This window comes from Hemiscyllium ocellatum, chromosome 46 (assembly GCF_020745735.1).
Source record: "Hemiscyllium ocellatum isolate sHemOce1 chromosome 46, sHemOce1.pat.X.cur, whole genome shotgun sequence".
Lineage (NCBI taxonomy): Eukaryota > Metazoa > Chordata > Chondrichthyes > Orectolobiformes > Hemiscylliidae > Hemiscyllium > Hemiscyllium ocellatum.
The window spans coordinates 19,313,955-19,458,133 of NC_083446.1; positions in this window are offsets into that span (position 1 = coordinate 19,313,955).

The window sequence follows — 144,179 nt, forward strand, 5'->3', positions numbered from 1 at the left end:
ACAGAGAAATGGGGGACAGAGAGATGGGGACAGAGAGATGGAGGGAAAGAGAAGTGGGACAGAGAGAGGGTGGGACAGACAGAGGGGGGACAGAGAGAGAGGGTGGGACAGAGAGATGGGGGACAGAGAGATGGGGCACAGAGAGTTGAGGGGGAGGGAGATGGGGACAGAGAGATGGGGAAAAAGAGATGGGGGTGACAGAGAGATGGGGAACAGAGTGATTGTCTAGAGAGAGGGGGAAAGAGAAGGAGGACATAGAGAGAGGATGGGACAGACAGAGGCGGGGGAAAGAGAAGGGGACAGAGAGATTGGGGTGGGAGAGAGAGGGGGGAAGAGACAGGGGGAAAGAGAGAGACGGTGGGACAGACAGTGGGGGGAAAGAGAAGGGGAACAGAGAGAGGGTGAGACAGACAGAGGGGGGGACAACGATAGAGGGTGAGATGGACGGGGAGAGAGAGAGATGGGCTAGAGAGAGGTGGAGAAGAGAAGCGGGTCTGACAGAGAGGGTGGGACAGAGAGAGAGGGTGGACGAGAAAGAGGGTGGGACAGACAGTGGCGGAAAGAGAAAGGGGACAGAGAGAGAGTTTGGGAGAGAGAGGGGAGTAAAGAGAAGGGGACAGAGGGGGAAGAGGAGGGGAACAGAAAGAGGGGATGGAGAAAGAGGGGGCAGAGAGAGGAGTATAGACAGTGGTGAAAGAGAGAGGGGGACAGACAGAAATGGGGACAGAGAGTGGGGGGAATGGAGAGAAGGGGACAGAGAGAAGGTGGACAGAGAGAGTGGGAGAGAGAGGGGAAAAGAGAGTGGGGACAGAAGAAGGGGAGACAGATAGAGGAGTGGACAGAGAGTGAGATCAGATAGAGGAGGGACAGAGAGATGGGGACAGAGAGAAGGGGAACAGAGAGAGTGTGTGACAGAGGGAGTGCGTGCCAGAGACAGAGGGGACAGAGAGACGGGGGATAGAGACAGAGGGTAGACAAACTAAGGGGACGGAGAGAGAAGGGTGGCAGAGAGAGGGTGGAGAGAGAGTGGGCAAAGAGATGGGGGAACAAAGAGGGGAGGACAGAGAGGGGGGAAGCAAAGAGAGGCGGGTCAGAGGGAGGGGAACAGAGAGAGGGAGGGAGAGAGAGTGGTAGGGCAGAGGGGGCACAGAGAGGGGGAACAGCGAAGAGCAGGACAGAGAGGGGGGCAGAGCAAGGGGGAGAGAGAGAGAGGGGTCAGAAGGTGTCAGAGAGTGGGAACAGTGAGAGTGGGGACAGTGAGAGTGGGGACAGGGAGAGGGTGGACAGGGAGTGGGGACAGAGAGAGGGGGACAGGGAGACTGGTGGGACAGAGGGTGGTCAGAGAGGAGGGACAGAGAGAGGAGAACAGAGTGGGAGAGGGAACAGAGATAGGGGTGCACGGAGAGAGGGAGGAGGGGGGGACAGAGAGAGGGGTGCCAGATCGAGTAGGTGACAGAGAGAAGTGGGACAGAGATGGCGGGCAGAGAGAGGGGGAACAGAAAGGGGGATAGAGAGTGGGGAACAGAGAGACGGGGAACAGAGAGACGTGTGGACAGAGAGACGGGGGTAGGGAGAGACGAGGGGACAGAGAGACGGGGGCACAGAGAGACGGGGATGGGACAGAGAGACGGGGGTATAGAGAGACGGGGGTACAGAGAGACGAGGGAAGAGAGACGGGGGCAGAGAGACGGGGGGACAGAGCGAGGGGGTCAGACAGAGATGGGACAGAGATGGGGGTACAGAGAGAGAGGGGGGACAGAGAGGCGTGGAGAGCGAGAGGGGGGACAGAGAGACGGGGACAGAGAGACGGGGAAGAGAAGGGCGATAGAGGGGACAGAGAGAAGGGTGACAGAGAGAGGGGGCAGTGGGGGGCAAAGAGATGGGGGACGGGGGCAGAGAAGGGGGACTGTGAGAGGGGTGACAGAGAGAGGAAGGCAGAGGGGGGTGCAGAGTAGAGAGGGAGGGGACAGAGAGAGGAGTGGAGACAGAGTGGAAGGACAGAATGAGCACAGAGAGGGGGAGGAGAGAAGAGCAGGACAGAGAGAGGGGGACAGAGAGTGAGGGACAGGGAGAGTGGCGGCACAGAGCGGGGACAGAGAGGGGGGCACAGAGAGAGGGTGTACATAGATAGGGACAGAGAGAGGGGTACAGAGAGAGGGGGGACAGACAGAGGGGGAGACAGAGACAGGGGGATACAAAGAGAGGAGGGATTGAGAGGGGGGACAGAGAGAGAGAGAGAGGGGATAGAGAGAGTGGGTAACAGGGACAGTGTGCACAGAGAGATGGGGACAGAGAGGGGGGAAAGAGAGAGTGTGGACTGAGACAGGGGACACGGAGAGGCGGACAGAGAGAGGGAGGACAGAGAGTGGGGCAGAGAAAGGGGGACAGAGAGAGAGGCAGACAGGCAGAGAGGGAGACAGAGAGGGACGACAGAGAGAGGGGTAAGAGAGAGAGGTGTGACAGAAAAAGGTGGGTCAGAGAGAGGTGTGGACAGAGAGGAGGGGTCAAGAAGGGGGACAGAGAGAGGGGGCAGAGAAAGAGGGGGAGAGAGAGAGTGGGGACAAAGAGAGCGGGAGAGAGAGAGAGTGGGACAGAGAGAGAGGGGACAGAGAGAGGTGGGAACAGTGAGACGGGTACACAGAGAGAGGAGGACAGAGAGGGGGGACAGAGAGAGGGGTCAGGGGGTGGAGAGGGGGGACAGAGAGTGGGGACAAAGAGAGTGGGACAGAGAGGGGGGACAGTGAGAGGGGGGCACAGAGGGTGGGGGACAGAGAGAGAGGGAGTCAGAGGGAGGGGAACAGAGAGAGGGGTGGAGAGAGAGTGGAAGGATAGAGGGGGACAGAGGGGGAAGAGAGAAGAGTAGGACAGGGAGAGGGGGACAGAGAGAGAGAGGGGGCAGACAAGAGTCAGGGAGAGGTGAAAGGGAGAGGGGAAACAGGAAGTGGGGGCAGAGAGAGGGAGAGACAGAGCGCGTGGCGGGAAAGAGGGGGGACAGAGAGGGGGCACAGAGGGGGTGCAGAGAGATGGGTGGACAGAGAAGGGGGACAGAGAGAAAGGGGCAGAGAGAGGGTGTACAGAGATGGGGACAGAGTGGTGGACAGAGAGGGGGGATAGAGAGTTGGGGACAGAGAGAGGGGAACAGAGCGGGGCGGACAGACAGCGGGACAGACAGAGAGCGGGACAGAGAGAGGGGGGATAGAGAGAGTGAGAGACAGAGAAAGGGGATACACAGAGAGGAGGGATTGAGAGGGGGGACAGAGAGAGGGGAGACTGAGAGAGAGAGGGGATTGAGAGAGGGAGGGGACAGAGAGAGAGAGGGGAACAGGGAGAGGGTGCACAGAGAGTTTGGGAAAAAGAAGGGCACAGAGAGGGAAAGACAGAGATGTGGACAGAGGGAGGGGAACAGAACGAGCGAGGACAGAGAGTGGGGGACATAGAGAGGGGAGGACAGAGAGGGGGAGACAAAGAGAAGGGGAGACAGATAGAGGGGGACAGAGACAGGGGGACAGAGAGAGGGGGACAGGGAGAGGGGCGGATAGAAAGGGGGACTGAGCGAGGGGGACACAGAGACGGGGGATACAAAGAGAGGAAGGATTGAGAGGGGGTACAGAGAGGGGGAGACTGAGAGAGAGAGAGAAGTGATGGAGAGAGGAAGGGGACGGAGAGAGAGGGGGAACAGGGAGAGGGTATACAGAGAGATAGGGACAGATGGGAGGTCTGAGAGGGGACAGAGAGAGGGGTGACAGAGAGAGGAGTGCAGAGAAGGTGGGGCAGAGAGAGGGGGAAAGAGGGAGAGATTGGTGACAAAGAGAGAGGGGTGGGGACAAAGTGGCAGGACAGAGGGGGCACGGGGGGCAGAGGGGGAGGGGAAGAGAGAAGAGCAGGACAGAGAGAGGGGATCAGAGAGAGGTGACAGAGCAGGGGGACGGGAAGTGGGGGACAGAGAGAGGGAGAGACAGAGCGCGTGGCGGGAAAGAGGGGGGACAGAGAGGGGTGCACAGAGAGGGGGGACAGAGAGGGGGGGACAGAGAGAGGGGTGACAGATCGAAGAGGAGACAGAGAGAAGGGGGACAGAGAGAAAGGGGCAGAGAGAGGGTGTACAGAGATGTGGACAGAGAGTGGTGGACAGAGAGTGGGGATAGAGAGTTGGGGACAGAGAGAGGGGGAGGACAGCGGGGCGGACAGAGAGTAGGACGGACAGAGAGGGGGACAGACAGAGGGGAGACAGAGAGAATGGGAGACAGATAGAGGGGGACAGAGAGAGGGCGGTCAGAGAGAGTGGGAGACAGATAGAGGGGGACAGAGAGAGGGGGACAGAGAGACGGGGGATACAAAGAGAGGAAGGATTGAGAGGGGGGACAGAGAGAGGGGAGACTGAGAGAGAGAAGTGATTGAGAGAGGAAGAGGACAGAGAGAGAGGGGGAATAGGGAAAGGGTATACACAGAGATAGGGACAGATGGAGGGGGTGGTCCGAGAGGGGACAGAGAGAGAGGGGGACAGAGAGAGGGGAATAGAAAGAGGGAGGGCAGAGAGAAGATAACAGAGAGTGAGGTACAGAGAGAGGAGGACAGAGAGTATTGGGCAGAGAGACGTGGACAGACGGAGTTGGACAGTCAGAGGGGGATAGAGAGAGGGGGACATAGAAAGGGGAGGACAGAGAGGGGGAGACAGAGAAAGGGGGTCAGAGTGAGGGGGCGTTAGATGGGGGTACAGAGAGAGGGGTACTGAGAGGGGAGACAGAGAGAAAGAGAGGATAGACATAGGGAGGGGACAGAGAGAAAGTGGGGACAGGGAGGGTTGCACAGAGAGATGAGGGACAGAGGGGGGCACAGAGAGGGGACAAAGAGATAGGGGACAGACTAAGGGAGGACAGAGAGTGGGGCAGAGAGAGGGGGACAGAGAGAGGGGGACAGAGAGAGGGGGAGGACAGAGCGAGGGCGAGGCAGAGCGAGGGGGAGAGAGAGCGACGCGGAGAAAGAGAGAGGTGATAGAGAGAAGGAGGGGACAGAGAGAGAGAGGGAGGGGAACAGGGAGAGAGTGCACAGAGAGATGGGGATAGAGTTTGGGCACAGAGAGGGGACAGAGAGAGAGGGGGACAGAAAGAGAGGGAGAATAGAGAGGTGTGATAGAGAGAGGGGCAGTGAGAGGGGGGTCAAAGAGATGGGGGATAGATTGGGGGAAGAGTAGTGGGGACAGAGAGAGGGGACATGAGAGGGGGGCCAGAGAGAGGGGAACAGAGAGAGGGGTGAGACAGATGGGTGACAGAGAGGGAGGCACAGAGAGAGGGTAACAGAGAAAGAGAGAGGGATGAACAGAGTGGGGGGACAGAGAGGGGGTGATAGATCGAGTAGGAGACAGAGAGATGGGGGACAGGGAGAGGGTGTACAGAGAGGGGGGCAGACAGGGGAAGACAGACGTGGAGGAGAAAGACGGGCGACGTCAGAGAGATGGGGAGACAGAGAGAGGGCGAGACAGAGAGAGGGGATACAGAGACAGGAGGATACAAAGAGAGGAGGGTTTGAGAGAGGGGACAGAGAGAGGGAGGGGACAGAGAGATAGGGGACAGCGAGAGGCGGACAGAGAGGGTGACAGAGAGAGAGAGGGGTGTACGGGGAGCAGAGAGAGGGGTGACAGATCGAGGAGGAGACAGAGAGAAGGGGGACAGGGAGAGGGTTTACAGAGAGTGGGACAGACCAGGGGGGACAGACATGGGGAGACAGACGGGGGAGACAAAGAGGGGGGAGACAGAGAGACGGGGACACAGAGAGAGGGGGATACAAAGAGAGGAGGATACAAAGAGAGGAGGGATTTTGAGAGAGGCCAGAGAGAGGGAGGGGACAGAGAGGGGGACAGAGAGAGGGGGACAGAGAGGGTGGGGTGACAGATAAAGGTGGGTCAGATGGAGGAGTGGACAGCGAGGAAGAGACAGGGAGGGAGTCCCAGAGATGCGGACAGAGAGGAGAGGTCAGAGGGGTGGAAAGAGGAGTAACAGAGAGTGGGGACAGAGAGAGAGGGGGACAGAGAGAGTGGGGACAGAGAGAGTGGTGCACAGAGAGAGGGGTGCAAAGGGAGAGGGGTGCACAGGGAGGAGGGAAACATGGAGGGGGCACGGGGAGAGGGGGCACAGAGAGGGGGACAGAGGTGGCATAGAGGGGGTTGCAGAGAGGGGGAAGAGAGAAGAGTATGGCAGGAAGAGGGGGACAGAGAGAGAGAGAGTGGACAGAGCGAGAGGGGACAGAGTGAGGGGGGGACAAGGAGAGGGGGAACAGTAAGAGGGCGGACAGGGAGAGGGGGACACGGAGAGGGGGGACAGGGAGAGGGTCGGGACAGAGGGGCGCATTGAGAGAGGTGACAGTGAGAGGAGGGCAGAGAGGGGGGATAGAGAGGGAGGGAGGGAGGGGTCAGACGGAGGGGACAAGAGAGAGAGGGCGAACAGAGAGATGTGGGACGGAGAGGAGGGGACACTGGGGCGAGGGAGGGGCGGCAGAGAGTTGGGGGGATAAGAGAGTGGGTACATAGAGAGTGGGGACAGAGAGAGTGGAGACGGAGGGAGTGGGTACAGAGGGAGTGGGACAAAGGGAGGGGGACAGAGAGAGGGTGGAGAGAGGGCGAGAACAGAGAGGGGTGACGTATCGAGGAGGGGACAGAGAGTGGGGGAGTGAGGGGGACAGAGAGGGAGGGGGTCAGAGAGGGATGGGGAGACAGAGACTGGGGGTAAAGAGAGTATGGGACTGAGAGGAGGGACAGAGAGAGAGGGGATAGAGAGAGGGGGGACAGAGAGAGTGGGGAACAGGGAGAGGGTGCACAGAGAGATTGGGGACAGAGGTGCAGAGAGGGAGAGGGGACAGAGAGAGAGGGGGCAGAGAGAGGGGGGCAGAGAGTTGGGCAGAGAGAGGGTGACAGAGAGAGGGGTGTGAGATATAGGTAAAGTAGTGTTACTTCTGCAGTTATAATTACTTATGCAAAGTAAATGAACTCACACCAGTGTGTAATGGTTTCAGCCAAGAACTGAGTCAACAAGAATGGAGCTATGTGGAGAAAATGCATAATTGATTTTTTTTATATTAGCTAAAATTGTATGCAAGAAACAAACGGGACTGCAAAACAGTCGTAGATATTACAGGCGACTAGATAAAATGCTGTGAGGGGAGGCAGTGAAGCTAGATACGCCTGTACAAACAGTAGGTAAAAACATATGTTTCCCACTTTTACAGAAACATAGGAAGAAACCCCAATTAAAAGGGTCTTAACGATAAGCTGCTGAGAGGGGAGGCACAGATGGAGGAATAGATAATAGCAAGGAAAGCATATGCCTAACAATGACCCACAGCGGGATGAGGTCAACCGGCCTTGTGAGGCCCGAAATAAGCATTTTGTCACAGACAAGGCCGGATAAGGCAAGAGATAAACAGGAGTAATGGGTAACCGGTCTTAGGGAAGTGGAAGATATAAACAGGGGAGGAGCAATGAAATAAAAAAAATCGAAACCAAATTATATAAATATCGAGTATTCGTTGGATTCGGTATGCATTTGTGTATGCCTTGTGTACAGTGGACATCGCACCCAAATGCAAATGTGAAATAAAGGACACTACTGATTCAGAGTTTGTCTCGGACTGAAATTATTGAAGTGAGTGAGCTTTGTTTCTCACAGGGCGACAGAGAGATGGGGGAACAGAGAGATGGGGGGACAGAGAGATGGGGGATCAGGGATGGGGAGGACAGAGAGATGGGGGTACAGAGATATCGGGGGAAAGAGAAGGGGGACAAAGAGAGAGGGTGGGACAGACAGAGGGGGGACAGAGAGAGAGGGTGGGACAGATAGATGGGGACAGAGAGATGGGGACAAAGAGTAGGGGGGAAGAGAGATGGGGACAAAGAGATGGGGTAAAGAGAGATGGGGTGACAGGGAGATGGGGGACAGACCAAAGGGGGGGGACAGAGATGGGGTGGACAGAGAGATGGACAAGAGAGAGGGGGGAAAGAGAAGGGGGACAGAGAAAGAGGGTGGGACAGACAGAGGGGGGAAAGAAGGAGGACAGAGAGAGGGGGTGGGACATAGAAGGGCGAAGAGAGGGGGGAATATAGAGAGGGTGGGACAGACAGAGTGGGGAAAGAGAAGGGGGATAGAGAGAGGGTGGGACACACAGAGCGGGGGACAACGAGAGAGGGTGGGACAGACAGAGGGGGAGACAGAGAGATGGGCTAGAGAGAGGGGGAAAGAGAAGGGGGACTGAGAGGGGGAAGAGAAGTGGGACAGAGAGAGGGGGTGAGACAGAGAGAGGGGGGAAGTGAAGGGGGCAGAGAGAGGGGGAAAGAGAGAGAGTTTGGGACAGAGAGAGGGGGAAGAGAAGGGGGACAGAGAGAGTGGGAAGAGAGAGAGGTGGCAGAGAGAGGAGTACAGACAGGGGTGACAGAGAGAGCGGGACAGATAGAGGATGAGACAGAGAGGGGGAAAGAAAGTTGGGAGACCGGGAGAGGGTGGGACAGTCAGAAGGGCTGGAGAGAGGGGGTGGGGGAAAGTGCGGGGGACAGAGAGAGGGGGGAAAGAGAAGGGGGCAGAGAGGAGGGATAGAGATACAGGGGGGCAGAGAGACGAGTATAGACAGGAGTGACAGAGAGGACAGACAGAAATTGGGGAACAGAGAGTGGGGATGGAGAGAATGGGACAAAGAGAAGGTGGACAGAGAGAGGTGGGAGAGAGAGGAGAAAAGAGAGAGTGGGGACAGAAGAAGCGGAGACAGATAGAGGAGTGGACAGAGAGTGGGGTCAGAGAAAGGAGGGTTAGAGAGATAGGGAAAGAGAGGGGGGCACGGAGAGAGAGGAGACAGAGAGCAAGAGGACAGAGAGAAGGGTAACTGAGAGAGTGTGTGACAGAGAGAGAGGGGACACAGAGAGGGGTACAGAGAGAGGGGGACAGAGAGAGGGGGACAGAGAAAGAGGGTAGACAAACGAAGCGGACAGAGAGAGAAGGGTGGCAGAGAGAGGGGGTGAGAGAGAGGGGGCAAAGAGTTGGGGGAAAAGAGGGGGGACAGGGAGGCGGAAGCAGAGAGAGGGGGTTCAGAGGGAGGGGAATAGAGAGAGGGGTGGAGAGACAGTGGTAGGCCAGAGGGGGCACAGAGAGGAGGGAAGAGAGAAGAGCATGACAGAGAGAGGGGGACAGACAGAGAAGCGGACAGAGAGATGGTCGACAGAGAGAGAGGGAGACAGAGGGGCGACAGAGAGAGTTGGGTGACAGATACAGGTGGGTCATAGAGAGGTGTGGACAGCGAGAAGGAGTCAGGAAAGGGGGCAGAGAGAGAGGGGGGGCAGAGAGACGGGGGACGGGGTGAGAGAGAGAGTGGGGACAAAGACAGTGGGACAGAGAGAGGGGAGCAGAGAAAGGGGGACAGAGAGACGGGGAAGAGAATGGCGATAGAGGTGACAGAGAGGAGGGTGACAGAGAGAGGTGACAGAGGGGGGCAAAGAGATGGGGGACGGGGGCAGAGTAGGGGGGCACAAAGAGGGGGTAGAGAGAGGGGTGACAGAGAGAGGAGGAGACAGGGGGGGCAGAGAGAGTGGGGTGTCAGATAAAAGTGGGTCAGAGAGAGGTGTGGACAGCGAGGAGGAGAAAGGAAAGGGGGACAGAGAGAGAGGGGGACAGTGAGAGGGGACAAGGAGTGGGGGACAGGGAGTGGGGGACAGAGAGGGGGACAGGGAAACGGGTGACAGATCGAGGAGGAGACAGATAGAGAGGGTGTACAGAGAGGGGGGGACATAGAGTGGTGGTCAGCGATTGGGGGTACAGAGAGAGGGAAGACAGAGAGAGGGGGCAGAGAAAGTGGGGGACAGAGAGGGGGTCAGAGAGAGTGGGGGACAGAGAGAGGGGGGACAGAGAGAGGTGGGACAGAGTGAGGAGGACAGAGAGAGGGGACAGAGAGTTGGGCAGACAGAGAGAGTGACGGGACAGAGAGGGGACACAGAGAGAGCGGGGACAGAGAGAGCGGGAAATAGAGGGGGACAGAGAGTGGGGAACAGAGATAGCTAGACAGAGAGAGGGGGACAGAGAGAGGCGGGAAAGAGAAGTGCGATAGAAAGAGAAGGCAGAGAGAGGGGTGATATAGAGAGCGGCAGAGAGAGGGGGGCAAAGAGATGGGGGAGAGATGGGGAAGGGAAGGGAAGGGGGACAGAGAGAGGGGACAGGGACTGGGGGACAGGGAGTGGTGGACAGAGAGGGGGGACAGAGAGAGTGGCGGGACAGAGAGGGGGGACAGACAGAGAAACGGGTGACAGATCGAGGAGGAGACAGATAGAGAGGCTGTACAGAGAGGGGGGACATAGAGTGGTGGTCAGAGATTGGGGGGCAGAGAGAGGGAAGACAGAGAGAGGGGGGCAGAGAGAGTGGGGGACAGAGAGATGGGGATAGAGAGAGGGGGAAAGAGAAGGGCGATAAAGATTGGGGCAGAGAGAGGAGTGACAGAGAACATGGGCAGAGAGAGGGGGGCAAAGAGATGGGGGACAGAGAGGAGTAAGAGTAGGGGGGACAGAGAGAGGGGACAGAGAGAGGTGACGGGGGTACAGGGAGTGGGGTACAGAGGGGGGGACAGAGAGAGTGGCTGGACAGAGAGGGGACGGGGGGCACAGAGAGAGAGAGAGAGAGAGAGAGAGAGGGATTGACAGAGAGGGGAACAGAGAGAGGGGTGACAGTTCAAGGAGGAGACAGAGAGAAGGAGGACAGAGGGGTGCAGAGAGAGCGGGTGTAGAGAGATGGCGACAGAGAGTGGGGACGGAGAGTTGGGGATAGAGAGAGGGGGACTGAGAGAGGGGAACAGGGGGGTGCAGAGACAGGACGATGCAAAGAGAGACGGGATTGAGAGCGGGACATAGAGAGGCGAGACAGAGAGAGGGGATAGAGAGAGGGAGGGGACAGAGAGAGGGGGTGAACAGGGAGAGGGTGCATAGAGAGATAGGGGGAGAGAGGGGGCAAAGAGAGAGAGTGGACAAAGAGAGGGGGACAGGGAGAGGGTGACAGAGAGAGAGGGACAGAGAGAGTGAGGGACAGAGAGAGAGGGCGACAGAGATTGGGGACAGAGAGTGGGGGAGAGAGAGGGGCGACAGAGAGATGGGAGAGAGAGGAGAGACAGAGAGAGATGGGGCAGGGAGAAGAGTACACAGAGGGGTGACAGTGAGAAGGGGACAGACCAGAGATGGGACAGAGATGGGGGGACAGAGAGGCGGGGGGAGAGAGAGGTGGGGACAGGGAGATGGGGGGGGGCAGAGAGATGGTGGACATAAAGAAGAGGAAGAGAGAGAGGGGATCGAGAGTGGGGACAGAGAGAGTGGGACAGAGAAAGGGGTACAGAGGGGGAGGCAGAGTAGGGGGGACAGAAAGAGGATCAGAGAGAGAGCGGGTGATAGAGAGAGGAGGGCAGAGGGGGGGACAGAGAGAGGGAGGGGACAGGGAGAGGGGTGGAGACAGAGTGGCAGGACAGAGGGGACACAGAGAGGGAGCCAGAGATGGGAGGAAGAGAGAAGAGTAGGACAGGGAGGGGGGACAGAGAGACAAGACAGAGGGGGATAGAGCAAGGGAAACAGAGAGAGGGGACGGAGAGGGGACAGGGAGAGGGGGAACAGGGAGTGGGGAAGAGAGGGGGCAGAGAGAGGAGTACAGAGAGGGGTGACAGAGAGTTGGGTTCAGACAGAAATGGGACAGAGATGGGGTGACAGAGAGGCGGGGAGAGAGAGGGGGGTCACAGAGAGATGGGGAACAGAGAGAGAGCAGAGAGTGGGGGACAGAGGGAGAGGACAGAGCGGGATAGAGCAAAGGGGACAGAGAGAGGGGACGGAGAGGGGACAGCGAGAGGGGAAACAGGGAGTGGGGAAGGGAGAGAGAGGGGTGACAGAGAGAGTGGCTAGACAGAGGGGGGACAAAGAGGGACACAGAGAGAGGGGGTAAGAGAGAGAGGGGGACAGAGAGAGTGGGTCAGAGAGAGGGGACAGAGAAGGGGATAATGAGAGTGGTGCACAGAGAGAGGGGGAAAGAGAGAGGAGTGACAGATCGAGTATGAGACAGAGAAGCGGGACAGAGAGAGGGGTGCAGAGAGTTGGGGCCAGACAGAGGGGGACAGAGAGAGGGGTGGACAGACATGGGTACAGAGAGGTGGGGGACAGAGCGAGGGGGAGACAGAGACAGCGGGATACAAAGCGAGGAAAAATTGAGAGGGGGACAGAGATAGGGGAGACGAAGAGAGGGGGCAGAGAGAGTGGGGGACAGAGAGAGGGGGATAGAGAGAGAGGGGAAAGAGAAGGGCGATAAAGATGGGGGCAGAGAGAGGAGTGACAGAGAACGTGGGCAGAGAGAGGGGGCAAAGAGATGGGGGACAGAGAGGGGTAAGAGTAGGGGGGACAGAGAGAGGGGACAGAGAGAGGTGACACGGGGTACATGGAGTGGGGTACTGAGAGAGGGGGGACAGAGAGAGTGGCTAGACAGAGAGGGGCGGGGGGCACAGAGAGAGGGGGACAGAGAGAGAGAGAGAGGGATGGACAGAGATTGGGGACAGAGAGTGGGGGAGAGAGAGGGGCGACAGACAGATGGGAGAGAGAGGAGGGACAGAGAGAGATAGGGCAGGGAGAAGAGTACACAGAGGGGTGACAGTGAGAAGGGGACAGACAGAGATGGGACAGAGATGGGGGAACAGAGAGCGGTGACAGAGAGAGAGGGGACAGACCAGAGATGGGACAGAGATGGGGGGGGGACAGAGAGGCGGGGAGAGAGAGAGAGAGGTGGGGACAGGGAGATGGGGGGCAGAGAGATGGTGGACAGAAAGAGGAGGAAGAGAGAGAGGGGATCGAGAGTGGGGGACAGAGAGAGTGGGACAGAGGAAGGGGTACAGAGGGGGAGGCAGAGTAGGGGAGACAGAAAGAGGATCAGAGAGAGAGAGGGAGACAGAGAGAGGAGGGCAGAGAGGGGGGACAGAGAGTGGGAGGGGACAGGGAGAGGGGTGGAGACAGAGTGGCAGGACAGAGGGGGCACAGAGAGGGAGCCAGAGATGGGAGGAAGAGAGAAGTGTAGGACAGGGAGAGGGGGACAGAGAGAGAGGACAGAGGGGGATAGAGCAAGGGGGACAGAGAGAAGGGACGGAGAGGGGAAAGGGAGAGGGGAACAGGGAGTGGGGAAGAGAGAGAGGGGTGACAGAGAGAGTGGCTGGACAGAGGGGCGACAAAGAGGGGCACAGAGAGAGGGGGAAAGAGAGAGAGGGGACAGAGAGAGGGAGACAGGGAGAGAGGGGGCAGAAAGAGGAGTACAGAGAGGGGTGACAGAGAGTGGGGTTCAGACAGAAATGGGACAGAGTTGGGGGGACAGAGAGGCGGGGAGAGAGAGAGAGCGGGGTCACAGAGAGATGGGGAACAGAGAGAGAGCAGAGAGTCGGGGACAGAGAGTGGGGTACAGAGGAAGGAGAACAGAGAGAGGGGAGAAAGGGAAGGGCGACAGAGAGAGGGGTCACAGAGGGAGGGGTGACAGAGAGTGGGGTGGGGGGAGCAAAGAGGTGGGGGACCGAGGAGATGAAGAGTAGGGGGGACAGAGAGAGGGGGGCAGAGAGAGAAGGGTGACAGAGAGAGGAAGGCAGAGAAGAGGGGACAGAGAGAACGGGAAAGAGAGAGATGGAGGGGATAGAGAGAGGGGTGGGCACAGAGTGGCAGGACAGAGGGAGCACAGAGGGGGTGGGCAGGGGGGTAAGAGAGAAGAGCAGGCCAGAAAGTGGGGGTCAGAGAGAGAGGTGAACGAGCAGGGATAACAGGGAGTGGAAGACAGAGAGAGTGGGGAGACCAAGAGCGTAGCGGGAAAGAGGGGGGTCAGAGACGGGGGCACAGAGAGAGGGGGGGCAGAGAGACAGAGGGATGGACAGAAAGGGGAGACAGAGAGAGGGGGTAGAGGGGACGGGAAAGAGATGGAGGACAGAGGGGGGCCAGAGTAGGGGGGACAGAGAGGGGGGAAGAGAGAGAGGGGAGACAGAGAAAGGGATGACAGAGAGAAGAGGGCAGAGGGGGGACAGAGAGAGATGGGGACAGAGAGAGAAGGACAGAGAGAGGGGTTCAGACAGAGATGGGGGATATAGAGGCGGGGATAGAGAGAGAGAGTGGGAAAGACAGACGGGGACAGAGAGAGGGTGGAGAGACAGAAGGGGAACAGAGAGAGGGGGCATAGAGAGTGGGATCAGAGAGAGGGACACAGAGAGAAGTGGACAGAGAGATGGGGAAGAGAAGGGCGACATAGAGAGGTGTGACAGAGAGTGGGGGTGGGGGGAGCAAAGAGATGGGGGACAGAGGAGGTGAAGAGTGGGGGGACAGAGAGAGAGGGGGACAGAGAGATAAGGGTGACAGAGAGAGGAAGGCAGACAGGAGGGGACAGAGAGAGGGGGAAAGAGAGAGAGACGGAGGCGATAGAGAGAGGGGTGGGGACAGAGTGGGAGGACAGAGGGGACACAGAGGGGGGTGGGGAGAGGGTGGGAACAGAGAAGAGCAGGACAGAGAGAGGGGGTCAGAGAGAGAGTTGACCGAGCAGGGACAACAGGGAGTGGGGGACAGAGAAACGGGGGAGACAGAGCGTGGCGGGAAAGAGCGGGGAGAGAGATGGGGGCACAGAGAGAGGGGGGCAGAGAGGTAGAGGGGTTGACAGAGAGGGGGGACATAGAGAGGGGGACAGAGAGAGTGGGGGACAGAGAGAGGGCATCAGAGAGAGAGGACGTCAGACAGAGGGCGACAGATAGAGAGGAGGACAGAGAGAGGAGGAGAGAGAGAGGGGAACAGAGAGAGGGGCGACAGAGAGAACGGGTACAAGTGATGGGGACAGAGATAGAAGGGTGGCAGAGAGAGGGGATACAGAGATTGGGGTGACAGAGAGAGGGAGAGAAAGAGAGAGGGGGCAAAGAGATCAACACAGAGAGGGGGCAGAGAGAAAGGGGTAACAGAGAGAGGGATGACAGAAAAAGGAGGGCAGAGAGGGGGGACAAAGAGTGAGGCGGGTGCAGAGAGAGAGAGAGACAGAGAGAGAGGGGACAGATAGAGACGGGGCAGGAAGAAGAGTACGGATGGGGTGGCAGAGAGGGGGACAGGCAGAGATGGGACAGAGATGGGGGAACAGAGAGAGGGGTGACAGAGAGAGGGGGACAGACCTGAGATGGGACAGAGATGGGGGGACAGAGAGACGAGGGACAGAGAGAGAGCGGGCAGAGAGAGGAGTACAGAGAGGGGTGACAGAGAGTGGGGTTCAGACAGAAATGGGTCAGAGGTGGGGAATAGAGAGGCGGGGAGAGAGAGGGGGTGGACAGAGAGATGTGGAACAGAGAGAGGTGACAGAGAGTGGGGACAGAGAGAGGGGATAGAGAGAGGGGAAGTGAAGGGCGATAGAGAGAGGGGGACAGTGAGGGGGTGACAGAGAGAGGGGGCAGGGAGGAAGAGCTGGAGTTCGGAGGGCAGATTAGGGGGGACAGAGAGAGGGGGCAGAGAGGGAGGGATGACAGAGAGCGGGGTGATAGAGAGAAGAGGGCAGGGGACATAGAGAGAAGGGGCAGAGAGAGAGGGGACAGAGATGGGGGTACAGAGAGAGGGCAGAGAGAGGAGTACAGAGAGGGGTGACAGAGAGAGGTGTTCAGACAGAGATGGGGGGACAGAGAGGCGGGGACGGGGGGGGGAACCGAGAGACGGGGACAGAGAGAGGGGAACAGAGAGAGAGGGGGACAGAGGGGGGGGGAACAGAGAGAGGAGGACAGAGAAAGGTGGACAGAGAGACGGGGGAAGTGAAGGGCGATAGAGAGAGGGGGGACAGTGAGAGGGGTGACAGAGAGAGGGGGCGGGGGGAAGAGCTGGGGTTCGGGGGTCAGATTAGGGGGGTCAGAGACGGGGGCAGAGAGGGAGGAATGACAGAGAGAGGGGTGACAGAGAGAAGAGGGCAGAGAGAGGGGGACAGAGACGGGGGAACAGAGAGAGAGGGGGCAGAGAGAGGAGTACAGAGAGGGGTGACAGAGAGAGGTGGTCAGACAGAGATGGGGGACAGAGAGGCGGGGACAGAGGGGAACAGAGAGACGGGGACAGAGAGAGGATGGACAGAGAGAGGGGGAACAGAGAGAGAGGGGGACAGAGAAAGCCGGACAGAGAGACGGGGGAAGAGGAGGATGATAGAGAGAAGGGGGACAGAGAGAGTGGTGACAGAGAGAGGGGGCGGAATAGGAAGCAAAGAGATGGCGGAAAGAGGAGGTGCAGATTAGAGGGGGCAGAGAGAGGACGCAGAGAGAGAGAGAGCGGTGACAGAGTGAAGGAAGCAGAGAAGGGGGGACAGAGAGAGGGGGAAAAGAGAGAGGGTGGGGACAGAGTGGCAGGACAGAGGGGGCACGGGGGTGCGGGGGTGGAAGAGAGAAGAGCAGGACAGAGAGAGGGGGTCAGAGAGAGAGGTGACAGAGCAGGGCTGACAGAGAGAGGGGCGGGGGGAAGAGCTGGGGTTCGGGGGTCAGATTGAGGGGTCAGAGAGGGGGGCAGAGAGGGAGGGATGACAGAGAGAGGGGTGACAGAGAGAAGAGGGCAGAGAGGGAAATAGAGAGATGGGGCAGAGAGAGGGGGACACAGACGGGGGAACAGAGAGAGGGGGCAGAGAGAGGATTACAGAGAGGGGTGACAGAGAGAGGTGGTCAGACAGAGATGGGGGGACAGAGAGGCGGGGACAGAGGGGGGGGGACAGAGAGACGGGGACAGAGAGAGGATGGACAGAGAGAGGGGGAACAGAGAGAGAGGGGGACAGATAAAGCCGGACAGAGAGACGGGGGAAGAGGAGGATGATAGAGAGAAGGGGGACAGAGAGAGTGGTGACAGAGAGAGGGGGCGGAATGGGGAGCCAAGAGATGGCGGAAAGAGGAGGTGCAGATTAGCGGGGACAGAGAGAGGAGGCAGAGAGAGGGAGAGCGGTGACAGAGTGAAGGAAGCAGAGAAGGGGGGACAGAGAGAGGGGGAAAAGAGAGAGGGGTGGGGACAGAGTGGCAAAACAGATGGGGCACGGGGGTGCGGGGGTGGAAGAGAGAAGAGCAGGACAGAGAGAGGGGGTCAGTGAGAAAGGTGACAGAGCAGGAGGGACAGAGAGAGGGGGTGGACAGAGATGGGGACAGCGGGAGGAGAGAGAAGAGTAGGACAGGGTGAGGGGGACAGAGAGAGAGTGGACAGTGGCGGGACAGAGCAAGGGGGACAGAGAGAGAGGGGACGGAGAGGGGACAGGGAGAAGGGGGACAGGGAGTGGGTGGACAGAGAGTGGGGGAGACAGAGAGAGCGGCGGGACAGAGTGGTGTGCACAGAGAGAGGGGGATAGAGAGAGAGGGGACAGAGGGGGGCAGTGAGGGGTGCAGAGAGAGGGGGAAGAGAAGGGCGATAGAGAGAGGGGGCAGAGAGAGGAGTGACATAGAGAGCGGCAGAGAGTGGGGGCAAAGAGATGGGGAGAGATAGGGAAGGGAAGGGGGACAGAGAGGGGGACAGGGAGTGGGGGACAGGGAGTGGAGGACAGAGAGGTGGGGACAGATAGAGTGAAGGGCAGAGTGGTGACAGAGAGGGGGGACAGAGCAAGGGGTGACAGACCGAGGAGGAGACAGATAAAAGGGGGCCAGAGCGAGAGGGTGTACAGAGAGGGGGGAAATAGAGTGGTGGTCTGAGATTGGGGGGACAGAGAGAGGGAAGACAGAGAGAGGGGGACAAAGAGAGTGGGGGACAGAGAGAGGGGGATAAAAGAGGGGACAGAGAGGGGGGCAAAGAGAGGGGGACAGAGATTTGGGCAGAGCGAGTGGCGGGACAGAGAGGGGGCACAGAGAGAGTGGGACAGAGAGATGGGGGACAGAGAGAGTGGGAAAGACAGGGGGACAGAGAGGGGAGACAGAGAGTGGGGAACAGAGATAGGTGGACAGAGAGGGGGGCAAAGAGAAGGGCGATAGAGATGGGTGGACAGAGAGAGAAGTGACAGAGAGCGTGGGCAGAGAGAGGGGGAAAGAGATGCGGGACAGAGAGGGGTAAGTGTAGGGGCAACTGAGAGAGGGGACAGAGAGAGGGGACAGATGGGGAGACAGGGAGTGGGGTACAGAGAGAGGGGGGGACAGAGAGAGTGGCGGGACAGAGTGGGAATAGAGAGCGGGGCACAGAGAGGGGAGAACAGAGAGAGAGAGGGTGGACAAAGAAAGGGGTGACAGAGAGTGCGGCAGAGAGAGGGGACAAAGAGATGGGGAGAGATTGGGAAGGGAAGGGAACAGAGAGGGGGACAGGGAATGGGGGACAGGGAGTGGGGGACAGAGAGGGGGGACAGAGAGTGTGGCGCGGCAGACTGGGGACAGAGAGGGGGGACAAAGAAAGGGGTGACAGACCGAGGAGGAGACAGAGAGAAGGGACCAGAGAGAGAGCGTGTACAGAGAGGGGGACAGGGAGAGGCGGCACTGAGAGAGTGGGGGACAGAGAGAGAGGGGCGACATAGAGAGGGGTGACAGAAAGAGGAGGGCAGTGGGGGGGGCAAAGAGAGGGGGTGCAGAGAGAGGGGGCAGAGACAGGGGGACAGTGAGAGATGGGGCAGGGAGAAGAGTATAGAGAGGGGTAACAGAGATAGTAGGACAGACAGAGATGGGACAGAGATGGGGAGAGCAGAGAGGGGGGACAGAGAGAGGGGGAAAGACCAGAGATGTGACAGAGATGGGGGGACAGAGCAGCGGGGAGAGAAAAAGGGGACACAGGGAGAGGCGGGTACTGAGAGAGGGTGTTAGAGAGTTGGGAGCAGAGAGAGAAGGTTACAGAGAGAGGCGGCAGAAAAAGAGGGGGACAGAGAGAGGGGGAAGAGAGAGAGGGGACAGAGAGTGGGGGACAGAGATAGGTGGACAGAGAGAGGGGGAAAGAGAGAGAGATGGAGGGGATAGAGATAGGGGAGTGGACAGAGTGGCAGGACAGAGCGGACACGGGGGGTGGGAAGATAGAAGAGCAGGACAGAGAGAAGGGGTCAGAGTGAGAGGTGACGGAGCAGGGAGAACAGGGAGCGGGGAACAGAGAGAGCGGGTAGACAGAGAAAGGGGGCAGAGAGAGAGGGTGGACAGAGAGGGGGCACAGAGAGAGGGGGACAGAGAGACAGAGGGGTGGACAGAGAGGGGGACAGAGAAAGGGGTGACAGAGAGAAGAGGGCAGAGAGGGGACATAGAGAGATGGGTGCAGAGAGACGGGGACAGAAAGAGGGGGACAGAGAGCAGTGGGCAGTGAGAGGAGTACAGAGAGGGGTGACAGAGAGAGGGGTTCAGACAGAGATGGGGGGACATAGAGGCGGGGATAGAGAGAGAGGGGGACAGAGAGACGGGGACAGAGAGAGGGGGCAGAGAGAAAGGACACAGAGAAAAGTGGACAGAGACGGGGGAAGAGAAGGGCAATATAGAGAGGGGGACAGAGAGAGGTGTGACAGAGAGTGCGGGCGGGGGTGGGCAAAGAGATGGCGGACAGAGGAGGTGAAGAGTAGGGGGGACAGAGAGAGGGGATCAGAGACAGAGGGGTGACAGAGAGACGAAGGCAGAGAAGAGGGGACAGACAGAGGGGGGCAGAGAGGGGTACAGAAAAGGGGGGACAGAGAGAGGGGAATAGAGATAGGTGGACAGAGAGAGGGGGAAAGAGAGAGAGATGGAGGGGATAGAAAGAGGGGTGGGGACACAGAGTGGGGAAAGAGAAGAGCAGGACTGAGAGAAGGGGTCAGAGAGAAATGGGATAGAGATGGGGAACAGAAAGGCGGGGAGAGAGAGAGGTGTTGGACAGGAAGATGGGGAACAGAGAGAGGAGACAGAGAGTGCGGGACAGAGAGTAGGGTACAGAGAGTGGGGGACAAAGAGAGGGGACAGAGAGGGGGAAGTGAAGGGCGATAGAGAGGGGGTGACAGTGAGAGGGGTAATAGAGAGAGGGGGCAGAGGGGGGAAGAGATGGGGACAGAGGATGGGGGCAGATTAGGGGGGACAGAGAGAGGGGGGCAGAGAGGGAGGAACGACAGAAAGAGGGCTGACAGAGAGAAGAGGGCATAGGGGGACATAGAGAGATGGGGGCAGAGAGAGAGGGGGACAGAGAGGGTGGGTCAGAGAGAGAGGGAACTGAGAGAGGGGGACAGATAGAGGGGAACAGAGAGAGGGGGACAGTAAAAGTGGGACAGAGAGACGGGGGAAGAGCAGGGCGATAGAGAGAGGAGTACAAAGAGGGGTGACAGAGAGAGGTGTTCAGACAGAGATGGTGGACAGGGAGGCCGGGAGAGAGAGGGGGGGGGCAGAGACATGGAGACAGAGAGAGGGAGGACAGAGAGAGGGGTGACAGAGAGAGGGACACAGAGAAAAGGGGACAGAGAGACGGGGGAAGAGTAGAGCGATAGAGAGAGGGGGACAGAGAGAGGTTGAGAGAGAGAGGGGGCGGAATGGGGGGCAAAGAGATGGAGACAGAGGAGGTGCAGATTAGAGGGGACAGAGAGAGGGGGCAGAGAGAGAGAGCGGTGACAGAGAGAGAAAATGAGAGAAGGGGGGGACAGAGAGAAGGGGAAAGAGAGAGGGGTCTGGACAGAGTGGCAGGACAGAGGGGGCACGGCGGGTGCGGGGGCAAGAGAGAAGAGCAGGACAGAGAGAGGGGGTCAGAGAGAGAGGTGACAGAGCAGGGGTGACAGGGAGTGGGGGACAGAGAGACGGGGAGACAGAGAGAGGGGCACAGAGAGAGGGAGGGGTGGACAGAGTTGGGGAACAGAGAGAGGGGTGACAGATCGAGGAGGAGACAGAGAGAAGGGGACAGAGAGAGAGGGGAAGATAGAGGCTGTACAGAGATGAGGGACAGAGTGAGGGGGACAGAGGGGGGGGCAGAGTGTTGGGTACAGAGAGAGGTGGATAGAGAGAGGTGGACAGAGAGAGAAGAACAGAGAGCGGGGTACAGAGAGAAGAGGACAGAGACCGGGGGACAGAGAGTTGGGGACAGAAAGAGGGAGGACAGAGAGTGGGCAGAGAGAGGGGAACAGAGAGTGGGGTACAAAGAGAGGGGGACAGAGAGTATTGGACAGAGAGAGTTGGACAGACAAAGGGGGATAGAGAGAGGGGGACTTAGAGAGGGGAGGACAGAGAGGGATAGACAGAGAGAGGGGTGACAGAGAAAGAGGGGGCAGAGAGAGGAGTACAGAGACGGGTGACAGAGAGAGGGGTTCAGACAGAGATGGAGGGACAGAGAGGCAGGGAGAGAGAGGGGGACAGAGAGACGGGGAAAGAGAGAGAGTGGACAGAGAAAAGGGGAACAGAGAGAGGGGGACAGAGAAAGGAGACAGAGAGACGGGGAAGAGGAGGGCGATGGAGAGAGGGGGCGCAGAGAGAGGGGTGACAGAAAGAGGGACACAGAGAAAAGGGGGCAGAGAGACGGGGAAGAGAAGGGGGACAGAGAGAGGGGTGACAGAGAGAAGGCGCGGAGGGTGTGGCAAAGAGAAAGGGGACAGAGGAGGTGCAGAGTAGGGGGGCAGAGAGAGGGGGCAGAGAGAGAGGGGTGACAGAGAGAGGAAAGCGGAGAAGGGGGACATAGAGTGGGGGAAGAGAGAGAGAGAGAGACGGAGGGGTCATGGAGAGGGGTGGGGATAGAGTGGAAGGACAGAGGAGGCACTGGGAGAAGGGCGGGGGAAGAGAGAAGAGCAGGAGAGAGAGAGGGGGTCAGAGAGAGAGGTGACAGAGCAGAGGGGACAAGGAGTGGGGGGCAGGGAGAGGGGGAGACAGAAAGCGTGGCGGGAAAGAGGGTGGACAGAGATGGGGAACAGAGAGAGGGGTGACAGATCGAGGAGGAGACAGAGAGAAGGGGGACAGAGAGAGAGGGACAGAGAGAGGGTGTACAGAGATGGGGGACAGAGAGGGGGGAACAGACAGTGGGGTATAGAGACAGGGCGACAGAGAGAGGTGGACAGAGAGAGGTGAACAGAGAGAGAGAGGACAGAGAAAGGGGACAGAGAGACGGGGGAAGAGGAGGGCGATAGAAAGAGAGGGGCAGAGAGAGGGGGGCCAGAGAGAGAGGGGCCAGAGAGAGGGACACAGAGAAAAGGGGACAGAGAGACGGGGGAAGAGAAGGGCGATAGAGAGAGAGGGGACAGAGAGAGGGGTGACAGGGAGAAGGCGTGTGGGGGGTGCAAAGAGATAGGGGACAGAGGATGTGCAGAGTTGGGGGGACAGACAGAGGGGGACAGAGAGAGTGGGGAACAGATAAAGTTGGGTCATAGACAGGTGTGGACTTGAGGGGGGACAGAGAGAGGTGGAAAGAGAAGGGCAGTAGAGAGAGGGGGACGGAGAGATGGGGACAGAGAGATGGGGACAGAGAGAGGGGTGACAGAGAGGTGTGGCAAAGAGATGGGGACAGAGAGGGGGGACAGAGAGAAGGGGTGACAGGGAGGAAAGCAGAGAAGGGGAACATAGAGAATGGGGACAGAAGAATAGGGGGCAGATAGAGGGGTGTTCAGAGAGTGGGGTCAGAGAGATGGGGGATAGAGTGAGGAGGGACAGAGAGATGGGGACAGAGAGAGGGCGACCGAGAGTATTGGACAGAGAGAGGTGCACAGACAGAGGGGGACGGGAGAGGGAGGACAGGCAGTGTGGAAAGAGAGAGAGGGGAGACAGAGAGTGGCGCGACAGAGGCGGGACAGAGAGGGGGCACAGAGAGAGGGGGACAGAGAGAAATGGGGACAGAGAGAGGGGGACAGAGAGGGGGACCGAGAGGGGGACAGAGAGTGGGGAACAAAGATAAGTGGACAGAGAGGCGGGACAGAGAGTGGGGAACAGAGAGAGATGGACAGAGGGAGGGGACAGAGGGAGGGGGGAAGAGAAGGGCGATAGAGAGAGGGGGTACAGAGAGAGGGGGGCAAAGAGATGGGGAGAGATGGGGAAGGGAAGGAAAGGGGGACAGAGAGAGGGGACAGGGAGTGGGGGACAGGGAGTGGGGGACAGAGAGGGGGGGCACAGAGACTGTCGGGACAGATTGGGGACAGAGAGGGGGGACAGAGAAAGGGGTGGCAGATCGAGGAGGAGACAGTGAGAAGGGGTCAGAGAGACAGAGTGTACAGAGAGGGGGACAGAGAAACGGGGGACAGAGAGAGCGGGACAGAGAGGGGGGGTGCAGAGAGAGAAGGGGCTACAGAGAGAGGGGGGACAGAGAGGGGGCGCAGAGAGAGACGGGGCAGGGAGAAGAGTGCAGAGAGGGGTGACAGAGAGAGTGGGGTAGACAGAGAAGGGACAGAGATGGGGGGAGCAGAGAGGGGGGTCAGAGAGAGATGAGGAAAGACCAGAGATGTGACAGAAATGGGGGACAGAGCGGCGATGAGAGAGAAAGGGGACACACAGAGAGACGGGGACTGAGAGGGAGAGAGAGAGATGGGAGCAGAGAGAGAAGGGAACAAAAAGAGGGGTGACAGAGAGAGGAGAGTCGAGGGGGACATAGAGAGATTGGGCCAGAGAAAGAGGGGGACAGAGAGTGGGGGACAGAGAGAGGGGGCAGAGAAAGGAGTACAGAGAGGGGTGACAGAGAGTGGGGTTCAGACAGAAATGGGACAGAGATGGGGGAACAGAGAGGCGGGGAGAGAGAGAGGTGGGGTGGGCAGAGAGATGGGGAACAGAGAGGGGGAAAGAGAGTGGGGGGCACAGAGAGGGGTACAGAGAAAGGAGAACAGAGAGAGGGGGAAGAGAAGGGCGACAGAGAGAGGGGGACAGAGAGAGGGGTGACAGACAGAGGGGACAGAGGGGGCGGGAAAGAGATGGAGGACAGAGGGGGGCAGAGTAGGGGGACAGAGAGAGGGCGCGCAGAGAGAGAGGGTGACAGAGAAAGGGGTGACAGAGACAAGATTGCAGAGGGGGGACATAGAGAGATGGGGGCAGAGAGAGGAGTACAGAGAGGGGTGACAGAGAGAGGGGTTCAGATCGAGATGGGGGGACATAGAGGCGGGGATAGAGAGAGGGGGACAGAGAGAGGAGGACAGAGGGGGGGGGACAGACGTTGGGGAGGAGGCGGGACAGACGGCGGGGGTGCAGCGAGAGTGCAGCAGAGAGAGAGGGAATAGAGAGAGGGGGACAGAGGGGGTAAAGAGATGTGGGCAGAGAGAGAAGTTACTGAGAGAGGGGGGACAGAGAGAGGGGGACAGAGAGCGGGTAGACAGAGAGAGTGGGGAGATAGAGAGGGGTACAAAAAGGGGTGACAGAGAGAGATGGGGTAAATAGAGAGGGGGAACAGAGAGTGGGGAGACAGAGAGAGGTGATGGGGATCAGATGGGGGAAGACAGACAGGGGACAGAGAGGGGGGAAGAGAGAGGGGCACAGAGAGAGAGTGAGAGAGGAGGACAGAGGAGTGGCGACACACGGCGGAGGTGCAGCGAGAGTGCAGCAGAGAGAGTGAGGGAATAGAGAGAGGAGCCAGAGGGGGTAAAGATAGTTGGGCGGAGAGAGAGGGTTACTGAGAGAGAGGGACAGAGAGAGAGGGGTTCCTGAGAGAGGGGTTACTGAGAGAGGGGGACAGAAAGAGGGGGACAGAGAGAGATGGGGTAAGAGAGAGGGAGACAGATATATCGGAGAGATAGAGATGGGTTTACTGAGCGAGGCGGAGCAGAGAGAGAGGGGGCAGCGAGAGGGGACAGAGACAGGGCGGACAGAGAGGGGCGGGACAGAGAGAGGGGACGGAGAGAGGGTGGACAGAGACAGTGGGGGGCAGAGAGAGGGACACAGGGGTGACAGCGAGAGAGATGGGGTAAAGAGAGAGGGGACAGAGAGCTCGGAGAGAGAGGTGGGGACAGAGACGGGGACAGTATGTGGTGGACAGAGAGGGAGCGCGGGGGTCATAGAGAGGTGTACAGAGAGAGGGGGCGCAGAGAAATGGGGACAGACAGAGGGGATACAGAAAGAGGGGAGACAGAGATGGGGACAGAGAGAGGGTTTCAGATGGCGAGGACAGACAGAGGGGGAGAGAGAGAGGGACACAGAGGGGGATAGAGTGGAGGCCAGAGAGTGGGGCACAGAGAGGAGGGTATAGAGGGGGATAGGAAGGGGGGACTGAGATGTGGGGAACAGAGAGAGTGGGAACAGAAAGAGGGGGAACAGGGAGATGGGTGGACAGAGAGAGAGAGAGGATAGAGATAGGAGGGACAGAGAGAGAGGGGGAACAGAGAGTGGGGAGACAGAGAGAGGGGATGGGGTCAGATGGGGAAGAGAATGAGGTACAAAGTGGGTGGGGGAAGATAGAGTGGGACAGAAAGAGGGGGAGCGAGAGAGGATGACAGAGGAGGGGGACAGATGGAGGGGAGGAGGGGGGACAGACGGGGATGGTGCTGCGAGAGTGCAGCAGAGAGAGAGAGGGGATAGAGAGAGGGGGACAGAGGGGGTAAAGAGATGTGGGCCGAGGAGAGGGGTTACTGTTAGAGGGGGACAGAGAGAGAGGGGTTACTGAGAGAGGGGGACAGAGAGAGGGGGATAGAAAGAGGGGGACAGAGCGCAGGTGGACAGACAGAGTGGGGGAGACAGAGAGGGAGACAGAAAGGGGTGCCAGAGAGAGATGGGGTAAAGAGAGAGGGGGACAGAGAGATCGGAGAGAGATGGAGGGACAGAGATGGGGGGCAGAGGGAGGACAAAGAGGGAGGGCGGGTGTCAGAGAGAGGGGTATAGAGAGAGGGGGTGCAAAGAGATGGGACAGACAGGGGAGATAGAAAGCGGGCAGACAGAGATATGGGGGACAGACAGAGGGTGTCACATGGGGAGGACAGACAAAGAGAGAGGCGGGACAGAGAGGGGATAGTGGGGGTGTCAGAGAGTGGGGCACAGAGAAGAGGGGACAGAGGGGGATAGGGAGGAGGGAACAGTGAGGAGAGGGACAGAAAGAGGGACAGAAAGAGGGGCGAACTGAGAGTGGGGTGGACAGAGAGCGGAGAACAAAGAGAGTGGGTACAGAGAGTGGGGAATAGCGAAAGGGGACAGAGAGAAGGGGGCAGGGAGAGGGGAATAGCGAAAGGGCTGAAAATGTGTTGCTGGAAAAGCGCAGAAGATCAGGCAGCATCCAAGAAACAGGAAATTCGACGTTTCGGGCATAAGCTCTTCTTCAGGAATTATGCCCGAAACGTCGATTCTCCTGCTCCTTGGATGCTGTCTGACCTACTGCGCTTTTCCAGCAACACATTTTCAGCTCTGATCTCCAGCATCTACAACCCTCACTTTCTCCTCAAATAGCGAAATCGGACAGAGAGAGGGGACAGAGAGAGGGGGACATAGAGAGTGGGACAGAGAAAGAGGGGACAGAGAGGGGGAGACAGAAAGCGGGGGACATAGAGAGTGGGACAGAGAGAGCAGGGACAGAGAGGGGGAGGGAAGGGGGGCAGAGAGTTGGGGACAGAAAGAGGACGGGACAGATAATGGGTGGACAGAGAGGGAGGAGAGAGAGAGAGAGACGGGGGCAGAGCAAGGGAGACGGTGAGAGTGGGGACGGACAGAGGGTTGACAGAGAGGTGGGAAGTGAGAGGGAGGGACAGAGCGAGGGGGGCTCGGGGGGAATGTGAGTCGGGGGCAGAGAAAAGGAGGACAGTGACGGGGACGGAGACAGTGGGGACAGAGAGAGGGGCGTGACAGAGGGGTTGACATTGAGGGGAGCAGAGTGAGGGGGACAGGGAGAGTAGGGACAGCGAGAAGGGAGACAGGGAGAGGGCGGACAGAGAGAGAGGGGACAGGGAGAGGGGGACAGTGAGGTGGGGTGTCAGAGAGGGGGTGATAGAGAGATCGGGACAAAGTGAGGAGGGCATAGATGGGGTACAGCGGGAGGGGACAGAGAGAGGATAGACAGAGAGAGGCGGACAGAGAGGAGGGGGAAAGAGAGATGGAGACAAAGAGAGGGATGACAGAGAGAAGGGGGCAGGGAGAGGGGGGACAGGTAGGGGGATACAGAGAGAGGGGAGACAGAGGGGATGACAGAGAGAGGGGCGACAGAGACGGAAGGCAGAGGGAGGGGGAGAGAGAGGGGGTACAGTGACGGGAGACAGAGAGAGGGTGGACAGGGAGAGGGAGGACAGCGAGTTGTGAACAGAGAGGGGGCAGAGAGAGGGACAGAGAGAGGGTGGACAGAGAGGGGGCGACAGAGAAAGGGGGAAAGGGAGAGGAGGCAGAGAGAGGAGGACAGAGAGAGGGCTGACAGATAGAGGGGTGTCAGAGAGAGGGGCAGAGGGGGGTAAAGAGAGAGGGGTACAGTGAGAGGGGGACAGAGAGAGAGAAGGTAGGGATAGAGGGCAAATAAAAGTAGGGACAGAGAGAGGGTGGACAAAGAGAGAGGGATGGACAGAGAGAGGGGGACAGAGGGAGATGGTGACAGAGAGGTGGGGGGACATAGCGAGTGGGGACAGAGAGAGGGGGAAAGAGAGAGAGTGGTACAGAGAGATGGGGCACAGGGAGAGGGTGGCAGAGAGAGGGGGAACAGAAGGGATACAGAGAGACGGGGCAGCGAGGGGGTGGACAGTGAGAGAGAGGGGACAGAGAGTGGGGACTGAGAAGGGAGAGCAGTGAGGAGGGGGCAGAGAGACAGGGTGCAGAGAGGGGCTAAATTCAGAGGGGTAAAGAGAGAGGGGAGAAGAGAGAATCGGACAGTGAGAGGGGGGACAGTGAGAGGGGGACAGAGAAGGGGACACAGAGAGGGGAAGAGAGAGGGGTACAGAGAGAGGGGTCAGAGAGAGAGGGTGGATAGAGAGAGAGGGTGGACAGAGACAGGGGGAGAGAGGGAGAGGGGGACGGGGGGACAGTGAGAGTGGGAAGAGAGAGGAGGAAAGAGAGAGACAGTGGTACAGAGAGACGGGGGCACAGAGAGGTGGTGACATAGAGTGTGGGAGCAGAGTGCTGGGGACTGAGATAGAGGTGACAGAGAGACGGGGAACAGAGAGATGGGGGACAGAGAGAGAGAGGGTAGCGAGAGGGGACAGGGGGGCAGAGTGTTGGTGACAGGGAGAGTGGGAACGAGAGAGAGGGGGACATAGAGAGAGAGGGGACAGGGAGAGGGGAACAGAGGGAGTGGGGACTGGGAGAGGGGCGACGGTGACAGGGGTGGACGGTGAGATGGGGCGCAGAGAGAGGGCGAGGCAGAGAGAGGGTGAAAGATAGAGGGGGACAGGGAGAGTGTGAGACAGTGAGAGGGGTAAAGAGAGAGGCGGGGACAGACAGAGAGGTGATCAAAGAGATGGCGAGACAGAGAGCGGGGGGAAAGAGAGGGGGGGACAGTAAAAAGTGGGGCAGGGAGAGGAGGGGCAGAGAGGGGCGACAGAGAGAGGGGGAAAGAGAGAGGTGGACAGAGAGAGGGACAGACAGAGAGAGCCGGGACAGAGAGAGGGGGGACAGAGACAGTGGGGACAGAGAGACGGGGGACAGAGTGGAGGGCGGAGAGAGAGAGGGGGACAGAGAGAGAGGAGGAATAGAGAGGGAGAGGGGTCAGAGAGAGAGGGGAGACAGAGAGAGGGGGGAAGAGAGAGGGGTCAAGAGAGAGGCGGACAGAGAGGGGGTGGACAAAGACAGGCGGGACAGACAGAGAGGGGACAGAGAGAGAGCGAGGCAGCGAGAGGGGGAAAGTGAGAGCGGGGACGGTCAGAAAGGGGACCAGGAGAGGGGATAAAGAAAGGGGGAGACAGAGAGAGGTGACAGAGAGTGGGGGACGGGGGGGGGGGCAGTGAGAGGGTGACAGAGAGAGGGGTGCAGAGAGAGGGGGGACTGAGAGGGGGAGGCAGAGAGGGGACGCAGAGACACCGGGAGAGAGAGGGGGGAATTGGGAAGGGGAGGGCAGGGAGAAGGGTAGGTGGGGGCAGAGAGAGGTACATAGAGGGGGGCAGAGAGAGAGGAGATGCAAAGAGGGAGGGGCAGACAGAGAAAGGGGGAGAGAGGGAGAGTGGGACAGAGAGGGGGCAGAGAGTGGTGGGACAGAGAGAGGGGGACACAGAGAAAGGGACAGGGAGAGAAGGGACTTAGAGGGGTGCAGTGTGGGTCTCAGTTGGAGAGGACAGACAAGGTGGGATAGAGATGGGGGCAGAGAGTCGGGAACAGAGAGGGGGACAGAGGCGGTATAGGGATGTGGTGACAGAGAGAGTAGGGACAGTAAGAGGGGGGAACAGAGAGAGGGGTGGACAGAGAGAGTGGACAGAGAGGGGGACAGAGTGTGGGTGACAGGGAGAGGGCGAAAGAGAGTGGGGGGACAGACAGAGTGGGACAGAGAGAGGGCGGAAGAGGTGGACAGAAGTGGGAGGACAGACGGAGGGGAAGAGGAGGGACAGAGAGAGTGCGGCAGAGAGTGGTGGGACAGAGAGAGGGGGCGCAGAGAGGGGACAGAGAGAGAAGTGCCAGAGAGGGGGCAGAGAGGGTGTCAGATGGAGAGGACAGACAAAGAGGGGATAGAGAGGGGGCAGAGAGTGGGGAACAGAGACGCAGGGCAGAGGGGGTATCGGGATGGGGTGACAGAGAGAGTGGGGACAGAAAAAGGGGGGAACAAAGAGAGGGGTGGACAGAGAGAGGGGGACAGAGAGAGGTGTCTACAGAGGGAGACGACAGAGATAGGGTGGGACAGTCAGAGGGAGTACAGAGAGAGGGGAAAGAGAGGGGGGCAGAGTGTGGGTGACAGGGAGGGGGGAAAGAAAGAGAGTGGGACAGAGAGAGTTGGGAGAGAGAGAGGGGGAGAGAGGTCGACAGAGGTGGGGTGACTGACGGAGCGGAAGGGGGGACAGAGAGAGTGCGGCCGCGAGAGAGGGGGATTGAGAGAGAGGGGGTAAAGGGGGGGCAAAGAGAGAGCTGTTACTGAGAGAATGGGACAGAGAGAGGGGAGTGACTGAGAGAAGGGGGCAGAGAGAGAGGGGGCAGCAAGAGGGCACAGAGAGGGCGGACCGAGAGAGGGTGGACAGAGACAGTGGGAGGTGCAGAGAGGGGGATAGAGAGGGGTGACAGAGAGAGATGGGATAAAGAGAGAGGGGGGACAAAGAGCGCAGAGAGAGCGGGGGGGGGCAGAGTGGGGGGAATGTGTGTGGTGGACAGAGAGGGAGGGCGGGGGTCAGAGGGAGTGGTAAAGATAGAGGTGTTACTGAGAGATGGGGACAGAGGGAGGGTGTCAGATGGGGAGGACAGACAGAGGGGGACAAAGGCGGGGACAGAGGGGGATAGTGTGGTGGGCAGAGAGTGGGGCACAGAGCGGAGGGGACAGAGGGGGCTAGGAAGGCGGGACTGAGAGGTGGGGACAGAGCGGGGGTACAGAGGGAGGAGAGAGAGGGAGGGCGGGGGTCAGGGAGAGGGTTACAGAGAGGGGAGGCCAGAGAGATGGGGACAGACGGAGGTGAGACAGACAGAGTTCAGACAGTGAGATGGGGAATAGCGAGATGGTGTCACATGGGAGGACAGAGAGAGGGGGGCAGAGTGTGGGTGAGAGGTAGAGGGCGAAAGAGAGCGAGGTGGACAGATAGAGTGGGACAGAGAGAGGGGGAGAGGGCACAGACGGAGGGGAGGATGAGGTCAGAGAGAGTGCAGCAGAGAGGGGGGATAGAGAGAGGGGGAAAGGGGGAGCAGAATGAGAGTTGTTACTAAGAGAGGTGGACAGAGAGAGAGGGACTACTGAGAGAGGGGGGATAGAGAGAGAGAGAGGGCAGCGAGAGGGGACAGAGGGGGGGCAGAATGTGGGTGACAGGAAGAGTGGGAAAGAGAAGAGGACAGAGAGTGTGGGGACAGAGAAAAAGAGAGAGAGGTGGACAGAGGTGGGGGTCAGACGGAGGGTAGGGGGACAGAGAGAATGGGGGGCAGAGAAAGGGACACAGAGGAGTGACAGAGAGAGATGGCGAAAAGAGAGAGGACAGAGAGCTCGGAGAGAGAGAGGGGGGATAGAGACGGGGACAGTGTGTGGTGGACAGAGAGGGAGGGCGGGGTCAGAGAGAGGTTAACAGAGAGGGGGGCGCAGAGAAATGGGGACAGACGGAGGGGAGACAGACAGAGGGGAGACAGAGAGATGGGGACAGAGAGAGGGTGTCAGATGGCGAGGACAGACAGAGTGGGAGAGAGAGGGGGAGACAGAGGGAGATACTGTGGAGACCAGAGAGTGGGGCACAGAGAGGAGGGGACAGAGGGGGATAGGAAGGCTGGACTGAGAGGTGGGGGACAGAGAGAGTGGGGACAGAAAGAGGGGGACCAGAGAGTGGGGGAGACAGAGAGGGGCTCAGAAAGGGGTGACAGAGAGAGATGGGGTAAAGAGAGAGGGGGACAGAGAGATCAGAGAGAGAGAGATGGGGGACAGAGCGGGGCACAGAGGGAGGACAGAGAGGGAGGGCGGGGGTCAGAGAGAGGGGTACAGAGAGGGGAGGGAAGAGAGACAGGGAGAGACGGAGGTGAGACAGACAGAGGGCAGACAGTGAGATGGGGAACAGAGAGAGGGTGTCACATGGGGAGGACAGAGAAAGGGGGACTGAGAGTGGGCACAGAGAGGAGGGCAGAGTGTGGGTGACAGGGAGAGGCCGAAAGAGAGTGAGGTGGACAGATAGAGTGGGACAGAGAGAGGGGAGAGAGGTGGGGCCACAGACGGAGGGGAGGTTGGGATCAGAGAGAGTACGGCTGAGAGAGAGAGGGGGATAGAGAGGGGGAAAGGGGGGAGCAGAGTGAGAGCTGTTACTGAGAGAGGGGGACACAGAGAGAGGGACTTTTGAGAGAGTGGTGATAGCGAGAGAGGGGGCAGCGAGAGGGGACAGAGAGGGGGCCAGAGTGTGGGTGACAGGGAAAAAGAGAGGTGGGGACAGAGAGAGTGGGGACAGAGAAAAAGAGAGAGAGGTGGACAGAGGTGGGGGGACAGACGGAGGGTAGGAGGGGGACAGAGAGTGGGGGGGAACAGAGAGAGGGGGCGCAGAGAAATGGGGACAGACGGAGGGGAGACAGACAGAGGGGAGACAGATAGATGGGGACAGAGAGAGGGTGTCAGATGGCGAGGACAGACGGGGAGAGAGAGGGAGAGACAGATGGGGATAGTGTGGAGGCCAGAGAGTGGGGCACAGAGAGGAGGGGATAGAGGGGGATAGGAAGGCGGGACTGAGAGGTGGGGGACAAAGAGAGTGGGGACAGAAAGAGTGGGAACAGAGAGTGTGTAGACAGAGAGGGGCTCAGAAAGGGGTGACAGCGAGAGATGGGGTGAAGTGAGAGAGGGACAGAGAGATCGGAGAAAGAGAGAAATGGGGGACAGAGCGGAGGGACAGAGAGATCGGAAAGAGCGAGATGGGGGAAAGAGCGGGGGGACAGAGGGAGGACAGAGAGGGAGGGCGGGGTTCAGAGAGAGGGTTACAGAGCGGGGAGGCCAGAGCGATGGGGACAGACGGAGGTCAGACAGACAGAGGGCAGACAGTGAGATGGGGAACAGAGAGAGGGTGTCACATGGGGAGGACAGAGAGAGGAGGACAGAGAGAGGGGACAGAGAGGTGGGCAGAGTGTGGGTGAGAGGGAGAGGGCGAAAGAGAGCGAGGTGGACAGATAGAGTGGGACAGAGAGAGGGGAGAGAGGTGGACAGAGGTGGGGGCACAGACTGAGGGGAGGAGGGGGTCAGAGAGATGGACTACTGAGAGGAAGGGACAGAGGGGGTAGGAATGGGGGACTGAGAGGTGGGGACAGAGAGAGTGGGGACAGAAAGAGGGGGAAGAGAGAGAGGGGTGGACAGAGAGAGGAGGACAGAGAGAGGAGGACAAAGAGAGGGGTCTGCAGAGAGAGAGAGAGGACAAAGATAGGAGGGACAGAGAGATCGGTGAGAAATGGGGGGCGGAGAGGTGGGCAGAGGGAGGACAGAGAGGGAGGGCGGCTGTCAGAGAGAGGGGTACAGACAGAGGGGGTGCAAAGAGATGGGGACTGACAGGGGAGACAGACAGCGGGCAGACAGAGAGATGGGGGACAGACAGAGGGTGTCACATGGGGGGACAGACAAAGAGAGAGGCGGGACAGAGAGGAGATAGTGGGGGGAACAGAGGGGCGCACAGAGAAGAGGGGACAGAGGGGGAATAGGGAGGCGGGAACAGAGAGGAGGGGGACAGAGAGAGAGGGACAGAAAGAGGGGCGAACTGAGAGTGGGGAAGACAGAGAGAGGAACAAAGAGAGGGGGTGCAGAGAGTGGGGAATAGCGAAAGTGGACAGAGAGAAGGGGACAGAGAGAGGGGGACAGAGAGAGAGGGGACAGGGAGAGGGGTGTTCAGAGAGTGGGGAATAGCGAAAGGGGACAGAGAGAGGGGGACAGAGAGAGGGGGGCTGAGAGAGAAGGGACAGGGAGAAGGGGGTACAGAGAGTGGGGAATAGTGAAAGGGCTGAAAATGTGAAAAGCGCAGCAGGTCAGGCAGCATACAAGGAACAGGAAATTCGACGTTTCAGGCTTAAGCTCTTCTTCAGGAATTATGCCCGAAACATCGATTCTCCTGCTCCTTGGATGCTGTCTGACCTACTGCGCTTTTCCAGAAACACATTTTCAGCTCTGATCTCCAGCATCTACAGACCTCACTTTCTCCTCGATTAGCGAAATGGGACAGAGAGAGGGGGACAGAGAGAGGGGGTCATAGAGAGTGGGACAGAGAGAGAGGACAGAGAGGGGGGAGGGAAGGGGGGCAGAGAGTGGGGGGCAGAAAGAGGGCGCGACAAATATTGGGTGGACAGAGAGGGAGGGAGAGAGTGAGACGGGGGCAGAGCAAGGGATACGGTGAGAGTGTGACGGACAGAGGTGTGACAGAGAGGTGGGGAGAGAGGGAGGGACAGAGTGAGGGGGGATCGGGGGGAATGTGAGTGGGGGACAGAGAAAAGGAGGACAGTGACGGGAGACGGAGACAGTGGGGACAGAGAGAGGGGCGTGACAGAGGGGTTGACATTGAGGGGAACAGAGTGAGGGGGACAGGGAGAGTGGGGACAGGGAGAAGGGAGACAGGGAGAGGGCGGACAGAGAGAGGGGGACAGAGAGAGGGGGACAGTGAGGTGGGGTGGCAGAGAGAGGGGGACAGAAAGGAAGGACGGACAGAGGGACAGATAGAGAGTGGGGAACAGACAGAGGGGGAGAGAGAGGGGGAGTGAGAGGGGGTCAGAGAAGGAGTGTCAGAGAGGGGGAAACAGAGAGATCGGGACAAAGTGAGGTGGGCATAGAGGGGTTACAGAGGGAGGGGGACAGAGAGAGTGTAGACAGAGAGGGGGGACATAGAGGAGGGGGAAAGAGAGATGAGGTCAGAGAGAGGGATGACAGAGAGAAGGGGGGCAGGGAGAGGTGGGGCAGGTAGGGGATACAGAGAGAGAGGGCGGCAGAGGGGATGACAGAGAGAGGGGGACAGAGACGGAGGGCAGAGGGAGGGGGAGAGAGGGGGTACAGTGAGGGGAGACAGAGAGAGTGTGGACAGGGAGAGGGAGGACAGAGAGTTGTGAACAGGGGGGGCAGAGAGAGGGACAGAGAGAGGGCGGACTGATAGGGGGCGACAGATAAAGGGGGAAAGGGAGAAGGAACAGAGAGAGGGGCTGATGGGGGGGCAGAGAGAGAGGTGACAGATAGAGGGGTGAAAGATAGAGGGGTGTCAAAGAGGGGGAGATAGAGAGAGGGGCGGGGTGGTAAAGAGACAGGGCGAATGAAAGAGGGGACAGAGAGAGGGTGGACAAATAGAGAGGGATAGACAGAGAGAGAGGGACAGAGGGAGATGGGGACAGAGATGTGGGGGGACATAGAGAGTGGGGACAGAGAGAGAGGGAAAGAGAGAGAGTGGTACAGAGAGATGGAGCACAGAGAGAGGGTGACAGAGAGAGGGGAACAGAAGTGATACAGAGAGACGGGGCAGATAGGGGATGGACAGTGAGAGAGAGGGGGACAGAGAGTGGGGACTGAGAAGGGGGAGCAGTGAGGAGGGGGCAGAGAGATACGGTGCAGAAAGGGGCTAAAGAGAGAGGGGTTAATGAGAGAGGGGAGAAGAGAGAGGCGGACAGTGAGGGGGGAACAGAGAGTGGGGACTGAGAAAGGGGAGCAATGAGGGGGAACAGAGAGACAGGGTGCAGGGTGGGGTAAAGAGAGAGGGGGTAAAGAGACAGGGGAGAAGAGAGAGGAGCACAGAGAGAGGGGGACAGAGAGGCGGATGTCAGAGAGGGTGACACAGAGAGGGAGGCAGAGAGAGGGGTACAGAGAGAGGGGTCAGAGAGAGAGGGTGGATAGAGAGAGAGGAGTGGACAGAGACAGGGGACAGAGGGAGAACTGGATAGAGGGAGGGACAGTGAGAGTGGGGAGAGAGGGGGGGAAAGGGAGAGAGAGTGGTACAGAGAGCCTGGGGGGGGGCACAGTGAGGTGGTGACAGAGAGCGGGGGAGCAGAGCGCTGGGGACTGAGATAGAGGGGACAGAGAGACGGGGAACAGAGAGATGGGGGACAGAGAGGGTACCAGGAGAGGGGCAGAGGGCTGGGGACTGAGATAAAGGGGACCAGAACACGGGGAACAGAGAGATGGGGGACAGAGAGGGATCCGGGAGCAGGGCGGGGGGGGGGGGGCAGATAGAGGGGGACATAGAGAGAGAGGGGGCAGAGAGAGCGGGACAGAGGGAATGGGGACTGGGAGAGGTAGCGACAGTGAGAGAGGGGGGACAGAGAGATGGGGCGCAGAGAGAGAGGGCGAGACAGAGAGAGGGGAAAAGAGAGAGGCGGGGACAGAGAGAGAGGTGATCAAATAGATGACGAGACAGAGAGTGGGGGGAACGAGAGAGGAGGGCCAGTGGGAAGTAGGACAGGAAGAGGAGGGACAGAGAGGGGGGACAGAAAAAAGGGGGAAAGAGATTGGGGAAAGAGAGCGGCGGACAGAGAGAGACGGGACAGAGACAGTGGGGACAGAGAGTGGGGGGCGGACAGAGAGAGGGGACAGAGAGAGAGGGGGGATAGAGAGGGAGAGGGGCCAGAGAGAGAGGGGCGACAGAGAGTGAGGGGAAAGAGAGAGGGGTAAAGAGAGAGGCGGACAGAGAGCGGGGGGGGGCGGACAGAGACAGGCGGGACAGAGACAGTGGGGACAGAGAGTGGGGACAGAGAGAGAGGGGCGACAGAGAGTGAGGAGAAAGAGAGAGGGGTAAAGAGAGAGGCGGACAGAGGGGGGGGGCGGACAGAGACAGGCGGGACAGACAGAGGGGGACAGAGAGAGAGCGAGGCAGTAAGAGGGGGAAAGAGAGGGGGTCGATCAGAAAGGGGCTCGGAAGAGGGGCGACAGAAAGGGGAAACTGAGACAGGGGACAGAGAGAAGGGGGAAAGAGAGACGCGGGACAGAGGAGGTGACAGAGAGAGGGGGAAGAGGGGGGCAGTGAGAGGGTGACAGAGGGAGGGGTACAGGGAGAGGGGGACAGAGAGGGGGCAGAGAGGGGGCGCAGAGAGAGCTGGAGAGAAAGAGGATGAATAGGGAAAGGGGAGACAGGGAGAAGGGTAGAGGGGTTCAGAGAGAGGTACATAGAGAGGGGCAGACACAGAGGAGGTGCAAAGAGGGAGGGGTAGACAGAGAAAGGGGGAAAGAAAGAGGTGGGACAGAGAGAGGGGCAGAGAGAGTGGGGACAGAGAGTGAGTGGGGACAAAGGTAGAGTGGTACAGAGAGATGGGGAAACAGAGAGAGGGGTGACAGAGAGAGGGGTAACAGAGAGATGGGGACTGAGGGAGGGAAGAGTGGGTGAGTACAGAGAGAAGGGAGAGAGAGCGTGAGAGAGAGAGGGCGACATAGAGACGGGGGACAGAGAGATGGGGTACTAATGGGGGACAGAGAGAGGGGGCAGAGAGAGGGTGGACTGAGAGAGAGGGTACAGAGAGAGAGTAGGGACAGTGAGAGTTGGGGACAGAGAGAGGGGGACAAACGGGGCGAGGGAGAGAGGGGGAAGGGAGAACAGAGAAAGGGGTGACAGAGAGAGGGAGAAAGAGAGAGAGGGTAAAGAGAGAGGCGGACAGAGAGGGGCAGACAGAAAAATGCGGAACAGAGAGAGAGGGACAGACGGGGACAGAGAGAGGGGGCAGAGAGAGGAGGGACAGACAGAGGGGACAGAGAGAGGGGGTGATAGAGATTGGGGGCAGAGAGAGGGGACAGTGAGAGGAGAACAGAGAGGGGGAGACACAGAGAAGGTTAGAGGGTGCAGAGAGCGGGGTACATAGAGAGGGGGGCAGAGAGAGAGGTGGTGCAGAGAGAGAGGGGTAGGCAGAGAGAGGGGGACAGAGGGAGAGAGGGACAGAGAGAGGGGAGGACAAAGGGAGTGGGGACAGAGAGAGGGGGACAGAGAAATAGAGTGGTACAGAGAGATGGGGGGACAGAGAGGGGGTGACAGAGAGGGGGAACAGAGAGATAGGAGACTGAGGAGGGAGCAGAGGGTGGGTACATAGAGAGAGAGGATATAGAGTGGGACAGAGAGAGGGGGACAGAGAGGGGGACAGAGAGATGGGGAACAGAGAGACGGGAACAGAGGGTTTGGAGGCGGGGGGGGCAGTGAGACTGGGAACAGAGAGATGGAGGACTGATGGGGTACAGAGAGACGGGGCAGAGAGGGGGTGGATTGACAGAGGGGGTACAGAGAGAGAGAGGGTACAGAGAGAGAGGGGGTACAGAGACAGTGGGGACTGAAAAAAGGGGACAGGGAGACGGGGCGAGAGAGAGGGGGAAGGGGGAACTGAGGGGGACAGAGAAAGGGAGAAAAAGAGAGTGGGTAAAGAGAGAGGCAGAGAAAGATGCAGACAGAGAGAGGCAGAACAGAGAGAGGGCGGTGGGGGCGGAGAGAGAGAGGGGTCAGAGGGAGGGGAACAGAGAGAGGGGCGATAATGAGTGGGGACAGCGAGAAGGGGACAGAGACACGACAGAGTGAGGGTGATAGAGAGTGGGGGCAGAGAGACGGCGACAGAGAGAGGGTGACACAGAGAGAGTGGGTGACAGAGAGAGGGACAGTGAGAGGGGGACAGTGAGAGGGGGACAGTGAGAGAGGAGGTCAAGAGAGAGGGGCGAAAGAGAGAGTAGTAGAGAGAGTCGGGGGCACATAGAGAGGAGTGACAGAGAGAGGGGAAACAGAGAGATGGGGACAGAGAGGGGTGAGCAGAGAGGTGGGGAACAGAGAGAGAGGGGACAAAGAGGGAGGACAGAGAGACGGGACACAAAGATGGGGGACAGTCGGGTACCGAGAATGGTGGCAGAGAGCGTGTGGACAGAGAGAGAGGGACAGAGAGAGAGAGGGGGGACAGAGAGAGTGGGGACTGAGAGAGGGGGACAGAGAGACGGGCGCAGAGAGAAGGGGGAAGGGGGAACGGGGTGGAAAGAGAGAGGTATTAAATAGAGAGGCAGAGAGAGAGAGTTCAGAGAGTGGCGGACAGAGAGAGGGGGGCAGAGTGAGGGGGCGAGAGGGCGGGGGGTCAGAGAAGAGGGGGACATTGCGAAAGGGCACATAGAGATGGGGACAATGATGGTGAACAGAGAGAAGGTGAGACAGAAACGGGGGTACAGAGAGAGGGGACAGAGAGGGGGTGGACAGAGAGAGAGGGGGACAGAGGGTGTGTACAGAGAGACGGGGACTGAGAGAGGTGGAGACAGAGTGGGGGATAGAGAGAGAAGGGACAGTGAGGGGGGACAGTGAAACAGGGACAGAGAAACGGGAACAGAGACGGGGTCAGAGAGAGAGACAGAGAGAGAGGGACAGTGAGAAGGGTGAAAGGGAGAGGGGTAACCGAAAGGGGGACAGAGAGGAGAGCAGAGAGGGGGTTACAGAGAGGGGGTGACAGAGAAAGGGGGAACACAGAGGGGGGAGCAGAGTGGGGACAGAGAGGTGAGAACAGAGAGAGGGGGACAGAGAGGAGGGATAGGGTTAGAGGGCAGAGAGAGGGGGGACATTGAGAGGGAGACAGAGAGGGGTGTGTCAGCGAGGGGGAGACAGAGAGAGGCGGAGGGGGCAGACAGAGGGGTAAAGAGAGAGGGGGACAGAAAGAGTGGAGGTACAGAGAGAGTGCGAATGAGAGAGGGGACAGAGAGAGAGGGTGGACAGAGAAAGGGGGACAAAGGGAGAGCGGGACAGAGAGAGTGGACACAGAGAGAGAGAGGACAGAGAGATGGGGACAGAGAAGGGGAGCAGAGGGTGGGGACAGTGAGAGAGAGGACAGAGAGCGGGACAGAGAGACAGGGGACAGAGAGACGGGGAACAGAGAGATGGGGGGCTGATGGGGTGCAGAGAGAGGGGTCAGAGATGGGGTGGACTGAAAGAGAGCGAGTACAGAGAGCGAAGGGTCACAAAGAGAGGGGAACAGAGAGAGAGGGGATTGAGAGAGGGGGACAGAAACGGGGCAGACAGGCAGAGGCGAACAGCGAGAGTGGGGGACAGAGAGAGAGGGGGCTGAGAGAGGGTGGTCAGAGAGAGGGGGACAGAGAGAGGGGATCAGAGGGAGGGGGTCAGAGTGAGGGGCAGAGAGGGGGGTACAGAGACGGGGGACAGAGCGAAAGGGCACAAAGAGAGGGGGACAGAGAGGGTGAAGAGAGAGAGGGCAAGACAGAAACGGGGGGACAGAGAGAGGGGACAGAGACGGGTATGGACAGATAGAAAGGGGGACAGAGGGTGTGTACAGAGAGAGGGTGACTGAGAGAGGTGGTCAGAGAGTGGGTGACAGAGAGAGGGGGGACCGAGAAATGGGAAACAGAGAGGTGGGACATAGAGAGGGTTACGGAGCGGGGGTACAGAGAGAGGGGGCAGAGGGCGTGAGAGAGAGTGGGGGACAGAGAGGCGGCGAAAAAGGCAGGGGGACAGAGTTGGGGGATAGAGAGAGAGAGATGGCAGAGAGAAAGGACAGATAGAGGGGGAAAAAGAGAGAGGAGATACAGAGAGAGGGGAATGAGAGGGGGACAGAGCGTGTGGACAGAGAGAGGGGGACAAAGAGAGTGGGGAAAGAGAGAGAGAGGGGGAAGAGAGAATGGTACAGAGAGACGGAGGCACAGAGAGTGGGTGACAGAGACGGGGGAACAGAGAGATGGGGACAGAGAGGGGTACAGAGAGATGGGGTCAGTGGGGTACTGAGAGTGGAGGGGCAGAAAGGGGGTGGACCGAGAGAAAGGGGGACAGAGGGCATAGGGACTGATAAGGGGGACTGTGAGAGAGGGGAGAGAGAGAGAGAGAGGGACAGAGGGGGGATAAGGAGAGAGGGCAGAGAGAGGGGACAGAGAGAGGGGGTGATAGAGAGTGGGCCAGCAGAGAGACGGAGGGAAGGGGGATAAGAGAGGGTGGACAGAGAGAGCAGGGGAAAGAGAGATGGGGAAAGGAGAGAGGCAGACAGAGAGCAGGGGGTAGAGAGACGAAGGGACAGAAAGAAGAACAGAGGGGGGGGGATAGAGAGAGTGGAGATCAGAGAGAGAGGAGGGCAGAGAGACAGGTCCAGAAAAAAAGTGACAGAGAGATGGGGGTAGGGAGACGGGGGACAGACAGAGGGGGGACAAAGTGGGTGGACAGAGCTAGGGTGTAAGATGGGGTGACAGAGAGGGGGGATAGAGACGCGGGACAGAGAGGGGGTACAGAGAGCGGGGAAAAGAGAGGAGCGAACATAGATGGATGCACAGAGAAAGGGGGCAGACAATGAGGATAGAGAGAGAGTGACAGAGAGTGGGGACAGAGAAGGGGATACACAGAGCAGGGGCAGAGACAGCGGGACAGAGGGGGGAAAGAGAGGGGGACGGGGCGACAGAGAGTGGGGGACAGAGCGAGGAGACAGAGGGGGTGACAGAGAAAGGGGGACAGAGAGAGAGGGGAGGCAAATAGAGGGGAGGGCCGAGAGTGAGTGGGACAGAGAGAGGGAGACAAAGAGTGGGGAGAGAGACTGGGGGACAGTGTGAGGGGGACAGAGAGAGGGAGACAGAGAAAGACAGGGGAGAGAGAGAAGGGGACAGAGAGGGGAAGAGGGTGGGGAGAGAGAGGGGTTGGAGTGATGGGGTCGAGAGAGGGGTTTTGAGTGAGAGGGGTCTAGTGAGGGGTGCCGAGAGAGGGGGTCGAGAGTAGGGGGTCGAGTGATGGAGGTCGATTGAGGGGAGTCAAGTGATGGGGTGTCGAGAGAGGGGAGTCAAGTGATGTGGTGTCGGGACAGGGGGTCGAGAGTCGGGGGTCGAGTGATGGGGGTCGATTAAGGGGAGTCAAGTGATGGGGTGTCGAGAGAGGGGGAGAGAGAGGGGTTGAGAGAGAGGAGTTCGAGTGAGGGGTTCGAGTGAGGGATGTCGAGCGAGGGTGGTCGTGAGAGGAATGTCGAGAGAGGGGATCGAGAGAGGGAGTCAAGAGAGGGGGGTCGAGAGAGGGGGGAGAGAGAGGGGCGTCAAGAGAGGGGATCGAGTGAGGGAGAGAGCGGGTGGAGACAGTGGAGGAGAAAAGGCGAGAGAGAGGGGAAAGAGGGAAAGAGCGGGAGAGAGGGGAGAGAGGGGAGAGGCAGAGAGCGTGTACAGATTGGGGTGAGAGGGGAGAGAGCGGAGAGACGGGGGATAGAGGGAGAAGGGAGAGAGCGGGCGAGAGAGAGTGGGAGAGATAGAGGGCGGTCGAGTGACGGGGATCCAGTGAGGTGGTCGTGAGAGGGAGGTTGAGCGAGCGTGTGGAGAGAGGGTGTCGAGAGACGGGGAGAGTGGTGGGGAGAGAGAGGAGGTCGAGTGATGGGGTCAGAACAGGCGTGGAGAGAGGGAGGGTCGAGTGGGGGTCCAGTGAAGGGGTCGAAGGGCTGTCGAGAGTGGGTGTTGAGAGACGGGGAAGAGAGGGGGAGAAGGAGAGGAGAGAGGGGGGTCCAGTGATGGGATCGAGGGAATCGTCAAGAGAGCGGATTCCAGTGAGGGTGTCAAGAGAGGGGGTTCGAGAGAGGGAGAGAGAGGGGGTCGAGTGAGGGAGTTGAGAGGGGGTTCGAGTGAGGGGGCAGAGAGAGGGGGAGAGAGAGGGGTCAAGAGAGAAGGGTTCGAGTGAGGGCGTCGAGTGAGGGGGGTTCAGTGAGGGGGTTCCAGTGAGGAGAGTCAAGTGAGGGGTGTCAAGACAGGGCGTCGAGAGAGGGGGGTCGAGAGGGGGGGTCCAGAGAGGGGTCGAGTGTGGGGAGACAAGTGAGGGCGGAGTCGATAGAGGTGGGTCGAGTGATGGGGAGTCGAGAGAGAGGGGAAGGGGGCAGAGAGAGGTGAGTGAATGGGAGGGGGAGAGAAGGCGAGGGGGAAGAGAGGGATAGAGGAGGGAGAAAAGGGAAGGGGGGAGAGAGGGGGTCTAGAGAGAGGGGGATTAAGGGGTTAGATGTGGAGAGAGAAAGGGGAGAGAGATGGGGGCGTCGAGAGAGGAGGTCGAGAGAGGGGATCGAGACAGAGGTCCAGAGAGAGGGAAGAAAGGGGTGGAGCGAGAAGTGGAGATAGACGGGGAGAGAAAGGGGGGAAGAGGTAGTGAGGGTGGAGTGAGGGAGAGAGTGTGGGGAGACAGTGGAGGAGAGAGGGGATAGAGAGGGAGGTCGAGAGATAGAGATCGAGTGATGGTGTCAAGTGAGGGGAGTCGAGTGAGGGGGTTGAGAGAGGAGAGTCGAGAGAGGGGGAGAGAGTGGGGAGAGAGGTTGAGACAGGGGGAGAGATGGGATAGAGAGCGGGCGGTCGAGAGAGGGATGCCTAGTGAGGGGGGTCAAGTGAGGGTGGTCGAGAGAGGTAGGGGTCGAGAGAAGGGGTTGAGAGAGGTGGAGACGGGAAGAGAGAGGAGGTCGAGAGAGGGGATCAATTAGGGGGGATCTTGTGAGGGGGTCTTGTGAGAGGGTCGAGGGAGCGGGTGGAGTGAGGGGGCTCGAGAGAGGGGAGTCAAGAGAGGGGGTCAGGAGAGGGTGTCGAGAGAGGGGGAATAGGAGAGAGAAGGGTGAGAGAGGGGGAGAGACAGGGGAAAGAGGGGTCAGACAGAGGGGGCAGAGAGAGAATGGGCAGAGAGGGGCGAGAAAGTGAGAGAGAGTGGAGAGAGAGTGAGGGGTCAGAGAGTGGGGAGTGAGGAGCGAGCAAGAGAGACGGCGGGGAGGGGGGCAAGCGAGAGAGAGGTGCAAGTGTGAATGAGTGTGAGCATGGAAATGAGAGAGAGTCTGAGAGATCGAGAGAGTGTGATAAGGCGACAAGAGAGAGAGAGATAGAAAGGGGAGAGCGAGATAGCGAGAGATACAGGGCGGGCTAGAGAGAGGGACATGAGCGAGAGGCACGCAAGGGAGAGAGAGAGTCGAGTGAGAGAGAGGGATGAGGTGGACAGCGATGAGGACGTGGGAGCGAGAGTGTGTGAAAGGATGAGAGAGAGAGTGGATGAGGGGAAGAGAGATAGGGAGAGAGTGAGAAGGTGAAAGAGAGATAGAGAGTGAGAGAGGGGATAGAGAAAAAGAGACAGAGAGTCAGAGAGAGAGAGAGAGAGAGAGAGAGAGAGAGAAGATGTCTCAGGGAGGACCGGTACAGCAGAGATGAAAGCAGGACCCTCACAAGATGTTGGGAATGTTGCTGATCTTTGCCCAGCTCTGTATCTATGTCCTGTCTTCCACGTCTGAATACAGAAGACCACTAACCCCTCCTCTGTGCTGTTTACTGTGATTAATCTTCCCGGGCTTCAGGATTTACTGAAGGCTCCAGATCTCCCTCTCCATCTCGCTCTGGCAGACCAAGCATCTTTGATGCGGTTATGGATGAGACAGGAGTTAGGAATCCTGATGACCTACAGAAGACAGAGAAACAGACAGAATGGTAAATTAGACTGATGCAGTGAGGGTTACACATGGAGGATGGCACTGAGTCCCACAGAGATCTGGAAAATCCCAGTCTCCATCCCTGGCCTGGTTAATTCTCTTAGCTCAGGATCTGGGGTAAATTCAAGAGTGAGAGACACTGACAGAGGCAGCAATTCGACCCACACAGTGAGCTATACGACATGGAGAGATACTGAGTGATATCAGCAGCAGGAAGGTATCAGGCTCAAACAATGGTCATGGTAAAAGGGGGTTGATTCATTGAGAACTGGGATCAGTACTCAGTGACGGTTGAGCTACGAGTGGGACAGGTGATAGCCTCGTGTTATTCTCACCAGACTGTTCATCCAGAATTTAATGTCGGTGTCAGTCATACCCATCAAACTGCCTAATATCCGTTCAGGAAGAAAATCTGTTATAGACAGCAGGTCTGGCCGACACATGATCCAGACCCAGAGCAATAGAGTTGACTCTAAACTGCTCTCTGTAATGATCCATCAAGGCACTCAGCTCAAGGGCAGCTCGGGGTGGGCATGAGATGCTGGCCAGCCAGAGACAGCAATATCTCACGAGAGAATTAAAACCAACCCAGCTGGGACCAGTGTCCTGTCCAGTCATGTCGGTAGGTTTATGGACAGGACTTTAAACTGACAGTGAGAATGCCAGGACAGGGTTCAGGTGAAAGGAGCTTTCCAATTCCAAAGAAAAAATAGGGATGTATCTGAAGACAAGCAGAAAGGAACAGGAAGAGAGAGTTTAACTGAAACTGTACATCAGTGAATTGGACTGTGACAAGAAATTGTGGAAAGAGTCAATCCTAATGTTCTTTTTTTGGAATGGACGAAGTCTCTGCAATAAGGTGGATGGACTGCGGCACAGAGATGAATGAGTTTTGGTGGTGACAGGGTGAACAAAAGGTGGAACATAAATATTCTATTGTACCCATCCTTGAGGGGTCTCAGGGAGTGGAGACATCCTGCACTCCCTGAGACCCCTCAAGGATGGGTACAATAGAATATTTATGTTCCACCTTTTGTAACCCTGACAGTAATGGGTAATTAAGCCATTACAGAGAAAGCATTTGGCCTCAGATGATGCAGCTGAATCAGCCTGAATGCAGGTTCTGGGTAACAAGTGTCAAAACCACAAACAGGTGGACAGTTTTTTTTTATGCGGCCTAACAGCATTTCATTGCTCAACACTGTTACACATTCCAATGCATTCCTGTGTAATGCAAAGTCACTGTGATAATTTTGGGAGATTTCAGTCTTTGTATAATCTGGGGCAGTCACATCGGCAAAAGTGATGTTCTCCAAATTCCTCTTTAAATGTTTGTGTCAGTGTTTCATTGAATAACACATTGTGCAAATGGCCAGGGACGTGACTGTCTCAGATCGACCGTTGGGTGATGATGCTGAGTGAAGGAGTAATGTCACGCTCTGATATCCTCTGGGAAATTGTAGTGTATTGGAATTCAAAGAGATGATGGATTTTTAAAGTGACCATAAAGCACACCCGACAATCACAACCAAATCCATTTACATGTGTTTGAGAGGAGAACTGACCAAGGTAAACAAGGGAAATAGTGAAGTGTATGGCTGGTAATGGAAGTGGAAAACATTCACAGTCATAGAGATGTACAGCACAGAAACAGGGCCTTCGGTGTCCAACTCGTTCACGCCACCCACATATCCTAACCTAATCTCGTCTCATTTGCCAGCACTTGACCCAAATCCCTCTCAACCCTTCCTATTCGTATACCCATCCAGATGTCTTTTAAATGCAGTAATTGTACCAATCTCCACCACTTCATCTGGCAGTTCATTCCATACACACAACACCCTCCACATCAAAATGTTGTTCCTTATGTTCCTTTTATATCTTTCCCCTCTCATCCTGAACCTAGGCCCTCCAGTTCTGGACTACTCCACCCCAGAGAAAAGACCATGTCTCTTAAACCTATTCATCTCTCTCATGGTTTTATAAACCTCCAAATGTGTGACCATCATACTGGCCCGCTCACACTCACTCCATCACCGTCGCCCAGATGCCCTCACACTCACTCCATCACCGTCACCCTGACCCCCTCACACTCACTCAATCACAGTCTCCCTGACCCATTCTCACTCACTCCATCACCCTCATCACTCGGAGCACCCAGGGAAAACCCACGCAGACATGGGGAGAACGTACAAACTCAGTTGGTGTGGCATGGTGGCTCAGTGGTTGGCATTGCTGCCTCACAGCGCCAGGGACCCGGGTTCGACCCCAGCCTCAGGTGACTGTCTGTGTGGAGTTTGTACATTCTCCCTGTGTCTGCGTGAGTTTCCTCTGGGTGCTCCAGTTTCCTCCCACAATCCAAGAATGTGCAGGTCAGATGATTTGGCCGTGCTAAATTGTCCATAGTGCTAGGTGCATTTATCAAGGCTAAATATTGGGGAGGGAGAATAGCTCATTCTGCGGCAGGTTGGTATAGACTTGTTGGGCCAAATGGCCTGTTTCCATACTGGAGGAAACCTAACCCACACATAGCATCCTGTGAGATTGGAATTGAACCCAGACCCACTGTGCTGTAAGGCAGCAGTCCTAACCACTGAGTCATTGTGCCGCTGGTCAGGGCTGGGCTCATTGCTTTTTGTTATCTATGTCAATGATTTGCATGAGGATGTTTAAGACATGATTAGTGAATTTGCAGATTATACTGAAATCAGTGAGGAAGGTTCTCAGCAATTGCCACAGGGCTTTGATCAGCTGGGGAATTGGGCTGAGAAATGACAAATGCAGTTTAATATAGACAAGGGCGAGATCTTGCATTTTGGAACGTCAAATCAAGACAGGGGTTTCATGGTGAATGGTAGGACCTGAAGGAGTGTAGTGGAACTGAGGGACCTTGGATTCCAGGTGCACGGTTCTTTAAGAGTAGAGTCACAGGGAGTGAAGAAGACTGTTGGCACACTGAGCCCTTCATCAGTCAGGACACTGAATATCGAAGTTGGGAAGTTCTGTTGTAGTTGTGCAGCATGTTGGTGAGGCCGCACTTGGAGTATTGTGTTCAGTTTTGCCCATCTTGCCATAGGAAGGATATTATTAAACTGGAAAGAGCGCAGAAGAAATTTACAAGCATGTTGCCAGACCTCAACTGGAGTCACAGAGAGAGGTTGGACAAGCTAGGTTGTTTTCTTTAGTGTATAGGAGACTGAGGGGTGTCATTCTCGAGGTGTACAAAATCATGGGAGGCATGGATCGGGTGAATGCACTCAGTCTTTATCCAAGACTTGGGGAATCGAGGACGAAATAGCATCAGTTTAAGGTGAAAGGGGAAGATTAAAAAGGAACCTGAGGGACAATGCTTTGACCCAGAGGGTGGTATACATACGGAATGCACTTCCAGTCCAAGTAGTCAAGGAGGATACAATTAATAACATTTAAAAGGGACTCGGACAAAGACATGGAGAGGAGCGTATTGGAAGAATATGGGCCAAGTGCAGGGAAACGGGGTTAGTGTGGATGGACTAGTTTGGGCCAAAGAGCCTGTCTCCATGCTGTAGAACTCTATGACTCTATGAGTATACCCAGCCGCTCCATAAAACAGAAGTAGCCAAAGCAACACGAACTCGAGCCAGTACAAATGTGAAACAGTCCTGCAGAATTTGGCAGGAAGCCAGCCTGTACTTGCAGTGAAGAATTTCTGGCACATGAGCTGTGGTGAGAGGCCCATACAGAGCTGGGGAAGGAAGCTGGAAAGCTCACTCCACTGTCAATAGTCTGGAGGACACCCGGCTGGGATAAGGCAGCTGGGGTCCAGTCACCCCAGGGAATCCCACAGGCTGTGACAGAGGTAGGTCTCCTACACAATGAGCAGTACAACGTTGCAGGAAAATCTCACCCACATGGAACTACTCCAGGTACAATTGGGAAGATCCCATTCCAGTGAAAGAAGGGTTTCTGGGGATGAGGAAGCAGCCTCAGGTTACATTCACAATCTGGAAGTACAGTGTATGAGCTCCAAGCAACTGCATGGGTCCTGTACACCTGCAACACTGAGCAACATACATCAGGCCCTAGTAGGAGGTTCCAGGAGCAAATACAATCCCTAAGGAACCAGGGCTTCTCCCAGAATGGGATAATGTGTGCCTTTGGGGTTCTACCTCCCCAGGGAGATAACGACAGGCCCCACACTGACACATCCACACCCGCTCACAGATGGGAACATCACCCCACCCACCGCTGCCTTTCGCCCAGGGCACTACATCCTTTGCCCCCAGCCCTGACCCACATGTGCCCAAACCACATTCCATGAATGTCAAGCAGCTGATGGTCTCACTCTGTACTCAACAGCCATTCCTGTCACCCAGACTGGACACTGATGATTAAACCAAATTAATCACCATGTGCCTTAGTACAGCAAGCCATTCAGCCTTCCCTGAGGATCAACAGCTAGGGAGCGGCATCCATGATGTGATGAAGGCAGCAGGCCTCACTGTTATAGGGCAGGATAAGGCAGACCCTGAAGAGGCGCTACATAACTGCCGAACAACAACATGGGGAATTCCCCTCTCCTCCCCTGTCAGCTTCATCTGGAGACATTTGCGATTTCCACATTGTGTTACAGAAGCTCAGGGATCACAGGCGATTGGTGCGGTTTCCCCGAGCACGGGTGTCTGGCAGTGAGCTATTGAGCATACAGCCCGGACAAGGGGTCAGAGTTCAGACAGTGATGTTCCAGGAAGCCCACTAGGGAGAATTCCTCAGGGACAAAATTAAAAACGGACTGAGACCAGAAGTGAAGGCTCCTCCCGTAGCTTGTCCCACACACACCAGGTTCTTGCAATGGACTAGTCACCAAACCCAGAGGCAATACCTTGTTCACGAACATTTATCACAAAATGATGCCAATCATAATGAATACATCAGGGATACAGTAACCAGAGTAGTGCCCTTCCTCATTAAAATGATTATGTTGCCACCTGACCCACAGAATAATGGGATGAGGGAAAGGGAAATATGATGGAAAACCCAGCACAACAATTAGCAGATGAAAGAAAAGGGAACTCCTTAATGATTAACCACAGTATGCGAGTCCAATCCCAGGGCAGGAATTTTACCGGGCAATATGCTGACTTGGCAAATTTGGAGAATAAACTCAGGATCCTGACCCAATAACTCTCTCATGAGCCTGAGAAAGACTGAATACAGAAAACCCAGAGGAGACCATGGGACAACTAGTGGAGAATCAGGCTAACCATCACTTAGTGACCAAACTGGAGGGTCACGCCAACACGATTAACAAGATCATCGACGGTCCAATCAGAGATGACGGTAAGCAGTAAAACCATACCCTGTGCAGTATCTATGGTACCGGGATGATAGAACAACCGAGGGAGGAGCTCAGACAGGTCAGGCAAGGGAAAGTCACATCCCGGGTTAGTGACAAACAGCGTAAACATTTGTTCCAGGAGAAGACCCACACCAACATCTCTAACTGTCAGTGACAGTGGCTCTCCAACGGCTGGGTTAATAACAGCTGGAAGGACACTCTCAGTGGGACATTAGGCTTGGTGCTAGGGATTTCAATTATTCCAAGTCACAATGTTAGGATGAAGACCAAACTATCGGAGTTGTACAAAAAAGGTATTTGTTTGGGTTACCATGATTCCATCCCACATACTTATAGAACATAGAACATAGAAGGATACAGCGCAGTACAGGCCCTTCGGCCCTCGATGTTGCGCCGACCGAATCCTACCTAACCTATACTAGCCCAATAACTTCCAAATGCCTATCCAATGCCCGCTTAAATGACCATAAAGAAGGAGAGTTCACCACTGATACGGGCAGGGCATTCCATGAACTCACAACCCGCTGTGTGAAGAATCTACCCCTAACATCTGTCCTATACCTACCACCCCTTAATTTAAAGCTATGTCCCCTAGTAACACCTGACTCCATTAGCGGTAAAAGGTTCTTAGTATCTACCCTATCTAAACCCCTAATCATCTTATACACTTCTATCAGATCTCCCCTAAACCTTCTCTTCTCCAATGAGAACAGCCCCAAGTGCCTCAGCCTTTCCTCATAAGATTTTCCTACCATTCCAGGCAACATCCTGGTAAACCTCCTCTGCACTCGTTCTAAAGCTTCCACATCCTTCCTATAGTATGGCGACCAAAACTGCACACAATACTCCAGATGAGGCCGCACCAGAGTCTTATATAACTGCAACATGACCTCAGGACTCCGGAACTCAATTCCTCTACCAATAAAGCCCAGTACACCATATGCCTTCCTCACAGCACTATTTACCTGGGTGGCAACTTTCAGAGATCTGTGTACATGGACACCAAGATCCCTCTGCTCATCCACACTACCAAGTAGCCTACCATTAGCCCAGTAATCCATCATCTTGTTATTCCTACCAAAGTGAACGACTTCGCACTTAGCTACATTGAATTCCATTTGCCACATTTCCGCCCAGCTCTGCAACTTATCTATATCCCGCTGTAACCTACCACTTCCTTCCTCACTATCCACAACTCCACCGACTTTTGTGTCATCCGCAAACTTGCTTACCCAGCTTTCAAGTCCTTCCTCTAGATCATTTATAAAGATAACAAAAAGCAATGGTCCCAAAACAGATCCTTGTGGTACACCGCTAGTAACTGCGCTCCAAGATGAACATAATCCATCAACTACTACCCTCTGTCTCCTTCCAGCCAGCCAATTCCTAATCCAAACCTCTAATGTATCCTCAATGCCATACCTCCGAAGTTTTAGCATTAGCCTACCATGGGGAACCTTATCGAACGCCTTACTAAAATCCATATACACAACATCTACTGCTTTACCCTCATCCACTTCCTTGGTCACCTTCTCAAAGAACTCAATAAGGTTTGTGAGGCACGACCTGCCCTTCACAAAACCATGCTGGCTATCCCTGATCACGTTATTCCTACCCAGATGTTCATAAATCTTATCCCTCACCATTCTCTCTAAGACTTTGCCCACCACTGAAGTCAGACTCACTGGCCTATAGTTACTAGGGCTATCCCTACTCCCTTTCTTGAACAATGGGACCACATTCGCTATCCTCCAGTCCTCTGGTACTATTCCCGTTGACAACGACGACATAAAAATCCAGGCCAATGGCTCTGCTATCTCCTCCCTAGCTTCCCATAGGATCCTGGGGTAAATGCCATCAGGCCCAGGAGACTTATCTATATTCATCCTTTCCAATATTCCCAAAACCTCTTCCCTGCATATTTCCAGGGCATCCATTCTAATTATTTGTGATTCCATATTCACATCAGCAACAGTGTCCTGTTCCTGAGTGAATACTGATGAAAAGTACTGATTTAATGTCTCTCCAATCTCCTCCGCCTCCACACACAACTTCCCACTACTATCCTTGACTGGACCGATACCTACCCTAGTCATCCTTTTATTCTTGACATACCTATAGAAAGCCTTTGGGTTTTCCCTAATCCTACCAGCTAAAGACTTTTCATGTCCCCTTCTCGCTTCTCTTAGCTCCCTCTTTAGCTCCTTCCTGGCTACCTTATAACTCTCAATCGCCCCTACTGAACCTTCACGCCTCATCTTTACATATGCCGCCTTCTTCCCTTTCACAAGGGACTCCAATTCCTTACTAAACCACGGCTGCCTCACAAGGCCCTTTACACCATGCCTGACTGGTACATACCTATCGAGGACACGCAGTAGCTGCTCCTTGAACACTCCCCACATCTCATTAGTGTTCTTCTCTTGAAGCCTGTTTTTCCAATCCACACATCCTAAGTCATGCCTCACTGCATCATAATTTCCCTGCCCCCAGCTATAGCTCTTGCCCTGCGGCGCACGATTATCCCTCTCCATCACTAAAGTAAAAGTCACCGAGTTGTGGTCACTGTCCCCGAAGTGCTCACCTACCTCCAAGTCTAACACCTGGCCTGGTTCATTACCTAGAACCAAATCCAATATAGCCTCCCCTCTTGTTGGCCTGTCGACATATTGTGTCAGGAAACCATCCTGCACACATTGTACAAACACCGACCCATCTAATGAACTCGAGCTATAGCTCTCCCAGTCAATATCTGGGAAGTTAAAGTCCCCCATAACAACCACCCTGCTACCTTCACTCTTTTCCTGAATCATCCTCGCAATATTATCCTCTACTTCTCTAGGACTATTAGGAGGCCTGTAGAAAACACCTAACAGGGTGACCTCACCTTTCCTATTTCTAACCTCAGCCCAAACTACCTCAGATGGCAAGTCCTCTTCCATCGTCCATTCAACTGCTGTGATACTGTCTTTGACAAGTAATGCCACGCCTCCCCCTTTTTTACCCCCATGTCTGATCCTACTAAAACATTTGAACCCTGGAACGTGCAACAGCCATTCTTGTCCCTGTTCTACCCACGTCTTTGTAATGGCCACAACATCGAAGTCCCTACTGTGGAGATAGAGGGAACAGGGACCACCCCTAAGTAAATGTGAAGGAACAGGTCATACCATCGCATCAGGTTGCAACAGATGGGTACCATCATTATGCACAATGCCTGGACACACTCACAGGGCCTATAAAGCTGATAGAATTCTCACGGAATTCTACTCAGGAGGGAATTCCAGGATTTTGAGCCATCAGGTCTCATTCACTTGTATTTATTCTGATCACTGTCTATGCATCACAATTTTGTACGTATTATTGGAATGATTTTTTTTTGTAGAAGCAGTTAGGAGAGCCACAGTCGCACAGTTGCCTCACAGCGCCAGAGACTAGCCTAGTGATTTAGCCACGGTTCAATTCCACCCTCGAGCGACTGTCTGTGTGGAGTTTGCACGTTCTCCCCGCATCTGCGTGGGTTTTTAGATTAGATTAGATTACTTGCAGTGTGGGATCAGGCCCTTCGGCCCCACAAGTCCACAGTGACCCTCCGAAGAGCAACCCACCCAGACCCATTCCCCTAACACTACAGGCAATTTAGCATAGCCAATTCACCTAAACTGCACATTTTTGGACTGCAGGAGGAAACCGGAGAAACCGGAAGAAACTCAAGCAGACACAGTTAGAAGGTGCGAACTCCACGCAGATAGTTGCCTAAGGCAGGAATTGAACCCGGGTCTCTGGCGCTGTGAGGCACAGTGCGAGCCACTGTGCCACCCCATTCCTCCCACAGTCCAAAGCTGCACGTGTTAGACAAATTGGCCATGTTAAATTGCCATAGTTTCTAGAGATATTCAGGCAAGCTGGAATAGCCATGGAAAATGCAGTGTTTCAGGTATATCATGTTGGGGTGGGGGGGTGGTGTGGGTGGTGGTGGAGGAATCTGAGTTGGATTCTCTTCAGAGGATCATTGTGGACTCTATGGGCTGAAGGGCCTGTTTCTGCTGTGTAGGGATTCTATGATTCATTTCTTTGATATCACTGATCAGCCATATGATGATAGGTTTTACCAACGTACATAATGGCTTTAGCTCAGACAGCTGGCTACGCTGACAACAAGCGTAACCAGCTTTTAAACATTAGGTTTGCAATTCATTGTATAAGCTTCATTCCATTTAAGTGGATGGGTTGTGGGAAATGTCACAACCTCCTGGCTAAAACACAGATAGACAACCAAGGTATACTGGCCAAATAAATCTCCCAAATCATGAAACCAACGCACCAGACACAGTGCAAACATAGCGGCCAAGTTGTAATATCATCACCATAATACAAAAGACAACAGTTCTCCAGGACAGAGACATCCCTAACAACGTCTCCACCAAACAAATGACAAAACCCACACAGGAAGGCACCGGGTCCTGCTACACAAAGAAACTAACAGTTAGAAGCCATCCAAAGGGTTGGAAATGCTTCAAACTATCAACCAATTCTCCTAATTGGCCAGAACTACAGAAAGTTCTGGAAAACCATCCAGAAAAGAAGAAAATCGCGGTTCACCTGCAGACTGATGTCTTGAATCTTCTGGAGACCATCTGAGGAAACCAGCATGGCAAGAGACAGACAAATAGACAGACAGACAGAGAGACCGTGTGAGGGAATTGGAGCTGGAGTTAGGTGAACTTAGGATCATTCGGGAGGCAGAGGGGATCATAGATCGGAGCTTCAGGGAAGGAGTAACTTCAAAGATTGCAGAGATATGGGTCACAGTGAGGGGGACTGGGAGAAAGCAGCCAGTGCAGAGACCCCCTGCGGCCGTTCCCCTCTAGAACATGTATACCATTTTGGATACTTGTGGAGGGGACGACTTTCCAGGTGTAAGCAATGGGGTTTAGGCCTCTGGCAGGGAAGGGTGGAGAAGAGCAGAGCAATAGTTATTGGAGGATGTTAGGCAGGCTTTCAGGGAGCTAGGCTGGAAGCTCAGAGTTAGAACAAACAGAATGGTTGTCTCTGGTTTGTTACCCGTGCCACGTGATAGAGAGTCGAGGAATAGGGAGAGAGAGCAGTTAAATGCGTGGTTACAGGGATAGTGCAGGAGGGAGGGATTCCAGTCTGGATAACTCGGGTTCTTTCTGGGGAAGGTGTGACCTCTATAAACAGGATGGTCTACACCTGAACCTGTGGGGTACCAGTATCCTTGGGGGGAGGTTTCCTAGTGATCTTTTGGGAGGTTTAAACTAACTCTGCAGGGGCATGGGAACCTAGACTGTAGCTTTAGGGTGGAGGACCTGGAGTGTAGGGAGGTTAGGAACATGGCACCAATCTCGAAGGAGGGTGCTTGTAAACAGGAAGGTGGCTTGAAGTGTGTATACTTCAATGCCAGAAGTATACGAAATAAGGTAGGTGAACTTGCAGCGTGGGCTGGAACTTGGGAATTCGATGTTGTGGCTATTACGGAGATATGGGTAGAACAGGGGCAAGATTGGTTGTTGCAGGTTCCAGGATTTAAATGTTTTAGTAGGATCAGGGGTGGGGGTAAAAGAGGGAGAGGTGTGGCATTGCTTGTCAAAGATAGTATTACAGCAGTGGAAAGGACGATGGATGAAGACTCGCGATCTGAGGTAGTTTGGGCTGAGCTTAGAAATAGGAAAGGTGAGGTCACCCTGTTAGGAGTTTTCTACAGGCCTCCTAATAGTCCTAGAGACGTAGAAGAAAGGATTGCGAGGATGATTCAGGAGAAGAGTGAAAGTAATAGGGTGGTTGTTATGGGGGACTTTAACTTTCCAGATATTGACTGGGAAAGCTATAGTTCGAGTATGTTAGATGGGTCAGTGTTCGTCCAATGTATGCAGGAGGGTTTGCTGACATAATATGGAGACAGGCCACCAGGAGGTGAGGCCATACTGGATTTGGTTCTGGGTAACGAACCAGGCCAGGTGTTAGAATTGGAGGTAGGTGAGCACTTTGTGGACAGTGACCACAATTCGGTGACTTTTACTCTAGTGATGGAAAGGGATAAGTGTGCACTATAACGCAAGAGTTATAGCTGGGGTGTCAGGGAAATTATGACGCGGTGAGGCATGACTTAGGATGCGTGGTTTGGAAAAGTCGGCTTCAAGAGAAGGGTGCAATCGATACGTGGAGCTTGTTCAAGGATCAACTACTGAGTATCCTTGATAAGTGTGCACATGTCAGGCAGGGAGGAAAGGGTCCGTGGTTTAATAAGGAATTGAAATCCCTTATTAAAGGGAAGATGGCGGCCTATGTAAAGATGAGACGTGAACGTTCAATTGGGGCGATTGAGAGTTATAAGGTAGCCAGGAAGGATCTAAAGAGAGAGCTAAGAGCAGCAAGGAGGGGACATGAAAATTCCTCGGTTGATAGGATTAGGGAAAACCCAAAGGCTTTCTATAGGTATGTCAAGAATAAAAGGATGACTAGGGTAGGTCCCGTCAAGGATAGTAGTGGGAAGTTGCGTTTGGAGGCTGAAGAAATTGGGGAGACACTGAATGAATACTTTTCGTCAGTATTCAGTCAGGAACAGGACATTGTTGCTGATGTGAATTAGTTTCAATTAATTAGAATTGATGGCTTTGAGATATGTAGGGAAGAGGTGTTGGAAATTCTGGAAAGGGTGAAAATAGATAAGTCCCCTGGGCCTAATGGCATTTATCCTAGGATTCTCAGGGAAGCAAGGGAGGAGATTGCAGAGCCATTGGCCTTGATTTTTATAACATCGTTGTCTACAGGAATAGTGCCAGAAGACTGGAGGATAGCATATGTGGTTCCCTTGTTCAAGAAGGGGAGTAGGGAATAACCCTAGTAACTATAGGCCGGTGAGTCTTACCTCTGTTGTGGGCAAAGTCTTAGAGAGAATTGTAATAGATGGGATTTATGAACATCTGGATCTGAATAATGTGATCAAGGAGAGTCAGCGTGGTTTTGTGAAGGGCCGGTCGTGCCTCACAAACCTTATTGAATTCTTTGAGAAGGTGACTAAGGAGGTGGACGAGGGTAAAGCGGTAGATGTGGTGTATATGGATTTTAGTAAGGCATTTGATAAGGTTCCCCATGGTACGCTACTGCAAACATTACGGAGGTATGGCATTGAGGGGGAGTTGGAGGTTTGGATTAGGAATTGGCTGGCTGGAAGAAGACAGAAGGTAGTAGTTGATGGTAAAGTATCATCTTGGAGTGCAGTTACCAGTGGTGTTCTGCAAGGATCTGTTTTGGGACCATTGCTGTCATTTTTCTCAATGACTTGGAGGAGGGGCTGGAAGGTTGGGTGAGCAAGTTTGCGGATGATACGAAAGTTGGTGGAGTTGTTGACAGTGAGGAAGGATGTGGCAGGTTACAGCGGGACAAGCTGCAGAGCTGGTCAGATAGGTGGCAAATGGAGTTCAATGTCGCTAAGTGTGAAATGATTCACTTTGGTAAAAGTAACAAGAAGATGGAGTAGTGGGCTAATGGTCGGATATTTGGTAGTGTGGATGAGCAGAGGGATCTTGGTGTCCATGTACACAGATCTCTGAAAGTTGCCACCCAGGTAAATAGTGCTGTGAAGAAGGCCTATGGTGTACTGGCTATTATTGGTAGAGGAATTGAGTTCCGGAGTCCTGAGGTCATGTTGCAGTTGTATAAGACTCTGGTGCGGCCGCATCTGGAGTATTGTGTTCAGTTTTGGTCACGATAATATCGGAGGGATGTGGAGGCACTGGAATGGGTGCAGAGGAGGTTTACCAGGATGTCGCCTGGTATGGTAGGAAGATCGTATGAGGAAAGGCTGAGGCACCTGGGGCTGTTTTCCTTGGAGAGAAGAAGGTTTAGGGGTGACTTGATAGAGGTGTACAAGATGATTAGGGATTTAGATAGGGTTGACTATGAGAACCTTTTTCCACGTATGGAATCAGATATTACGAGGGGGCATAGCTTTAAATTAAGTGCTGGTAGGAATAGGACAGATGTTAGGGGTAGATTCTTTACTCAGCGAGTCGTGAGTTCATGGAATGCCCTGCCAGTAACAATGGTGGACTCTCCCTCTTTATGGGCATTGGATAGGCATATGGAGGAAAGTGGGCTAGTGTAGGTTTGGATTGGCGCAACATTGAGGGCAGAAGTGCCTGTACTACGCTGTATTTTGCTATGTTCCATCTATGTTCCAACATGCAAACTCCATGCAGTCAGTCGCTTGTGGCGGGAATTGAACCCGGGTCTCTGGCGCTTGGGACAGCAGTGCTAACCACTGTGCCACCGTGCCATCCACGTTAGTGCAATGCATGGTCACCACTTCAACAAAAGCAATCAAGTTACTGAGACCTGACTTTGTTCGCACAAAGCCGTGCTGACTATCTTTCATCAATCCTGGCCTGTCCAAATGAATGTAACTCCTGTCTGGCAGAATCACTTCCCCAACTTACCCACCACTGACATTCAGCTAATTGGCGTTTAGTTCCGTGGCTTTCTATCGCAGTCTTTCTTAAATAATGGAATAAAACCATAGTCTTGTCAGAGTTGTACAGCATGGAAACTTACCCTTTGGTTGATACCAACTATAACCTCAAACTAAACTCGTCCCAGCTGCCTGTTGATGGCCCATATCCGTCCAAACATTTCTTATTCATGGATTCACCCAAATGTTTTTTAAACGTTGTAATTGTACCCTCATCCACCCCTTCATCAGGAAGTTCATTCCACATGCAAACTACCGGCTGTGTAACAATTTGTCCCTCATGTCTTTTATCTTTGAACAAATCCCTCCTCGAGCCTAAAAAATGTGGCCCCTCCACTTGAGTCTCTCCCATCCTGGGGAAAAGGCAACGGCCATTGTCTCTATCTATATTCCTCGTTTTATTCATAAACTTCCATAAGGTCATCTCTCATCCTCCAGGCTCCAGTGAAAAAAAGACTCTGGGCCTCTTGCAGTGATATTTGTATCATCGATGGTCACAGGTGAGGTGCTAGAAGACTGGAGGTTGGCAAATGAGGTGCCACTTTTTAAGAAGGGTGGTAAGGACAAGCCAGGGAACTATAGACCAGTGAGCCTGACCTCGGTGGTTGGCATGTTGTTGGAGGGAATCCTGAGGGAAAGGATGTACATGTATTTGAAAAGGCAAGGACTGATTCGGGATAGTCAACATGGCTTTGCGCATGGGAAATCATGTCTCACAAACTTGATTGAGTTTTTTGAAGAAGGCTTTCGATGAGGTTTCCCCATCAGAGACTGATCAGCGAGGTTAGATCTCATGGAATACAGGGAGAACTAGCCATTTGGATACAGAACTGGTTCAAAGGAAGAAGGTGGTGGTGGAGGGTTGTTTTTCAGACTGGAGGCCTGTGACCAGTGAAATACCACAAGGATCGGTGCTGGGTCCTCTACTTTGCATAAATCATTTGGATGTGAGCATAAGAGGTACAGTTAGTAAGTTTGCAGATGACACCAAAATTGGAGGTGTAGTGGACAGCGAAGAGGGTTACCTCAGATTACAACAGGATCTGGATCAGATGGGCCAAGGGGCTGACAAGTGGCAGATGGAGTTTAATTCAGATAAATGTGAGGTGCTGCATTTTGGGAAAGCAAATCTTAGCAGGACTTATACACTTAATGATAAGGTCCTAGAGACTGTTGCTGAACAAAGAGACCTTGGAGTCGCAGGTAGATAAGATAGTGAAGAAGGCATTTGGTATGCTTTCCTTCATTGGTCAGAGTATTGAGTATAGGAGTTGCGAGGTCATGTTACTGCTGTACTGGACATTGGCCAGGTCACTGTTGGAATATTGCATGTAATTCTGGTCTCCTTCCTATCGGAAAGACGTTGTGAAACTTGAAAGGGTTCAGAAAAGATTTACAAGGATGTTGCCAGGCTTGAAGGCTCTGAGCTACAGGGAGAGGCTAACCAGGCTGGGGCTGTTTTCCCAGGAGCGTCGGAGGCTGAGGGGTGACTTTATAGAGGTTTACAAAATTATGAGGGACATGGATAGAATGAATAGACAAAATCTTTTTCCTTGGATCGGGGAGTCCAGAACTAGAGGGCGTAGGTTTAGTGTGAGAGGGAAAAGATATTAAAGAGACTTAACGGGCAACCTTTTCACCTAGAGGGTTGTACGCGTATGGAATGAGCTACTAGAGGATGTGGTGGAGGCTGGTACAATTGCAACACTTAAGAGGCATTTGGATAGGTATATGAATAGGAAGGGTTTGGATGGATATGGGCCAGGTGCTGGCAGGTGGGACTAGATTGGGTTGGGATATCTGGTCGGCATGGACGGGTTGGACTGAAAGGTCTGTTTCCTGCTGTACATCTCTATGACTTGGAAAGACTGCATGTTATAGAAGAGGTTCTGCTGGAGGTTTTAAAACACAAAGCAATGGAAAGCCCCATGACTTGACTAAGTGCATCACGGGACATTGTGGGATGCCAGGGAAGACATTGTGGAGCCCTGAGCAAAGGTATTTGTACCAATGACAACCATGTGTGATGTGCTGAAAGGGTGAAGGGGGGTATAGTGCGCAGTGAAGGAGATTTGCTAAGATTACAAAGTGATCTTGACAATATGGGTTAATGGGCTGAAAAACTGTGGATTGAATTCAATCTGAATAAATGCGAGGTAATGCATTTGGCAAAAGAAACAAGGGTAGAGCTAAAACAATTAATTTTAGGGCCTCGGTTATTGTTTTAGAGCAAAGGGACCTCCGGGTTTTTGAAGTTTGCATCACAGGATGGATAAGACTGTGCTTGGCATGCTTGACTATTGCTCAGCCTATTGAGTGTGGGATTTGGGATGTCATTTGAGATTGTACAGACATTGGTGAGGTCTGTAGAACATCTAAATACATCGACCCCATTTACCAGCATTTGGTCTATGTACCTCTAAACCATTACAATTCATATATCCATCCAGATACCTTTTAAATGTTGTCATAGTATCAGTCTTTGTTACTTGATCTCTCAGCTCATTCCATACACACATCACCATGTGCATGAAAAAGCTGTCCTTCAGTTCCCTTTTCCACCTATCCTGTCTAATCTTAAATCTATGCCCTCTAGGTTGGCAAAAGACCCTGAATGTTAACCCAATCCATGCCCCTCACATTTATATAAAGCTCTGCCCGGTCACCCCTCAGTCTCCAACGCTCCAGTGAAAATAACTCCAGCTTATTCACCAACAACCCTGGCAACATCTTTTAAATCTTTTCTGAGCACTTTCAAGTTTCACAACATCATTCCTATAGCAGGGAGACTGGAATTTCAGAGTACTCCAATAGTGGTCTAACGTGTTACTCTTGTTCCCTCAGTTTCCCAGTCTTTGTCCACAGTAAGTTCTGGAGTGTAAAATTTGTTTAGGATCTCAGCCATATCCTGCAGTTCCACACATCGATGACCTCATTGATGTTTAAGGGACCTGATTGTGTCCTGAGTAACCCATTTGCTCTTAACATATTTATACAATCCCGTTTGGATTCTCCTTCTCCTTCTCTGCCGAGGCTATTTCATGTACCGTATCTGCATTCCTGATTTCCATCCAAAGTGTATTCATAAAGCCCCATGATTCACAGGAATTCCCTTGATCCAGCTGGCTATACCTGACACATACTCCCTTTTCCTTGACCAGACCCTCAATAGACAGCCAGTATTTCCTAATGCTGTTAGCATTGACCTGCACACAAACAGGAACACACTGGTGCTGATCGCTCAATTTATCTCACTTTTAAAATATTCTCACATGCCAGACTTCCCTTTCCCTGCAAATAAACTCCCCAATCACCTTTTAAAAGTTGCTGGCTGATACGATCAAGATCGGTCTGGCCCCATTTTATAACTTGAGCTTGTGGACCAGGCCAATCCATTTCCATAGCTATTTTCAAACTAATAGAACTGTGGTCACTTTGGCAAAATGCTTTCCCACTAACACCTTAGTCCCTTTCTCTACCTTGTTTCCCAAGGGGAGGTCAGGTTTTGCCCCTTTCTCTTTTCAGGCCATGTACATATTGATTGGGAGTTTCTGGAACACAATTACCAAATTCCTCCCTTGCAAACGCTGAACACTGGCTGTCCCAGTCTAAGATGGAAAGTTAAAAAAACCCCGACCATAACGGCCCTATTATTATGGTTGATATTTGAGATCTCCCGACATATTTGTTCCTCAGTCTGCCACTGATTATTCAGGGTCAGTAGGACAATCGTGTCAGAGTGATGACCCATTCATATTTCTCAGTTCCTCTAACATAGCTTCACTGGGCGATCCCACTGGAATATCCTCTCTAAATACTGCTGTGATGATTCAAATCCCACCACCACGTGTTCTCTCTTGCCCCCCACCTTCGATGCTTCCTGTAGAATTTCTAACTTGAAACAATGAGCAGCTAGTCCTGTCCCTTCCTCAGCTATGTTTCTGTAATAACTATAATCTCCCAGTCCCATGTTCCAATCCATGCCCTGATTTCATCTTCCTTAGCTGACAGGCCCCTTGCATTGATATAAATGCAGTTTTTTCATCAATATTCCACCATTCCCTGCTATATTCTTGCCTGCCTTATCTGTTGAAATTTCTCTCTTTAACTTGTGTAGTAGCCTCAATCTTCTTTCTGACCTTCCGACTATTTAAGGACCAACACCCTGCCAGATTAGATTATATCCTCCCAAGCAGCTCTAGCAATTTGTCCCACCGGGATATTGGTCCCCCTCCCTCTCCCAGTTCAGGTGCCTTCTGCACCCGGTCCACCTGTGTTGTCACCTTCAGGGATCTTTGGCTGGTCCACTCAGGTCCCTGTGTTCCTCAGTCCTCTGCAAGGAGCAACCATTCATTATGTCTGTCCTTCGCTTATCATACCTCCCACAGGGTATGGCCTTACATTGATCAGAACTAAACTGTGCTATGATTATCATGTGATCGTCATCAGACTGTAGCTAGAGACCATCCTCCTCACAGTGAACAACATCTTCATCTTTCATGCCATCTGCAAACCGACTGCTTTTACATCAAAGTTATTATTCGATAGAAAAACCAGTAAAGGTTCCTGCCCAAATACCTGTGGTACACCCGCTGGTGGAAGAATTTCAAACACAAACAAGTCTATCCACCAATTTTGTATCCAATTTACCAACTTGCCTTGGATCCCAATGGCTCTTCCCTTTTGACCCAGCCTTCCATGTGTGACCTTGTCAAAGGTCTTAATGAACTCCATGTAACCCACATTATCTGCATTGCCCTCTTCCGTATTTTTAGACACCATTTCAAAAAACTCCACTGAATTCCTCAGACAATATCTTCCTCTACCAAATCTGTGATGACTAGTCTGAGTTGATCCTTGCATTTGCAAGTGTTGATTTATCCTCAGATTGGTTTCCGGTAATTTCCCTCCCCCTGCTGTCAGACTCTCTGCTCTGTAATTATCTGGCCTATCACTGCTGCCCTTCTTGAACAAAGGAATCACATTAACGATCCTCCAGTCATTTGGCACTTCACTTGTGTCCAGAAAAGTATTAAATATATCCGCCAGGGCCCCAGTAATCTCCTCCCATAGCAGCCTGGGCTGCACTTCGTTGAGCACTGGCGATTTCGCCACCTTTATGCCTTTGAAAATATTTAATACCTCCTCCTTATTGATCTTAACATGTTCTAGGCCCTCACCATCCCAACTGAGATCCCTGGCTACAATGCCTTTCTCCTGTGTGAATACAGATGGGAAGTATTCATTGAAGACCTCACCTACTTCCTCTGGCTCCATGTACAGATTGTCCCTTTGGTTTCTAATAGGCCTCATTCTTTCCTCAGTTACCCTCTTATTCTAACTATACTGATAAAGTACCTTATGGCTTTTCATTAATAGTATCTGACAAGGATATTTCATGACCATTGTGTATCCATCATTTCAAAGGACTTGTGAATGGCTTCACATGTTTTTATTGCACTGTATTTTCTTTACCAACCCACGATATCACTTGATTAGTATTTGCTGGACTTGCTGGCGAGATTTGCTAATGTTACCCTGGAAGTTTTAAATTAGTTTGGCGGGAGGTTGGGACTCTAAATAATGGAGGGATCATCAAAAAGTCAGGGAAAAATACATTAGCCATCAAGAAAAAATTCCCTCTCGAGGATATCCAGGTGCACAGTCAACAGAGGGAAAAGACTTCTGGCTTGAAGTTTATTTATTTCAAATCACGAGGCCTGACTGGTAAGGCAGATGAGCTCAGAATATGGATTGGCTCTGGGGACTGGGATATTATAGCCATAACAGAAACATGGCTGAGAGAAGGGCAGGGCTGGCAGCTCACTGTTCCAGGATACAGAAGCTACAGGTGTGACAGAAGGACAAGTAAGTGAGGGAGGGGAGTTGTCCTTTTGATAAGGGAGGACATAACAACAGTGCTTAGAGAGGATACTCTTAAAGAGTCGTTAATTGAGGCCACATGTTGAGAACTTAGAAACAAAACAGGGGTGGTCACTTTGTTGTGACTGCATTATAGACCCCCAAATAGTGAGCGGGTACTAGACCAGCAGGTATGCAGACAGATTGGTGATAACAGTCGGAATAATAGAGTAGTAATTGTTGCAGTTTTTAATTTTCCAAGTATTGACTGGGCCACCCAGAGAGTAAAAGGCCCGTACGGAGTGCAATTTGACAAATGTGTCCAAGAATGTTTCCTAAATCAAGATGCAACTCTAACAAGGACTCACTCTACTCAGGCAGATGCAATACTGGACCTCCCCTCAGAAAATGAGGTCGAGCAAGTGACTGAAGTGTCAGTCAGAGAGCACTTTGCGTCCAATGACCACAACTGTCTCCGTTTTAACATTGTTATGGAAAAAAGATCAGACATGTCCACAGATTAAGGTGTGAAACTGGAGCAGGGCCAGGTTTGGTACCATTAGGCAGGATCGAGCAGACGTTGATTGGGTGAATTAGGATTCCACACCACACCACGCTATAGTCCAACAGGTTTATTTCAAAGCACAATCTTTCGAAGCGCAGGTGATCATCCTAAAAGATGAAGTGCATAAACTAAATTTGTTTGATATTCCATTCCATGACACTGCAATCCTGTAACTATAAATTATGTGCCTCATGATTGTGCTGCACAAACACGTGATGAAGCAGTGCTCTGAAACCTAGTGCTTCCAAATAAACCTGCTGGACTGTAAGTTGGTGTTGTGTGATTTTTAATATTATCCATCCCAGTCCAACACCGGCTCCTCCACATCATGCTCCCACCAACTGTGAGTCTGTTTGAAGGAAAAAGAATGGCAGGCAAATGGGAGGCTTTTAAAAGTGTGATATTAAGAATCCAGGGCAAGGATATTCCTGTTAAAGTGAAGGGAAAAGCTGGCAGGTTTAGGGATCCCTGGCTGATGGGAGATACTGAGGTTCTGGTCTGGAAAATGAAGATGGTATACATTGGATTTATGTTTTCTGTATCCACCTCACCAGACTGATTGACACAATCAATCTGTGGAGACCCTACAATCCTCTCAGGTCCCTGCAGCATTTTGATCTGTAGAACCCGCTCCAATGCCTGTGACTCTCCAGTTCAAATCCAGTTCCTATAAGACTCTTTGTCTATGTGACATCCTCCCATCGCCAGTACACACCTTGTCAATGCAAGCTCCTCCAGTCTCTCTATCCATCTCACCATCCCTATAACCTTCTCCAGCTCTTACACCACTGTCTGTGTAAGCATTACCTTCCCTACAACGCTTCCCACTTAGACCAAACTGGAGAAGGTTGCCAATGCTCCCTTATCTGTGAAACTGTCTCCACCAAAATTGCCCCTGTTTTCTCCTGGAAAAACTGTCAGATTCCACATCATCTATGTCTAAATAACCTGCAGAACGTAAGCCTTCCTGTATCTATTAACATCTACAGTCACCACTACCATCCATATGTCTGTTCTACCCGTCTGTACAACCGGCTTTATGTCTGTCATCTCCTCCGTTCCCTAAACAATCCCTGTCTGTGTAAACAACCCCAACATAACAACATCCTTATCCCTGTAAAGTGCTCCACCCCTCCTAATCGCCATTGCTCAGTGAAACTCCTCCAGCTCTCCACATCTCTGCAAGCTCCTGCACAAAATATCCCTCTATGTGGAACTTTCACCAGAGACCACTACCCTCCATATCTCAATAAACCCCTGCTGATCTCTCTATCTCTGTTCCCAGCTTCAGTCCCGACAACCATATTTCCATGTACAACAGCATCATCCAGTCCCTGCAATCCTCCCAATCTGAAGAACCTCCAGCAGACCTTGTAACTCTCTCATGATCTCTGACTGCCTACAGCGAATTAAATCTTCCGCAATTCGATAAAATCTCCAATCTCCATGCACCTGCCGACCTTGTTGAGCTGCTCCACACCTCTCAAACTTTCCTGCCAGTATTCATCATCAAATTGATACAACTTGTCTCATGTCCGTAGTGCCCTGCAGACCCTACAATCCTCCCCGTTTTTGTGAATTCTGCCTATCACTAGTACTGTCCCTATCTGTGTAAATGCCTCCAGTTACTACAACCTCCTTTACTGCGTAGCCCCCACCAGACCCTAAAGCCAAGCCATCTATGTAACCTCCTTCAGGTCTATATCTTCCAACTTGCTGAAACCTGCTCTCAGCATTGCAATCGCCATTATTTCTTGAAATTGTTTAGTCTCTAAAACTATCCCTATCGGTATGATCTCCTCCACTGCAAACCACACTCCCGGTCTGTGTAATGGGCGAAACATGGTTTTATAAAAGCGGAATATTTATAAATCTCTTGAATTCTATATTTTGGTGTGACCATAAATGGCAGAATAGATAAGGATGGGGGAGGCTAGTAGCAATCGAGGCATATTTGAAATTTCGGAAGCATTTTCACAAGTTTCAACAAGGGCTAAAGATTATTGAGGGAGAGTATAGGGCCCGTGAAAAGTCAATAATGTTGTCTATGTGGGATCACTGCTGATGGGTGAGATCCAAAATAAGTATTTTGCGTTAGGATTTACTGTGGAGAAAGACGTGGAAGCTCGGAAATTTGGGAAGATATATAGTGATGTCATGAACAGAGTTTACATTTGAGAACAGGAAGTGCTGGATGTCTTAAAATGCTAAAAGGTTGATAAAACCTTGGGACATGATCAGATGTATTCTAAAGCCTTATGAGGAGGAAATTACAGGGCCCCTCGCAGAGATATGTGTGTCATCGACAGCTACTATAGACCAGTGAGACTGATGGCAGCGGTGGGTAACTTGTTGGAGGAGATTCTAGAGAAAGGATCATCATGCATTTGGAAAGGCAAGGACGGATTAGCGATATTCAGCATGTCTTTGTGTGTGGGAAATCATGTCTAGCAAACTGGATTGAGTGTTTGTGGAGGTAGATAAGTGATAGGTCAAGGCAGAGCAGTAGATGATGTCTCCATGGACTTTAGTATGGCCTTTGACAAGGTTCTGTATGGCAGACTCGTTAGTACGTTTAGATCACGGAATACCAGGGAGAGCTCACCAACTGAAAATAAAATAGGATTGATGGTAGGAGACAGAGCGTGCTCGTAGAGGGTTACTGCACAAACAGCAGGCCTGCAACCAATGGATTGCCATGGGGTTTGGTGCTGGGTCACTGTTGTGCATCATTTATATAAATGGTTTGATGATAATACGGGAGTTATGGTTAGCAAGTCTATGAGTGAGACTGAAATTGGTTGTAACGCGGATAGTGAAGAAGATTATCTGAGAGTGGGCCAGTGAGTTTACGAATAGCAGGTGGAAAAATGCACAGTGTGGCACTCTGGTAAAGCAAACCAAGCTGGACTTGTACAGTTAATGTTCGGGCCCTGGTAGTGTTGTCAATCAGAGAACTAGGGATGCAGGTACACAGTACTTTGAAAGTGGTGTCCCAGGTAGACAGGCTGGTAAAGCAGGCATTTGAAATGATTACCTTCGTTGGGCAGAGCACTAACAGTACGAGCAGGGATGTCATGGTGGGGCTGTGGAAGACCTTGGTAAGGCCATCATAAAGCATTGTTGATCTATTCGATCAAAGCCATTCAGAGTCTTGGATGTTTCATTCAATTTCTCTCTCATTTTTCTAAACCTCAATGGTTTCAACCTCAATCTGCTCCACCTCATATTGGAAAATTCATCCATTCCCAGGATCAACAAGTGACCCTTCTCTGACCTGCCTCCAATAGAAGAATATCTTTCCTTCGGGCATTCACATTATTCATAGTATTCTGGGTGTGGTGTGACTCGTATCGTGTATAGTTTTAGCAATACCTTCCTATTTTTAGACTCCATTCCCTTTGTAATAAATGGCAGCAATTGATTTGCCTAGTCTGTTACCTGCTGACCCTGTAAGCTACCCTTTTCAGATTGATAAACAAGAACTCCCACAACGCTATCTGCTGTCAGTCTGAAACCAGATAGTGTTTGACTGACAGTAAGCCAGGAGCATGCTAAAATACGATAGAATTGATATGTCAATAAACAATAATTGGACCCTTAGAAACACATTTTATAAAAGAGAATGTGTTTTTGAACCGGTTCAATTTTATTTGTTGGTGTGAATATAAGTGTCAGGATAAATAAGGTTGTATGTGGGGCGTGTTATTATGGGGGATGCGTTCTATTTGCATTTTCAGAAGCCTTTACGTAAGGTCACCTATGTGTGGAACCAGGGAAGATGGGTGAGACCTTAAACAAAATAATATCTTATCAGAATTTACTGTGGAGAAAGACATGGAAGCTCGGAACTTGGGGAAATAAATAGCGATGTCTTGGAAGGAATCCTCAATACAGAAATTGCTGGAATCTTAAAACAAATAAAGGTAGATCAATCCTCAGTAGCTCATTAGGTATATGCTAGAATATCGTGGGAAGCAGTGTCCCTAACAGAGATATTTATATTATCAACAGACACAGTGAGTTGCGGAAGACTGGAGGGCGGCTAATACTGTTCCATCACTTAAGGGCTGCAGGGAGAAGCCTGGAAATTAAAGCCCCGTGAGCCCAGTGATGGGTAATTTGTTGGAGGAGATTCTGAGAGAAAGGAGCTACTTATATTTGGAAAGGCGAGGGCTGATTACAGATAGTCAGCATGGCTTTGTGAGTGGAAAACCGTATTTCACAAACCATATTATCTCTTTGAGGGGGTGGCCAAGAGACAGATGAAGGCAGAGCAGTGAACATTGTCCACATGGACTTTAGTGAAGCATTTAACAAGGTTCGAAGGAATGTAGAACATCTACTCAAGAGGAAAAAGGAAGCTTGCTACCGGTTGAGGAAACAAGAATCAGACACGGCTTTTAAGAGTACGGTGGTTCAGTGGTTAGCACTGCTGCCTCATAACACCAGGCACCCGATTTTGATTCCAGTCCAGGGTGACTGTCTGTGTGGAGTTTGCACATTCTCCCCTTGTCGGCGTGGGTTTCCTCCAGGTGCTCCAGTTTCCACCCACAGTCCAAGGGTGTGCATGATAGATGAATCAGCCATGCTAAATTACCCATAATGTTCAGGGATGTGTAGGTTTGACGCATTAGTCGGGGCAAACGAAAAGTGATAAGATGGGGAATGGTTCTGGGTGGGATACCATTCAGAGGATTGTATGGAGTTGTTGGGCCAAATGGCCTGTTTCCACACTCTGGGCACACTTTGAAGGTAGCCAGAAAGGAACTGAATAATGGACGTAGGACCGCGAGAAGGGGGCATGGAAAAACATTGTTGGGAAGGATTCAGAAAACTGCAAGGCATTCTCCACTTGTGTGAGGAACAAGAGGATGGCCAGAATGAGGGTACGGCCGATCAAGGATAATAGAGAGAATTTGTCCCTGGAGTTGGAGGCGGTAGGGGAGGACCTGAATGAATACTATGACTCAGGATTCACTCCTGAGAGGCGCATTGTCATTTGTGAGGACAGCGTGAAAACGGTTGATTTTTGTGAACAGGTTGATGTTAAGAAAGAGGATGTGCTGAGAATTTTGTAAAACATAAGGTCAGATACATCTGCTGGACCAGACGGGATATGCCCAAAGTTATACACGGAGCGAGGGAAGAGATTGTTGCACCTTTTGCGATAACCTTTGCACCCTCACGGTCCAGTGGAGTCGTTCCAGAAGATTGGAGGTGGCAACTGTTATCCCCCTGTACGAGAAAGAGAATCGTGGGAATTACAGACCAACTGTCTTATGTCTGTGGTGTGCAGATTATTGCAGATGGCTCTGTGAGACAGGATTTATTATTCCTTGGAAAACCATAGCTTGATTAGAGGTAGTAAGCCTGGCTTTGTAAGGGACAGGTCATGCCTCAAATCTCAATAGCCCATTCAGAAAGTACAGAAGCATGGGAAAAAGGGAAACCTGCCTGTCTGGATACAGAATTCCTGGCTCACAGAAGACAGAGGGGGATGATCGATGGAAAACACTCAACCTGTTGTGCAGGGATTGGTTTTGGGACCTCTGCTTTTTATGATTTTTAAAAAGTCCCTGAATGTGGGAGTGGAAGAGTGAGTGAGTAACTTTGTCAATGTCATGAAGGTTGGTGGAGTGGTGGATAGTGTGGAGGTCTGTTGTAGGTTGCAACGGGACATTGACATGGTGTCGAGCTGGGCTGAAAAGTGGCATATGGAGTTCACTCTGGAAAAATGTGAAGTGGTTGAATGCAGAATACAGGGTTCAAGGCAGGATATTTGGCAGTGTGGAGGAACCGAGGGACCTTGGGATAAACATCCAGAGAGCCCTCTGAGTTGCCACACAGGTTGATAGGGTTGTGAAAAAGGAAGATGTTGTGTTGGCTTTCGTTAGCTGTGGGATTGAGTTTTAAAGCGACGAGGTGATGCTGCAGCTCTATAGAGCCCTGGTTAGACTCCACTTGGAATATTGTGTTCAGCGCTGGTTCCTTCATTACAGGAAGAATGTGGAAGCTGTAGAGAGGGGAAAGAGGATATTTCACAGGATGCTGCCTGTTCTGGAGAGCATGTCTTATGAAGAAAGTTTTAGGGAGCTAAGGCTTTTCTCATTGGAGTGAAGAAGGGTGAGCGATGACTTGGCAGAGGTGAACAAGATGATGAGAGGCACAGAGACAGTGAATAGTCAAAGACATTTTTTTCCCTGTGGGAGAAATGACTATTGTAAGGGGGTGTAATTTTAAGGCGACTGGAGGATGGTTCAGGGTAGATTTTAGAGGTAGGTTCTTTGAACAGAGAGTGATTGTGGGTGCAATGCACTGCCTGCTGTGGTAGTAAAATTATATACATTAGGGATATTTAAGAGACTCTTGGATAGGCACATGAATGATAGTAAAATGAAGGGTACGGAGGTTAGTTTGATCTTACAGTCGGATAAAAGGTTGGCATGGCATTATGGCTGAAGGGTCTTGTGCTGCACTGTTGTGTGATCCACGTTCCGTATGGTAAATGGGTAATAAGCTCAGATCAATGTAAAAGGATGTGGCACTCAGGAGAAGCTAGTGAAATGGATACACAATTGGCTTGATGGTAGGAGACAGAGAGTGGTGGGAGACAGTTGTTTTCCTGACTGGAGGCATATGATCAGCGGTATAGTGGGTCCACTCTTGTTTGTCATTTGGATAAATGGTTTGGATGGGAATATTGCTTTCCTGTCAAGTAGGTTTTTTTCGATGACACTGATATTGGTGGTAAAGTGGACATTGAAGATGGTTATCTACAATAAAACAGGATGAACAGTACTGCTGTGATAGCGGGCTGAAGAATAGCAGAAGACGTTTAATTAGATAAATGTGAAGTGTTCCATTTTGGTGAAACAAACCAGGGATGGGACTTGTACAGTCAATGTTCAGGCCCTGGATAGTGTTGTCAATCAGTGACCCAGGGATGCAGGTAGACAGTTCTTTGAAAGTGGTGTCACAGGAAGTCAGGCTGGTGAAGCAGGCGTTTGGGATTATAGAACATAGAACATAGAAAAATAGAGCGCAGTACAGGCTCTTCGGCCCTCGATGTGGCGCCGACCGAAACCTACCTAACCTACACTAGCCCAATAACCTCCATATGCTTATCCAATGACCGCTTAAACGACCATAAAGAAGGAGAGTCCACCACTGCTACTGGCAAGGCATTCCATGAACTCACAACCCGCTGAGTAAAAAATCTACCCTAACATCTGTCCTATACCAATCTCCTCTTAATTTAAAGCTGTGTCCCCTAGTAACAGCTGACTTCATTAGCGGAAAAAGGTTCTCACTGTCAACCCTATCTAAACCCCTAATCATCTTGTACACCTCTATCAAATCTCCCCTAAACCTTCTTTTCTCCAATGAGAACAGCCCCAAATGCCTCAGCCTTTCCTCATACGATCTTCCTACAATGCCAGGCAACATCCTGGTAAACCTCCTCTGCATCCGTTCCAATGCCTCCACTTCCTTCCTATAGTATGCGACCAAAACTGTACACAATACTCCAGATGAGGCCGCACCAGAGTCTTATACAACTGCAACATGACCTCAGGACTCCGGAACTCAATTCCTCTACCAATAAAGCCCAGTATGACATATGCCTTCTTCACAGCACTATTTACCTGGGTGGCAACTTTCAGAGATCTGTGTACATGGACACCAAGATCCTTCTGCTCATCCACACTACCAAGTAGCCTACCATTATCCCAGTAATCCATCTTCTTGTTACTTTTACAAAAGTGAATGTCTTCACACTTAGCTACATTAAACTCCATTTGCCACCTTTCTGGCCAGCTCTGCAACTTATCTATATCCCGCTGTAACCTGCCACATCTTTCTTCGCTGTCCACAACTCCACCGACTTTTGTATCATCCGCAAACTTGCTCACCCAGCCTTCAAGCCTCTCCTCCAGGTCATTTATAAAAATGACAAACAGCAATGGTCCCAAAACAGATCCTTGTAGAACACCGCTAGTAACTGCACTCCAAGATGAACCTATACCATCAATTACTACCCTCTGTCTCCTTCCAACCAGCCAATTCCTAACCCAAACCTCTAATGCACTCTCAATGCCATACCTCCGTAATTTTTGCAGTAGCCTAACATGGGGTACCTTATCGAACGCCTTGCTAAAATCCATATACCCTACATCTACTGCTTTACCCTTGTCCACTTCCTTGGTCACCTTCTCAAAGAACTCAATAAGGTTTGTGAGGCACGAGTAGGAATTGGGATGTCATGGTGTGGCCACCATGAAACCATTATTGGTCAGTAGGAAGAATTGATCTGGTTCACCTCCCTCCTTTATTCTAGAACATCTGACATTCTGACATAGTGTGGTCAACATGTGAATCCAGACCCACAACAAGATGGATGACACTGAGCGACCCTCTGGATAATTAGCATAGGGCAAAGATTCCTTGCCCAATCAGTGACATCTTCATGCCATGAATGAATAAATGAATGCACATACCTTCCCTTCCTACCTCTGCAAATCCCTCCATCTGCAGCAATCCGTACCGGCTTTGTAACACCGTTCACGCCCTGGCCACTTTCTGTAACACTCTCACCACCTCCAGCACCTTCACGTCTTCCTGTTCCTAACGTATCAATGATTCCCCTTCCCACTGCCCTTCTCCTGCTAGCAGACTCTTTGCAATCCCTTTAAAACTTACTCCGAAAACACTCTCTCACTTCAGGATTTTAAGTAAGTTTTGGTGATCTTCTCAGCCTGATAATCTAACATGATTCATTTTGTCCTGAGTGAGGGACAAGTGGGGATTTCTTGCTGATGTTTTGTCTGTTTCAGTGGAATATCCTTTTGTTGAATGTTCCTCCAAATGTTTTCCACTGTTCATTTACACACACATGTTTCAGTCTGTTTAGCCTGTTTACCTTGGTCAGTTCTCCTCTCAAACTCATGTCATTTGGCTATTTTTGTTTCTCGTTGTAGCTTGTCCTTTCTGTGAGTCACTTTAAATTTTATATTTCTTCAAACTACACTTTTCAAAATTTCCCAGTGGATCTCCCCAGGTGACATGACTTATTCAATAAGTTTCATCACACAACAGTCGACCTGAGGTAGTTATGTCCCAAGGCAGTTGCACAATGTGTTCTTCAAAGATGCACAAAAAAATCTCCGCACTCCATTCCAATATCACCATTATCATTGTGATTATCCCAGATTATACGTATATTGAAAATTCCCAAAATTATCACAATATGTTTATTTTTTTAAAATTCCAATGAGTCCCTGTTTAATGCAGTGATGAGCAATAAAATGCTGTTCAGTGGCCAAAAACTGTTCTGCTGCTTGTGTCATTGGCAAGTAGCAGCCAGAATTCACATTCAGATTGACTCTACTTCGTGATCTGCAACCAAATACTTTCTCTGTAATGCCTTTGTTATCCATTATTGTTAGCGTTGTCCATTTGCCTGAGTTTGCACAAGGCTGTGAAACATTGAATATTTATGCTCGTCCCTCTGGTTTCTCAATCCCATTTATCTCAACGTCACAAATCGATCTACCTTATTGATGAGACTTTGTTCATTCGACAAAAACGTACTTTTTCCCACAATTTCCTGTCAACCCAATTCGCTGATGTGCCACTTTAGTTTAGCTTTGTCCCATCATGTTCCTTTCTGCTGGTCTTCACTCATACTCTCATGCTGCTCCAACGCATCAACTTTTCTCTTTGGATTTGGAAAGTTCCTTTCACCTGAACCCTGTACCTGCATCTTCTCTCTCAGTTGAAACCCCTGTCCATAAACCTACCGACATGATTGGCCAGGACACTGGTCCCAGCATGGTTCCAATGGGACCATTCTAATGGATTTCGTTTAAAACATGGTGTGAGATGTTGGTGTCTCTGCCTGACCAGCCTTTCTTGCCAAGCCCAAGCTGCCCTGGAGTTGAGTAACTTGCTTGATCACTTCAGAGGGTAATTGAGAGGCAAACACTTCGCTGTCATTTGGAAGGTGCTAGACACCAATGTAAAAGAACAAAAGCACAAAGTTAGGAAAAAGATACTTGCAGCCAAACTTAGTCAAAATTATTTATTGAAAGGAAAATCACACTTGGCAATTTGCTAGATCTCTTTGCGAACATGACCAACAGAGCTTATCAAGGGAGTTATTGATCTGAGTGTTCTTGGACGTGAAACAAACAAAAGTTAGTGACATATTCTGGCGAACGAAATGGTCTTTCCTGATGGTTACAATGAAAGAGATGGTTCCCAATAAAAGACAGAGATTAAGTCGCATGTAGATATATTTCAATGTGATAAGATTATCTTTCAGTCCCCAATTACACCAGATATGGATGGGGTGAGTTACTTTTCTTCACTCTTCAACTCGTCAGCATGGAGGAACAGACATAAAACCGCTAGAGATGGAGTTGTTGAATTGGGAACCAGCGACACTGAAGAAACTAGGTAAAAGTGAGGACTGCAGATGCTGGAAACCAGATTTTAGATCAGAGTGATGCTGGAAAAGCACAGTCGGTCAGGCAGCATCCGAGGAGCAGGAAAGTCGACGTTTCTGTTGCCAGGCTTGCTGTGTTCCGCAAACAATTTTCGTTTTTAGCTCAGATTTCCTGCAACTGCAGCTGTTTGTTTTGTGTTAACATTCATAATGTTTTGGACAAAACCAATGACCTGCTTACATCGGAAAATCCGCAGAAGTACTGGTACACCAGTATGTTTGCTGAACAAGACAACCGTTCCGTGAGCGCGAATAGGATCCGGGCCACGGTGCTTAGAGTAACGAAACCCACAAGTAAATAACAAGACAAGGCGATAGATACCATCGTATTTGGTCGAAATAAAACCCCTTTTTTGAATATTTTCGTTGCAGATTATTTTCAACTTGTCTTCGAAGATTTACAAAGTGGGAAAATGCCATTCTGCCCATTGTGCATTGCGGCTAATCAGAGAGCCATCTATTCAAGACGCAGTTTCCAACTTTGGCTCAAAGTCTTGTGTGTTCTAATGTTTCCAGGGCAGATGTCAATGAGGTTATCCTGTGTTCTTAAATGGCACAATAATGGGGCAGAAGTATGACATTTTCACAACAAATTGTGACTCTTTTGAGGAGCTGATGCTCATTTCCACCCACAGAGGGACACACCCCGAGACTGACAGAAGTGTCTGTTGTGTTGAGCTGAAATTTGAAATGGAAAATAGAACAAACGTAAGTTTTAAATGCAGAAGCACCATCCCGACAAGGACTTCATTAGAAAGCGTCAACGCGGACCATGGTTAAAGTAAAACACCCCCCACGAGCCTGGTAAGACTCAAACCTACAATCTTCCAAACAACAGTCAGACGTGTTATCCATTACGCCACGGGCCCAACCGACGCCCACAGCGCAGGCAGCATGTACTGTCATTGTCATTGACTATCAAGGACTCAGAATGAAAAAGGTGAACAAGCAGCGAAGATAATCGCCAACACTGCTTCACATCGAAGCATCCAATTTGTGAAGCAGTGCCGTTCACTAACATTTGTCCTCAGCTGCCTGCTTCAGGGTCGGCTCCTTCTCTGCTGGAAGTTTCCATCGTTTTATTCATAGTCACGACGCGATTTCATGATCCACTCCAGTGAAAATGTGTCATGGTGTCGTCCAAGCAAGACCCAGCAGAAACTCAGCGAGAGACATCGGGTCATTTCGAGCTCAGGGTGTGGAATAAGGCGAAATGCGTGACAGCTTTTATTGACGCCGCCACTTCACTGTCAATGAGCGGCTCAAAACGAGCCGTTGTGAGCGTCAGCTTGATTTGTACCTTCCTGCAGTGCATTTGCTAAACAACATCACAAAGATCCCATCCGGCGCAGGGATTTTTTAAAACTCTATTTCCACACTCTGCAGTATTTCCAATAACTCTTCCTTGTGAACCTCAATCTCTTCTAAGTCTATACGCAATTATCTCTGTATCATCCTCGCCAACATTTTCATTTTCTGGCGAAAATAATGTGGAAAACTGTTTACTTAGTGCTTCCCCTATCTCCTCTGACAACACACACACAACTTCCCACCATTATCCTTGACTGTGCCAAAGCTGACTCTCGTCATTCTTTTATTCCTGACATACTTATGGAAAGCCTTAGGTCAACCCTGATCCGATCCGCCAACAACTTCTCATGTCTCCTTCCCCTGGCTCTTCTCAGCTCTCTTTTTAGTTCTTTTCTGACATCGTTGTAACCCTCGAACGCTCCAACTGAGTTTTCACATTTTGTCCTAACATAAGACTTCTTGTTCTTCTTGACCAGGCATTCCACTTCCTTAGTAAACCAGCGCTCACGCATTCTATATCTTCCTCCCTGCCTGACAGGTACATACTTATGTCGGACACACAGGAGCTTTTCCTTGAATAACCTCCACATTTTTAATGTGCTCAGCCTCTGCAGTTTCCTACACCATTCTACGCTTCCTAAATCCTACCTCATTGCATCGTAATAAGCTCCTCATTGCAAAGTGCTCACCTACTTCGAAATCTAAAACTCGTTCCCCACTATTAAATCTAAAGTGGCTTCGTCCCTTGAAGGCCTGTCTACATATTGTGTCAGGAAGCCCTCCTGCACACACTGGACAAAAACTGATCCATCTATAGTAGTCGTACTGCAGTGATCCCAGTCAATATTTGGATATTGTCTTGAGTGTTCCAGAGTTTTTCATTGTCCCAGAATCCAGATGAAGGTTGTATTCCTCACGTACGGGAGCGAGAATTCTTTCAATGTTTCAGGTGAGTTCCTGTCCCGAGAACATCAGAGTCAATGTCCCGTCCTCTACTGGGTCCGAGAGTTCACACTTCTTCATTCTCCTCTGATTCCATTTCCCAAAGAGCTTCTCAAGATTTCCAAAGCTGGATCCTAGATTATATGGTTTGCTTCCCAAACATATTTCCAGATGCCAATTGACAATATTGTCACTATCTCTTTTCACAATCCTCTGGCTTGCACCGTGTCCAGGCATGAGAAGTCCCGTTTGGTCGAGAGATTCCCGAGGCTGGTGAGTTTCACTTTGGAACAAAGATGGTTAAGTGTCAATTTCCTGCGGTTGTTTGTAATGATGGGAGAGGGAGCGGTGGGGAATGAGCACTTTGACGTGCAGGAAGAGGTGTTGCCACTGATCAGAATCAGTGAGCAGAGGACTGGGCTGAAAGGAATCTAACGAAAAGCAGCAGTTCTGCTCAGGACGTTGAATAACAACTGCAGGAATCCGATGTGACGAGCAGTGTATCTGGAAAGAGAAATAGAGATAACGTTTTAAATGTGGAACAGTTCTGATGAAGAACTCGAGTTTGTTAAGTCTCATCAAATGACCGGCCTGGTTTGTAAAGCAGGTTTCCTGAACTTTGAGCGAAATTTAGTCCAATAGGAAGGCATCCCGAACGTAGTCAGCTAGATTCGAACTTTCGTGTGGAATCGTTAATAGATTTCTAATCTATCGCCTTAACCACTCGGCCATGACTACAGACTTCCAAGGACTCAACCTGCACACATTCATTCAATTTAACACACTGCACGTGCTAATCCAATGAGGAGAGCTTTTCATATTCGTTTAATGAACAACACTGAACGCATTCATTCAACGACTCAAACTGCATTTATGAACTGAAAAAGACTCTACGTGTTAATTTAATGAGGAGAGCTTCTCTCATTTATTCAATGTCTCGAGCTTAATTCTTCCATTCAATCATTGAATCAAACTTCAATCATTTATACAATGAATCAAACGTTATTCGTCAATTCAATGAAAGAAACTTAATTACTTTATTTAGTGAAACCAAGTGTATTCATTAATGCAAGGAATCAAACTGCACTCATTCATTCAATGAAACACACTTGCACGTGTTAATTAAATGAGTAGAGCTTCCCTCATTCAGTCAGTTGCATGACTTTCACGCATTGATTCAATGAAACAAACTGCATTCATTCATTCAATGAAACAGACCGCACATGTTAATTCAATAATAGGAGCTGCTCTCATTTTTTCAATGTCTCGAATTTAACGCTTTCATTCAATGAAACAAACTGGATTGATTCAATCATTGAATCAGGATTCCATCATTCATTCAATGGTTCAAACGTTACTCATTGATTCAATGAAACAAATTTAACTCATTTATTTGCTCTTTAAATTCAACTGCATGCAATCATTAAATGAAAAAAAAACTGCATTCTCTATTCCAGTGAGTTGAGCTTTTCCCATTCACCAACTGAAACAAACTTCACGTATTCATTCAAAGTAACAAGCTGCACACATTTATTCAACGAAACACACTGCATGCTTTAATTCTCTCATTCATGCTTCTCTCGTTCGTTCAATGCCATCAGGTCCACGCAATGATTCATTGAAACAAACTGCACATATCCATTCTTAGGGTTCTTAGTCAGGTGGAGGAACAGAGGGATCTTGGAGTCTGTGTACATAGATCTTTGAAAGTTGCTACTCAGGTGGATAGAGCTTGTAAGAAGGCCTATGGTGTATTAGCGTTCATTAGCAGAGGGACTGAATTCAAGAGTCGTGAAGTGATGTGGCAGCTGTACAGGACTTTGGTTAGGCCACATTTGGAGTACTGTGTGCAGTTCTGGTCGCCTCACTTTAGGAAAGATTTCGAAGCTTTGGGGAGGGTGCAGAGAAGATTTACCAGGATGTTGCCTGGAATGGAGAATAGGTCGTACGAGGATAGGTTGAGAGTTCTCGGCCTTTTCTCGTTCGAACGGCGAAGGATGAGGGGTGAATTGATCGAGGTTTATAAGATGATCAGAGGAATAGATAGAGTAGACAGTCAGAAACTTTTTCCCCGGGTACAACAGAGTGTTACAAGGGGACATAAATTTAAGGTGAAGGGTGGAAGGTATAGGGGAGATGTCAGGGGTGGGTTCTTTACCCAGAGAGTGGTGGGGGCATGGAATGCGCTGCCCGTGGGAGTGGTAGAGTCAGAATCATTGGCGACCTTTAAGCAGCAATTGGATAGGTACATGAATGGGTGCTTAATCTAGGATAGATGTTTGGCACCACATCGTGGGCCGAAGGCCCTGTTCTGTGCTGTATTGTTCTCATTTAAGCGGGCATTGGATAGGCATTTGGAAGTTATTGGGCTAGTATAGGTTAGGTAGGATTCGGTCGGCGCAACATCGAGGGCCGAAGGGCCTGTACTGCGCTGTATCCTTCTATGTTCTATGTTCTATGTTCTATGCTCTATTCAACGAAACAAACTACATTTGTTAATTCAACGAGTAGTGTTTCACTCATTCATTCAGTGCCATGAGTTAAACGAATTTATTGAATGAAACAAACTGCACACTTTCATTAAATGAAACAAAATGCATTCATTTCATCATTGAATTCAAACTTCAATTATTGATTCATTTATTACTCATTTATTTAGTGAAACAAGCTGCATTCATTCATTCAATGAATCAAACTGCACTCATTCATTCATTGAAATAGACTTCGCCTGTTAATCCAAAGAGTAGAACGTTTGCAATTCATTCAAGGAAACAAATTACACGCATTCATTCAGTGCAACAAACTGCATACATTCATTCAATGTAACATACTGCACGTGTTAATGTAATCTGTAGAGCTGCTCTCATTTTTTTCAATACAATGAGTTTAACGGTTTGTTTCAAGGAAACAAACTGCACACTTGCATTCATTGAAACAGACTGCCCATGTTAATACAATAAGTAGAGTTTCTGTCATTTATTCCATGTCTGGAGCCAAACGCTTTCATTCAATGAAATAACGTTCATTCATTCAATCAATCATTGAATCAAACATCAATCATTGATTTAGTTAATCAAACGGTATTCAGTGATTCAACTGAATAAACTGAAATAATTTGGGTATGAATCTAACAGCACTCATTCATTCCATGAATCAAACTGCATTCATTCTTTAAATGAAATATTCAGAACGTCTTAATCCAATGAGTAGAGCTTTTGACATTCAAAGATATAATCTGCAAGCTTTCATTCAGAGATACAGACTGCACGTATTATTTCAATAAGTAGTGGTTCTCTCATTTATTCAGAGTCCTGAGCTTAACACATTCATTCAATGAAACAATCAACATATTCATTCAATCATTGAATGAAACTTCACTCATTGATTCAATCAATCAAACGTGATACATTCATTCAAAGATATAATCTGAACACATTTGTTTAGTGAATCCAACTGCATTCCTTCCTTCAATGAATGAAACTGCACACATTTATTCAATGTAACACACTACACGTGCTAACCGATGAGTAGAGCTTTTGCTATCCATTCATGGGCCGCATTGAACGCACTCATTTAAAGAAACAAAATGCCTGCATTCATTGAGTGAAACAGGCGGCACATGTTAATTCAATGCCCCCGAGCGTAACGCTTTCATTAAATGAAACTAACTGTATTCATTTAATTATTGAAATCAAACTTCAAACATTGATTCAATGAATCAAACTTAACTCATTTATTTAGTGAAACGAACTGCATTCATTCATTCTGGACGTGACAACGAAACAAAGTGTATGCATTCATTGAATGAAACAATGAATAGAGCTTCTCTCGTTTGTTCGATGTCTCGAGCTTAACGCATTTATTCAACCAAACAACGTGTTTTTGTTCAATCATTGAAACAAACTACAATGATTGATTCAATGAATCAAACGTTTTCGTAGATTCAACAAAAGAAACTTAAGTCATTTATTTCGTCAAACCAACTGCATTCGTTCGTTCAATGAATCAAACTGCACTCATTCATTCAATGAAATACAATGCACCTGCTGATCCAATCAGTAGAGCTTTTGCCATTCATTCAATGAAACAAACTGCATGAATTCATTCAAAGAAACACACTGCATGTGTTAAATCAATGAATATAGCTTCTCTCATTCATTCAATGTTTCAAGCTTAACTCGTTCTTTCAATGAAGCAAAGTGCACGTGTTAATTAAATGAGTAGAGTTGCTCTCATATATTCAGTGCCTTCAGTTTAACAAATTTATTCAAAGAAACTGAGTGGATGCATTCATTCAAATAAACAGACGGTACATATTCATTCGTGAGAGGACCTTCTCTCATGTATTCAATGCCCCCAGCACAACGCTTTTATTAAATGAAACTAACTGCATTCATTACTTCAATGAAATCAAACTTCAACCATTGATTCAATGAATCAAACTTAACTCATTTACGGAGTGAAACAAACTGCATGTATTCGTTCAATGAATCAAACGTTACACATTCATTCAATGAAACAAATTTAACTCATTTATTTAGTAATCAAACTGAATTCATTCATTCAATGAATCAACCTGCACACATTCATTCAATGCAACACACAGCACGTGCTAATCCAATGCGGAGAGTTTTTGCTATTCGTTTAATGAACAACATTGAACGCATTCATTCAACGACACAAAAATAATTTATTGAATGAAAAAGACTGTGCGTGTTAATTTAATGAGTACAACTTCTCTCATGTATTCAATGTCTCGGGCTTAACGCTTTCATTCCATCATTGAATCAAATTTCAATCATGTATACAATGAATCAAACGTTATTTGTAGATTCAATGAAAGAAACTTAATTAATGTATTTAGTGAAACCAACTGCATTCATTAATTCAATGAGTCAAGCTGCACTCATTCAATCAATGAAACACACGTGCACGTGTTAATTAAATGAGTAGAGCTTACCTCATTCAGTCAGTGGCATGACTTTCACGCATTGATTCAATGAAACAAACTGCACGCACTCGTTCAATGAAACAGACCGCACATGTTAATTCAATAATAGGAACTGCTCACATTTTTTCAATGTCTCGAGTTTAACGCTTTCATTCAATGAAATAAACTGCATTCAATCAATCATTGAATCAGATTCAAATAATTGATTGAATGGTTCAAACATTACTCATTGATTCGATGAAACAAATTTCACTCATGTATTAACTCATGAAATTCAACTGCATGTAATCATTCAATGAAACAAACTGCATTTTCTATTCCGGTGATTAGAGCTTTGCCATTCATGAACTGAAACAAACATCACGCATTCATTCAAAGTAACAAACTGCACACCTTCATTCAACAAAACACGCTGCTCACTTTAAGTCTCACATTCATGCTTCTGTCATTCATGCAATGCCAACAGTTCCACGCATTGATTCATTGAAACAAACTACATTTGTTAATTCATTAAGTAGTGTTTCTCTCATTCATTCAGTGTGTTTAAACGAAGCAAACTGCGCGCCTTCATTAAATGAAACAAAATGCATTCATTTATTCGTTGAAATCAAACTTGAATCATTGATTGAATGAAACAATCTTAACTCATTTATTTAGTGAAACAAACTGCACTCATTCATTCAATGAAATAGACTGCGCCTGGTCATCCAATGAGTAGAACGTTTGCAATTCATTCAATGAAATAAATTGCACGCATTCATTCAGTGCAACGAACTGCACACATTCATTCAACGTAACATACTGCACGTGTTAATGTAATGAGTAGAGCTTCTCTCATTATTTTTCAATACCATGCGTTTATCGCTTTGGTTCGAGGAAACAAACTGCACACTTGCATTCAATGAAACAGACTGCCCAATGAAACAACGTTCATTCATTCAATCATTGAATTATGTCATCAAACTGTATTAAGTGATTCGATTAAATAAACTGAAATAATTTGGTTATGAATCTAACAGCACTCATTCATTCAATGAATCAAACTGCATTCATTCTTTCAATGAAGTAGTCTTAATCCAATGAGTAGAGCTTTTGACATTCAATCAAAGATATAATCTGCACGCTATCATTCAGAGATACAGACTGCACGTGTTATTTTAATGATGAAATGAATGCATTTTGTTTCATTTAATGAAAGCATGCAGTTTGTTTCGTTTAAACAATTCGTTTAACTCATGACATTGAATGAATGAGAGAAACGCTACTCATTGAATTAACAAATGAAGTTTGTTTCGTTGAATGAACACGTGCCGTTTGTTTCAATGAATCAATGCCTGGAACTGATGGCATTGAATGAACGAGAGAAGCATGAATGAGAGAATTAAAGCGTGCAGCATGTTTCGTTGAATGAATGCGCGCAGTTTGTTACTTTGAATGAATGTGTGAAGTTTGTTTCAGTGCATGAATGCCAAAAGCTCTACTCACTGGAATAGAAAATGCCGTTTGTTTCATTGAATGATTGCATGCAGTTGAATTTAATAAGTAAATAAATGAGTGAAATTTGTTTCATCGAATCAATTAGTAACGTTTGAACCATTGAATGAATGATTGAATTCTGATTCAATGATTGAATAAATTCAGTTTGTTTCATTGAATGAAAGTGTTAAACTCGAGAAATTGAAAAAATGAGAGCAGCTCCTAACATTGAGTTAACATGTGCGGTCTGTTTCATTTAACAAGTGTGTGCACTTTGTTTCATTGAATCGATGTGTGAAACTCAGGCCAATGACTGAATGAGGGAAACTCTTCTCATTTAATTAACACGTGCAGTGTGTTCCGAGTTAATAAATGCAGTTGGTTTCACTAAATAAATTAATTAAATTTCTTTCATTGAATCTACGAATAACGTTTGATTCATTGTATATATGCTTGAAGTTTGATTCAATGATTGAATGAAAGAGATAAGCTCGAGACTTTGAGTAAATGAGAGAAGCTCTACTCATTAAATTAACGCGTACAGTCTTTTTCATTCAATGAATGTAGCTTGTGTCGTTGAATGATTGCGTTTAATGTTGGTCATGAAGCGAATAGCAAAAGGTCTCCTCGTTGGACTAGCACGTGCAGTGTGTTATATTGAATGAATGTGTGCAGGTTGATTCATGGAATGAATCAATGCAGTTTGATTGTTAAATCAATGAGTTAAGTTTGATTCATTGAATCAGTGTTTGAAGTTTGATTTCATTGGTTAACTGAATGCAGTTAGTTTCATTTAATAAAAGCGTTATGCTGGGGACATTGAATACATGAGAGAAGGTCCTGTCACGAATGAATATGTACAGTCTGTTTATTTGAATGAATGCGTCCACTCATTTTCTTTGAATAAATTCGTTAAACTGAAGGCACTGAATAAATGAGAGAAACACTACTCATTTAATTAACACGTGCACTTTGCTTCATTGAAAGAACGAGTTAAGCTTGAAACATTGAATGAGTGAGAGAAGCTATATTCATTGATTTAACACATGCAGTGTGTTTCCTTGAATGAATGCATGCAGTTTGTTTCATTGAAAGAATGGCAAAAGCTCTACTCGTTGGAATAGCACGTGCAGTGTATTCCATTGAATTAACGAATGCAGTTGGTTTGACTAAATAAATGACTTAAGTTTCTTTCGTTGAATCTACGAAAATGTTTGATTCATTGATTCAACCATTGTAGTTTGATTCAATGATTGAATGAATACACGTTGTTTGATTGAATGAAAGCGTTAAGCTCGAGACATTGAATAAATGAGAGAAGCACTACTCATTGAAATGACATGTGCAGTCTGTTTCACTGAATGAATGCGTGTAGTTTGTACATTTAATGAATGTCAAAAGCTCTAGTCATTGGATTAGGACGTCCAGAGTGTTTCATTGAAAGAATGAATGCAGTTTGATTCATTGAATGAATAAGTGCTGTTGGATTCATTGGATTAGGACGTCCAGTGTTTCGTTGAAAGAATCAATGCAGTTTGCTTCATTGAATGAATGAGTGGTGTTGGATTCATAATCAAATCATGTCAGTTTATTTAATTGAATCACTGAATACCGTTTGATTAACTAAATCAATGATTAGTGTTTGATTCAATGATTGAATGAATGAACGTTGTTTCATTGAATTCTCGAGCGTTCGGCTCGAGACATGGAATAAATGACAGAATCTCTACTTATTGTATTTACATGGGCAGTCTGTTTTATTGAATGCAAGTGGGCAGTTTGTTTCTTTGAATCAAAGCGTTAAACTCATGGTATTGAATAAACGAGAGAAGCTCTACTCATTAAATTAACACGTGCAGTATGTTATATTGAATGAACTTATGCAGTTTGTTTCACTGAATGAATGCGTCCTATTCATTTCATTGAATGTATTGGAAAAGTTCTCATCATTGGATGAACACGTGCAGTGGATTTCATTGAATGAATGAGTGCAGTTTGATCCAGTGAATGAATGAATGCAGTTTGTTTCACTAAATAAATGAGTTAAGTTTGTTTCATTGAATCAATGTTTGATTTCAATGATTAAATGAATGCATTTTGTATCATTTCATGAAAGCGTGCAGTTTGTTTCGTTTAAACGATTCATTTAACTCAGAGCACTGAATGAATGAGGGAAACGCTACTCATTGAATTAAGAAATGTAGTTTGTTTCATCGAATGAATATGTGTGGTTTGTTTCAGTGAATCAATGGGTGGAACTGATGACATTGAATGAACGAGAGTAGCATGAATGAGAGAATTAAAGCATGCATCCAGTCTCGTTGTACAAATGTGTGCAGTTTCTTACTTTGAATGAATGCGTGAAGTTTGTTTCAGTTGAAGAATGGGAAAAGCTCTACTCACTGGAATAGAAAATGCAGTTTGATTCATTGAATGATTGCATGGAGTTGAATTTAGTGAGGAAATAAATGAGTTAAATTTGTTTCATCGAATCAATGAGTAACGTTTGAACCATTGAATGAATGATTTATGTCTGACTCAATGGTTGAATGAATTCAATTTGTTTCATTGAATGGAAGCGTTGAACTCGAGACATTGAAAAAATGAGAGCACCTCCTATTTTTGAATTAACATGTGTGGTCTGTTTCATAGCATGAGTCCGTGCAATTTGATGCATTGAATCAATGCTTGAAACTCATGCCACTGACTGAATGAGGGAAGCTCTACTCATTTAATTAACATGTGCAGTTTGCTTCATTGAATGAAAGAGTTAAGCTTGAAACATTCAGTGAATGAGAGAAGCTTTGCTCATGGAATTAACACGTGCAGTGTCATTCAATGAATGAATGAGTGCAGTTTAATTCATTGAATTAATAAATGCAGTTGGTTTCACTAAATAAATTAATTAAGTTTCTTTTATTGAATCTACGAATAACGTTTGATCCATTGAATGAATGAATGCATTTTGTTTCACTAAATAAATGAGTTCCGTTTGATTCATTGAATCAATGTTTGAAGTTTGATTTCATTGATTAAATGAATGCAGTTAGTTTCATTTAATGAAAGCGTTATGCTCGGGACATAGAATAGATGAGAGAAGGTCCTCTCACGAATGATTATGTGCAGTCTGTTTCTTTCACTGAATGCGTGCAGTTAGTTTGTTTGAAGGAATTCGTTAAACTGAAGGCACTGAAAAAATGAGAGAAACTCTCCTCATTTAATTAACACGTGCACTTTGCTTCATTGAAATAACTAGTTAAGCTTGAAACATTGAATGAATGAGAGAAGCTATATTCATTGAACTAACAGGAACAGTGTGTTTCTTTGAACGAATGCATGCAGTTTGTTTCATTGAATGAATGGCGAAAGTTCTACTCATTGGATTACCACGTGCAGTGTATTTAATTGAATGGATATATGCAGTTTGTTTCACTGAATCAATGCGTGGAACTGATGGTATTGAATGAAGGCTAGAAGCATGAATGAGAGAATTAAAGTGTGCAGCATGTTTCTTTGAATGAATGTGTGCAGTTTGTTACTTTGAATGAATGCGTGGAGTTTGTTTCAGTGCATGAATGGCAAAAGCTCTAGTCACTGGAATAGAAAATGCAGTTTGTTTCATTGAATGGTTGCATGCAGTTGAATTTAATGAGAAAATAAATTAGTTCAGTTTATTTCATCGAAACAATGAGTAACGTTTGAAACATTGAATGAATGTTTGAAGTCTGATTCAATGATTGAATAAATGCAGTTCATTTCATTGAATGAAAGCATTAAACTCGAGACATTGAATAAATGAGAGCAGCTCCTATCATTGAATTAGCATGTGCGGTCTGTTTCATTGAACGAGTGCATGCAGTTTGTTTCATTGAATCAATGTGTGAAACTCATGGCACTGACTGAATAAGGGAAGCTCTACTCATTTAATTAACACGTGCAGTTTGCTTCATTGAAAGAACGAGTGAAGCTTGAAACATTCAATTAATGACAGAAGCTGTACTCATGGAATTAACACGTGCAGTGTGTTTCTTTGAATGAATGCATGCAGTTTGTTTCATGTAATGAATGGCAAAATTTCTTCTCATTGGATTAGCACGGGCAGAGTATTTCATTGAATGAATGAGTGCAGTTTGATTTTTGAATGAATGAATGAATGCAGTTGGTTTGACTAAATAAATGACAAGTTTCTTTCATTGAATCTACGAAGAACGTTTGGTTCGTTGAATCAATCATTGAAGTTTGATTCAACGATTGAATGAATGCACGTTGTTTCATTGAATGAAAGCGTTAAGCTCGAGACATTGAATAAAAGAAAGAAGCTCTACTCATTGAATTAACACGAGCAGTCTGTTTCATTCAATGAATACATGTACTGTGTTTCGTTGTTACGTCCAGGGTATTTCCTTGAATGAATGAATGAATGCAGTTTGTTGCACTAAATGAATGAGCTAAGTTTGATTCATTGAATCACTGTTTGAAGTTTGATTACAATGAATATATGAATGCAGTTAGCTTCATTTCATGAAAGCGTTACGCACGGGACATTGTATTATCATATGCAGTCTGTTTCATTCAATGAATGCATGCAGTTTGTTTCCTTGAATGAGTGCGTTCAATGTGGTTCATTGAATGGATAACAAAAGCTCTACTCATTGGAATAGCACGTGTAGTGTGTTACATTGAATGAATGTGTGCAGTTTGATTCATTGAAGGAATGAATGCAGTTGGATTCACTAAGCAAATGCGTTTAAATTAGATTACTTACAGTGTGGAAACAGGCCCCTCAGCCCAACAAGTCCACAGTGACACGAAGCGAAACCCACCCGCCGCAGCGTAACCCACCTACATTTACCCCTACCCCGAAGAGCAGGGGCAATTCAGCACAGCCAATTCACCAAACATGCACAGATTTAGACCGTGGAGGTAAGCGGAGCACCCGGACTGCACGCAGACACAGGGAGAATGTGCAAACTCGACACAGAGAGTTGCCTGAGGCTGGAATTGAACCAAGGTCTCTGGCGCTGCGAGGCAGTAGGGCTAACCACGGTGGCACCGTGCCGCCCACACGGTTCAGGTCATTACTGCCGTTTATATCATTGAATGAATGTTTAATGTTTGATTCATTGATTGAAGGTTGATTCAATGATTGAATGAATGCTCATTGTTTCATTGAATAAAAGTGTTAAGCTCGGAATTCTGAATAAGTGAGAGAGGCACTACGCATTGAAATAACACGTGCAGTCTGTTTCCCTGAAGGAATGCGTTTAGTTTGTATCATTGAATGAAAGTCAAAAGCTCCACTCATTGGGTGAGTGTATTTTATTGAAAGAATGTGTGCAGTTTGATTCATTGAATGAATGAGTGCTATTGAATTCATAACCAATTTTTTTCAGTTTATTTAATTGAATCACTGAAATACCGTTTGATTCAGTAAATCAATGATTGAAGTTTGATTCAATGATTGAATGAATGAAAGTTGTTTCATTGAGCGAAAGCGTTTAGCTCGAGACATGGAATGAATGACAGAAATTCTACATATTGTATTAACATGGGCAGTCTGTTTCATTGAATGCAAGTGTGCAGTTTGTTTCATTGAACCGAGGCCTTAAACTCGTGGTATTGAATAAGTAAGAGGTTTACTCATTGAATTAACACGTGCAGTCTGTTTCATTGAACGAAGGAATGCAGTTTGTTTAAAGTAGACAATCTGATTTTGCTGGATTCTACAAGCAGACAACTTGGCATTGCAGAGCTTGCAAAACAGTCAAATTCAGCAAGAGTCAGGAAAAACATAAGCTTCATATCAACAGCCGAATGTTCCCAGTTCTTTTCCTTGAGCGTGTGATAATTATAAGTGAAATGTATAAAAGGAATAGAACATAGAACATAGAACATAGAAGGATACAGCGCAGTACAGGCCCTTCGGCCCTCGATGTTGCGCCGACCGAATCCTACCTAACCTATACTAGCCCAATAACTTCCAAATGCCTATCCAATGCCCGCTTAAATGACCATAAAGAAGGAGAGTTCACCACTGATACGGGCAGGGCATTCCATGAACTCACAACCCGCTGTGTGAAGAATCTACCCCTAACATCTGTCCTATACCTACCACCCCTTAATTTAAAGCTATGTCCCCTAGTAACACCTGACTCCATTAGCGGTAAAAAATACGTGAAAGTTGTTCAGCTCCTTCCATGCAGCATTTTGCCAAGTGTATTCGCCCCTGTAAAGGTTACAATAAAGCTTTTTCTTTGCTTTTGCTAACATTTGAGACGAGTCGATTTAATTTCCACTACAGTAAGTATGCCTCATTATTGCACCGATACAAACATTAGGAATAAGTCGCAGATACCCTGCTCATTTGACATCATACTGCTGCAAGAAATTATCCTGACACGGCATTATTGTCTGGAATAAATAATCTCACCCACAATACTACAATCTCTCAGTGCCATCGGATTGCAGTGGCTCTAAATAATACTCACCAACAATCTTATAAGACCTCGTTGATACTCAGACTTGGAAGGAAATGTCAGGTTAAAAATGTTAAGTTGATTTTGAGGACCATCTTAAAGAGGATACGCAGCTGGGGAAGTGGAGAAGTCCAGTGAATGAGGTAATAATTTTAACTGAGCTCAAGTGAAAGCAAGTTTTTTTTTGCATCTGATACCATGTGGAATTATCTTTGTCAGACATTGTTGTGGGATATTTACACTTCTTTTCTTCTCACTCAGCTTTCTGAAATTGTCTATTAAATGACTCTTGATTGTATCAGAGTTGAGAAAATCTACAGCACCATCTTCATTGATCTGCTCTGATACTAGCTTAATAAACTGACCTTTCTTGTCCATTCGTGTGTTTTCCATTTGCATCTCTATTCTAGTTGCTTCTTGTGAATCCAATGTTTCTGAGGAACAAATTATTCTCCCCAAATGGTAGACTCTGGAAGTATCCTCAATATTTTAATTATATTACAGTGGCTGTTCTTTATTATAAGGTTTGTCTCTTCTTTTCTGTAAAGTGATGGCAATTGAAAACTCTTCAGTCCTCTGACCACATTTCCATATCTATGGAGCATTAAATAGTTAAGATGTTGTGTCCGTTCCTCAGAAACATTCAGACATCCCGTCCGAACTGAGCAAATGTATTAAATTACCATGTTATGAAACAAATTGGTTTGAATGGGGTTAAGTGAACCTGCTCGTTCAGTGATTGTCATTAATGTCAGTCTCCATGCATCAATTTGTTTCACTAAAAGGTTTACTTCCGATTAAAAGGGGCTTTTATAATATGTTATCACATAGTATCAGTAGGAACTTCACCTTCAGCACTAACCAGGATGAAGAGCTGAAGAGTGAGGGAGAGAAGAGCTCAGAGTCTGAGAACAATGCATTGGAGTGTTCCAATAATGGACCAGAATGTGAGAATAATTGACTGGAACGTTTCAATATTGACCAGGGTTTATATTTGGGTCATTACAACCTTCCTCAAGATTGGGTGGACCTTTAGTGTGCTTTGCTGATTCAAGCTGTTTTCTATCCTCTCCTCACTATTATTCCTGGTAAGTCTTTCTATCTGACTATGAATTCAGTAAACTTTTTGAATTAACTTCCTGTCCTTATAATTAAAGTACTGTAAAAAAGGAAGCCATTGCCATGACTTCTGTCCACAAAACACATTCCTGACCAAACAATTTTAACGCCAGTATCTGAAGTGGAATCAAACTGTTCACAACTCCAACAAGCACTTTTGCTCTAAGCTGATATGTACATTCATATACTCTCCAGCACCAATTCTGTTCACTTCCAACTCCACAATACCTCAAGACTCCCCTTTTGTCTCAGTGTAGCTGTTGAATAATCATCTTCGTTACATTCAGATTGAATTGTGCCTATTGTCTTCCAACTACAATAATTTGAACAGAAATGTTGAGTGTTCACCCTGATAGGTGCTGACTTCAGTGTGTTAATATCACTACACTGGCAATCACACCCCCAGGCTATTATTGTGGATAGTCGGAGGCTTTATCCCAGGATATTAATCTCAATTACGTAGTTTTTATGTAAAGAAGGGAAAGTTTAAAGGATGTGTAAGACAGGTTTTTTACACAGATGGTCATAAGTGCCTGGAATGTGCTTCCCAAGGTAATGGTGGAGGTGGATACAAGAGCAACTTCTTCAATAGGTAGGGAATCAAGGGATATGGATCATGAAAAGATAAAAGGTTTTACATTTGGAAAGGCATCAATGTGAGCACAGTCTTGGTGGGCCGAAGGGCCTGTTCCTGCGCTGTACTGTTCTTTATTCATTCTTCTCTCGTTCCTCAATAGCTGTTTAAAAGAGTTGCATCACCTCCTTGGTACACTGTGCCGTATGCTCTAAGTGATAAATGCAAGTTCCTATGCAACTCTTCAGAAGGGCTGAATGGTGTATTCCTCTGCCTCAGTAACAGCCTTGAGGAATTCAGTGTGACATTACATGGGATGTAGGAGCACTAGTTGACCATTTGGTTCCTGCTTCACCATTCAGACAGATCAGAGCTGATCTGACAGTGGTGGAACTCGCTGTCCATCTCTGTTCCCAATAAATATGGACTTCTTTCACCATCAAGGAGCTACTGAGCTCAGCCTTGAATATCTTCACTACTCCCTACAGTTGAGAATGCAACATTTAGTACATCCCTCAGGACAAAGGAGCATCCTTATCTCAATCAAAAATGGGAGTACCCTTACATTTAAAGCGATTGTCATTGCACCAAATCACCTACTATTTGTGACATTTCTCCTTTTCTCAGAGTGCTGTGAGACATAGAATTACAGAATAGAATCCTTGCACTGTGCCATGTAGCCCCTCAAGTCTGCAATGACCCGAGGCTCAGTACCCCCACCCTATCCCTGCATTTCCCAGAGCTAATCCAATGAACCTGCACAATCCTGGTCACTCTGTGGCAAATGTACCATGGCCAATCATCTAACCTGCACATGTTTGGACTGGAGTACTGAGTAGAAACCCATGCAGACACAGGGAGAATGTGCAAACTCCGCACAGACTGTTGACCCAGAGTGGAATCAGTCCCAAGTCCCTGGCGCTGTGAGGCAGCAGTACTAACCACTAAGGTACTGTAACCTTACCTCCAAATTAATGTATAATTTGTTTGCTTGCCTTCTTCACAGTTAATGTAGTGATGATCTTCATGCTGCTTGTTAAAGATTGTGGATTGTCTCCATGTGACACTCATTACCTGGTGGCCATGTTCGTAGCAGGTCTACTGGTAGTTATCCTCAACCTGATATTGAGACACATTCCTATTGTTTATTGAGAGCACCACAGTTTCCTGTTGGGCAACCCCATGTGTAATATCTATGCCGTACTGCTTTATATCGGTCAATGGTCCTGTCTGCCTCGCCGTATCTTTCACCTTCGATCAATTTGTGGCCATTTGTTGCCAGAGGCGGAAAATTAAATATTGCAGTTAGAAAACTGTTCTGGGAGCAGCGACTGTCCTGAGCTGTTTAAAGAACATTTTCTGGTATTTTTTGCTCCTAACTCGGTATTGGCTGCATAATGACCCCTGGTTTTGTGATGTAATAATCGGTGTTTATTACTCTTGAGTCTGGATCGTAATTGAGTTCCTCCACCACATTCTAACTCGACTTTCCGATTTCACCTCATTCTGCTCCTCAATATTTTCATCATCAGACACATTTTAATGACCAGCAGAGCCCACAGGAGACCAGTGGAGAGTCTCACAGGGACATCGAAATGCAAAGGCTAAAGTAAATCCATCTTGTTACTGTCAGTGATAACAATGTATTCGATATAGAGCCAAACGCTCGTGATAGGCTACTGGTCTACATATCTACATGAATTGTGCTGGAATTGGGATTCGTGCTGCCGTTTCTCAGTTGCTTATGGCATTTTTGCCATGACCCTGACAAAGTTCAGGCAGCAATTGAAGAAAGTGCTGAAATATCCTTTTACTCTAATCAATGAATGAATCAGTCAGATTCACTTGGAATGTACTTGTTGGGCTGAACAGCCTGTTTCCACACTGTAGGGATTCTATGAGGACATAGATGTAACAATGTTGGACTCGGGGTGGCCAAAGTTAAAACTCACACAACACCTGGTTATAGTCCAACAGGTTTATTTGGAAGCATGAGCTTTCGAGAGCTTCATCCGGTAGCTAGTGAGGCAAGATCATGGAACACAGGATTTACTATAAATTCGGTGTCCTGTAATTCTGCCCCACTAGCTACTTGATGGAGGAGTAGCGTCCAGTCAGACCAGGATTTTCTCATTGTAATTCAAATTCACACCAATGAAGCAGCCAATCACAATGGTAACTGACTGAAGGCGGGTGACTGAGGTGTCAGTGGGGGAGCTCTTTGGGGCCAGTGACCAACGTTCGATTAATTTTAAAGTAACAATAGTTTTGCTTGTGGGAAATCATGTCATACGAACTTCACTGATTGTTTTTGAAGAAGTAACAAAGAGGATTGATGAGGGCAGAGCAGTGAACAGGATCTGTATGGACTTCAGGAAGGTGTTTGACAAGGTTCCCCATGGGATACTGGTTAGCTAGATTAGATCATATAGAATTCTTGGAGAATTAGCCATTTGAATTGGCTCGAAGGCGAACGGTGATGGTGTAAGATTACCTTTCAGAGTGACGGCCAGTGATGTGCTACAATGATCAGTGTTGAGTCCATTGCTTTTCATCATTTATGTAAATGATTGTGATGCAAATATCAGATATACTTCGTAAGTTTGCAGATGGCAACAAAATTGGAGTTGCAGTGGATAGTGAAGAAGGTTACCTCAGATAGGATCCTGATTAAGTGGGCCAATGAGCTAAGGAGTGGCAGTTGGAGTTTAATTTAGATAATTGTGAGGTGCTGCATTTTGGAAAAGCAAATCAGAGCAGGACATATCCACTTAATGGTAAGGGTGTGTTGCTGAAGAAAGAGACATTGGAGTACAGGTTCATAATTCTTTGAAAGTAGAGTTGCAGGCAGATAGGATAGTGAAGAAGGCATTTGGTATGCTTTCCTTTATTGTTCAGAGTATTGAGTATAGGAATTGGAGGGTCATGGTGTGGCTATAGACGACAATGGTTAGGCCACGTGCATAGAACATACAACATTGCAGCGCAGAACAGGCCGTTGGGACCTTGATGTTGCTCCAACCTGTCATACCAATCTGAAGCCCATTCCACCTACACTATTCCATGTATGTCCATATGCTTGTCCAATGATGGCTTAAATGCACTTAAAGTTGGCGAATCAATTACTGTTGCAGTCAAAGCATTCCATACCCTCTGAAAAAAGAAACTAGCTCTGACATCTGTCCTCAATCACCCTTCAATTTAAAGCTTCTCGCTGTCACTATACTTGGGAAAAGGCTCTCCCTATCCACCCTATCTAACCCTCTGATTATCTTAAATGTCTCTATTAAGTCACCTCTCAACCTTCTTCTCTCTAACGAAAACAGCCTCAAGTCCCTCAGCCTTTCTTCGTAAGACCTTCCCTCCATACCAGGCAACATCCTAGTAAATCTCCTCTGCATCCTTTCCAAAGCTTCCACATCCTTATTTTCACGCGGTGACCACAACTGTACACAATACTCCAAGTGCGGCCGCACAAGAGTTTTGTACAGCTGTAGCATAACCTCATGGTTCCAGAACTCGATCCCCCTATTAATAAAAGCTAAAATAAACCTGTATGCCTTTTTAACAACCCTGTCAACCTGGGTGGTAACTTTCAAGGATCTGTGTACCTGGACACCGAGATCTCTCTGCTCATCTACACTACCAAGAATCTTACCATTAGCCCAGTTGTTTGCATTGCAGTTACTCCGACCAAAGTGAATCACCTCACACTTATTCGCATTAAACTCCATTTGCCAGCTCTGCAGCTTATCTATGTGCAATTCTGGTCTCCTTCCTATCGGAAGAATGTTGTGAATCTTGAAATGGTTCGGAAAAGATTTACAAAGATATTGCCAGGGTGGAGGATTTGAGCTGTAGGGAGATGCTGAAATAGGCTGGGGCTGTTTTCTCTGTAGCATCGGAGACTTCTCAAGTTTCATAAAATCATGAGGGGCATGGATCGGACAAAATCTTTTCCCTGGGGTGAGTGAGTCCAAAATTGGTGGGCATAGGCTTCAGGTGTGTGGGTAGAGATTTTAAAGAGACCTAAGGAGACAACTTATTCACGTAGAGGATGGTGTGTGTATGGAATGAGCTACCAGAGGAAGTGGTGGAGACTGGTGCAATTATATCATTTAAGAGGCATCTGGATGGGTATATGAACAGGAAGTGTTTAGAGTGATATGGGCCAAGAGCTGGCAAATGGGACTAGATTAGGTTAGGATATCTGGTTGGCATGAATGAGTTGGACCGAAGGGCATGTTTCCATACTGTACATCTCTATGACTATGACTAAGTATAATAGAGCATACAGGGCTCCCTTAGTGACAACAAATGAGAGTTCACACTGAGGTGATATTTGCACTGTAAATCTACACATCTGTACATGACAAACACCTCAACATACAGAGACAAGGAGGGCATTGTGTCCAGACTTGAATTCTCGAACCAGAGACTTTGAGAACGAGAACATTTCTGGGAGGCATGGTAGATGAATGTAACTTTACAAATCAAAACACGTGCATCTTTCAGTTCCTTTGTTTAAAAAAATTCTCATTTAAACTGACTAACAGTTCCAGTATCCACTGCCGTTTGTGGAAGTGAGTTCCATACCTCTCCCATCCTTTGCATGTAGAACTGCTTCCTAACATTTCTCCCGAATGCTCTGGTTCTCATTCTCAGACTCTGTCTCCTCGCTAGTGAATTGCCAACTAATGTAAATAATTTAACTTTTTCTGTTAATGTCTTGTAGGATTTCACTCAGATGATCCCTTAACCTTCAAGATTCTTGCAAACACAGGCCTCATTTGCATTAACAAAACCGAAATTGTTCAGCAGTCTGGCAACCATCTGTGAGAGAGAAAGCAGAGTTAATGTTTCAAGTCCGGAGACCCTTCTTCAGAACTAAGTTGCATTATCTCTCTTCATACCTTCAGAACATATGAAACCAGAACAAGGATGTTGCCTGGGTTGAAGGATTTGAGGAAAAGAGAGAGGCTGAACAGGCTGGGGCTGTTTTCCCTGGAGCATTGGAGGCTGAGAAGTGACCTTATAGATGTTTACAAAATTATGAGGGGCAAGGATAGGATAAAAACAGTACAAATGCTAGAGGAAAGATCACAGAAGCGCTTCATAAGAGGCTCCCAAGCACTGAGGATGTCACCTAGACATGGGACGAAACGTCTGTAACACAAATTCCCAGCTCGAGGAACAGAAATGCAACAACGAGCACCCGAGCTACAAATCTTTTCCCAAACTTAGAATAAATAGGCTAAGTCTTTTCCCTGGGGTCAGGGAGTCCAGAACTGGAGGGCATAGTTTAGGGTGAGACAGGAATGTTAAAAAAGCGATCTAAGGGGCAACGTTTTCACGCAGAGGGTGGGACGCTTGTATGGAATGAGCTGCCAGAGGAAGTGGTGGAGGCTGGTACAATTGCGACATTTAAGAGGCATTTGGATGGTTATATGAATAGAAAGGGTTTGGAGGGATATGGGCCGGGTGCTAGCAGGTGGGACTAGATTGGATTGGGATATCTGGTCGGCATGGACGGATTGGACCGAAGGGTCTGTTTCCATGATGTACATCTCTTTGATTCTATGGCTCTATAACTGATGCCTCCACAATAAAGTAATTTCTCCCTAATAGCCTGATCCCTTCACAATAATGTAATCTCCCCCTTCCTGACTGATCCCAAACCAACACTGCTATCTCAGCCTTCCTGAGTGAAACCTACCCCACACTACATTCACCCCCTCACTGACTGATCCAGACCCATCACTGAAACAATTGATCCGTGAATTATCTGGACACAATAATGTAATCACACCCTCACTGACTGATCCATACCTAGCACTGCAATCACCCTCCCTTCGTGATACCTACACAACACTGCAATCACATCCCCCTTTGACTGATCCCGACACAACACCACAATCAACTACACCTTGACTGAACCCTGCACAATGAAGGAATCTCTACTCTGGCTGAGCCCTACGCATCACTGTAATCTCCCCCTCCCAGACAGATCCCTCCCCAACACTGTAATCACACCCTTCCTGATTAATCCAGACTCAACATGGTAATCTCCTCCTCCCTAACTTATCTCCAACCCAAACTGCAATCACCCCTCCCTGACTGATTCCTATCCTTCAATTCCCACCTCAGGTGACTGTGTATGTGGAGTTGCACAATGTCCCACTGTCTCTGTCGGTTTCCTCCCAGAATCCAAAGATGTGCAGGTCAGGTGAATTGGCTGTGCTAAATTGCCCGGAGTGTTGGTGAATTCGTCAGGGGTAAATATACGGTCGGAGAATGATTCTGGCTGGGTTACTCTACGCAGTGTCAACATGACTTGCGGGGAAAATGATCCTGTTTCCATTCTGTCGGGAATCAAATGTAACACTGTAATTACCCCCTCCCTGAGTGACCCCTCCCCAACACGCAATCTCCCTCTCCCTGATGGACCACTACCCAGCACTGCAATCTCCCCCTCCTTGACTAATCCATACTGAAAACTGCAATCTCCCCCTCCCTGACTGATCCTTACCAAACACTGCAATCTCCCTCTCTCTGACTGATCCCTACCCAAAACTACAATCACCTCCTCCCTGACTGATCCCTGCCCAATACTACCTCACACCTTCCCTGACTATTCCCTACCCAACTCTGCACTCTCCACCTCCCTGAGTGATCCCTACCCAACTCTGCAATCTCCCCATCTCTGACTGATCCTTACCCAACTCTGCAATCTCCCCATCTCTACTGATCCCTAACTACACTTCAATCTCCCTCTCTCTGATTGATCCTACTCAATACTGCAATCTGCCCCTCTCTGACTGATCCATTCCCAACAAAGCAATCTACCTCTTCCTGATTGATCCCTACTCAACACGCACTCACACCCACCCTTACTGATCCCTACCCAACACGGCAATCACACCTCTCTGACAGATCCCTCCCCCAAACTGCAATCACCCCTCCCTGACTCTTCCCTAACCAACACTGCAATCTTTCCCTCCCCGATTGAATCCTACCCAAAACTGCACTCACCCCCTCCCTGACTGCTTCCTACCCAACACTACAATCACCTCCTCCCTGACTGATCCCTACCCAACACTGCATTCTCCCCCTTCCTGAGTGATCCCTGCCCAACACTGCAATCTCACACTACCGGACAGATCACTAAACAACACTGCACTCTCCATCCCTCTGACTGAGCTCTCGCCAACGCAGCAATGTCCCCCTCCCTGACTGATCCCTACTTAATACTTAATCTCTCTCTCTATGACTGATCCCTACCAAACACTGCTCTCACCCCCTTCCTGATTGAACCTTACCAAACTCTGCAATCAACCCTCCCTGACTGATTCCTACTATTTTCTGCAATCTCCCCTTCCCTGTGTGATCCCTAACCAACTCTGTAATCTCCCCCGCTGACTGATCCCTGCCAACGCTGCAATCTCCCCTCCCTGACTGACCGCTCCCCAAATTTGCAATCTCCCCCTCTCTGACTGATCCCTACCCAACACTGCAATCTCCCCCTCCCTGACTGATCCCTTCCCAACACAGCAATCTCCCCCTCTCTGACTGATCTCTACACAACACTGCAATCTCACCCTCTCCGACAGATCCCTACCCAACACTGCACTCACCCCCTTCCTGACTGATTTCTACCCAACACTGAACTCACCCCTTCCCTGACTGATCCATAACAACACTGCAATGTCCCTCACTCTGACTGATCCGTGCCCAACTCTGCAATTTCCCTCTCTCTATCTGATCCCTACACAACATTGCAATCGCACCCTCTCTGACTGATCCCTTCCAAACACTGCACTGATATCCTCCCTGACTGATCCCTACACAACACTGCACTCAACCCTCCTTGACTGATCTGTATCAAATACTGTAATCACTAAGCCCTGCTGATCACTACCCAATACTGCACTCACCCCTTCTCTGACTGACCCTACCCGACATTGCAATCTCCCCCTCCCTGACTAATCCCTTCCCAACACTGCACTCTCCCCCTCTCTGACTGATCACAACCCAACTTTGCAATCACCCCCTCCCTGACTAATCCCTACCCAAAACTGCAATCTCCCTCTCTATGACTGATCCCTACCCAACACTGCAATCACCCCCTCCCTGAAGGATCCCTGCACAACACTGCAGCCACACATTCCCTGACTGAATTCTACTATTCTCTGCAATCTATCTCTCCTTTCCTGTGTGATCATGCCCAACTCTGCAATCTCCCCCTCTCTGACTGATCCATACCCAACACTGAAATCTCCCCTTCCTTGACTGATCCCTATCCAAAACCGCACTCACGCCAACTCTGACTGATCCCTACCCAAAATGCACTCACCCCTCTCTGACTGATCCCTACCCAAGACTACAATCACCCCTCCCTGACTGATCCCTACCCAATACTACAATCTCCCCATCTCTGACTGATCTCCACACAATACTGCAATCACACCCCTTCCCTGACTGATCCCTAACAACACTGCAATCTCCCTCTCATTGACTGATCCGTGCCCAACTCTGCAATCTCCCTTTCTCTATCTGATCGCTACACAACACTGCAATCTCCCCCACTCTGACTGATCCCTACCCAACACTGCAATCTCACCCCTTCCCTGACTGATCCCTAACAACACTGAAATCTCCATCTCTCTGACTGATCCGTGCCCAACTCTGCAATCTCCCTCTCTCTATCTGATCGCTACACAACACTGCAATCTCACCCTCTCTGACTGATCCCTACCCAACACTGCACTGACATCCTCCCTGACTGATCCCTAAACAACACTGCAATCTCCTACTCCCTGACTAATCCCTGCCCAGCACTGCAATCACGCCCTCCCAAACTGATCGTCTGCAAGTTGTTAGAAAGGATTTTGAGGGAAACGATTTATGACCATCTGGAAGAGAATGGCTTGATTGAATGCAGTCAACACGGCATTGTTAGGGCAGGTCATGCCTCACAAACCTTATCGAGTTCTTTGAGGATGTGACTAGAAATGTTGATGAGGGTCGAGCTGTGGATGTGGTGTATGTGGACTTCAGCACAGCATATGATAAGGTTCCCCATGGCAGGCTCATTCAGAAGGTCAGGAGGAATGGGATTCAGGGGAACATAGCTGTCTGGATACAGAATTGGCTGGCCAACAGAAGACGGCGAGTGGTAGTAGAAGGAAAATATTCTGCCTGGAAGTCTGTGGTGAGTCATGTTCCACAGGGTTCTGTACTTGGGCTTCTATTGTTCGTAATTTTTATTAATGACTTAGATGAGGGGATTCAAGGATGGGTCAGCAAGTTTGCAGATGACACAAAGGTTGGAGGTGTCGTGGACAGGATAGAGGACTGTTATCAGCTGCAGCGGGACATTGACAGGATACGATCGTTTTTGGTCTAAATAAAACACCCTTTCCGAAAATTTTCGTTGCAGATTATTTTCAACATGTCTTCGAAGATTTACAAAGAATTACAAACATCCCACTATTATCCTTGACTGTCCCAAAGTTAACTCTCGTCATTATTTCATTCCTGACATACCTATGGAAAGCCTTAGGTTAACCTATGGAAAGCCTCAGGGTTAACCCTGATCCTATCCGCCAACAACTTCTCATGTCTCCTCCTGGCTGTTCTCAGCTCTCTTTTTAGGTCATTTCTATCATCATTGTAAACCTCGAGCGCTCCAACTGAGTTTTCACCTTTTGTCCTAACATAAGACTTCTTGTTCTTCTTGACCAGGGATTTCACTTCCTTAGTAAACCAAGGTTCACGCGTTCTATGTCTTCCTCCCTGCCTAACAGGTACATACTTATCTAGGACACAGGAGCTTTTCCTTGAATAACCTCCACATTTTTAAATTGCTCAGCCCCTGCAGTTTCCTACACCATTCTACGCTTCCTAAATCCGACCTCATTGCATCGTAATAAGCTCCTCATTGCAAAGTGCTCACCTACTTCCATATCTAAAACCTGGCCAGGCTCGTTACCCACTACTAAATGTAAAGTGGCTTCGTCCCTTGAAGGCCTGTCTACATACTGTGTCAGGAAGCCCGCCTGCACAAACTGGACAAAAACTTACCCATATATAGTAGTCGTACTGCAGTGATCCCAGTCAATATTTGGATATTGTCTTGAGTGTTGAAGAGGTTTTCATTGTCCCAAAATCCAAATGAATGTTGTATTCCTCACGTACGGGAGAAAGAATTCTTTCAATGTCTCAGATGAGTTCCTGCCCCGAGAACATCAGAGTCAATGTCCCGTCCTCTACTCGGTCCGAGATTTCACACTTTTTCATTCCCCTCTGATTCCATTTCCCAAAGAGTTTCTCAAGATTTCCAAAGCTGGATCCTAGATTATATGGTTTGCTCCCTAAACATATTTCCAACTGCCAATTGACAATATTTTCACAGTATCTCTTCACAATCCTCTGGCTTGCACCACCTCCAGGCATGAGAAGTCCCGTTTGGTGGAGAGATTCCCGAGGCTGGTGAGTTTCACTTTGGAACAAAGATGGTTAAGTGGCAATTTCCTGCGGTTGTTTGTAATGATGGGGGAGAGGGAGCGGTGGGGAATGAGCACTTTGACGTGCAGGAAGAAGTGTCGCCACTGATCAGAGTCAGTGAACAGAGGACTGGGATTAAAGGAATCTAATGAAAAGCAGCACTTCTGCTCAGGGCGTTCAATGACAACTGCAGAAACCCGATGCATCGAGCAGTGAGTCTGGAAAGAGAAACAGAGATAACGTTTTAAATATGGAACATTTCTGATGAAGAACTCGAGTTTCCCAAGTCTCATCAAATGAATGGCCTGGTTTGCAAAGTTTGAACGAAAATTGCTCCAACAGGAAGGCATTTAGCTGGATTCAAGCCTACGTGGGAATACGCCAAATGTTTTCTAATCCATTGCCTTTACCACTCGGCCATGACTACAGACAAGTTATGCAACCTCCTTGAAAGCTGTCGATGACGTGATGGGCTCAAGGTTCCATCTCCTTTCATACCTTTGCTCTCATTTGGAAGGTGCTGGACACCAATGTAAAAGAACAAAAGCACAAAGTTAGGAAAAGATATTTGCAGCCAAACTGAGTCAAAATTATTTATTGAAAGGAAAATCACACTTGGCAATTTGCTAGATCTCTTTGCGAAGATGACCAACAGAGCTTATCAAGGGAGCTATTGATCTGAGTGTTCTTGGACGTGAAACAATCAAAAGTTAGTGACATATTCTGGCGAACGAAATGGTCTTTCCTGATGGTTACAATGAAAGAGATGGTTCCCAATAAAAGACAGAGATTAAGTCGCATGTAGATATATTTCAATGTGATAAGATTCTCTTTCAGTCCCCAATTACCCCAGAGATGGGTTGGGTGAGTTACTTTTCTTCACTCTTCAACTCGTCAGCATGGAGGAACAAACATGAAACCGCTAGAGATGGAGTTGTTGAGTTGGGAACCAGCGACACTGAAGAAACTAGGTAAAAGTGAGGACTGCAGATGCTGGAAACCAGATTTTAGATCAGAGTGATGCTGGAAAAGCACAGTCGGTCAGGCAGCATCCGAGGAGCAGGAAAGTCGACGTTTCTGTTGCCAGGCTTGATGTGTTCCGCAAACTATTTTCGTTTTTGGCTCAGATTTCCAGCAACTGCAGCTGTTTGTTTTATGTTAACCTTCATAATGTTTTGGACAAAACCAATGACCTGCTTGCATCGGAAAATCCGCAGAAGTACTGGTACACCAATATGTTTGCTGAACAAGACAACCGTTCCGTGAGCGGGAATAGGATCCGGGCCACGGTGCTTAGAGTATCGCAACCTCACAAGTAAATAACAAGACAAGGGCGATAGATACTATCGTATTTGGTCGAAATAAAACCCCCTTTCTGAACATTTTCGTTGCAGATTATTGTCAACTTGTCTTCGAAGATTTACAAAGTGGGAAAAGGCCATTCTGCCCATTGTGCATTGCGGCTAATCAGAGACCCATCTATTCAAGTCGCAGTTTCCAGCTTTGGCTCAAAGTCTTGTGTGTTCTAATGTTTCCAGGGCAAATGTCAATGAGGTTATCCTGTGTTCTTAAATGGCACAATAATGGGGCAGAAATATGACATTTTCACAACGAATTGTAATTCTTTTGAGGAGCTCATGCAGCGAAGGTGAACAAGCAGCGAAGATAATCGCCAACACTGCTTCACTTGGAAGCTTCCAATTTGTGAAGCTGTGCCTTTCACTAGCAAAGGAGAAACATTTGTCCTCAGCTGCCTGCTTCAGGGTCGGTTCCTTCTCTGCTGGAAGTTTCCATCGTTTTATTCACAGTCACGACGCGATTTCATGATCCACTCCAGTGAAAAAGTGTCATGGTGTCCTCCAAGCAAGACCCTGCAGAAACTCAGCGAGAGATCTCGGGTCATTTCGAGCTCAGGGTGTGGAATAAGACGAGATGCGTGACAGCTTTTATTGACGCCGCCACTTCACTGCCAATTAGCGGCTCAAAACGAGCCGTTGTGAGCATCAGCTTGATTTGTATCTTCCTGCTGTGCATTTGCTAAAGAACATCAGGTAGATCCCATCCGGCTCAGGGATTTTTTCACACTCTGCAGTATTTCTAATAACTCTTCCTTGTGAACCTCAATCTCTTCTAAGTCTAGACGCAATTATCTCTATATCATCCTCGCCAACATTTTCATTTTCTGTAGCAAATACTGTCGAAAACTGTTTACTTAGTGCTTCCCCTATCTCCTCTGACTCCACACACAACTTCCCACTATTATCCTTGACTGTGCCAAAGCTGACTCTCGTCATTCTTTTATTCCTGACATACCTATGGAAAGTCTTAGGTTAACGCTGATCATATCGGCCAAAAACTTCTCATGTCTCCTCCTGGCTCTTCTCAGCTCTCTTTTTAGGTCTTTTCTGACATCGTTGTAACCCTCGAGCTCTCCAACTGAGTTTTCACATTTTGTCCTAACAGAAGACTTCTTGTTCTTCTTTACCAGGGATTCCTCTTCCTTAGTAAACCACGGCTCACGCGTTCTATATCTTCCTCCCTGCCTGACAGGTACATACTTATCTAGGACACACAGGAGCTTTTCCTTGAATAAGCTCCACATTTTTAATGGGCTCAGCCCCTGCAGTTTCCTACACCATTCTACGCTTCCTAAATCCTACCTCATTGCATCGTAATAAGCTCCTCATTGCAAAGTGCTCACCTACTTCGAAATCTAAAACTCGTTCCCCACTATTAAATCTAAAGTGGCTTCGTTCCTTGAAGGCCTGTCTACATATTGTGTCAGGAAGCCCTCCTGCACACACTGGACAAAAACTGATCCATCTATAGTAGTCGTACTGCAGTGATCCCAGTCAATATTTGGATATTGTCTTGAGTGTTCCAGAGTTTTTCATTGTCCCAGAATCCAGATGAAGGTTGTATTCCTCACGTACGGGAGCGAGAATTCTTTCAATGTCTCAGATGAGTTCCTGTCCCGAGAAAATCAGAGTCAATGTCCCGTCCTCTACTCGGTCCGAGATTTCACACTTCTTCATTCTCCTCTGATTCCATTTTCCAAAGAGTTTCTCAAGATTTCCAAAGCTGCATCTTAGATTATATGGTTTGCTTCCTAAACATATTTCCAACTGCCAATTGACAATATTTTCACAGTATCTCTTCACAATTCTCTGGCTTGCACCATGTCCAGGCATGAGAAGTCCCGTTTGGTGGAGAGACTCCCGAGGCTGGTGAATTTCACTTTGGAACAAAGATGGTTAAGTGGCAATTTCCTGCGGTTGTTTGTAATCATGGGAGAGGGAGCGGTGGGGAATAGCTCAGAATCCCTCCATCACCAAAAAAGTAAAACTCTCACATTCACTCCATCTCCGTCATCCTGACACTCTCAGAATCCCTCAATCACCGTTACACTGAACCCCTCACACTCACTCCAACACCGTCTCACTGAAATGCTCACATTCACTCCATTATGTCATCCTGACCACCTCACACTCACTCCATCACTGTCACCCTGAATCCATCACACTCACTCCAGCACCGTCACCCTGACCCCCTCACACTCACAAAATCACCATCATCCTGAACCCCTCACACTCACTCCATCACTGTCTCCCTGACCCCTTCGCACTCACACCATCACCGTCAGTCTGAACCCCTCACACACTCCATCTCCATCATACTGACAACCTCACATTCACTCCATCACCCTCACCCTGACTCCCTCACACTCACTCCATCACCGTCAGCCTGACCTCCTCACACCCACTCCATCACCTTCACCCTGGCCCAGTCACACTCACTCCAACTCCATCACACTGAACCCCTCACACTCACTCCATCACTGCCAACCTGACCCACTCACAGTCACTCCATCTCCACCACCCTGACCCCCTCACATTCACTCCATCACTGCCACTCTGACCCTCTCACACTCATTCCATCACCCTGAAACCTTCACACTCACGAAATCACCGACATCCTGAACCCCTCACACTCACTTCATCACGATCACCCTGAACCCCTCACACTCACTCCATCACCGCCACACTGAAACACGCACACTCACTCCACCTCTGTCACCCTGAACACCTCAAACTCACTCCATTTCCATCACCCTAATACCCTCACAATTACTCCATCACCTTCACCCTGGCCGACTCACACTCACTCCATCACCGTCAGCCTGACCTCCTCACACCCACTCCATCACCTTCACTCTGACGCCCTCAAACTCACTCCAGCACTATCCCCCTGGCCCACTCACACTCACATCATCACTGTCACCATGACCCGCTGCTCACTCCATCTCCGTCACCCTGAACCCCTCACACTCACTCCATCATCGTCACACTGAACCCCTCACATTCATGCCTTCGCTGCCATCCTGATGCTCCCACACTCACTCCATCTCCATCAGCCTGACCGTCTCACACTCACTTCATCACCGTCACCCTCACCCTCTCGCACACACTCCAACTCTGTCACCCTGACCCCTTCACACTCACTCCAACATTGTCTCCTTGACTCACTCCATCACTGTCACCCTGACCCTTTCACGCACACTCCATCACTGTCTCCTTGGCTCACTCCATCCCTGTCACCTTGTCCCTTTCACATTCACCCCATCACTGTCTCCCTGACTCACTTCATCACCGTCATCCTGAACCCCTCACACTCACTCCATCACTGTCTCACTGACCTCCTCACACTCACTCCATCGCCGTCACTCTGAACCCCTCACACACTCCATCTCCATCACACTGACAACCTCACATTCGCTCCAACACCGTCACCCTGACCCCTTCAAACTCACTCCATCATGGTCACCCTGACTCCCTCACAATCACTTCTTCACTGTTACCATGATGCTCTCACACTCACTCCATCTTCCTCACCCTAAATCCCTCACGTTCACTCAATCTCAGTCATCCTGTCCCCCTCACACTCAATCCATCACCGTCACCCTGAAACCCTCACACTCACTACATCACCGTCACCCTGACTCACTCGATCACCGTCATCCTGAACCCCTCACACTCACTCCATCACTGTCTCCCTGACTCACTTCATCACCGTCGTCCTGAACCCCCACACTCACTCCATCACCGTCAGCCTGACCCTCTCGCACTCACACCATCACCGTCACCCTAACTCCCTCACACTTACTTCATCACCATCACCCTGAACCACTCACCCTCAATCCATCACCGCCACCCTGAAACACGCACACTCACATCACCTCTGTCACCCTGAACACCTCAAACTCACTCCATTTCCATCACCCTGATACCCTCACAATCACTCCATCACCTTCACTCTGGCCCACTCACACTCACTCCATCTCCGTCACCCTGACTCCCTCACACTCACTGCATCACTGTCAGCTTGACCACCTCACACCCACTCCATCACCTTCACCCGGATGCCCTCAAGCTCACTCCAGCACCATCACCCTGACCCCCTCGCATTCACTCCATCACCGTCGCCCTGACGCCCTCACACTCACTCCATCAGCGTCACGCTGAACCCCTCACACTCACTTTATCTCCGGCATCCTGACCACCTTACACTCGCTCCCCTCACGCTAACTCCATCAACAACGCCCTGAACCCCTCACACTCACACCCACACCGTCACCCTGGCGCTCTCACACTCACTCCGTCTTCATCACCCTGGCTCCCTCACACTCGCTCCATCATCATCGCCCTGACCTAATCACACTCGCTCCATCACCATCTCCCTTACCCCCTCACATTCCCTCCAACACCGTCGCCCTGACAACCTCACACTCGTTCCATCACCGTCACACTGAACTCTTCACACTCACTTGATCTCCGTCATCCTGACCACCTCACACTCGCTCCACCTCTTTCACCCTGATCCCCTCATACTTATCCATCACCATCACTCTGAAACCCTCACACTCACTGGAACTCCGTCATCCTGACCCCCTCACTCTCACTCCATCACCATCACCTTGGCCCCCCTCACTCACTCTAGCACCGCCACCCTGACCCTCTCAGAATCCCTCCATCACCGAAACAGTAAAACTCTCACATTCACTCCATCTCCGTCATCCTGACACTCTCAGAATCCCTCAATCACCGTTACACTGAACCCCTCACACTCACTCCATCACCGTCTCACTGAAATGCTCACATTCACTCCATCATGTCATCCTGACCACCTCACACTCACTCCAGCACCGTCACGCTGAACCCCTCACACTCATTCCATCACTGTCACCCTGAACCCATCACGCTCACTCCAGCACTGTCACCCTGAAACCCTCACACTCACTCCACCACCGTCACCCGGAACCCCTCACACTCACTCCTCCTCCGTCAACCTGAATCCCTCAAACTCTCTCCATCTCCGACACCCTGACCCCCTCACACTCACTCCATCAACCACGCCCTGAACCCCTCACACTCACTCCATTCCCGTCATCCTGAGCCCCTCACACTCACTCCACCTCCGTCAACCTAAATCCCTCAAACTCTCTCCATCTCCATCACACTGACGCCCTCACACTCACTCCATCACCGTCACCCTGACTCCCTCACACTCACCCTATCACCGTCACCCTGAGCCCCTCACACTCACACAATCACAGTCTCCCTGACCCACTCTCTCTCACTCCATCACCGTCACCCTGACCCCCTCAAACTCACTCCATCACTGTCACCCCGACATCCTCACACTCGCTCCACCTCCATCACCCTGACCCCCTCACAATCACTCCAACACCATCGCCCTAACACTTTTACACTCACTCCATCACCGTCACCCTGACCCCCTCACAGTCACTCCATCACCGCCACCCTGACCCCCTCACACTCACGCCATCACTGTCATGCTGGCCTGCTCTCACTCACTCCATCATCCATGCCCTGACACATTCACACTCATTCACTCACCGTCACCCTGACTCCCTCACACTCACTTCATCACCGTCATCCTGACCCCTTCACACTCACTCCATCACTGTCACACTGAACCACTTCCATTCACCCCATCTCCGTCATCCTGACATCCACTTAATCCCTCCATCACCGTTGCCCTGAACCCCTCACACTCACTCCATCACCCTGAACCCTTCACACTCACGAAATCACCGTCATCCTGAACCCCTCATACTCACTCCATCACTGTCTCCCTGACCCCTTCACACTCACACCATCACCGTCACTCTGAACCCCTCACACACTCCATCTCCATTACACTGACAACCTTACATATTCTCCATCACCGTCACCCTGACTCCCTCACACCCACTCCATCACCGTCACCTGACCCTCTCACACTCACTCCAGCTCCATTACACCAAACCCCTCACACTCACTCCATCACTGCCAACCTGACCCTCTCACACTCACTCCATCTCCACCACCCTGACCCCCTCACACTCACTCCATCACTGTCACTCTGACCCCCTCACACTCATTCCATCACCCTTAACCCTTCACACTCACGAAATCACCGACATCCTGAACCCCTCACACTCACTTCATCACGATCACCCTGAACCCCTCACACTCACTCCATCACCGTCACCCTGAAACCCTCACACTCACTCCATCACCGTCACTCTGACCCTCTCACGCTCACTCCATCACCGTCAGCCTGAAACACACATACACACATACTCCACCTCCGTCACTCTGAACCCCTCACACTCATTCGATCACAGTCGCCCTGAATGCCTCACACTCACTCCATCACGGTCTCCCTGACCTCCTTACATTCACTCCATCACTGTCACCCTGATGCTCTCACACTCACTGCATCACCGTCACCCTGACCTTCTCACACTCACGACATCACCGTCACACTGACCCCCTCACACTCACTCCATCACTGTCTCCCTGACCTCCTCACACTTGCTCCATCGCCTTCTCCCTGACCCCCTCACATTCTCGACATCACCGTCATCCTGACCCCCTCACACTCACTCCATCACTGTCACCCTGACCCTCTCATGCTCACTCCATCACCATCACCCTGACCCCCTCACACTCATTCCAGCTCCGTCACCCTGACACCCTCACACTCACTTCATCACCATCACCCTGAACCCCTCACATTCGCTCCCCCACCGTCATCCTGAACCCGTCACAGTCACTCCATCACCGTGAACCTGACTCCCTCACACTCACTCCATCTCCGTCAAACTGACCCCCTCGCACTCACTACATCACTGTCTCCCTGAGCCCCTCACATTCGCTCCATCACCGTCCATCTGACCCCCTCACACTCATTCCATCACCGTCAGTCTGACCCCCTCAAACTCACTCCATCACCGTCACCCTGACCCCCTCACTCATTTCGTCACCGTCACCCAGCCCCCCTCGCACTCCCACTACACCTTCACACTGACCCACACACACTCACTCCATCACCGTCAACCTGATGTCCTCACACTCACTCCATCATTGTCACCCTGACCCCCTCACACTCCGCCATCTGTGTCGCACTGACCCTGTCACAGCCACTTCATCACCGTAACCCTGACCTGCTCACACTCATTCCATCACTGTCACCAAAACCCCAACACACTAACTCGTACTCCGTCACTTTGACCCCCTCAAACTCACTCCATCACAGTCACCATGACCCCCTCACACTCACTCCTTCACCGTCACACTAATCCCCTCATACTCACTCCATCTCCGTCACACTGAACCCCTCACACTCACTTCATCACAATCATCTTCACCACCTCACACTCGCTCCATTACCGTAACCCTGAATCAATCATACTCGCTCCAGCACCACCGAACCTGACCCGCTCACATTCATTCCTGACCACGGCACACTCACTCCTTCTCCATCAATTTGACCCCCTCACACTCACTCCATCTCCCTCACCCTGACTCAATCACGCTCGCTTCAGCATCATCACTCTGACCCCCTCACTCACTCCGTCACCGTCACTCTGACCCCCACATACTCACTCCATCACCCTTACCCTGATCCCCTCATACGCACTCTATCACCCTCACATTCATCCCCTCACACTCGCTACATCACCATCTCCATGACCACCTCCCACTCACACCATCACCCTCACTCAAACCCCCTCATGCTCCCTACATCACTTTCACCCTGACCACTTCATACTCAATCCATCACCGACACACTGACCAACTCACACTCTATCTATCACAGTGACATTGACCCACTCACACTCACACCATCTCTGTCAGCCTGACACCCTCACACTCACTCCATCACCGTCAAACTGACCACCTCACATTGAATCCATCATCGTCTCAATGACCCCCTCACACTCACCCCATCAAAGTCACCCTGACCCCTGCACACTCCCTCCATCACCGTCACCCTGATGTCCTCACACTCACTCCATCATCGTCAGCCTGACCCGCTCACACTCATTCCATCACTATCACCCTGACCCCGAAACACTCACTCCTTCACCGTCACTCTGAACCCCTCACACTCACTTGATCTCCGTCACCCTGACAACCTCCAACTTGCTCCATCACCATCACACTGAACCTCTCTCAATCATTCCATCACCATCATCCTGATCCCCTCACTCTCACTCCATCACCCTCACCTTGGCCCCCCTCACTCACTCTAGCACCGCCACCCTGACCCTCTCAGAATCCCTCCATCACCGAAACAGTAAAACTCTCACATTCACTCCATCTCCATCATCCTGACACTCTCAGAATCCCTCAATCACCGTTACACTGAACCCCTCACACTCACTCCATCACCGTCTCACTGAAATGCTCACATTCACTCCATCATGTCATTCTGACCAACTCACACTCACTCCAGCACCGTCACGCTGAACCCCTCACACTCATTCCATCACTGTCACCCTGAACCCATCACGCTCACTCCAGCAATGTCTCCCTGAAACCCTCACACTCACTCCATCACCGTCACACTGACTCACTCCATCAACGTCATCCTGAACCCCTCACACTCACTCCATCACTGTCTCCCTGACTCACTCCATCACCGTCATCCTCACCCTCTCGCACTCACTCCATCACCATCACCCTGACCCCGTTACATTCAGTTCATCACCGTCACCCTGACCCTCTCGCATTCATTCCATCAACGTCACTCTGACCGTCTCACACTCACTCCATCACCGTCACCCTTACTCCTTCAAACCCTCCATCACCGTCACCCTGACGCCCCTCACACTCACTCCATCACCGTCACCCTGACCCCTTCATATTCACTCCATCACCGTTGGCCTGACCCTCTCACACTCACTCCATCACAGTCAACCTGACCCCTCACACTTGCTCCAACACCATCTCCCTGACCCCTTCACATTCACTCCATCACCGTCATCCTGAACCTGTCACAGCCACTCCATCACCGTCACACTGAACCCCTCACATTCACGCCATCACAGTCATCCTGACCCCTCACACTCGCTCCACCTCCATCACCCTGACCCACTCTCACTCGCTCCACCTCAATCAACCTGAACCCCTCACATTCACTCCATCACCATCACACTGAACCCCTCACATTCACGCCTTCACTGCCATCCTGATGCTCTCACACTCACTCCATCACCTCCACCCTGAAAATCGCACACTCACTCCACCTCTGTCACCCTGAACACGTCAAACTCACTCCATTTCCATCACCCTTATACCCTCACAATCACTCCATCACCTTCACAATGGCCCACTCACACTCACTCTATCTCCGTCAACCTGACTCCCTCACACTCGCTCCATCACCGTTAGCCTGACCTCCTCACACCCACTCCATCACTTTCACCCTGATGCCCTCAAACTCACTCCAGCACCATCACCCTGACCCCATTGCATTCACTCCATCACCGTCAGCCTGACTTCCTCACAACCACTCCATCACCTTCACCCTGGTCCACTCACACTCACACCATCACTGTCACCATGACCCGTTACTCACTCCATCTCCGTCACCCTGAACCCCTCACAGTCACTCCATCACCGTCACACTGAACCCCTCACATTCAAGCCTTCGCTGACATCCTGATGCTCTCACACTCACTCCATCTCCGTCAGCCTGACCGTCTCACACTCACTTCATCACCGTCACCCTCACCCTCTCGCACACACTCCATCTCTGTCATCCTGACCACTCACATTCACTCCATCAACGTCATCCTGAACCCGTCACACTCACTCCATCACTGTCACCCTGACTCCCGCGCACTCACTGCATCACCGTCACCCTGACCCTCTCACACGAACTCCATCACTGCCTCGCTGACCCCCTCACACTTGCTCCATCGCCTTCTCCCTGACCCGCTCACACTCACTCCATCTCTGTCATCCTGTAACCCTCACACTTGCTCCAACACCATCTCCCTGACCCCCTCACATTCACTCCATCACCGTCATCCTGAACCTGTCACAGCCACTCCATCACCGTCACCCTGAATCCCTCACACTCACTCCATCACCGTCACTCTGACCCTCTCACGCTCACTCCATCACCGTCACCCTGAAACCCTCACACTCACTCCATCACCGTCATCCTGACCCTCTCACGCTCACTCCATCACCGTCAGCCTGAAACACACACACACACACTCCACCTCCGTCACTCTGAACCCCTGACACTCATTCGATCACAGTCGCCCTGAATGCCTCACACTCACTCCATCACGGTCTCCCTGACCTCCTTACATTCACTCCATCACTGTCACCCTGATGCTCTCACACTCACTGCATTACCGTCACCCTGACCTTCTCACACTCACGACATCACCGTCACACTGACCCCCTCACACTCACTCCATCACTGTCTCCCTGACCTCCTCACACTTGCTCCATCGCCTTCTCCCTGACCCCCTCACATTCTCTCCATCACCGTCATCCTGACCCCCTCACACTCACTCCATCACTGTCACCCTGACCCTCTCATGCTCACTCCATCACCATCACCCTGACCCCCTCACACTCATTCCAGCTCCGTCACCCTGACACCCTCACACTCACTTCAACACCATCACCCTGAACCCCTCACAATTAGTCCATCTCCGTCACTCTGACCCTCTCACACTCACTCCTTCTTTGTCACCTTGAACCCATCACACTCAATCCATAACCGTCACCCTTAACCGCTCACACTCACTCCATCACTGTCAGCCTGAAACACGCACACTCACTCCATCACCGTCGCCCTGACCTCCTCACATTCACTCCATCATCGTCTCCCTGACTCCCTCACACTCACTCCATCACTGTCTCCCTGAGCCCCTCACATTCGCTCCATCACCGTCACCCTGAACCCGTCAAACTCACTCCATTAATGTCACGATGACACCCTCACACTTGCTCCATCACTTCACGCTGACCCCCTCACACTCACTCCATCACTGTCACCATGATGCTCTCACTCTCACTCCATCACCATCTCCATGACTCCCTCGCACTCACTCCACCACCGTCAACCTGACTCCCTCACACTCACTCCATCACCGTCACCCTGACCCCCTCACACCCACTCCATCACTGTCACCATGATGCTCTCACTCTCACTCCATCACCGCCTCCATGACTCCCTCACCCTCATCCTGAACCCGTCACAGTCACTCCATCACCGTGAACCTGATTCCCTCACTCTCACTCCATCTCCGTCAAACTGACCCCCTCACACTCACTACATCACTGTCTCCCTGAGCCCCTCACATTCGCTCCATCACCGTCCGTCTGACCCCCTCACACTCATTCCATCACCGTCACTCTGACCCCCTCAAACTCACTCCATCACCGTCACCCTGACCCCCTCACTCATTTCATCACCGTCACCCAGCCCCCCTCGCACTCCCTCTACACCTTCACACTGACCCACACACACTCACTCCATCACCGTCAACCTGATGTCCTCACACTCACTCCATCATTGTCACCCTGACCCCCTCACACTCCGCCATCTGTGTCGCACTGACCCCATCACAGCCACTTCATCACCGTAACCCTGACCTGCTCACACTCATTCCATCACTGTCACCAAAACCCCAACACACTAACTCGTACTCCGTCACTTTGACCCCCTCAAACTCACTCCTTCACCGTCACACTAATCCCCTCATACTCACTCCATCTCCGTCACACTGAACCCCTCACACTCACTTCATCACAATCATCTTCACCACCTCACACTCGCTCCATTACCGTAACCCTGAATCAATCATACTCGCTCCAGCACCACCGAACCTGACCCGCTCACATTCATTCCTGACCACGGCACACTCACTCCTTCTCCATCAATTTGACCCCCTCACACTCACTCCATCTCCCTCACCCTGACTCAATAACGCTCGCTTCAGCATCATCACTCTGACCCCCTCACTCACTCCGTCACCGTCACTCTGACCCCCACATACTCACTCCATCACCCTTACCCTGATCCCCTCATACGCACTCTATCACCCTCACATTCATCCCCTCACACTCGCTACATCACCATCTCCATGACCACCTCCCACTCACACCATCACCCTCACTCAAACCCCCTCATGCTCCCTACATCACTTTCACCCTGACCACTTCATACTCAATCCATCACTGACACACTGACCAACTCACACTCTATCTATCACAGTGACATTGACCCACTCACATTCACACCATCTCTGTCAGCCTGACACCCTCACACTCACTCCATCACCGTCAAACTGACCACCTCACATTGAATCCATCATCGTCTCAATGACCCCCTCACACTCACCCCATCAAAGTCACCCTGACCCCTGCACACTCCCTCCATCACCGTCACCCTGATGTCCTCACACTCACTCCATCATCGTCAGCCTGACCCGCTCACACTCATTCCATCACTATCACCCTGACCCCGAAACACTCACTCATTCTCCATCACTTTGATCCCCTCACACTCACTCCTTCACCGTCACTCTGAACCCCTCACACTCACTTGATCTCCGTCACCCTGACAACCTCACACTTGCTCCATCACCATCACACTGAACCTCTCTCAATCATTCCATCACCATCATCCTGATCCCCTCACTCTCACTCCATCACCCTCACCTTGGCCCCCCTCACTCACTCTAGCACCGCCACCCTGACCCTCTCAGAATCCCTCCATCACCGAAACAGTAAAACTCTCACATTCACTCCATCTCCATCATCCTGACACTCTCAGAATCCCTCAATCACCGTTACACTGAACCCCTCACACTCACTCCATCACCGTCTCACTGAAATGCTCACATTCACTCCATCATGTCATCCTGACCAACTCACACTCACTCCAGCACCGTCACGCTGAACCCCTCACACTCATTCCATCACTGTCACCCTGAACCCATCACGCTCACTCCAGCACTGTCTCCCTGAAACCCTCACACTCACTCCATCACCGTCACACTGACTCACTCCATCAACGTCATCCTGAACCCCTCACACTCACTCCATCACTGTCTCCCTGACTCACTCCATCACCGTCATCCTCACCCTCTCGCACTCACTCCATCACCATCACCCTGACCCCGTTACATTCAGTTCATCACCGTCACCCTGACCCTCTCGCATTCATTCCATCAACGTCACTCTGACCGTCTCACACTCACTCCATCACCGTCACCCTTACTCCTTCAAACCCTCCATCACCGTCACCCTGACGCCCCTCACACTCACTCCATCACCGTCACCCTGACCCCTTCATATTCACTCCATCACCGTTGGCCTGACCATCTCGCACTCACTCCATCACCATCACCCTGACCCCCTCACACTCGTTCCATCACCGTCGCTCCAACCCTCTAACACTCACTCCATAACCGTCACCCTGACTCTGTTGCACCCTCCATCCCTGTCACCCTGACCCCGTTACATTCAGTTCATCACCGTCACCCTGACCCTCTCGCATTCATTCCATCAACGTCACTCTGACCGTCTACCGTCACCCTTACTCCTTCAAACCCTCCATCACCGTCACCCTGACGCCCCTCACACTCACTCCATCACCGTCACCCTGACCCCTTCATATTCACTCCATCACCGTTGGCCTGACCCTCTCACACTCACTCCATCACAGTCAACCTGACCCCTCACACTTGCTCCAACACCATCTCCCTGACCCCTTCACATTCACTCCATCACCGTCATCCTGAACCTGTCACAGCCACTCCATCACCGTCACACTGAACCCCTCACATTCACGCCATCACAGTCATCCTGACCCCTCACACTCGCTCCACCTCCATCACCCTGACCCACTCTCACTCGCTCCACCTCAATCAACCTGAACCCCTCACATTCACTCCATCACCATCACACTGAACCCCTCACATTCACGCCTTCACTGCCATCCTGATGCTCTCACACTCACTCCATCACCTCCACCCTGAAAATCGCACACTCACTCCACCTCTGTCACCCTGAACACGTCAAACTCACTCCATTTCCATCACCCTTATACCCTCACAATCACTCCATCACCTTCACAATGGCCCACTCACACTCACTCTATCTCCGTCAACCTGACTCCCTCACACTCGCTCCATCACCGTTAGCCTGACCTCCTCACACCCACTCCATCACTTTCACCCTGATGCCCTCAAACTCACTCCAGCACCATCACCCTGACCCCATTGCATTCACTCCATCACCGTCAGCCTGACATCCTCACACCCACTCCATCACCTTCACCCTGGTCCACTCACACTCACACCATCACTGTCACCATGACCCATTACTCACTCCATCTCCGTCACCCTGAACCCCTCACAGTCACTCCATCACCGTCACACTGAACCCCTCACATTCAAGCCTTCGCTGACATCCTGATGCTCTCACACTCACTCCATCTCCGTCAGCCTGACCGTCTCACACTCACTTCATCACCGTCACCCTCACCCTCTCGCACACACTCCATCTCTGTCATCCTGACCACTCACATTCACTCCATCAACGTCATCCTGAACCCGTCACACTCACTCCATCACTGTCACCCTGACCCCCGCGCACTCACTGCATCACCGTCACCCTGACCCTCTCACACGAACTCCATCACTGCCTCGCTGACCCCCTCACACTTGCTCCATCGCCTTCTCCCTGACCCGCTCACACTCACTCCATCTCTGTCATCCTGTAACCCTCACACTTGCTCCAACACCATCTCCCTGACCCCCTCACATTCACTCCATCACCGTCACCCTGAATCCCTCACACTCACTCCATCACCGTCACTCTGACCCTCTCACGCTCACTCCATCACCGTCACCCTGAAACCCTCACACTCACTCCATCACCGTCATCCTGACCCTCTCACGCTCACTCCATCACCGTCAGCCTGAAACACACACACACACACTCCACCTCCGTCACTCTGAACCCCTGACACTCATTCGATCACAGTCGCCCTGAATGCCTCACACTCACTCCATCACGGTCTCCCTGACCTCCTTACATTCACTCCATCACTGTCACCCTGATGCTCTCACACTCACTGCATCACCGTCACCCTGACCTTCTCACACTCACGACATCACCGTCACACTGACCCCCTCACACTCACTCCATCACTGTCTCCCTGACCTCCTCACACTTGCTCCATCGCCTTCTCCATGACCCCCTCACATTCACTCCATCACCGTCATCCTGACCCCCTCACACTCACTCCATCACTGTCACCCTGACCCTCTCATGCTCACTCCATCACCATCACCCTGAACCCCTCACACTCATTCCAGCTCCGTCACCCCGACACCCTCACACTCACTTCATCACCATCACCCTGAACCCCTCACAATTAGTCCATCTCCGTCACTCTGACCCCTTCACACTCACTCCTTCTTTGTCACCTTGAACCCATCACACTCAATCCATCAACGTCACCCTTAACCGCTCACACTCACTCCATCACTGTCAGCCTGAAACACGCACACTCACTCCATCACCGTCGCCCTGACCTCCTCACATTCACTCCATCATCGTCTCCCTGACTCCCTCACACTCACTCCATCACTGTCTCCCTGAGCCCCTCACATTCGCTCCATCACCGTCACCCTGAACCCGTCAAACTCACTCCATTAATGTCACGATGACACCCTCACACTTGCTCCATCACGTCACGCTGACCCCCTCACACTCACTCCATCACTGTCACCATGATGCTCTCACTCTCACTCCATCACCATCTCCATGACTCCCTCGCACTCACTCCACCACCGTCAACCTGACTCCCTCACACTCACTCCATCTCCGTCAAACTGACCCCCTCACACTCACGACATCACTGTCTCCCTGAGCCCCTCACAGTCGCTCCATCACCGTCAGTCTGACCCCCTCACACTCATTCCATCACCGTCACTCTGACCCCCTCAAACTCACTCCATCACCGTCACCCTGACCCCCTCACTCATTTCATCACCGTCACCCAGACCCCCTCGCACTCCCTCTACACCTTCACACTGACCCACACACACTCACTCCATCACCGTCAACCTGATGTCCTCACACTCACTCCATCATTGTCACCCTGACCCCCTCACACTCCACCATCTGTGTCGCACTGGCCCCGTCACAGCCACTTCATCACCGTAACCCTGACCTGCTCACACTCATTCCATCACTGTCACCAAAACCCCAACACACTAACTCGTACTCCGTCACTTTGACCCCCTCAAACTCACTCCATCACTGTCACCATGACCCCCTCACACTCACTCCTTCACCGTCACACTAATCCCCTCATACTCACTCCATCTCCGTAATACTGAACCCCTCACACTCACTTCATCACAATCATCCTCACCACCTCACACTCTCTCCATCACCGTAACCCTGAATCAATCATACTCGCTTCAGCACCGTCAACCTGACCCGCTCACATTCATTCGTGACCACGGCAAACTCACTCCTTCTCCATCAATTTGACCCCCTCACACTCACTCCATCTCCCTCACCCTGACTCAATCACGCTTGCTTCAGCATCATCACCCTGACCCCCTCACTCACTCCGTCACCGTCACCCTGACCCCCACATACTCACACCATCACCCTTACCCTGATCCCCTCATACTCACTATATCACCCTCACATTCATCCCCTCACACTCGCTACATCACCATCTCCATGACCTCCTCACACTCACACCATCACCCTCACTCAAAACTCCTCATGCTCCCTTCATCACTTTCACCCTGACCACTTCATACTCACTCCATCACCGACACACTGACCAACTCACACTCTATCTATCACAGTGACATTGACCCACTCACACTCTCTCCATCACTGTGACACTGAACAGCTCACACTCATTCCATCACTGTCACCCTGAACTGTTCACACTCGTTCCATCACCGTCACCCTGACCCCCTCACACTCACTCATCACCGTCACCCTGACCCCCACACACTCACTCTTTCTCCGTCACTCTGACAAATCACACTCACTCTATCAGCATCACCCTGTCCCCATCACACTCACCCATCATCGTCACCCTGACCCCCACACACTCACTCCATCACCGTCACCCTGACCCACACACGCTCACTCCATCACCATCACCCTGACCCCATCACACTCACTCCATCGACATCAGCCTGACCCATACACACTCACTCCATCACTGCCACCCTGACCCCCTCAAACTCACTCTATCTCCTTCACACTGACCCCATTAAACTCTATCCATCAGCGTCACACTTACACCCTCACACTCACTCCATTACCATCAAACGGATCCCTTGACACTCACTCCATCACCATCACCCGGTCCTCCGCACACTCACCCCATCACCGTCACCCTGACGTCCTCAAATTCACTCCATCATCGTCAGCCTGTCCCCCTCACACTCACTCCATCTCTGTCAGCCTGACCCCCTCACACTCACTCCATCACCGTCAAACTGACCACCTCACACTGAATCCATCATCGTCTCAATGACTTTCTCACACTCACCCCATCAAAGTCACCCTGACCCCTGCACACTCCCTCCATCACCGTCACCCTGATGTCCTCACACTCACTCCATCATCGTCAGCCTGACCCGCTCACACTCATTCCATCACTATCACCCTGACCCCGAAACACTCACTCATTCTCCATCACTTTGATCCCCTCACACTCACTCCTTCACCGTCACTCTGAACCCCTCACACTCACTTGATCTCCGTCACCCTGACAACCTCACACTTGCTCCATCACCATCACACTGAACCTCTCTCAATCATTCCATCACCATCATCCTGACCCCCTCACTCTCACTCCATCACCATCACCTTGGCCCCCCTCACTCACTCTAGCACCGCCACCCTGACCCTCTCAGAATCCCTCCATCACCGAAACAGTAAAACTCTCACATTCACTCCATCTCCGTCATCCTGACACTCTCAGAATCCCTCAATCACCGTTACACTGAACCCCTCACACTCACTCCATCACCGTCTCACTGAAATGCTCACATTCACTCCATCATGTCATCCTGACCACCTCACACTCACTCCAGCACCGTCACGCTGAACCCCTCACACTCATTCCATCACTGTCACCCTGAACCCATCACGCTCACTCCAGCACTGTCACCCTGAAACCCTCACACTCACTCCACCACCGTCACCCGGAACCCCTCACACTCACTCCTCCTCCGTCAACCTGAATCCCTCAAACTCTCTCCATCTCCGACACCCTGACCCCCTCACACTCACTCCATCAACCACGCCCTGAACCCCTCACACTCACTCCATTCCCGTCATCCTGAGCCCCTCACACTCACTCCACCTCCGTCAACCTAAATCCCTCAAACTCTCTCCATCTCCATCACACTGACGCCCTCACACTCACTCCATCACCGACACCCTGACTCCCTCACACTCACCCTATCACCGTCACCCTGAGCCCCTCACACTCACACAATCACAGTCTCCCTGACCCACTCTCTCTCACTCCATCACCGTCACCCTGACCCCCTCAAACTCACTCCATCACTGTCACCCCGACATCCTCACACTCGCTCCACCTCCATCACCCTGACCCCCTCACAATCACTCCAACACCATCGCCCTAACACTTTTACACTCACTCCATCACCGTCACCCTGACCCCCTCACAGTCACTCCATCACCGCCACCCTGACCCCCTCACACTCACGCCATCACTGTCATGCTGGCCTGCTCTCACTCACTCCATCATCCATGCCCTGACACATTCACACTCATTCACTCACCGTCACCCTGACTCCCTCACACTCACATCATCACCGTCATCCTGACCCCTTCACACTCACTCCATCACTGTCACACTGAACCACTTCCATTCACCCCATCTCCGTCATCCTGACCTCCATCACCGTTGCCCTGAACCCCTCACACTCACTCCATCACCCTGAACCCTTCACACTCACGAAATCACCGTCATCCTGAACCCCTCATACTCACTCCATCACTGTCTCCCTGACCCCTTCATGCTCACACCATCACCGTCACTCTGAACCCCTCACACACTCCATCTCCATCACACTGACAACCTTACATATTCTCCATCACCGTCACCCTGACTCCCTCACACCCACTCCATCACCGTCACCCTGACCCTCTCACACTCACTCCAGCTCCATTACACTAAACCCCTCACACTCACTCCATCACTGCCAACCTGACCCTCTCACACTCACTCCATCTCCACCACCCTGACCCCCTCACACTCACTCCATCACTGTCACTCTGACCCCCTCACACTCATTCCATCACCCTTAACCCTTCACACTCACGAAATCACCGACATCCTGAACCCCTCACACTCACTTCATCACGATCACCCTGAACCCCTCACACTCACTCCATCACTGCCACACTTAATCACGCACACTCACTCCACCTCTGTCACCCTGCACACCTCAAACTCACTCCATTTCCATCACCCTAATGCCCTCACAATCACTCCATCACCTTCACCCTGGCCGACTCACACTCACTCCATCACAGTCAGCCTGACCTCCTCACACCAACTCCATCACCTTCACACTGACGCCCTCAAACTCACTCCAGCACCATCCCCCTGACCCACTCACACTCACACCATCACTGTCACCATGACCCGCTACTCACTCCATCTCTGTCACCCTGAACCCCTCATACTCACTCCATCACCGTCACACTGAACCCCTCACATTCATGCCTTCGCTGCCATCCTGATGCTCTCACACTCACTCCATCTCCATCAGCCTGACCGTCTCACACTCACTTCATCACCGTCACCCTCACCCTCTCGCACACACTCCAACTCTGTCACCCTGACCCCTTCACACTCACTCCATCTTCCTCACCCTAAGTCCCTCACATTCACTCAATCTCAGTCACCCTGACCCCCTCACACTCACTACATCACCGTCACACTGACTCACTCCATCACCGTCATCCTGAACCCCTCACACTCACTCCATCACTGTCTCCCTGACTCACTCCATCACCGTCATCCTGACCCTCTCGCACTCACTCCATCACCATCACCCTGACCCCCTCACACTCGTTCCATCACCGTCGCTCCAACCCTCTAACACTCACTCCATAACCGTCACCCTGACTCTGTTGCACACTCCATCCCCGTCACCCTGACCCCGTTACATTCAGTCCATCACCGTCACCCTGACCCTCTCACATTCATTCCATCACCGTCACTCTGACCGTCTCACACTCACTCCATCACCGTCACCCTTACTCCTTCAAACCCTCCATCACCGTCACCCTGACGCCCCTCACACTCACTCCATCACCGTCACCCTGACCCCTTCATATTCACTCCATCACCGTTGGCCTGACCCTCTCACACTCACTCCATCACAGTCATCCTGACCCCGCACACTTGCTCCAACACCATCTCCCTGACCCCTTCACATTCACTCCATCACCGTCATCCTGAACGTGTCACAGCCACTCCATCACCGTCACACTGAACCCCTCACATTCACGCCATCACAGTCATCCTGACCCCTCACACTCGCTCCACCTCCATCACCCTGACCCACTCTCACTCGCTCCACCTCAATCAACCTGAACCCCTCACATTCACTCCATCACCATCACACTGAACCCCTCACATTCACGCCTTCACTGCCATCCTGATGCTCTCACACTCACTCCATCACCGCCACCCTGAAAATCGCACACTCACTCCACCTCTGTCACCCTGAACACATCAAACTCACTCCATTTCCATCACCCTTATACACTCACAATCACTCCATCACCTTCACAATGGCCCACTCACACTCACTCTATCTCCGTCAACCTGACTCCCTCACACTCACTCCATCACCGTTAGCCTGACCTCCTCACACCCACTCCATCACTTTCACCCTGATGCCCTCAAACTCACTCCAGCACCATCACCCTGACCCCATTGCATTCACTCCATCACCGTCAGCCTGACATCCTCACACCCACTCCATCACCTTCACCCTGGTCCACTCACACTCACACCATCACTGTCACCATGACCCGTTACTCACTCCATCTCCGTCACCCTGAACCCCTCACAGTCACTCCATCACCGTCACACTGAACCCCTCACATTCAAGCCTTCGCTGACATCCTGATGCTCTCACACTCACTCCATCTCCGTCAGCCTGACCGTCTCACACTCACTTCATCACCGTCACCCTCACCCTCTCGCACACACTCCATCTCTGTCATCCTGACCACTCACATTCACTCCATCATCGTCATCCTGAACCCGTCACACTCACTCCATCACTGTCACCCTGACCCCCGCGCACTCACTGCATCACCGTCACCCTGACCCTCTCACACGAACTCCATTACTGCCTCGCTGACCCCCTCACACTTGCTCCATCGCCTTCTCCCTGACCCGCTCACACTCACTCCATCTCTGTCATCCTGTAACCCTCACACTTGCTCCAACACCATCTCCCTGACCCCCTCACATTCACTCCATCACCGTCATCCTGAACCTGTCACAGCCACTCCATCACCGTCACCCTGAATGCCTCACACTCACTCCATCACGGTCTCCCTGACCTCCTTACATTCAGTCCATCACTGTCACCCTGATGCTCTCACACTCACTGCGTCACCGTCATCCTGACCCTCTCACGCTCACTCCATCACCGTCAGCCTGAAACTCACACACACACACACACTCCACCTCCGTCACCCTGACCCTCTCATGCTCACTCCATCACCATCACCCTGACCCCCTCACACTCATTCCAGCTCCGTCACCCTGACACCCTCACACTCACTTCATCACCATCACCCTGAACCCCTCACAATTAGTCCATCTCCGTCACTCTGACCCCTTCACACTCACTCCTTCTTTGTCACCTTGAACCCATCACACTCAATCCATCACCGTCACCCTTAACCGCTCACACTCACTCCATCACCGTCAGCCTGACCTCCTCACATTCACTCCATCACCGTCTCCCTGACTCCCTCACACTCACTCCATCACTGTCTCCCTGAGCCCCTCACATTCGCTCCATCACCGTCACCCTGAACCCGTCAAACTCACTCCATCACTGTCACCCTGACACCCTCACACTTGCTCCATCACGTCACCCTGACCCCCTCACACTCACTCCATCACTGTCACCATGATGCTCTCACTCTCACTCCATCACCATCTCGATGACTCCCTGGCACTCACTCCACCACCGTCACCCTGACCCACACACGCTCACTCCATCACTATCACCCTGACCCCATCACACTCACTCCATCGACATCAGCCTGACCCATTCACACTCACTCCATCACTGCCACCCTGACCCCCTCAAACTCACTCTATCTCCTTCACACTGACCCCATTAAACTCTATCCATCAGCGTCACACTTACACCCTCACACTCACTCCATTACCATCAAACGGACCCCTTGACACTCACTCCATCACCATCACCCGGTCCTCCGCACACTCACCCCATCACCGTCACCCTGACGTCCTCAAATTCACTCCATCATCGTCAGCCTGTCCCCCTCACACTCACTCCATCTCTGTCAGCCTGACCCCCTCACACTCACTCCATCACCATCAAACTGACCACCTCACACTGAATCCATCATCGTCTCAATGACCTTCTGACACTCACCCCATCAAAGTCACCCTGACCCCTGCACACTCCCTCCATCACCGTCACCCTGATGTCCTCACACTCACTCCATCATCGTCACCCTGAACCCCTCCACTCGCTCCATCACGGTCTCCCTGACCTCCTCACATTCACTCCATCACCGTCTCCCTGACTCCCTCACATTCACTCCATCACTGTCTCCCTGAGCCCCTCACATTCGCTCCATCACCGTCATCCTGAACCCGTCACACTCACTCCATCACTGTCACCCAGACACCATCACACTCGCTCCATCACCGTCACCCTGACCCCCTCACACTCACTCCATCACTGTCACCATGATGCTCTCACTCTCACTCCATCACCGTCTCCATGACTCCCTCACACTCACTCCATGACTGTCTCCCTGAGCCCCTCACATTCGCTCCATCACCGTCATCCTGAACTCGTCACAGTCACTCCATCACCGTGAACCTGACTCCCTCACTCTCACTCCATCTCCGTCAAACTGACCCCCTCACACTCACTACATCACTGTCTCCCTGAGCCCCTCACATTCGCTCCATCACAGTCCGTCTGACCCCCTCACACTCATTCCATTACCGTCACCCTGACCCCCTCACTCATTTCGTCACCGTCACACAACCCCCCTCGCACTCCCTCTACACCTTCACACTGACCCACACACACTCACTCCATCACCGTCAACCTGATGTCCTCACACTCACTCCATCATTGTCACCCTGACCCCCTCACACTCCGCCATCTGTGTCGCACTGACCCCGTCACAGCCACTTCATCACCGTAACCCTGACCTGCTCACACTCATTCCATCACTGTCACCAAAACCCCAACACACTAACTCGTACTCCGTCACTTTGACCCCCTAAAACTCACTCCATCACAGTCACCATGACCCCCTCACACTCACTCCTTCACCGTCACACTAATCCCCTCATACTCACTCCATCTCCGTCACACTGAACCCCTCACACTCACTTCATCACAATCATCCTCACCACCTCACACTCTCCCCATTACCGTAACCCTGAATCAATCATACTCGATCCAGCACCACCAAACCTGACCCGCTCACATTCATTCCTGACCACGGCACACTCACTCCTTCTCCATCAATTTGGCCCCCTCACACTCACTCCATCTCCCTCACCCCGACTCAATCACGCTCGCTTCAGCATCATCACCCTGACCCCCTCACTCACTCCATCACCGACACACTGTCCAACTCACACTCTATCTATCACAGTGACATTGACCCGCTCACACTCACTCCATCTCTGTCAGCCTGACCCCCTCACATTCACTCCATCACCGTCAAACTGACCACCTCACACTGAATCCATCATCGTCTCAATGACCCCCTCACACTTACCCCATCAAAGTCACCCTGACCCCTGCACACTCCCTCCATCACCGTCACCCTGATGTCCTCACACTCACTCCATCATTGTCACCCTGACCCGCTCACACTCATTCCATCACTATCATCCTGACCCCGACACACTCACTCATTCTCCATCACTTTGATCCCCTCACACTCACTCCTTCACCGTCACACTGGCCCCCTCACACTCACTTCAACCCTGTAATCCTGACCAGCTCACATACTGTCCATCACCGTAACCCTGCCTCAATCACACTCGCTCCAGCACCGTCACCCTGATCCATCACTCACTCCATCACTGTCGCCCTCACCTACTCACACTCACTCCATCACCGTCAACATGACCCACTCACATCCATCCATCACCCTCACCCTGCTTCAATCATACTCGAACCAGCACCGTCACCCTGACTGCCTCACTCACTCCATCACCGTCACCCTGACTCGCTAACACTTGCTCCATCACTGTCACCATGACCACCTCACAATCACAGCATCCACCCTCACCCAAACCCCCTCAGGCTCCCTCCATCACTGTCTCCCTGATTCGTTCACACTCACTCCATCACCGTCACCTTGACCCCATCACACTCACTCATCACAGTCACCCTGACCCCCACACCCTCACTCATCACCGACACCCTGAACCCCACACGCTCACGCCATCACCATCATCCTGACCACTTAACACACACACCTTTACCTTCACCCTGACCCCTGAACATCCACTTCATCTCCGTCACACTGACTCCATTGAACTCACTTCATCAGCGTCACATTGAACCCGTCACACGCACTCCATCACCCTCACACTGACCCCCTCCGATGCACTGCATCACTGTCACATTGACCCCCTCACAATCACTTCATCATCATCACCCTGAACACAGACACTCACACCATCACCCTCACCCTGACCCCCTCACAGCCATCCATCGCCATCAGCCTGACACCCTCACATTCATTCCATCACCGTCACCCAGCTCCCCTCACACTCACTCTATCACCATCGCACTGACCCACACACACTCATTCCATCACCGTCATCCTGATGTTCTCACACTCACTCCATCATCGTCACCCTGGCCCCCTCACACTCCGCCATCTGTGTCACACTGACCCCGTCACACTCACATCATCTCCGTAACCCTGATCAACTCACACACATTCCATCGCTGTCACCCTGACACCGACACACTAACTCCTTCTCCGTCACTTTGTCCCCCAACACTCACTCCTTCTCCGTCCCCCAGACACATTCACACTCAATCCATCACAATCATCCTGACTCCCTCAAACTTAATCGATCCCAGTCACACTGAACCCTCACACTCACTCGGTCACCGTGACGCTGACCCCCTCAAACTCAATCGATCCTAATCACACTGAACCCTCACACTCACTCGGTCAATGTAACACTGACCCCCTCACACTCACTCCATCACCATGACACTGGCCCCCTCACAATCACTCCATCACCGTCTCCTGAACCCCATCACACTCACTCCAACACCGTCTCCCTGATCCCCTCACAATCACTCCATTACCATCACACTTATCCCCTCACGCTCACATCATCACGGTCACCCTGACCCTCTCACACTTACTCTATCTCAATCTTACTGAACGCCTCACACTCACACCATTATCCTTTCCATGAAGTCCTCACACTCACTCCATTAACCTCACCCTGACCCACTCACATTCACACATCACCATCACCTGGATCCTCTCACACTCACTCCATCTCCGTCACACTGACCCCCTCACACTCACGCGATCGCAGTCACACTGAACCCCTCACACTCACTCCATCACCGTCAAACCGACCCCCACACACTCACTCATCACCGTCACCCTGAACCCCACACACTCACTCCATCATCATCCTGACTCCCTCACACTCACGCCAGCTCCATCACTCTGATCCCCTCACAGTCACTCCACCACCGTCACCCTGACCCGCTCACACTCATTCTATCACCATCATCCTGACCCACTCACACTCACTTATTCTCCGTCACCCTGACCCCCTCACACTCATTCATCACCGTCACCCTGACCCTCACGCACTCACACCATCACCGTCATCCCATCCTCCAGTCACTCACTCCTTTTCCGTCATCCTGCCCCAGTCACGCTCACTCCATCACCGCCACCCTGACCCCATCACACTCACTCATCACCGTCACCCTGACCCCCACACACTCATTCATCACCGTCACCCTGAACCCCACACACTCACTCCATCACCGGCACCCTGACCACCTCACACTCACTCCATCACCATCACCATGACCCCCTCACCCTCACTCCTTCACCTTCACCCTGACCCCTTAAAACGCCCTCCATCTCCGTCACATTGACCCCCTCAGATGCACTACATCACTGTCATATTGACCCCCTCACACTCACTCCATCACAGTCACACAGACTCCCTCACACTCACTCCATCGCCGTCAGCGTTACCCCCTCACACTCACTCCATCACCGTCACCCTGACCCCCTTGGTCACTCCATCACCCTCACCCTGACCCCCTCACACTCAATGCATCACCATCACACTGACCCCCTCACACTCACTGCATCACCATCACCGGGACCCCCTCAAACTCTCCATCACTGTCATCCTGAACCCCTCCCTCTGACTCCATAATCCCCACCCTGTCCCCCTCACACTCACTCAATCTCCTTCACACTGACCCCATTAAACTCAATGCATCAGCGTCACCCTGACATACTCACACTCACTCCATCAGCGTCAAACCGAACACCTCACACTCACTCCATCATCGTCACCCAGACCCTCTCACACTCACTCCATCACCGTCACCCTCACCCACTCCGAATCATTCCATCACCGTCAGCCTGACCACTTCACACTCACTCCATCAGCGAAATCCTGACCCCCTCAGATCCACTACATCACTGTCATATTGACCCTCTCACACTCACTCAATCACCGTCATACTGACCCGCTCACACTCACTCCATCACCCTCACCCTGTCCTCCTCAGATGCACTACATCACTGTCATATTGACCCCCTCACACTCCGTCCATCACCGTCGCACTGAGCCCATCACACTCACTGCATCACCATCACACAGACCCCCTCACACTCACTCCATCATCGTCACACTAACACTGTCACACTGATCCCCTCCCACTCACTCAATTATCCCCACCCTATCCCCCTCACACTCACTCCATCAACGTCACACTGACCCCCTCATCCTCATTCCATCACCGTAAAACTGACCCCGTCACACTCACTCCTTCACCCTCACACTGACCCCTCAGATACACTACATCACTGTCACATTGACCCCTTCACACTCACCCCATCATCGTCACACTGTACAACACACACAAACTCTATCACCCTCACCCTGACCCCCTCACACTCACTCCATCACCGTCAGCGTGACCCCTCACACTCACTCGATCACCGTCACCCTGACCCCCTCACACTCACTCCATCACCATCAAACTGACCCCCTCACACTGACTCCATCACCGTCATCTTGACCCACTCACACTCACTTCAGCACTCTCACTCTGACACCCACACACTCACTCCATAATCCCCACCCTGTCCCCCTCACACTCACTCCATCAACGTCACACTGAGCCCCTCAGCCTCATTCCATCACCGTAAAACTGACCCCGTCACACTGACTCATCACTGTTACCCTGAACCCCACACACTCACTCCATCACCATCACACTGACACCCTCACACTCACTCCATCAAAGTCACCCTGACCCCAGCACACTCAATCCATCATCGTAACCCTGATGTCCTCACACTCACTCTATCATCGTCACCCTGACCCTCCACACTCCGCCATCTGCGTCACACTGACCCCGTCACAGCCACTTCATCACCATAACCCTCACCCGCTCACACTCATTCCATCACTGTCAACCTGACCCCGACACACTAACTCCTTCTCCATCACGTGGACCCCCTCACACTCACTCCATCACCGTCACCATGACCCCCTCACACTCACTCCTTCACCATCACACTAATCCCCTCACAGTCACTCCATCTCATTCACACTGAACCCCTCACACTCACTTCATCACAATCATCCTGACCACCTCACACTCTCTCCATCACCGTAACCCTGATTCAATCACACTCGTCCAACACCATCACCCTGACCCGCTCACATTCATTCTGTCACTGTCACCCTGACCACGACAGACTCACTCCTTCTCCAACACATTGACCCCCTCACACTCACTCCATCTCCCTCGCCCTGACTCCCTCATACTCACTCTATCACCCTCACATTATCCCCCTCACCCTCGCTACATCACCGTCACCATGACCTCCTCACACTCACACCATCACCCTCACCCTTACCGCCTCATGCTCCCTCCATCACTGTCAACCTGACCACTTCATACTCACTCCATTACCGACACACTGACCAACTCACACTCTCTCTATCACAGTGACACTGACCCCCTCACACTCACTCCATCACTGTGACACTGACCCGCACATACTCATTCCATCACTGTACCCTGACCCGTTCACACTCAGTCCTTCTCCGTAACTCTGATCCCCTCACACTCACGCCAACACCGTTACCCTGACATTCTCACACTCATTTCATCACTGTCACCCTGACTCCCTCACACTCACTCATCACCATCACCCTGACCGCCACACACTCACTCATCACCATCACCCTGAACCCCACACACTCACTCCATCACCGTCACCCTGACCCACACACATTCACTCCATCACCTGACCCCCTCACCTCACTCCATCGCCATCAGCCTGAACCACTCACACTCACTCCATCACCATCACCCTGGCCCACTCACACTCACTCAATCTCCTTCACACTGCCCCATTAAACTCAATCCGTCAGCGTCACACTGACACCCTCACGCTCACTCCATCACCGTCACCCTGACGTCCTCACTCTCACTCCATCATCGTCAGCCTGCCCCGTTCACACTCACTCCATCTCTGTCAGCCTGACCCCCTCACACTCACTCCATCACCGTCACCCTGATGTCCTCACACTCACTCCATCATCATCACCCTGACCCGCACAGACTCATTCCATCACTGTTACCCTGACCCCGGCACACTCACTCCTTCTCCGTCACTTTAACCCCCTCACACTCACTCCTTCACCGTCACACTGACACCCTGACACTCCCTTCATCACTAACATCCTCACCAGCTCACACTCTCTCCATCACCGTAACCCTGACCCGTCACTCACTCCATCACTGTCATCCACACCTCCTGACACTCAATCCATCACCGTCAACATGACCCCCTCACACTCGATCCATCACCATCAACCTCACCCCCTCACACTCACTCCATCACCATCACACTGATCGCCTCACATTCACTCCATCACCATCACACTGATCACCTCAGACTCACTCCATCTTCATCGCACTGACCCCCTCACACTCACTCCATCACCGTCACCATGACCGCGTCACACTAACTGCACCATCGGCAGCCTGACCCTCTCCCACTCACTCCATCAACTTCACAATGACCCACTCACACTCACTCCATCACCGTCACCTTGACCCCCTCACACTCACTCCATCACCGTCACCCTGACACTGCCACACTCCCACCATCATCATCATCCTGACTCCCTCACACTCACTCCATCAATGTCACCCTGATCCCCTTACACACACTCCATCACCTTCAAATTGAACCCCTCACACTCGCTCCATCACTGTCAGTCTGACCTTCTCACACTCTTTCCATCATCGTCACCCTTAACCTCTCACAATCACCTCATCACCGTCACCATGACTCCTTCACCTTCGTTCCATCACCTTCACGCTTACAGCCACACACTCACTCCATCACCGTTTCCCTGACCCCGTCCCGCTCACTCCATCACTGTCACCATGACCCCGACACACTCACTGCTTCTCCATCACTTTGACACCCTCACACTCACTTCATCACGGTCACCCTGACCCCCTCACACTCATTCATTCACCGTCAACCTGACCCCATCACACACACTCCATCACCGTCACACTGACTCCATTAAACTCCCTCCATCAGCGTCACACTGACCCCCTCACACTCCCTCCATCACCGTTTCCCTGACTCCCTCACACTCACTGCATCACCGTCACCCTGACCACCTCACACTCACTCCATCACCATCAAACTGAACCCCTCACACTCACTCCATCACCGTCAGTCTGACCCTCTCACACTCACTCCATCTACGTCACACTGACCCCCTCAAACTCACTGCATCAGTATCACATTGACCCCCTCACACTCACTCCATTCCCCTCACTCTGACCCCCCTCTCACTCACTCCTTCCCCATCAAAGTAACACCCTCAGACTCACTCCATCACCCTCACCCTGACTCAATAACACTCACACAATCACCGTCACACTGATGCTCTCACACTCGCTCCAGCACCGTCACACTGAACCCCTCACACTCGCTCCTTCAAAGTCACCCTGGCCCCTACACACTCACTCCATCACCATCACCCTGACCCCCTCACACTCACTCCATCACCGTCATCATGACCCTCTTACACTCACCCTAGCACTATCACTCTGACCCCCATACGCTGCCTCCTTCACCGTCACATTGAAACCCTCACACTCTCTGCATCACCGTCACCCTGACCACCTCGTACTCACTCCATCACGGTCACCCTGACGCCCTCACACTCTCTCCATCACCATACTAATTCTCTCACTTTCGTTCCCTCACCGTCACACTGACCCCCTCAAACTCATTCCTTCAGCGTCACCCTGCCCTCCTCCGACTCATTCCATCACACTCACACGCATCTCCCCACACTCACTCTATACCCACCATCCTGACATCCTCATACTAATTCCATCAACGTCATCCTGACTTCCTCTCTCACACCATCACCGTAAAACTGACCCCGTCACACTCACTCCATCACAGTCACCCTGACAATCTCACACTCACTCCATCACCGTCACACTGACACACTCATGCTCACTCCATTACTGTCACCCTGACACCGACACACTCACTCCTTCTCCGTCATTTTGACACCCTCACACTCACTCCATCACGGTCTCCCTGACCCCCTCACACTCACGTCATCTACGTCTCACTAACCCCCTCACACTCACTGCATCACGATCATCCTGACCCTCTCGCACTCACTCTATCCACTTCACACTGATCCCCTCGCACTCACTCCATCACCGTCACCCTGACAACGTCACACTCGCTCCATCACCCTCACCATGACGCCCTCACACTCACTGAAACTCCGTCCCGATGACCCCCTCACATTCACGCGATCACAGTCACAATGACCCCTCACACTCACTCAGTTAACGTCACCCTGATTCCCTCACACTCACTCCATTACCGTCTCCCTGAACCCCTCACACTCACTCCATCATCGTCACCCTGACATCTCACACTCACTCCATTTCTGTCATACTGACTCCATTAAACTCATTGCATCACGGTCACCCTGATCCCCTCACACTCATTTCTTCACCGTCACCCTGACCTCCTCACACTCACTCAATCACCATCACCCTGACCCCCTCACACTCAAACCATTACCATCACCCTGATATCCTTAGACTCACGTCATCTACGTCTCACTAAACCCCTCACACTCATCGCATCACCATAATCCTGACCCTGTCTCACACTCACTCCATCAAATTCACAATGATTCCCTCACACTCACTCCATCACCGTCACCCTGACCCCCTCACACACACTCCATCACCGTCACCCTGACACTCTCACACTCACTCCATCACAGTCATCCTGACCCCCTCACGTTCACTCTATCACCGTCACATTGACAATCCCACATTCACTCCCTCACCATCACCCTGACCCTCTCACACTCAATCCATTACCTTCACCCTGACACCCTCGCACTCATGCCATCTACGTCTCACTAATCCCCTCACGCTCACACCATCACCGTCAACATGACCCCCTCACACTCACTCCATCACCGTCACCATGAACCCATTAAACTCACTCTGTCACCATCATTCTGACCCCTTCACAGTCATTCCATCTCCGTCAAACTGACCCCCTCACACTCATTCCATGTACATCACCCTTTCCCCCTCACACTTACTCCATCACTGTCACACTGACCTCCTCACACTCACTCGATCACCATCACCCTGACCCCAACACACTCACTTTCTCTCCATGACTTTGACCCCCTTACACTCACTCAATCGCCGTCACCCTGACCCCCTCACCGTCATTCCTTCACCGTCACCCTGACCCCCTCACACTACTCCATCTCTGTCACAATGACCCCATTAAATTGACTCCGTCAACGTCAAAATGACTCCCTCACACTCACTCCATCACCATCACCCTCACCCACTCACACTCACTCCATCACTGTCTACCTGAACCCCACACACTCACTCCTACACCGTCACCCTGACCCCCTCACACTCACTCCATAACCATCACATTGACTGCCTTACACTCACTTCATCACCGTCACCCCGATCGCCACACACTCACTTCATCACAGTTACCCTGACCCCCTCACACTGACTCCATCACGGTAATCCTGACCCCCTCACACTCACTCACGGTCACCCTGGCCTCTCACACTCACTCTATCACCGTCACCCTGACCCCCTCACAGACACTCCGTCACCAACACACTGACCCCCTCACACTCACTACGTCCTACACTTCCCCTCACAACTTCCACCGTCACTCTCATTTAGACACACTCCACGGCCATCACACACACTTCCCCACATGACCCCCGCCGTCGTGTTCACACCCAACCTCCATCACCCTCGCACACACTGCCCCATACCACCCCACCGTCAAGTTAACCCTCACACACTCCACCACCCTCCACACACACTTGCCACACCACCCCCACCGTCACGCTCACCCCCACACACTCCAATAACCCTCACACGCACTGCCCCACACCACCCTTTCCATCACGCTCACCACCACACACTCCACCACGCTCACACACACTGTCTCGCACCACCCTCACCATCATACTCACCCACAAACAATCCACAACCATCACACATGCCGCCACACACAACCCTCCCCGTCACTCTCCCCACCACAAACTCCACCACACTCACACACACTGCCCACACAAACCCCACTGTCATGCTCACCCACACAAACTCCCCTACCGTCATGTTCACTGCCCTGTAAAGTCGCACACCATCACACACCCTCCACCACACATAATTCCACTGTCATGCTCATTCATCCTGCACGAAGCCTCACCAGCAGACTCACTCAAGCACACTCTGCCCCACTCTATTGCTCACCCCCAACACACAGCCCCACCCTGACGCTCAGACCCCGTGCACTGCCCTATCATCACACTCACTCTCCCGCACACTCCCATTGTCGTGTTCACTCCCCTGCACATGCCCCCATTGTCACTCTCATTTCCCCACACTCTCTCCCACCGTCACGCTCTCTACCCCACACATTCCCCCATCATCAGTCTCACTCCATCGCACACTCTCTCAGCATCACACTCACTCCCCCACGCATTCTCCCACCGTCACGCTCACTGCCTTGCACACTCTCCCAGCATCGCACTCACTCCCCCACACATTCCCCCACCATCACGCAAACTCCCTTGTACACTCTCCCAGCATCACACTCACTCTACCGCACAATCCCCCACCATCACGCTCACTCCCTCACACTCTCCCCCAGCCTCAAGATCAAACGCCCACGCAGTCTTCCACCATCACACTCCTCACACACCTTAAACTGAGCTCCTGCCTGTGAACACTGATCCAGTTGATCCCCTCTAAATGGCCTTTAACCCCATTCCCATTCTCTTCCCTGAGTAACAGACAGTATGCCCCACACAATGTGTTCTGTTTCTGTTATCCTGTTGTACCAGTCTCAGACACAGCCTACGGTGCCACTCCACATATTGCCCCTTAGTAACGGCTCATGTTCTCACACCCACAATGTCCCCAAGCAATGGCGTTTGGCCCAAGGCCCATACTGTTGCCCTGGCAATGGCCTGACATGCCGTCCCAATCTCTGTTCCCTAACATTAGCCTGAAGATCGACAACCCTCTTCTGTTCCCCAGCACCGAAGGATTCCAGGAAGACAGTAACATTGGGAGGTAATGATCGCAAGATGGAGAGAGCGGGAATGAGATTGGGGAAGGCAACGACAGTTGAATTGAGTGTGTAAATGGGTAAAGGAGAGAGAAGTAGCAGTGCAGTGTGAGAGTGGGAGGAATATATGGAGCGAGAGGGACAAAGGGAACAAGGTGAATTCTGCTGAGAGCCAAGTTGGAGTGGGAGACCAAGAGGTGAAAGTAAGGACAGAGGGAGTTAAACCCAGCTCCTGAGCTCAGGGAGCAGTGCCTTCCCCTTCACTGAGGATCAGGACTTGGGGCTGAGTCCGTCTCTCTCCAGCTCAGCTTCTCCAACACAACGACACACAACAACATAGGTCACTCTGCTGCTCGGCACGCTTTAATGGACATTTTTATTGGTTACAAATGGAAGTGATGGATACAGTCAGTGGGATGGTGCCTTTTCGCACTGGCCCCTGAGTTGTGAAAAACATTGAAATGTTTCCCTGTAACCCCTCTGTGGGATAAGGATGGACAAACCAGCGCTACCCTCAGTCTGTTAACATAACGACAGGCTGCTCCATCGCTGAAACACTGAACTAAATGTGAAAATCCCGGATGGATGCATTAATGAGGGAATTGGATGGATGGATGGATTTGGGTGAATGGATACTTCAGCACATTCTTCAGCTGCTGCCTGAACTTACTCTGGGTCACGGCATAAATCGCGGTGTTTGTGCAGGAACTGAGGAGCTGCAGCATGAAGCCCAATTTCTGCACAAACCAATGGAGATTCACAGACCGATACCCAATCCACCACATCCGTCTCCATATAGAATACAGCATGAACGTTGACCATAACAGGATGAAATTGGCCGAGATCACAAACAGTAAAATGATGGATTTTTTTCGGTTTCTCATTTCTGTTTCAGACTGAGCATCCCCATTGGTGTGAGCGCGGAGTCTCACGCGGGCTCTGCTGGTCACTAAAATGTGTCTGAAGGTGAGACCATTGAGCATCAGAATCAGGAGAAATGGCACAGACAGGGTTAGAATGTGGTGGAGGAACTCGATTGTGCCCCAGACACTGGAGAATCGAACAGCGACTGTTATATCACAAAACCAGGGGCGGTTCATCAGTGAATTCTGAGTCTGGAGCATAAAATACCAGAAAATGTTCTTTAAACAGCTCAGCACAGTCACTGCTCCCAAAACCACAGCCGCCGTTTTCTCACTGCAATATTTACTTTTCAGCTTCTGGCAACGAATGACCACAAACCGATCAAAGGTGAAAGTGATGGTGAACCAGACAGAGTCGTCAGTGGCTGCATACAGCAGGACGGCGTGGATATTACACACAGGGACAGAGCACAGTAAGTAAAACTGTTCCCGATAAACAATGGGAATATTTCTCAGTATCAGGTCGAGGATAATGACAAGGAGATCCGCCGCTGCCATGGCCCCCAGGTAACGTCTGACACATGGAGACAATCCACAATCTTTATAAAGCAGGACGTAGATGGTCACTACATTAACTGCGAGGAAGGAAAACAAACTCATTATCCATCAGCCTAGAGGCAAAGGGCCCAGTGATATTTTCAAATGTGTCCCTGTATTCAGGGATTTAATAATATAATTGGAGCTGGAATAACAAATGGGAAGGTCTGAATTACGACAAAAATGTGACATAAACCCAAGAAACCCTCCCTCCCCAAACACACAGAAACACATCCATAAGGACAGATGGTTTCTAGAACATTCCCACACACTCACCCACTCGAGAGCAGACACAGGTCACTCCTTCCCAGTTTCTAATACGGAGGGTTGAAACGTTGCTGTCCTGAAGGATTCTCTCCCAGTTTCCTGAAGACAAACGGAGTTTGGAAATTTCTATGTTTTGAACTAAATTGTGTTCGATCCTGTGTCGTGAAGAAATGTAAATGCAGGGAAAACGTATTCACCTCTTTAACTGCCCGAGGTGCCTTCGGAACAGTGTCTCCTTCTCACTGTAATGGGATCGCTTCCCACGGGATCTTATCGTTTGTTCGATTCACTGACGTCCGGCCGTTCCCAAACAATGTCAGTGACAGAACGTTCCAGGGAATGGCAGTTATAGAATGTCGGGTACAGAACGTTCCAGGGAATGACAGTTATAGAATGCTGGGGACAGAACGCTCCGGTGAATGTCATTTATGGAATATCGGGGACAGAACGTTCCGGGCAATGGCAGTTATAGAATGTTGGAGACAGAACATTCTAGAGAATGTCAGTTATAGAATGTCGGGGACAGAACGTTCCAGGGAATGACAGTTATAGAATGCTAGGGACAGAACGTTCCGGGGAATGTCAGTTATAAAATGTCCAAGACAGAACGTTCCGGGGAATGTCAGTTATAGAATGTCGGGGACAGAATGTTCCGGGGAATGGCAGTATTAACATGTCGGGAAAAGAACTTTCCGGGGAATAACAGTGATGGAATGTTGGGGACAGAACGTTCCGGGGAGTGTCAGTTATAGAATGTTGGGGACAGAATGTTACGGGGAACTCCTTGATCTGACCATCACCTTTCCCTCCTACCCACCCCACCAACATGATGTACTCTGCCTGGGCACAATGTAACATTAATGGAGTGATAGACGGAGGGTCCAATCACAGGAATGGGAAGTAAAGGCATTGCCCGATCAGCTAAAATGGTTAGCTGCACCACATTCTCAATCCACCTCCCAGAACCAGCCCAGACACCATTAACCCAGAGGAGATATTTGTTCGCCGTGGAGCACTGTGTAGACCAGGCCAGTGTGCTGCTCAGTACAACCCAGCAATCTGTCCAGATTCATCTATTGCACTGATCAATACAATCCAGCAATCTGTCCAGAGTGAAAAACTGTGCAGACCACAGCAGTGCATTGATCTATAATCCCGGAGTAGATGTCTGCCCAGCACGGGGAGCAGTGCAGACCACAGCAGGGCACTAACGTGTGAACCTGGAACAAACATCCATCCAGCATGGAGAGCTGCAAAACCCACATCATTGCAGTATATATAAATCTCAACCAGTTAGTCTGACCAGCTCAGCGACCTGTGCAGTGATCACCCGTGAATTAATCGGTAAACCAGGAGCAGCTACCCTCCCAGCATGTAGGATCGTCTACACCACCCAGTGCATTGATCAAGAAACCAGGAGCAGTTCCCCTCCAAGCATGTCCCTCGAACTAAGCACCGCCTTCCTAACCTGCAATTTTCTTCCTGACCTCTTCGCCCCCACCCCACTCCGGCCTATCACCTTCACCTTGACCTCCTTCCACCTATCGCATCTCCATCGCCCCTCCCTCAAGTCCCTCCTCCCTATCTTTTATCTTAGCCTGCTGGACACACTTTCCTCATTCCTGAAGAAAGGCTTATGCCCGAAACGTCGAATCTCCTACTCCTTGGATGCTGCCTGGCCTGCTGCGCTTTTCCAGCATCACATTTTCAGCTCTGATCTCCAGCAGCTGCAGACCTCATTTTCTCCTTCCAGCATGTAGGTCTGTGTACACCACCCCAGTGCATTGACCTGTAAACCAGGAGCATTTACCCTCCCAGCATGTAGGCCTGTGTTCACCAGCCCACTGCATTGCTCAGTTACATTATGTTAGATCACTGCCCAACATAGGGAAACTAGCAGCGCATGCTGGAAGTGACAGGATGTGCGTCTCCCACCATTTATAGCTCCATATCTCCACTGTACCATGACAAGGGGGTGCGGTGGGTGTGAACAGCTTTGCCAGAGTGTGATGGTTGGGAATCAGTTTAAATAACACCACATGGGAGGGGTTTGTGGTGTAAACAGAGAGGGGGAGACTGAGAGACAGTCTAATGAAAGGATGTATTCCTGTGTTGCAGAATGATGAAATGTTGACACTTCGATAACATCCTGGAACTTGAGCCAGTCTTCCCAGGAAAGATGGGAAAAAGGGATATTGGTGTGAAGTCAGATGGGCATTTGTTTTGAATCTTTGCAAATGGAATTAGTTTCAACAGAATATATGATTCAGTCGGCTGAATCTGACAATAATTTGTCTCAGTGACATTTTCAGTGAGTGTGACAGAGGGATTGTCTGTAGGAGGCTGAGCTAGTTTCCTGGTGCTGTCGGATCGAACTCACCTCATTAACTACCCACTCCACCCCATGGTGTCCCTGTCATTCAATACCAGCCCGATTCTACCACCCTCCAGACATTCAATACTACTTGTTGGAAGAAAACACTTGTTGCGCTTATATCATGCCCTATTGATGTGAACGAAAGAGGTTGACTCAAGGGTTCAGGTAAAAAAAATGACTGGCCCTGATATCAAGGCAGTGGTTTCCTTCTGTTGACATCAAAGAGCTTAACAAAACTGGACTTAATGGGAATCCGAGTAAACTCTCCAGTGTTTGGAGTCAAACATGGCATAAAGGGAGATGTTCATCATCTCATTCCTGGGTTAACTCAGTGGGAGGCCCACAGGGTGGCTTTCTCTTCACAAACATATTCAGCTGCTTCATCAATGTCTCCCCGCTCCCACCCACCCCACCATAAGATCAGAGTGTGGGGATGGTCACTGAAGATTCTACAATGTTTAGAACGTCTTGTCCCCTGTCAGCTCCTGAACTGATCTGTGTCCATGTGCCTCAAGACCCGGACTCCATTAAGGCTTGTACTGTTAAAGGGTCTGTAACATTCACGTAACAGCACTGTCTGGCACTGCACATTGCAACAGTAAAACAAGAGTTCATTCAGCGCCTAACGCTGGTTTCACAGGAAAACGAGGAAGTCATTCAGCCCGTTGACAGTATTGGAGAAGAACAGGGACAGCCCATTCAGTGCCTCCAGCCTATTACTCAGGAAGAGAAGGAGTCTATTGTGATGGACCACACCAGTGCCCCTCGAGAATATTTGAAGGCAGTAGCCGGGACTCTAATGTTTTCATATTTTAAAGGAAATGTAAACTGTCTGTCCCAGATGCAATGTGACTGGTCAGACTACTCGGTGTGAAGCAAAATACCATCTACTTAAACAAGGAAGATGAAATGAAACCAAAGAAAGGGGAATTTAGAATAACATAATTCTATTGGACAAGTTAACAGAATAATAGATCTATGGACCATTACTAATGAACTGTCACTATATAGGGAAATCCCATAAACACAGCCCTTGGTAAAAAGAAATGTTCAGACACAGAATGTCACAAACATTTCTCCAATCCAGGAATTAAAAACAGCATCAAGAGAAATTTCAGAGAGGGTTGCAGCCAGGAGACATTCACTGAAGCTTCCAAGTCTGTGGAGACCCCAATATGATGTTGAGAAACTAAAACCCAGATATCCTAATCTGTGAGAGCCGGCCACACCCGTTCAGGCTGCAGTAAAATAAACCCAAGGCCTCCCTCGCTGTTTACTCAAGTGGTCTTAACTATCCAGCTTGGTAACGATTATTCAATCTCTCTCTGAAAAGAAACCAGGACAAAATAACTTGTTAAAGCTGCAGCATTGTCACACTTGTCAGCACATCGAGCTGTCAAACAGGAACCAAGGGTAACCCAGTCAGACCCTTGGCCCCACCCAATCGGACGAGGAAGAAGCCATCCAGTCCCTTCAGTCAATTAGACGGCAACAGGATGAGGCCATTCAGCCCCTTGCGTCACTCCCACAGGAACAAGGGGAGGCCATTCATCCCCTTGAGCCACTTAGGTAGAAACAGTACGAGGTCATTCCCCCATGAACGCACTTACACAGGGACAGAATGAAGTAGTTCATGCTGATTCCTGATGAACTGCTTATGCCCGAAACGTCGAATCTCCTGATTCTCGGATGCTGCCTGACCTGCTGTGCTTTTCCATCAATCGATTCTCTACTCTGATGCCCAGCATCGATAGTCCTCACAGTCTCCTAACTGATGCTCTAACATGATGACTAAGTGGAGCAGAGGCTGCACAGACAGACTGCTCCACGTGGTTCCTCGCGGATCCGTTGCTTATGATACATATGAAGGATTTTAACCTGGTTTTGTCGTGGTGAGGAGGGAAGCCATATGTCTTGTGTGATGACACAAGAAGGCACCTTGCATCTCTGAGAAGACAACGTGGTGTTCTCTATGTAGGATGGGAGCAGGTGGGAATGGCTACCTGTTTCAGATGAAAGGTATTGTGGCTGCTGTTGGGGATTGTGAATAACCTGACGTTCAGTACGGGTTCACACACCGACTGCACAATAACGTGGGGAGAGTTAATTAAGGCATATAAAGTATTAGAAAGCCACGTTATACTGACGAACGGGCTCTCTACGTTCAAATGATGCTGATCTTGTTCATGTTGATCTTGTCTAGTGCAGGTCCTGTGCAGTGTAACCTGTATGCTTTACTCTGCACAAGTCTATTTCCACCCTATGATCTGCCTGTCCATGTTTGCTATGATCTGCCTCCACTGCTCATAAATAAAGTGTTTCCCTGTACTAAGGTACACGTGACAATAAGTCAAACCAATCAATCCTGGGTAAAGTATGGACTTTCTCACCCTATCAATGGCTCTTTTGGAAATAAATGATCGCTGCCACTGCTCGTGGTTCAGTATCACCATTTCTTCGTCTCTCACAGCTCTACAGATTAAACACGCACCTTCTTTACTCTATCCTCATGTTACCAGCATCCGTGTCTGTGTTAAGGAGATCATTTCTTAAAGAAGATCAAATCCGTAAAGAGTGTTCCGAATGTTCTCTCCACAGGGCTCTGCAACTGCAGGATGATGGCTTTATTTATGTACTCGAATCATCTTACAATGAA